Raw genomic sequence first — 140,000 nt, 5'->3', positions numbered from 1 at the left:
TACTGTGTGCAGAGCACTGTACTAAGCGCTTAGGAAGTACAAGTTGGCAACATTATAGAGATGGTCCCTACCCAACAGCGGGCTCACACTCTAGAAAGGGGAGACAGACAACAAAACAAAACATATTAACAAAATAAAATAGAGAAAATATGTACAAATAAAATTAGAGTAATAAATACGTACAAACATATATACAGGTGTGTATATATATATATATATACACACACACACACACACACACCACACATCTCCACCCATCCAGGCCAGGAAAGACCAAGACACAAACAACAAGGGGTTTATAGGGCGACTGCTGACGGAATTTCTAGACTGTGAACCTGTTAGGTAGGGACCATCTCTATATGTTGCCAACTTGTACTTCCCAAGCGCTTAGAACAGTGCTCTGCACACAGTAAGCACTCAATAACTACAATTGAATGAACAAGGATGCAGGAAAGCCTGCAGTGTCAGGGACTATCTGCTTTCTAGGGCCCCTACTGAAACTCAGGAGGCTACAACACTCTAGAGAAGAATTAGGGTAGGCACACAGACACATACACACCGACTTAGTCTTAACACTGACCTCCCTCTCCTCCAAGAGCATCCCCTTACAGCTATGGAGAGGTCCTTTCTGTGAAAGCTATAGATGTGTTAGGCATTTGTAACGCCAAGGCTGATCACTATGCTCTGCCCTCCATACTCTTGTGCTGGACCCCTCTCTACCCCTAGAGACCCCTCCCCATGTTGCCCCAGGTAGCGGACACGTATGACTGGTATGACTTCAAAAGATACCCCACAGTTCTGTATATCTTAAAGTCAGTTTCAAATACAAGGCCTGCATTTTCAGCCCTCCGGCCTCTTTGCGACTCACTCACTTCCTCAATCTGTTTCACCACAGACATCTCTCACAATGAGGACTCCTTAATTGAGTTTAAAAGGATAAAAGGAGACCACGATCTTCCCTGCCTCTTTCCTAAATAAGCACCTTCCTCCTCTCTTCCTCAGAAGCGACTGCCTGACACAGAAGAGTCCCATTGTGGGAGACTGAGGATGTACAGAGTGACTCTGGAGATGGGACAGTGAGCACCCAGAGATTAGACCCATCTATAGAATTAAGGGCCCTGGGTCTTCTCAGACCCACAGTTGATTCAAAACAGAACCAGTTCCCTGCACAGAGCCTCGGGCCCCATATCCAGAACAAGCTTCTGTGTCCACCGTGGCCTCCTCTTCCTCACTGCTCTCTCTCCCAATACAGCTAACCCTCTACACACACACGAAAAGAAATAAAAACATACCTTCCTTTTGAGGTGACAGTATAGCCAACAGCTCCATCTCAACAGCAGGTCATGTCTGATACTTGACCCGATGCTCCAAACAGCAGAGGGATAGTCCATGAGACTGGGAAATGCACTGGGCATCTGCTGTAGAGTAAGAGCTAGTCTCCCCCCTCCACCAAAAAAAAAAAAAAAAAAACACACTTTGTACATCCCACTCCAACCTATCCCTGGCCAGGTGTTGAGGCTGCAGGACTTGTGGGAAAAGAATGTAAAGTTGGAGTGGCAGGCTAATTTTTGTTTTATTTGTTATGGAAGACTGTGGCCATGTTTGATAGCACTGAAGAAATAATTTAGCACAGAGCAGTACAAGACAGTCATCGGGAAGGAAGAGAAGTGGATGTGAGTTTTGGATGTGCCAGGTGTGGGGGATCAAACTTGGAAGGAATATTTAGAAGTCAGGGGGGACAGCTGGGAACAATGAAGAGGGATGTGGAATAGGTGAGGAACACTTGGGGGCAAGGCAAATCCAGTGGCTTCACAGGCACCCTACTCTTGCATAGTAATAACACTTATTAAATGCTTCCCCCCCATCCTCCTTTCCCCCCCATCCTCCTTTTCCCCCCGATCCTCCTTTCCCACAAAACTTGTACTTCCCAAACGCTTAGTACAGTGCTCTGCACACAGTAAGCGCTCAATAAATATGATTGATTGATTCTGAAGTACAACACTCTACTTTGAGCACTGGCATTTATCGCGGTGGGCAAGGAGGGAGTAGAGAACACTGAGCATGTAAGGCAGGAGTTAAGTCTACACCAGAGAGTGAAGGCAATAACCTCGGTGTCAATGAGGGAAGGAAACCATGGTTAGTGAGCACAGGGGAGAACAAAGTTGAACACACTCTCAGCTGCTGGGAGATGATCGAGGTGGACCCAGTGCCCAGATGGTCCCCAATGGCACGCCGTGGGCACAACAGCAAGGAGTGGAGAAGATCTAATGGTGGTCCTGGGGGCTGAGAAGGAAAGGGAAACAAATGCAAACGATGCAGTTTCTCTCAGACACATTCCTCCACCACCCCCAAATCAACTGATTCTACATAAAAAATCCAACAAAACAAAACGAAAAACCCACCATAAATGACAAGGAACTCATACAGACTTCCTGGCTTCACCACTTTTGCCTTCCCCTGACACTGGATTTCCACAAACCCACACCAAGGACAGGATGGGGCGGGGAGGTGAGGAATAGGTGAGGAACATTTAGGGGCAGGGCAAGCATCATCTGCTTGGTTATTTGTAATAGTTGATTAAATACTCTCTCAGAAGACAGCCCTGTTTTCAGCATTGGCAGTTGCCTCAGTGGCAAGGAAGGAGTAGGGAGCACTGGGGATTTAAGTCTACCTCAGAGGTTAAAGGCAATAGGAACGGGCATTAATGATGCACAGGAATCATTGTTGCTGGTTGCGGGGGACAACAGAGTTGAATTCACTCACCTGTTGAGAGGCATGAAGGGTCCCAGTGCCCACATTGCACCCAGCAACGCTCCAAGGAAAAAGAGCAGGAGTGGAGAACATCTGATGGGGCTCCTGGGGCCTGAGAAGGAAAGGAGAGGAAAGGCAAACAATGCAGTTTCTCTAAAGCACACATTGCTCCACCACCCCAAATCAACTTATTCAAAACACATGAGGACAGCCACAGACACCCTGGCTATGCCACACTTCCCTCCCCCTGGATCCCCACACATCCAGGCCAGGAAAGGCCACAACACAAACAACAAGAGATTTCCAGGGCAACCGCTGACCGAACAGGGATGTGGGAAAGCCTGCAGTGCCCGGGACTTTACCCACTTTCTAGGGTCCCTACCAAGACTCAGGAGGCTACAACACTCCAGAGACAAATAGGGGTACACAGACAGACACATACATACCATTTTAGTCTTAACATGGACCTCCCTCTCCCCTAAGAACATCCCTTTACAGCTATGGAAAGGTCTTTTCTGTGAGAACTGTACAGATGTGTAAGGCATTTGCAATGCCAGAACTGCTCACTATGCTCTACCCTGCTTTTGCACTGGGCCCCTCTCTACCCCTAGAGATCTCTCCCCATGTTGTCCCAGGTATCAGACCTGTACGACTGGTTTTTCCGACTTCAAAAAATACCCCACACGTCTGTATAAAGTCAGTTTCTAGACTTTCAGTTCATACTAGAAACTGATACAATGCCTGCATTTTCAGCCCTCCTGCCTCTTTGCAAGTCATTTACTTTCTCAATCACCACACATCTCTCTCACATTGAAGACTTCTTAAGTGAGTTTAAAAGGATAAAGGAGACCATGATGTTCACTACCCCCTCTCAAAAAGCACCTTCCTCCTCTCTTCCCCAGAAGTGACTGTTGGACACAGAAGAGGCCCTTCGTGGGAGATCGAGGATGTACAGAGCGACTCTGGAGATAGGACTGTGAGCACCCAGAGATTAGACCCCATCTACAAAATTAAGGGCCCTGGGTCTTCTCAGACCCACAGTCAAATCAAACAGAACCAGTTCCCTGCACAGAGCCCCAGCCCCCATTTCCAGGAGCAGCTTCTGTGTCCACAGTGCTCTCCTCTTCTTCACTGCTCTCCCCTGCGAACCAGCTAACCCTAACCCTCTACACATACACACCAAAAAAAAAAAAAGAAAGCCAACACCTTCCCTTTGATGTAGCAGCAGAGCTCCAGGCCCCATCTCAATGGCTGGTCTGAGATTAGAACCGAAGGTCCCGACGGCCGACAGATGGTTCTCGAGGCTGGAAAACACACTGGAAATCCACTGTAGAGAGACTAGCCCCCCAAAAAATAAATTAAAAAATTCTCACTTCAGTCATGCCACCCTAACCTGTGCACTGCCAGGTGTGGAGACTGAAGAACTTCATAAAAAGAATATAGAGCTGGAGTGGTGGGTCAGTTTTTTTTTTTTTTTAGGTGGAACTGAGACATGTTTGTAAACATTGAGGAAGGAAGTAATTCAACACAAGAAATAGTAGAAGATGGTCATTGGGAAAATAAGACAAGGGGATGTGAGTGTTTAGAATGTGTGAACCAAAGAGAATCAAAGCTGATGGAATGATTTGGAAGTCGGGCAGGTAGGATGCCTCCAAAGAATGAGGGTGGATGTGGAATAGGTGAGGAACATTTAGGGGCAGGGCAAGCATCATCTGCTTGGTTATTAGTAATAGTTGTGATTAAATACTCTCTCAGAAGACAGCCCTGTTTTGAGCATTGGCTGTTGCCTCAGTGGCAAGGAAGGAGTAGGGAGCACTGGGGATTTAAGGCAGGACTTAAGTCTACCACAGAGGTTAAAGGCAGTAGGAATGGGCATTAATGATGGAGAGGAATTATTGTTGCTGTTGCAGTAGACCAAGTTGAATTCACTCACCTGTTGAGAGACTTGAAGGGTCCTGGTGCCCTCATTGCACTTAACAGCGCTCCAAGGCAAGACAGCAGGAGTGGAAAACATCTGATGGGGCTCCTGGGGGCTGAAGGAAAGGGGAAGAAAGGCAAACGATGCAATTTCTTTAAAGCACACATTCTTCCACCACCCCAAATCAACTTATTATTCAAAATACAGGAGGACAGCCACAGACACCCTGGCTTCACCACACTTCCCTCCCCCTGGATCCCCACACATCCAGGCCAGGAAAGGCCAAGACACAAACAACAAGAGATTTCCAGGGCAACTGCTGACTGAACAGGGACGGGGGAAAGCCTGCAGTGCCCGGGACTTTACCTGCTTACCTACTAAAACTCAGGAGGTTACAACACTCCAGAGACGAATAGGGGTGGGCAGACAGACACATACACACCATTTTAGTCTTAACACTGACCTCCCTCTCCCCTGAGAACATCCCTTCACAGCTATGGAAAGGTCCTTCCTGTGAGAACTTATACAGATATGTAAGGCATTTGCAATGTCAGAACTGCTCACTATGCTCTACCCTGCTGTTGCACTGGGCCCCTCTCTACCCCTAGAGATCTCTCCCCATGTTGCCCCAGGTATCGGACCTGTACGACTGGCTTTTCCGACTTCAAAAAGAAAAAATACCCCACACTTCTGTATATCGTAAAGTCAGTTTCTAGACTTTCAGTTTGTACTAGAAAAAAAATGCCTGCATTTTCAGCCCTCCTGCCTCTTTGCAACTCACTCACTTCCTCAATCTGTCTCACCACACACCTCTCTCACATTGAAGACTTCTTGAGTTTAAAAGGATAAAGGAGACCGTGGTCTTCGCTGCCCCTCTCCTCAAAAAGCAACTTCCTCCTCTCTTCCCCATAAGCGACTGTCGGACACAGAAAAGGCCCTTCCTGGGAGACCGAGAACGTACAGAGTGACTCTGGAGACAGGACTGTGAGCACCCAGAGATTAGACCCATCTATAGAATTAAGGGCCCTGGGTCTTCTCAGACCCACAGTCGAGTCAAACAGAACCAATTCCCTGCACGGAGCCCCAACCCCCATTTCCAGAAGCAGCTTCTGTGTCCACAGTGGCCTCCTCTTCCTCACTGCTCTCTCTCCCAATCCAGCTAACCCTAACCCTCTCCATTCAAACACACACATACAGGAAAAGAAAAAAAAAACCCAACACCTTCCCTTTGAGGTGACAGTACAGCCAACAGCTCCATCTCAACAGCAGGTCAAGCCTGATACTCGACCCGATGGCCCAAACGGCAGAGGGATAGTACATGAGGCTTGGAAATGCACTGAGCATCTGCTGTAGAGAAAGTAAGAGCTATTAAAAAAAATAAATAAAAAGATATATCTCACTTTGGGTATCTCAACCCAACCTATCCCGGGCCAGGTGTTGAGGCTGCAGGATTTGTGGGAAATGAATGGAAAGCTGGAGTGGCAGGCTAATTTTTGTTTTGTTTTCTTACTTAGGGAAAACTGTGGGCTTGTTTGATAGTGCTGAGGAAACAATTCAGCATAGAGAGCGGTAGAACACGGTCATCAGGAAGGGAAAATGTGGATGTGAGTTTTGGATGTGCCAGGCAAGGGGAATCAAATCTGGATGTCTGCCCGCCACTTAAAGCTCAACATGTCAAAGACTGAACTCCTTGTCTTCCCTCCCAAACCTTGTCCTCTCCCTGACTTTCCCATCTCTGTTGACGGCACTACCATCCTTCCCGTCTCACAAGCCCGCAACCTTGGTGTCATCCTCGACTCCGCTCTCTCATTCACCCCTCACATCCAAGCTGTCACCAAAACCTGCCGGTCTCAGCTCCGCACCATTGCCAAGATCCGCCCTTTCCTCTCCATCCCAACCGCTACCCTGCTCATTCAACCTCTCCTCCTATCCCGTCTGGACTACTGCACCAGCCTTCTCTCTGATCTCCCATCCTCGTGTCTCTCTCCACTTCAATCCATACTTCATGCTGCTGCCCGGATTACCTTTGTCCAGAAACGCTCTGGGCGTATTACTCCCCTCCTCAAAAATCTCCAGTGGCTACCAATCAATCTGCGCATCAGGCAGAACTCCTCACCCTGGGCTTCCAGGCTGTCCATCCATCCCCTCGCCCCCTCCTACCTCACCTCCCTTCTCTCCTTCTCCAGCCCAGCCCGCACCCTCCGCTCCTCCGCCGCTAATCTCCTCACCATACCTCGCTCTCGCCCGTCCCGCCATCGACCCCCGGCCCACGTCATCCCCCGGGCCTGGAATGCCCCCAATCCCTCTGCCCATCCGCCAAGCTAGCTCTCTTCCTCCCTTCAAGGCCCTGCTGAGAGCTCACCTCCTCCAGGAGGCCTTCCCAGACTGAGCCCCTTCCTTCCTCTCCCCCTCGTCCCCCTCTGCATCCCCCCCATCTTACCTCCTTCCCTTCCCCACAGCACCTGTATATATGTATATATGGTTGTACATATTTATTACTCTATTTATTTATTTATTTTACTTGTACATATCTATCCTATTTATTTTATTTTGTTAGTATGTTTGGTTTTGTTCTCTGTCTCCCCCTTTTAAACTGTGAGCCCACTGTTGGGTAGGGACTGTCTCTATATGTTGCCAATTTGTACTTCCCAAGTGCTTAGTAGAGTGCTCTGCACATAGTAAGCGCTCAATAAATACGATTGATGATGATGATGATCAAAGTTGGAAGGAATATTTAGAAATCACGTGGGACAACTGGGAAGAATGAGGATGGATGTGGAATAGGTGAGGAACATTTGGGGACAGGGCAAATCCAGTGGCTTCACAGGCACCCAACTCTTGTGTAGTAATAATAACATTTATTAAGTGTTTCTGAAGTACATGCAAACTGGCATTTGCTCAAATTTCGTGGGCAAAGAGGGAGTAGGGAACACTGGGGATTTAAGGCAGGAGCTAAGTCTAGAACAGGAGAAGGTAATACCCTAGGTATCAAGGAGGGAGGGAAACCATTGTTGGTGACCACAGGAGAGAATAAAGTTTAATTCATTCTCACCTGCCGGGAGATGATCGAGGTGGTCCTAGTGCCCAGATGGTTCCCAACAGCACTGTGTGTACACAAGAGCAAGGAGTGGAGAAGATCTGATGGGGCTCCTGGGGCTGAGAAGGAAAGGGAAAGAAATGCAAACCATGCAGTTTCTCTCAAAGACACATTCCTCCACCCCCAAAGCAACCGATTTTACCCCCCCCCCCCCAAAAAAAAAGCCTCCATACATGACAAGGCACCCACACAGACGGCCTGGCTTCTCCACTTTTGCCTTCCCCTGACACTGGATCTCCACAAACCTATGCCAAGGATAGCATGGACAAAAAAAAAATGACAACAGGTCTCTCTCCAGGGCAACTACTGACTGAACAGGGGTGTGTTAAGGCCTGCAATGTCCAGGATTTTATCTGCTTTCTATGCTTGCTACCAAAAAAAAAACAAACAAAAAATAAACCCTCAGGTAGAAGGCTACAATACTCCAGAGAATAATGGGGCAGGCACACACGGGCGCGCGCACACACACACACACACACACACACACACACTCTCTCTCTCTCTCTCGCCCCCCCCCCCCCCCCCCCCCCAATCTTGACACTCACCTTCCTCACCCCTGGGAGCAATCCCTTACAGATACTGAAAAGGTTCCTTCTGTGGAAGCTACATATGTGCAGGGCAGTTCCAAAGAGGATTGTTCACTATGCTCTACCCTACTCTTGCACTCAACTGCTCTCTACCCTCAGTATCAGACCTATAAGGCTGGTATTGCTGACTTAAATATACCCCACACTTCTGCATATTGGAAAGTCAGTTTCTAGTACCATGCCTGCATTTTCAGCTCTCCACCTTCTATTCAACTTACCGCATCTCATTCTCTCACTGACATCTCACATCAAAATCCCCATAATTCAGTTTCTCAGATGATCAGGTGGACCAACTTCCCTGCCTCTCTCTTCACAAAACCACCTCCACTCCCCAGAAGCGGCTGTCATACACAGAAGAGTCCCTTCGTGAGAGGCTGAGGATGTACAGAGTGACTCTGGAGACGGGACTGTGAGCACCCAGAGGTTAGACCCGTCTATAGAACTAAGGGCCCCGGGCTTCCTCAGACCCACAGTCGAGTCAAACAGAGCCAGTTCCCTGCACAGAGCCCCAGCCCCCATTTCCAAAAGCAGCTTCTGTGTCCACAGTAGCCTCCTCTTCCTCACTGCTCTCCCCCTCAAGCCAGCTGACCCTAACCCCCTCCACTCACAGACACACATACACGCACACACAAAAAAGCCAACACCTTCCCTTTGATGTACTAGCAGAGCTCACAGCTCCATCTCAATGGCTTATCTGAGATTAGACCCAAAGGTACCAACAGCCAATGACGGATGATTCTCGAGGCCAGGAAATGCACTGGACATCTGCTGTGGAGAGGCTACCAAAAAAAAAAAATTCTCACTTTGGTCATCCCACCCTAACCTGTGCACTGCCAGGTATGGAGACTGCAGAACATTAAAAGAAGAACATAAAGCTAGAGTAGTGGGTCAGTTGGTTTTTTGTTTGTTTTTTTTATTAGTGGGCATCTGCTGTAGAGACTAGCAAATATAAATATATATATATATAAATAAATACAATTTAAAAAAAGATTCTCACTTAGGTCATCCCACCCTAACCTGTGCACTACCAGGTGTGGAGACCAAAGAACTTCATAAAAAGAATATATAGCTGGAGCGGTGGCTCAGTTTGGGGTTCTTTTTGCTTAGTGGAACTGGGGCATGTCTGTTAACATTGAGGAAGGAAATAATTCAACACAGGGAATAGTAGATGGTGATTGGGAAGATAAGACAAGGGGATGTGAGTGTTTAGAATGCGTGAACTAAAGTGAATCAAAGCTGATGGAATGATTCAGAAGTCGGGCAGGTGTGATGCCTGTGAAGAATGAAGATGGATGTGCAATAGGTGAGGAAGATTTGCGGGCAGGGCTAATCCAGCGGCTTCAGGAACATCATCATCTGCTCGGTTCTTGGTAATAGTCGTTATTAAATACTCTCTCATAAGAGGGCCCTATTTTGAGAATTGGCAGCTGCCTCAGGGGCAAGGAAGGAGTAGGGAGCACTGGGGATCTAAGACATGACAAGTCTAGAACAGAGGTTAAAGGCAACGATGGAGAGGAATCATTGTTGCTGGTCACAGGTGAGTACACTTAAGTTCACTCACCTGCTGAGAGGGTTGAAGGGTCCCTAGTGCTCACACTGCACCCAACAGTGCTCCAAGGCAAGAGAGCAGGAGTGGAGAACATCTGATGGGGCTTCATGGATGGACACATGGACACATCGCCTCGCCCCCTCCTACCTCACCTCCCTTCTCTCCTTCTCCAGCCCAGCCCGCACCCTCCACTCCTCTGCTGCTAGTCTCCTCACCGTACCTCGTTCTCACCTGTCCCGCCATCGACCCCCGGCCCACGTCATCCCCCTGGCCTGGAATGCCCTCCCTCTGCCCATCCGCCAAGCTCGCTCTCTTCCTCCCTTCAAGGCCCTGCTGAGAGCTCACCTCCTCCAGGAGGCCTTCCCAGGCTGAGTCCCTTCCTTCCTCTCCCCCTCATCCCCCTCTCCATCCCCCACCACCTTACCTCCTTCCCTTCCCCACAGCACCTGTATATATGTATAGATGTTTGTACATATTTCTCTATTTATTTATTTATTTTACTTGTACATATCTATTCTATTTATTTTATTTTGTTAGTATGTTTGGTTTTGTTCTGTCTCCCCCTTTTAGATTGTGAGCCCACTGTTGGGTAGGGACTGTCTCTATATGTTGCCAATTTGGACTTCCCAAGCGCTTAGTACAGTGCTCTGCACATAGTGAGCGCTCAATAAATACGATTGATGATGATGGGGCTCCTGGGGGTTGAGAAGGAAAGGAGAGGAAAGGCAAACAATGCAGTTTCCCCTAAAGCACACATTCCTCCACCACCCCAAATCAACGTGTTGTTGAAAATACATGAGGACAGCCACAGACACCCTGGCTTCTCCACACATCCAGGCCAGGAAAGGCCAAGACACAAACAAGAGGTTTCCAGGGCCTGAACAGGGAAGCCTGCAGTGCCCAGGTCTTTCTATGGTCCCTACCAAGACTCAGGAGGCTACAACCCTCCAGAGAAGAATAGGGGTAGGCAGACAGACACATACACACCGTCTTAGTCTTAACACTGACCTCCCTCTCCCCTGAAAGCATCCCCTTACAGCTATGGCGAGGTCCTTTCTGCGAAAACTATAGATGTGGAAGGCATTTACTATGCCAGGACTGCTCACTAGGCTCTACCCTGCTCTTGCACCGGACCCCTCTCTAACCCTACAGATCCCTCCCCATGTTGTCCCAGGTATCAGACCTGTACAACTGGTATTTCTGACTTCAAAAGATACCCCACACTTCTATATATCGTAGTCAGTTTCTCATACGATGCCTGCATTTTTTGCCCTCCAGCCTCTTTGCAACTCATTCACCAGACATCTCACAATGAAGACTCCTTAATTGAGTTTAAGAGGATAAAAGGAGTCCATGATCTTCCCTGCCTCTCTCCTCAAAAAGCACCTTCCCCCTCTCTTTCTCAGAAGTGACTGCCAGACACAGAAGAGCCCCTTCATGGGAGACCGAGGATGTACGGAGTGACTCTGGAGACAGGACTGTGAGCACCCAGAGATTAGACCCATCTATAGAATTAAGGGCCCTGGGTCTTCTCAGACCCACAGTCAAGTCGAAAAACAGAACCAGTTTCCTGCACAGAGTCCCAGCCCCCATTTCCAGAAGTAGATTCTGTGTCCACAGTGGCCTCCTCTTCCTCTCTCCCCCAACTCAGCTAACCCTTAACACCCTCCATTCTCTCTCACACCACACACACACAAAAAAGCTTTCCTTGGAGTTAGCAGTACAGTCTGTGGCTCCATCTCAGTGACAGGGCAGCTCTGAAATTGAAGCCCAAGGTCCCAACGGCAGAGGGATGGTCTTCAAGGCCAGGAAGTATTGGACATCTGCTGTGGACAAGAGTCGTAGCGAATAAAAGTCTCCCTTTGATCATCACACCCAAACGTGCAGGCATTGTAGCTGCGTGACTTGTAGGAAAATGAGGCAGAACTAGGGTGAGGGACCATTTAAAAAAATAAAAATATAGTAAGAGACATCAGGGAACTGTGAGCATGTTCAAAAACATTAAGGAAGGGATTATTTCACCACAGGAGTAGTTGAAGATGATCAGAAAGGGAAGAAGAGCGAATGCTTAGGATGCATGAAGCAAGGGGAAAAACCAGAGTTAACAGATTTCAAGATCTGGCAGTTGTGATATAGGAAATAACAATGAGAAATGTTGAGTAGGTGAGGAAGATTTGGGGACTGGGCAGATCCAGTGGCTTCAGATATCACCAGAGTCTTGGTTAGTAGTAATGCCTTTTAATACTTCCCAAGTGCAGAACCCTCTACTGAAACATTGGCAGTTGCTTCAGTGACAAAGAAGGAATAGTGAAAACTATGGATGTAAGGCAGAAGTCTACAACAGAGGGAGAAGGTAATAGGTATGAGAGTCAGTGAGGGAGAGGAGCCATTGTCCCTGAGCCGGGCAGAGAGTCAAGTTGAATTCCTTCTCACCTGCTGGGAGATGATGGAGGTGGTCCTAGGGCCCAGATTCCCCCCCAGCAGCACCCTGGGGCCTGACAGCAGGAGTGAAAAAGACAGCTGATGGGGCTCCCAGTGACTGACAAGGAAAGGGGAGGAAAGGCAAACAATTCAGTTTCTTTAAAGGGAGACATTCCTCCACTCCCCCTAAATCAACCTATTGTTCAAAAAACATTAGAGAGCCCCCACAGACACCCTGACTTCTCCACTCTTCTCTCCTCAGGATCTACACAAACCCAGGCCAAAGACGACCTGGACCCAAAGGACGGGAGAGCTTCAGGACAAACGTAGACAAAACAGGGATGTGGGAAAGCCTACAATACCTGGGGCTTTAGCAGCTTTCTATGCTCCCTATTAACACTCAGGCAGGTGGCTAAAGGACCCCAGAGAAGAATGCTGTGAGGATGGACACACACACACACACACACACACACACACACACACACAACCACCCCACACAATCTTGACACCCACCTCCCACTCCCCTGGGAGCAACACTTTACAAATAGGGAAAAGTCCCATCTGTGGGAACTCCAGGTATGCAAGGCAGTTCCAACACCAGGACTGCTCATGCTACTGTCTTTCACTGGACATCTCTCTCCTCCATAAAGAGCCTTATCTTCCCTGCTTCCAATTGTCAGGGCTGTAAGGCTACTATTCCTGACTCCAAAAGATAACCCACATTTCTGTATACGGCAAATTCATTCTGTAGTACAAACGTTTGCATTTTCACCTCTCCAGCCTCAATGCACCTCACTCCCTCACCCTCGCCAGCCCACTTCCACTCAAGTCTCTATAATTCAGTTTCTCAAAAGAGAATAAAGGAGGCCAAGACCTCTCCCGCCTCTACCTTCACACAGCACCTCCCTCTTCTCCCAAAGCGACTGTCCGACACAGAAGAACCCCTTCGTGGGAGGCCGAGGATATACAGAGTGACTCTGGAAATGGGACTGGGAGCACCCAGAAATTAGACCTGTCTATAGAATCGAGGGCCCCGGGTCTCGTCAGACCCACAGTCAAATCAAACAGAACCAGTTCCCTGCACAGAGCCCCAGCCCCCAGTTCCAGAAGCTGCTTCTGTGTCCACAGTGGCCTCCTCTTGCTCACTGCTCTCTTCCCCAATTCCGCTAACCTTAGCCCCTTTCTCTCTTTCAAAGACACGCACACCAAAAAAATGCTTCCCTTAGAGGTGGCAGTACAGCTCACAACTCCATCTCACTGGTGGGGCAGGTCTGAGATTTGATCCATTGGTGCAAAATGGCAAGGGGATGGTCCTTGAGGCCAGGAAAGGCATTGGGCACCTGATGTAGACAGAGTAATAGTGAGTAAGTCTCCCCTCGGCCATCCCACCCCAACCTTCGCACTGCCAGACATGGAACATTTGGAACTTAGGCAGGTGGGACAGCTAAGAAGACTGAGGATGAAGTAGACCAAGTGAGTAAAGTTTGGGGACAGGGCAAATCCAGTGGCTTCAGGTGTCACTGGACTCTGCTAATAGAAGTCATGTTTTGCGCTGAGTAGTTCAATAAACACTATCACCTCAATTGCAAAGAGGGAGTATGGAAACCTGAGGCTACAAAGCAGGAGTTCAGTCTAGAATAGAGTCAAGACAATAGGCATGGAAGTTCATGATGGAAGAGGACCATTGTTATTGAGCAGGGGAGAGAGAAGAGTAAAGTTTCTTCTCACCTGCTATGAGAGCATTGAGATGGTCCTAGTGCCCAGAATCCCCCCACAACAGCACTCTGCAGCATGAGGACACGAGTGGAGATGATCTGATGGTGCTCCTGGGGAGCTGAAAATAGGCAAGCAATGCAGTTTTTGTACAGGAGACATTCCTGCACCACCCTCAAATCAACCCACTTTGCAAAATGCCTAAGAGGATGGCCACAGAAACTCTGGCTTCCCCACTCTTCCCTCCCTGTCACTGGATCGCCATATACACCCAGCCCAGGGAAGCTCTGGACACAAAGTCCAAGCGGTCTCCAAGGCAACTGGTGACTGAACAGGGATGTGAGAAGGCCTGAAGTAACCAGGGCTATCTGTTCTATACTCCCTACCAAAACCCAGCTAGAAAGCTAGAGAAATCCAGGGAAGAATGGATTTAGAAGCCTTAACAGTGACATCCCACTCCCCTGGGAGCAACTCCTCACAGAATATGGTTAAGTGTCTTCTGTGGGAGCTACGGATGTGCCGAGGCGGTTCCCGTGAGATGCCCGTCTGCTATGCTCTTTCACTGGACTCCTCGTTCCATCCCCCAAGCATTAGGGCTGGCATTCCTAAGACCAGATCCCCCAACCTTCTGTATAGTGCAAAGTCAGTTACTCACACAATGCCTGCATTTTCAGCTCTCCACCCTCTATGCAACTTTCACTGCACCTCATTCTCTCACCGACATCCATCTCACACCAAAGTCCCCATAATTCAGTTTCTCAGATGATCAAGTAGACCAACCTCCCTGCCTGTCTTCACAAAACCCACCTTCCTTCCCCAGAAGGGACCGTCATACACAGAGGAGTCCCTTTGTGAGAGGCCGAGGATGTACAGAGCGACTCTGGAGACGGGACTGTGAGCACCCAGAGGTTAGACCCGTCTATAGAATTAAGGGCCCTGGGTCTTCTCAGACCCACAGTCAAGTCCAATAGAACCAGTTCCCTGCACAAAGCCCCAGCCCCCATTTCCAGAAATGTCTTCTGGTGTCCACAGTGGCCTCCTCTTCCTCATCTCTCTCCCTGAACCCAACTCCCCCCACACACACACACACACCCAAACACCTTCCCTTAGAGGTAGTAGTACATCCCTAGGTGCCATCTTGCCCCCTTTTAGGCTGTGAGCCCACTGTTGGATAGGGACTGTCTCTATATGTTGCCATCTTGTACTTCAAGTGCTTAGTACAGTGCTCTGCACAAAGTAAGCGCTCAATAAATATGATTGATTGAACAGGTGTGAAATTTCACCTGATGGTCTAAACAGCAAAGAGATGGTCCTCGAGCCTGGGAAGTGTGCAACATCCGCTGTAGAGAATGTTTTTTTTTAAAAAAAAAATTCTCTTCTCCATCAACCCAGTCCCACCTTTGCACTGCCATGCTCTGAGACTGAGGAACCTCTAGGAAAACAATATAAAGCTGGGGTGGAAGTGTGGATTTATTTTATTTTTAAGATTAGGGGAACTGAGGGCACGTTTGAAAGTACTGACAAAGGAATTAATTCAACAGTGAATGGTTGAAGATGATCAGGAAGAGAGGGGAGAAGTGGATTCAAGGGTTTCCCATGGCTCCATCAATGGTAGGGCAGGTCGGAGATTTAACACGATGGTCCAAATGGCAGAGGGATGGTCCTCGAAGCTGGAAAATTCATTAGACAGCCACTTAAAAGACAGTAAGACCTAGTAAATATCTGCCTTCAATCATCCCAAGATGGCCTCTGCCAGAAATTAAGACTGTGGGACTTGTAGGAAGACACTGTAAACCTGGGGTGGAGAGCGGTTAAGATGAGGAAATTGTGGGCATGTTAGAAAGCACTGAAGAAGGTATTCATTTAGCACAGCAGAAGAGCTTGCAAATGGTCATTGGGAAGGGAGGAAGAGAGGATGTGAGTGAAGCAAGGGTAATCAAAAGCTTGAAGAGACTAATTAAAGTGTGACATAGCTGGGAACAATGAGGATCGACGTGGAATATGTGAGGAAGATTTGGGGATGGAAAAAGTCCAGTGGCTTCAGGTATCAGATTCCTGGATAGTAGTGATAGTATTTATTAAATGCTTCCCGAGTGCAAGGCACTGTACTAAGCGCTGATAGTTACCTCAGTGATGAGAAGGAAGTAAGGAAAACTGGGGATGTTAAGGCCAGAGTTAAGTCTGGAAGGCACAAAGACAGTAGGCAAGCAAGTCAAGTGAGGGAAGGGAACCACTATTGCTGAGCAAGAGAGAACAAAGTTGAACTTCTTCTCACCTGCTAGGAGATGGTCCTAGTGCCTGATTTGCCCCAGTTTCCCTCTGTGGCGTGAAAGCAGGAAGGTAGAAGATCTGTTGGTGCTCCTGGTAGGCCGAGAAGGAAATGGGAAGAAATGCAAACAATTAAGTTTCTCTGATAGACACATTCCTCCACCGCCCCAACAAAAATCAACCTATCGAAGATGCATGAGATGACACCCACGGGCACCTTGGATTCTCCACTTTTCCATCTTCCACCCCTAGGCTACTTCAGGTCTCCACACAGATAACAGTTCTCCAGGGCAACTGCCAAATAAATGGAGCTGAGGGAAAGCCTGCAATACCCAAGACCATTTCTGCTTTCTATGCTTCCTACCCCAACTCATGGAAAAGGCTATAGGGCTCCAGAGAACAATGGGGTGGACACCCATACCCCATCTTGACACTGACCCCTCACTCCCTTGTAAACAACCCCTCACAGGCATAGAAAGGTCATTTTTGTGGGCACTACAGATGCGTAAAGCAGATCCAATGAGAGAATTGTTCACTATGTTCTATCCTACTCCTGCACTGGATCCCTCTCTCCCCCAACGATTCCTCACCCCCAAGAAAGTTTCAGACCTGCAGGGCTGGTATTCTTCACTCTAAAGATACCCCACACTTCTGTATATTGGAAAAATGAATTTATATTACAAATGCCTGCATTTTCAGCTCTACAGCCAACTCGTTCACTCTACCTCGAATTAGTCTCATGACTAATAGTTCTCACTAGAGAATGAAGTGGGCAGTGACCTTCCCTGCCTCTCTTTTAAGAATATCTCCCACCTCTTTGCCCCCAGAAGCAACTGCTAGACACAGAAGAGTCCCTTCGAGGGGGATTGAGGATGTACAGAGTGACTCTGAAGACAGGACTATGGGCACCCGGAGATCAGACCCATCTATCAAATTAAGGGCTCCGGGTCTTCTCAGACCCACAGTCGAATCAAACAGAACCAGTTCCCTGCACAGAGCCCCAGTCCCCTTTTCCAGAAGCAGCTTCTATGTCTGTAGTGGCCTCCCTTGGCTCACTGTTCTGTCCCCCAACCCAGCTAATCCTAACCCCTTTCACACATACAAAAAAAGAAAATAATAATAATAAGGAGTCTCCCAAAACCTTCCCCTTGAGATAGCAATACAGCCCACAGCTCCACCTCCATGACAGGGCGGGTTAGGTCTCAAAGTTGACCTCTTAATCCAAATGGCAGACGGATGGTCCTCAAGGCCAGAAAATGTATCAGGCAACCTCTGTGGAAATAGCAATACCTAGTCAGAGTCTGCCTTTAATCATCCCCACCACTAACCTGGGCATAGTCAAGGGTTGAGGGTGCAGGACTTCTTTCCCGGTCTCACATTGGGGCGGGCAGAAGGGCAATGCCCGGTGGAAGACAGACATAAGAGAACTTCTGAAGGAAATAAAAATAATGGGTATTGGGGAAAGAGTTTAAGGCAACAAAGGGGATTGCATTGTAGTAGAAAAATGATTTTTAAGGGTTGGAAGAGAGTACAGGATCTGGATTTCAGCTAGTTGAGTAACTAGAGAAGAGGATAAGATAGAGATACACTGAGAAGGTTGGCATTGAAAGAGTAAGAGTATATAGTCTGAGTTGGAGTACAGGAGGAAGGCGGGGAAGTAGGGAGAGAGAAGGCAATCGACTGCCTTCAAGATGGCATATATTAAGCCCATTAGTGGAAACGAGCAAGTGAGGTTAGACACAGTCCCTGTCCCTCACAGAGTTCACACTTTCCATTGTTGTTTTATAGTTAAAGATCCTTGAGGACCGGAGAAGTAACTTACCCAAGGCCAATCAATCAATTGTATTTTTTGAGCACTTACTGTATGCAGAGCACTGTACTAAGTGCTTGACACAGTACACACGGGTCACACAGTACACCAGTAGTAGAGCTGAGATTAGAAGCCATATCCTTCTGAATCTCAGGCTTATCTTCTATCCCCCACACCATGTTGCTTCCTAAAGAAGAAACAGCTGGTCTCTGTACTGATATTAAAGAAAATTAGAGTTGTGGGGGAGTTGCTTATAGGAATGATCTTCAGGAGATGAGAGAGCAGAGAAATCCTTACCGTGATCAATACTGGCTGCAATAAGAGGGGGAAAAAAAAGTAAAAAACAGGAAACAAAGTGCTTAAGTTCTTCATCTGTAGGAGTTAGGTAGAAATGGGCAAGTCACCCCCAATCTCTGGGTCAGTGAGACATTTGAAAATTAATACAGAAAATCAGAATGAATCACTGTAGCCATACCGGGATAATGGAAAGAGAGGGAGCAGTTGCTCCTCAAAACCCCAACCTGGGTCAGCCCCCTCCCCACGCAACCACCCCAGCTAAAACTGTCTATACCCTATAACTCCTCCCCCTGGGCTTCCAGGCTGTCCATCCATCCCCTGGCCCCCTCCTACCTCCCCTCCCTTCTGTCCTTCTCCAGCCCAGCCCGCACCCTCCGCTCCTCTGCTGCTAATCTCCTCACTATTAGGCCTCCTTCTCACCTGTCCCGCCATCGCCCCCCGGCCCATGTCCTCCCCCTGGCCCGTAATGCCCCCAATCCCTCTGCCCATCCGCCAAGCTCGCTCCCTTCCTCCCTTCAAGGCCCTACTGAGAGCTCACCTCCTCCAGGAGGCCTTCCCAGACTGAGCCCCCTCCTTCCTCTCCCCCTCGTCCCCCTCTCCATCCCCCCCATCTAACCTCCTTCCCTTCTCCACAACACCTGTATATATGTTTGTACATATTTATTACTCTATTTTACTTGTACATATCTAGTCTATTTATTTTATGTTGTTAGTATGTTTGGTTTTGTTCTCTGTCTCCCCCTTTTAGACTGTGAGCCCACTGTTGGGTAAGGACTGTCTCTATATGTTGCCACCTTGTACTTCCCAAGCTCTTAGTACAGCAAACAGTAAGCACTCAATAAATATGATTGATCTATTCTATTTATTTAATTTTGTTAATATGTTTTGTTGCCTGTCTCCCCCTTTTAGACTGTGAGCCCACTGTCGGGTAAGGACTGTCTCTATATGTTGCCACCTTGTACTTCCCAAGCTCTTACTACAGCAAACAGTAAGCACTCAATAAATATGATTGATCTATTCTATTTATTTTATTTTGTTAATATGTTTTGTTGTCTGTCTCCCCCTTTTAGACTGTGAGCCCACTGTCGGGTAAGGACTGTCTCTGTATGTTGCCACCTTGTACCTCCCAAGCTCTTAGTACAGCAAACAGTAAGCACTCAATAAATATGATTGATCTATTCTATTAATTTTATTAATATGTTTTGTTCTCTGTCTCCCCCTTCTAGACTGTGAGCCCACTGTTGGGTAGGGATGGTCTCTATATGTTGCCAACTTGTACTTCCCAAACGCTTAATATGGTGCTCTGCACACAGTAAGCGCTCAATACAATTGATGATGATGATGTTGGGTAGGGACCGTCTCTATATGTTGCCAGCTTGTACTTCCGAAGCGCTTAGTACGGTGCTCTACACTCAGTAAGCGCTCAATAAATATAATTGATTGATTCCCTCCACCAAGGTCAACAGGACACCATCCCCCAAAGCAGTAGCCCCTACCCCTAAAAAAGGAACAGAAAGAACCCCCCAATACAACCCCCATTACCTTAGGGAGGAAAATAACTGTTTAGCAGAACCTACAGAAACAGCCCAACAAAGGAGGCTACCTCCATGGAGGCTTATATGGGTGGGGGAGCTTAATTGGGAGCAGCTGATTAAGGTGGGAAGCAAGCAGGAATTCCTCATCTCCTGGGCTGGAGCAGGAACACCTGGGCTGGGGCGGAGGTCGGCAGCCTCCAGGGAGGAAAGCGCTTGGGAAGGACAAGTTGGCAACATAGAGAGACGGTCCCTCCCCAACAGTGGGCTCACAGTCTAGAAAGTAAATAAAACTGGGATATAAACTGGTAAATAAAACTGACCTACCGCTCTGCACTCACGAAATGCTTAATCATCATCATCATCATCAATCGTATTTATTGAGCGCTTACTATGTGCAGAGCACTGGACTAAGCGCTTGGGAAGTACAAGTTGGCAACATATAGAGACAGTCCCTACCCAACAGTGGGCTCACAGGCTAAAAGGGGGAGACGGAGAACAAAGCCAAACATACTGACAAAATAAAATAAATAGAATAGATATGGACAAGTAAAATAAATAAATAAATGAATAGAGTAATAAATGTGTACAAACATATCTACATATATACAGGGGCTGTGGGGAAGGGAAGGAGGTAAAGCGGGGGGGATGGAGAGGGGGATGAGGGGGAGAGGAAGGAAGGGGCTCAGTCTGGGAAGGCCTCCCGGAGGAGGTGAGCTCTCAGCAGGGCCTTGAAGGGAGGAAGAGAGCTAATGATGATGATGATGGCATTTGTTAAGTGCTTACTATGTGCCAAGCACTATTCTAAGCACTAGGGGGGATGATACAAGGTGATCAGCTTGTCCCGCGTGGGGCTCACAGTCGTCATCCCCATTTTCCAGATGAGGTCACTGAGGCCCAGAGAAGTGAAGTGACTTGCCCAAGGTCGCACAGCAGACATGCGGCGGAGCTGGGATTCGAACCCATGAACCCAGGGAGGAAATAATAATAATAATGAGAGCATTTGTTAAGCGCTTACTATGTGCAAAGCACTGTTCTAAGCGCTGGAAGCACGGAGACCTCCATGGAGGAGGGGGGCTAGGGTGGGGGCGGGGCCCGGGAGCCTCCCCGCAAATGACCCCACTTTCTGGAAACCCGTGGTCACAGTGGACTGGCCACCCCACATTTGATCCCTTTACCAGGGGTTTGACAATGCCATTATTCCCTTTAATAATAATAATAATAATAATGTTGGTATTTGTCAAGCGCTTACTATGTGCCAAGCACTGTTCTAAGCGCCGGGGGGAACACAAGGAGATGAGGTTGTCCCATGTGGGGCTCACAGTCTTAATCCACGTTTTACAGATGAGGGAACTGAGGCCCAGAGAAGTGAGGTGACTTGCCCAAGGTCACACAGCAGACAAGTGGGGGAGGCGGAATTCGAACCCATGACCTCTGACTCCCAAGCCCGCGCTCTTTCCACTGAGCCGCGCTGCCCTCAGCATCCCTTTTCCACTGGCATTTCGGCCGGAGAGAAGCGCCGCAGAGAAGCGGCGTGGCTCAGTGGGAAGAGCCCGGGCTTTGGAATCAGAGGTCGTGGGTTCGAATCCCGGCTCCGCCACATGTCTGCTGTGTGACCTTGGGCAAGTCGCTTCACTTCTCTGAGCCTCAGTTCCCTCATCTGTAAAATGGGGATTAAAAGACTGGGAGCCCCACGTGGGACAACCTGATCACTTTGTATCCCCCCCCAGCGCTTAGAACAGTGCTCTGCACATAGTAAGTGCTTAACAAATGCTATTATTATTGTTATTATTATTATTATTATTATTATTATTCTCTGAGCCTCAGTGACCTCATCTGTAAAATGGGGATGAAGACTGGGAGCCCCACGTGGGACAACCTGATCACCTTGCATCCCCCCGGCGCTTAGAACAGTGCTTTGCACATAGTAAGCGCTCAGTAAATAGGATTGAATGAATTTGGCCCCTCCTAAGAAGCAGGGGTTGGGGCGGAGTGGGGGGGTCTCGGGGAGGAGGTGACAAAGCCCCCCCAACCCCACAGCTCGGCCCGGACGGCTGCCCCTGGAGGGGGATTATTATCAGAGAATAATGATAAGAATTGTGGCATTTGTTAAGCGCTTACTATGTGCAAAGCACTGTGCTAAGCGCTGGGGAGGTTACAAGGTGATCAGGTTGTCCCACAGGGGGCTCACGGTCTCAATCCCCATTTAACAGATGAGATCACTGAGGCCCAGAGAAGTGAAGTGACTTGTCCAGAGTCACCCAGCTGGCAGTCGGCGGAGCTGGGATTCGAACCCATGACCTCGGACTCCAAAGCCTGGGCTCTTTCTGCTGAGCCACCCTGCTTCCATGTAGATAGGTGTTAATACCAGTGTCCTCTCCCAGTAATAATGTTATAATAATAATGGCATTTATTAAGCGCTTACTATGTGCCAAGCACTGTTCTAAGCGCTGGGGAGGTTACAAGGTGATGAGGTGGTCCCACAGGGGGCTCCCGGTCTTCATCCCCATTTGACAGATGAGGGAACTGAGGCTCAGAGAAGTGAAGTGACTTGTCCAGAGTCACCCAGCTGGCAGTCGGCGGAGCTGGGATTCGAACCCATGACCTCGGACTCCAAAGCCTGGGCTCTTTCTGCTGAGCCACCCTGCATCCCTGTAGATAGGTGTTAATACCAGTGTCCTCTCCCAGTAATAATGTAATAATAATAATGGCATTTATTAAGCGCTTACTATGTGCCAAGCACTGTTCTAAGCGCTGGGGAGGTTACAAGGTGATCAGGTTGTCCCACGGGGGGCTCACGGTCTTCATCCCCATTTGACAGATGAGGGAACTGAGGCCCAGAGAAGTGAAGTGACTTGCCCAGAGTCACCCAGCTGACAGTCGGCGGAGCTGGGATTCGAACCCATGACCGCGGACTCCAAAGCCTGGGCTCTTTCTGCTGAGCCACGCTGCTTCCAAGTAGATAGGTGTTAATACCAGTGTCCTCTCCCAGTAATAATGTTATAATAATAATAATGGCACTTATTAAGCGCTTACTATGTGCAAAGCACTGTTCTAAGCGCTGGGGAGGTTACAAGGTGATCAGGTTGTCCCACGGGGGGCTCACGGTCTTCATCCCCATTTTACAGATGAGATCGCTGAGGCCCAGAGAAGTGAAGTGACTTGGCCAAAGGCACACGGCTGATAATTGGTGGAGCCGGGATTCGAATCCATGACCTCGAACTCCACAGCCCGGGCTCTTTCCGCATGAGCCACCCTGCTTCCATGTAGATAGGTGTTAATACCAGTGTCCTCTCCCAGTAATAATGTTATAATAATAATAATGGCACTTATTAAGCGCTTACTATGTGCCAAGCACTGTTCTAAGCGCTGGGGAGGTTACAAGGTGATCAGGTACTCCCACGGGGGGCTCACGGTCTCAATACCCATTTTACAGATGAGATCGCTGAGGCCCAGAGAAGTGAAGTGACTTGGCCAAAGGCACACGGCTGATAATTGGTGGAGCCGGGATTCGAATCCATGACCTCGAACTCCACAGCCCGGGCTCTTTCCGCATGAGCCACCCTGCTTCCATGTAGATAGGTGTTAATACCAGTGTCCTCTCCCAGTAATAATGTTATAATAATAATAATAATGGCATTTATTAAGCGCTTACTTTGTGCAAAGCACTGTTGTAAGCGCTGGGGAGGTTACAAGGTGATGGGGTTGTCCCACAGGAGGGCTCACAGTCTTCATCCCCGTTTTACAGATGAGGTCACTGAGGCCCAGAGAAGTGAAGTGACTTGACCCAAGTCACACAGCTGACAGTTGGCGGAGCCGGGATTCGAACCCATGACCTCGGACTCCAAAGCCCGGGCTCTTTCCGCTGTCCTCTCCCAGTAATAATGTTATAATAATAATAATAATGGCATTTATTAAGCGCTTACTATGTGCCAAGCACTGTTCTAAGCACCGGGGAGGTTACGAGGTGATGAGGTCGTCCCCCGGGGTGGGGGCTCCCGGTCTTCATCCCCATTTGACAGATGAGGGAACTGAGGCCCAGAGAAGTGAAGCGACTTGCCCAAAGTCACACAGCTGACAGTTGGCAGAGCTGGGATTCGAACCCATGACCTTGGACTCCAAAGCCCGGGCTCTTTCCGCTGAGCCACGCTGCTTCCATGTAGATAGGTGTTAATACCAGTGTCCTCTCCCAGTAATAATGTTATAATAATAATAATAATGATGGCATTTATTAAGCGCCTACTATGTGCAGAGCACTGTTCTAAGCGCTGGGGAGGTTACAAGGTGATGGGGTTGTCCCACGGGGGGCTCACGGTCTTCATCCCCATTTTACAGATGAGATCACTGAGGCCCAGAGTAGCGTGGCTCAGTGGAAAGAGCCCGGGCTTTGGAGTCAGAGGTCAAGGGTTCAAATCCCGGCTCTGCCACTTGTCAGCTGGGTGACTTTGGGCAAATCACTTAACTTCTCTGTGCCTCAGTTGCCTCATCTGTAAAATGGGGATTAAGACTGTGACCCCCCACTTGGGACAACCTGTTCACCTTGTAACCTCCCCAGCGCTTAGAACAGTGCTTGGCAAATAGTAAGCGCTTAATAAAAGCCATTTCAAAAAAAAAAAACCACAGCTGACAAGTGGTGAAACCAGGATTCGAACCCATGACCTCTGCCTCCAAAGCCCGGGCTCTTTCCACTGAGCCACGCTGCTTCTCTTACGTTGGCATTTGTGAAGTGCCTACTCTGTGCCAAGCACTGCTCCAAGCGCCGGGGGGACACAAGGCCAACAGGTTGTCCCACGTGGGGCCCACAATCCCAATCCCCACTCTACAGATGAGGCAACTGAGGCACAGAGAAGCGAGTGCGACGCATTCGAACTCGAGCTCCGTGTCTCGGTGGGTTTCATTTTCCGCGTCTCGAACCCAATGCCCACGGACAGACGCCACCCCGCTCCTTCGGGGGACGGCACCGGGTGCATTCATTCATTCCGTCGTATTTATTGAGCGCTTCCTGTGTGCAGAGCACTGGACTGAGCGCTTGGGAAGTCCAAGATGGCAACATCTAGAGACTGTCTACAAGGGGGAGACGGACGACAAAACAAAACATATTCACAAAATTAAATAAATAGAATAAATCTGTCACCCTGTCTTCTGAAGACTTGGAGCCCCCCGTGTTTTGCTGTCTGTCTCCCCGCTTCCAGACTGTGAGCCCGCTGTGGGCAGGCAGGGGCTCTCTTTGTTGCCGAATTGTCCTTCCCAAGCGCTTAGTACAGCGCTCTGCACACGGTAAGTGCTCAATAAATACGATTGAATGAATGAATGGTGCCTGTTACACGTTTTGCTGTCTGTCTCCCCCCTTGTAGACTGTGAGCCCGCCGTGGGCAGGCAGGGGCTCTCTTTGTTGCCGAATTGTCCTTCCCAAGCGCTTAGTACAGTGCTCTGCACACAGTAAGTGCTCAATAAATACAACTGAATGAATGAATGAATGAATGTCCCCCCCTTCTGGACTGTGAGCCCGCTGTGGGCAGGGACCGTCTCTCTTTGTTGCCAAATTGTCCTTCCCACGCGCTTAGTACAGTGCTCTGCACACATAAGCGCTCAATAAATACGACTGAATGAATGAACGTCTCCCCCCTTCTCGACTGTGAGCCCGCTGTGGGCAGGGAGGGGCTCTCTTTGTTGCCGAATTGTCCTTCCCAAGCGCTTAGTACAGTGCTCTGCACACAGTTAGCGCTCAATAAATACAACTGAATGAATGAATGAATGTCCCCCCCTTGTAGACTGTGAGCCCGCTGTGGGCAGGGAGGGGCTCTCTTTGTTGCCGAATTGTCCTTCCCAAGCGCTTAGTACAGTGCTCTGCACACAGTAAGCGCTCAATAAATACGATTGAATGAATGAACGTCCCCCCCCCCCCTTGTAGACTATGAGCCCGCTGTGGGCAGGGAGGGGCTCTCTTTGTTGATGAATTGTCCTTCCCAAGCGCTTAGTACAGTGCTCTGCACACAGTAAGCGCTCAATAAATACAACTGATTGAATGAATGAATGAATGAATGTCCCCCCCTTCTAGACTGTGAGCCCACTGTGGGCAGGGAGGGGCTCTCTTTGTTGCCAACTTGTCCTTCCCAAGCGCTTAGTACAGTGCTCTGCACACGGTAAGCGCTCAATAAATACAATTGAATGAATGAATGGTGCCTGTTACACGTTTTGCTGTCTGTCTCCCCCCTTGTAGACTGTGAGCCCGCCGTGGGCAGGCAGGGGCTCTCTTTGTTGCCGAATTGTCCTTCCCAACCGCTTAGTACAGTGCTCTGCACACAGTAAGCGCTCAATAAATACAACTGAATGAATGAATGAATGAATGTCCCCCCCTTCTGGACTGTGAGCCCGCTGTGGGCAGGGACCGTCTCTCTTTGTTGCCGAATTGTCCTTCCCACGCGCTTAGTACAGTGCTCTGCACACGTAAGCGCTCAATAAATACGATTGAATGAATGAACGTCTCCCCCCTTGTAGACTGTGAGCCTGCTGTGGGCAGGCAGGGGCTCTCTTTGCTGCCGAATTGTCCTTCCCAAGCGCTTAGTACAGTGCTCTGCACACAGTAAGCGCTCAATAAATACAACTGAATGAATGAATGAATGTCCCCCCCTTCTAGACTGTGAGCCCGCTGTGGGCAGGGACCGTCTCTCTTTGTTGCCGAATTGTCCTTCCCACGCGCTTAGTACAGTGCTCTGCACACATAAGCGCTCAATAAATACGACTGAATGAATGAACGTCTCCCCCCTTCTCGACTGTGAGCCCGCTGTGGGCAGGGAGGGGCTCTCTTTGTTGCTGAATTGTTCTTCCCAAGCGCTTAGTACAGTGCTCTGCACAAAGGAAGCGCTCAATAAATACGATTGAATGAATGAATGGTGCCTGTTACACGTTTTGCTGTCTGTCTCCCCCCTTCTCGACTGTGAGCCCGCTGTGGGCAGGCAGGGGCTCTCTTTGTTACTGAATTGTCCTTCCCAAGCGCTTAGTACAGTGCTCTGCACAAAGGAAGCGCTCAATAAATACGATTGAATGAATGAATGGTGCCTGTTACACGTTTTGCTGTCTGTCTCCCCCCTTCTCGACTGTGAGCCCGCTGTGGGCAGGCAGGGGCTCTCTTTGTTACTGAATTGTCCTTCCCAAGCGCTTAGTACAGTGCTCTGCACACAGGAAGCGCTCAATAAATACGAATGAATGAATGAATGGTGCCTGTTACACGTTTTGCTGTCTGTCTCCCCCCTTCTCGACTGTGAGCCCGCTGTGGGCAGGCAGGGGCTCTCTTTATTACTGAATTGTCCTTCCCAAGCGCTTAGTACAGTGCTCTGCACACAGGAAGCGCTCAATAAATACGAATGAATGAATGAATGGTGCCTGTTACACCTTTTGCTGTCTGTCTCCCCCCTTCTCGACTGTGAGCCCGCTGTGGGCAGGGAGGGGCTCTCTTTGTTGCCGAATTGTCCTTCCCAAGCGCTTAGTACAGCGCTCTGCACACAGGAAGCGCTCAATAAATACGAATGAATGAATGAATGGTGCCTGTTACACGTTTTGCTGTCTGTCTCCCCCTTTCTAGACTGTGAGCCCGCTGTGGGCAGGCAGGGGCTCTCTTTGTTGCCGAATTGTTCTTCCCAAGCGCTTAGTACAGTGCTCTGCACACGGTAAGCGCTCAATAAATACGATTGAATGAATGAATGGTGCCTGTTACACGTTTTGCTGTCTGTCTCCCCCCTTCTCGACTGTGAGCCCGCTGTGGGCAGGCAGGGGCTCTCTTTGTTGCCGAATTGTTCTTCCCAAGCGCTTAGTACAGTGCTCTGCACACAGGAAGCGCTCAATAAATACAACTGAATGAATGAATGAACGTCCCCCCCCTTCTAGACTGTGAGCCCACTGTGGGCAGGGAGGGGCTCTCTTTGTTGCCGAATTGTCCTTCCCAAGCGCTTAGTACAGCGCTCTGCACACAGGAAGCGCTCAATAAATACGATTGAATGAATGAATGGTGCCTGTTACACGTTTTGCTGTCTGTCTCCCCCCTTCTCGACTGTGAGCCCGCTGTGGGCAGGGAGGGGCTCTCTTTGTTGCCAAATTGTCCTTCCCAAGCGCTTAGTACAGTGCTCTGCACACAGGAAGCGCTCAATAAATACGAATGAATGAATGAATGGTGCCTGTTACACGTTTTGCTGTCTGTCTCCCCCCTTCTCGACTGTGAGCCCGCTGTGGGCAGGCAGGGGCTCTCTTTGTTGCCAAATTGTCCTTCCCAAGCGCTTAGTACGGTGCTCTGCACACGGTAAGCGCTCAATAAATACAATTGAATGAATGAATGGTGCCTGTTACACGTTTTGCTGTCTGTCTCCCCCCTTGTAGACTGTGAGCCCGCCGTGGGCAGGCAGGGGCTCTCTTTGTTGCCGAATTGTCCTTCCCAAGCGCTTAGTACAGCGCTCTGCACACGGTAAGCGCTCAATAAATACGATTGAAAGAATGAATGAGTGAATGAATGAGGGAGCGGCGGCCCAGAGGAGTGATTTGCCCAAAGTCACACGGTGGACAAGCGAAGCAGCGTGGCTCAGTGGAAAGAGCCCGGGCTTTGGAGTCCGAGGTCCTGGGTTCGAATCCCGGCTCCGCCACTTATCAGCTGGGTGACTTTGGGCGAGTCACTTCACTTCTCTGGGCCTCAGTTCCCTCATCTGTAAAATGGGGATGAAGACGGTGAGCCCCCCCCGTGGGACAACACGATCACCTTGTAACCTCCCCGGCGCTTAGAACAGTGCTTGGCACATAGTAAGCGCTTAATAAATGCCATTACAGAATAAATAAAAAGTGGCGGAGGCGGGATTAGAACCCAGGACCTCCGGACTCCCAGCCAGCGTGCTCTACCCACTAGGCCGCTCGGCTGCTATTCTTTTCACTCCCACGACCAGAGTCCCTAGGAATGAAGGGACACTGAGGGTTATTATTATTGATCGATCAATCAATCAATCAATCAATCAATCGTATTTATTGAGCGCTTACTGTGTGCAGAGCACTGTACTAAGCGCTTGGGAAGTACAAGTCGGCGACACTTAGAGACAGTCCCTACCCAACAGCAGGCTCACAGTCTAGAAGATAATAATAATAATAATGATATTATAATGATAATGATATTATCATATAAATATTAATAATAATGACATTAATGATAATAATTAAATAATAACGGCCTAGTGGCAGTATTTGCTGAGCGCTTACTCTGCAAATAAGAAATAATAATAATTGCGGCATCTGTTAAGCGCTCACTCTGAGCACTGGGGTGGACGTGCCCGGGGTCGCACATGAATTCACTCATTCAATCGTATTTATTGAGCGCTTACTGCGTGCAGAGCACTGTACTAAGCGCTTGGGAAGTACAAGTCGGTGACACATAGAGACGGTCCCTACCCGACGGCGGGCTCACAGTCTAGAAGATAATAATAATAATGATATTATAATGATAATGATATTATCATATTAATATTAATAAGAGTTATATTAATAATGATATTATCATATTAATATTAATGATAGTGATATTGATGATAATAATGATATTGTCCTATTAATATTTATGGTAGTGATATTAATGATAATAATGATAATTAAACAATAATGGCCTAGTGGCAGTACTTGCTGAGCGCTTACTCTGCAAATAAGAAATAATAATAATTGCGGCATCTGTTAAGCGCTCACTCTGAGCACTGGGGTGGACGTGCCCGGGGTCGCACATGAATTCATTCATTCAATCGTATTTATTGAGCGCTTACTGTGTGCAGAGCACTGTACTAAGCGCTGGGGAAGTCCAAGTCGGCGACACATAGAGACAGTCCCTACCCAACAGCGGGCTCACAGTCTAGAAGATAATAATAATAATGATCTTATAATGATAATGATATTATCACATTAATAGTAATAATAGTGATACTAATGATAATAATGATAATATCACACTAATATTAATAATAGTGATATTAATGATAATAGTGATAATTAAATAATAATGGCCTAGTGGCAGTATTTGCTGAGCGCTTACTCTGCAAAAAACAAATAATAGTAATTGCGGCATCTGTTAAGCGCTCACTCTGAGCACTGGGGTGGACGTGCCCGGGGTCGCACATGAATTCATTCATTCAATCGTATTTATTGAGCGCTTCCTGTGTGCAGAGCACTGTACTAAGCGCTTGGGAAGTACAAGTCGGTGACACATAGAGACGGTCCCTACCCGACGGCGGGCTCACAGTCTAGAAGATGATAATGATAATAATGATGATATTATAATGACAATGATGTTATCATATTAATATTAATAATAGTGATATTAATGATAAGAATGATATTATCCTATTAATATTAATAATAGTGATATTAATGATAAAATTGATATTGTCGTATTAATACTAATAGTGATATTGATGATAATAATGATATTATCCTATTAATATTAATAATAGTTATATTAATGATAAAAATGATAATTAAATAATAATGGCCTAGTGGCAGTATTTGCTGAGCGCTTACTCTGCAAAAAACAAATAATAGTAATTGCGGCATCTGTTAAGCGCTCACTCTGAGCCCTGGGATGGACGTGCCCGGGGTCGCACATGAATTCATTCATTCAATCGTATTTATTGAGCGCTTACTGTGTGCAGAGCACTGTACTAAGCGCTGGGGAAGTCCAAGTCGGCGACACATAGAGACAGTCCCTACCCAACAGCGGGCTCACAGTCTAGAAGATAATAATAATAATGATCTTATAATGATAATGATATTATCACATTAATAGTAATAATAGTGATACTAATGATAATAATGATAATATCACACTAATATTAATAATAGTGATATTAATGATAATAGTGATAATTAAATAATAATGGCCTAGTGGCAGTATTTGCTGAGCGCTTACTCTGCAAAAAACAAATAATAGTAATTGCGGCATCTGTTAAGCGCTCACTCTGAGCACTGGGGTGGACGTGCCCGGGGTCGCACATGAATTCATTCATTCAATCGTATTTATTGAGCGCTTACTGTGTGCAGAACACTGTACTAAGCGCTTGGGAAGTCCAAGTTGGCGACACATAGAGACAGTCCCTACCCAACAGCAGGCTCACAGTCTAGAAGATAATAATAATAATAATGATATTATAATGATAATGATATTATCATATAAATATTAATAATAATGACATTAATGATAATAATTAAATAATAACGGCCTAGTGGCAGTATTTGCTGAGCGCTTACTCTGCAAATAAGAAATAATAATAATTGCGGCATCTGTTAAGCGCTCACTCTGAGCACTGGGGTGGACGTGCCCGGGGTCGCACATGAATTCACTCATTCAATCGTATTTATTGAGCGCTTACTGCGTGCAGAGCACTGTACTAAGCGCTTGGGAAGTACAAGTCGGTGACACATAGAGACGGTCCCTACCCGACGGCGGGCTCACAGTCTAGAAGATAATAATGATGATAATGATGATATTATAATGACAATGATGTTATCATATTAATATTAATAATAGTGATATTAATGATAATAATGATATTATCCTATTAATATTAATAATAGTGATATTAATGATAAAATTGATATTGTCGTATTAATACTAATAGTGATATTGATGATAATAATGATATTATCCTATTAATATTAATAATAGTTATATTAATGATAAAAATGATAATTAAATAATAATGGCCTAGTGGCAGTATTTGCTGAGCGCTTACTCTGCAAATAAGAAATAATAATAATTGCGGCATCTGTTAAGCGCTCACTCTGAGCACTGGGGTGGACGTGCCTGGGGTCGCACATGAATTCATTCATTCAATCAGTATTTATTGAGCGCTTACTGCAGACAGAGCACTGTACTAAGCGCTTGGGAAGTACAAGTTGGTGACACATAGAGACAGTCCCTACCCAACAGCGGGCTCACAGTCTAGAAGATAATAATAATAATAATAATGATATTATAATGATAATGATATTATCACATTAATATTAATGATAATGATACTAATGATACTAATGATAATATCACATTAATATTAATAATAGTGATGTTAATGATAATAATGATAATTAAATAATAATGGCCTAGTGGCAGTATTTGCTGAGCGCTTACTCTGCAAAAAACAAATAATAGTAATTGCGGCATCTGTTAAGCGCTCACTCTGAGCACTGGGATGGACGTGCCCGGGGTCGCACATGAATTCATTCATTCAATCGTATTTATTGAGCGCTTACTGTGTGCAGAGCACTGTACTAAGCGCTTGGGAAGTCCAAGTTGGCAACACATAGAGACAGTCCCTACCCAACAGCAGGCTCACAGTCTAGAAGATAATAATAATAATAATGATATTATAATGATAATGATATTATCATATAAATATTAATAATAATGACATTAATGATAATAATTAAATAATAACGGCCTAGTGGCAGTATTTGCTGAGCGCTTACTCTGCAAATAAGAAATAATAATAATTGCGGCATCTGTTAAGCGCTCACTCTGAGCACTGGGGTGGACGTGCCCGGGGTCGCACATGAATTCATTCATTCAATCGTATTTATTGAGCGCTTACTGTGTGCAGAGCACTGTACTAAGCGCTGGGGAAGTCCAAGTCGGCGACATATAGAGACAGTCCCTACCCAACAGCGGGCTCACAGTCTAGAAGATAACAATAATAGTGATGATCTTATAATGATAATATTATCATATTAATATTAATAATGATTATATTCATGATTAATAATGATAATTAAACAATAATGGCCTAGTGGCAGTATTTGCTGAGCGCTTACTCTGCAAATAAGAAATAATAATAATTGCGGCATCTGTTAAGCGCTCACTCTGAGCACTGGGGTGGACGTGCCCGGGGTCGCACATGAATTCATTCATTCAATCAGTATTTATTGAGCGCTTACTGCGTGCAGAGCACTGTACTAAGCGCTTGGGAAGTACAAGTTGGTGACACATAGAGACGGTCCCTACCCGACGGCGGGCTCGCAGCGGACGAGGGGCAGAGCCGGGATACGGATGAACGCAGGCCCGAAGGAATGAATCGAAACAGGCCGGGGGAATTGAACGACGTAAGAAAAAAACGATTTATTAAATTTTTCTGATTTACATACGGTGATTACAAAGGCAAAATATATTATCTTGCGGGGGGGACGAGGTGCCCCGAATCCCGGCCGCCTGCGATTGGCCGAAAGCCGGCCCGGAAGCGGGGGGGGGGGGGGGGAGGGCCGGGGGTCCCTGGGGGCGTCCAGCACAGAGGCCTCGGGCCGTAGGGGCCGGCCACGGTCCCGGGGTGGGCTGACCGAGGTCCCGGGGCGCGGGGTCAAAGGTCAGGGGTCACGGCGCTGGGCAGCCAGGGGCGTCCTGCGGTCGCAGCCGGCCAGGGCACCGCTGACCTTCATGAATGGCTGTCGCCCGGGGGGGCAGAGGTCAGGGGTCAAGGGTCAGGGGTCGCCGGGGTGGGTGGACGGAGGTCCAGGGGGGTCCCCCTAAGGGGTCCTCGGCGGGGGCGTCCGGTTGTAGTAGCCGGCCAGCGCGCCGGTGACCTTCGTGACCAGATGTCGGCCGGGGGTCAGGGGTCAAGGGTCAGTGGGTGGGAGTGTCCGGTTGTAGTAGCTGGCCAGCGCACCGGTGATCTTCATGACCACATGTCATCTGGGGGTCAGGGGTCAGGGGTCAAGGGTCAGTGAGTGGGGGGTTCCCTTGAGGGTCCTCAGCGGGGGCATCCAGTTGTAGTAGCTGGCCAGCGCAACGGTGACCTTCATGACCAGATGGCCGGGGGTCAGGGGTCAAGGGTCAGTGGGTGGGGGGCGTCCCCTACAGGGTACTCGGTGGGGGCGTCCGGTTGTAGTAGCCGGCCGGGGCGCCGGTGACCTTCATGACTGGATGTCAGCCGGGGGTCAAGGGTCAGGGGTCAAGGGTCAGTGGGGGGTGTCCCCTAGAGGGTCCTCGGCGGAGGCGTCCGGTTGTAGTAGCCGGCCAGGGCACCAGTGACCTTCATGACCAGATGTCGGCCGGGGGTCAGGGGTCAAGGGTCAGTGGGTGGGGGGGCGTCCCGTAGAGGGTCCTTGGCGGGGGCGTCCGGTTGTAGTAGCCAGCCAGCGCACTGCTGACCTTCATGACCAGATGTTGGCCGGGGGTCAGGGGTCAAGGGTCAGTGAGGGGGTCCCCTTGAGAGTCCTCGGCGGGGGCGTCAGGTTGTAGTAGCCGGCCGGGGCGCCGGTGACCTTCGTGACCAGATGTCGGCTGGGGGCCAGGGGTCAAGGGTCGGGGGGGTGGGGGCGTCCCCTACAGGGTCCTCGGCGGGGGCGTCCTGTTGTAGTAGCTGGACAGCGCGCCGGTGACCTTCATGACTAGGTGTCGGCCGGGGGCCAGGGGTCAGGGGTCAAGGGTCAGTTGGGGGGGTCCCCTTGAGAGTCCTCGGTGGGGGCGACTGGTTGTAGTAGCCGGCCGGGGTGTGGGTGGCCTTTAGGACCATCCGTTGGCCGGGGGTCAGGGGTCCGCAGGTCAAGGGTCAGTGGGTGGGGGGGGTCCCCTAGAGGGTCCTCGGTGGGGGCGTCCAGTAATAGTGGCCGGAAAGCGCACCGGTGACCTTCATGACCAGTTTTGGCCGGGGGCCAGGGGTCAAGGGTCAATGGGTGGGGGCGTCCCCTACAGGGTCCTCGGCGGGGGCGTCTGGTTGTAGTAGCCGGCTGGGGCGCCGGTGACCTTCATGACCAGATGTCGGCTGGAGGCCAGGGGTCAGGGGTCAAGTGGAGGGGTCCACTAGAGGGTCCTCGGCGGGGGCGTCCGGTAGTAGTAGCCGGCCAGCGCACTGCTGACCTTCATGACCAGATATCGGCCGGGGGCCAGGGGTCAGAGGTCAAGGGTCAGCGGGTGGGGGCGGCCCCTAGGGGGTCCTCGGCGGGGGGACCGGAGCGAGGGGTCAAGGGTCAGGGGTCAGAGGAGGGCGGACGGGGGGGGCGCCCCGCAGCAGAAGCCGGCCGGGCCGCGGGGCCCACCGAGGTGAGGGGTCGAGGGTCAGAGGTCACGGGGGGCAAGCCGGGGGGTCCCCGGGGGGCGGGGCGGGGGCCGCGGACAGCAGCCGGGAATAGGCTCCGGCCAAGGCCTGGGCGGCCTGGAACAGCAGCTGGTGGCGGGAGACCCCCGTGAGAGCCTGGCGCCAGTCCCGCTGCCCGGCGGAGGCGGCGGAGGCCGCGGGGGCCGAGGGGTCCGGCCCGGGCTCCAGGACGCGCGACACGGGCACCCGCAGCCCTGACCAGCGCAGCCCGTAGTCCGGCGGGGTCAGACTCTCCGCCTGCGGAACGGGGGGAGAGCGCTCGCTATAGGCTCCGACGCCATAATAATAATAATAATAATAATAATAATAATAATAATAATAATGATAATGATAATGATAACGATGGCATCTCTTAAGCGCTTACTACGTGCCAAGCACCGTTCTAAGCGCCGGGGAGGTTACGAGGTGATGGGGTTGTCCCACGGGGGGCTCACGGTCTTCACCCCCATCTTAATAATACTAATGACGGCATTTATTAAGCGCTTACTATGTGCCAAGCACTGTTCTAAGTGCCAGGGAGGTTACGAGGCGATCGGGTTGTTCCAAGGGGGGCTCACAGTCTTCATCCCCATTTTAATAATAATAACAATGATGGCATTTATTAAGCGCTTACTACGTGCCAAGCACTGTTCTAAGCACCGGGGAGGTTACAAGGTGATCGCGTTGTCCCACGGGGGGCTCACGGTCTTCACCCCCATCTTAATAATACTAATGACGGCATTTATTAAGCGCTTACTATGTGCCAAGCACTGTTCTAAGTGCCAGGGAGGTTACGAGGCGATCGGGTTGTTCCAAGGGGGGCTCACAGTCTTCATCCCCATTTTAATAATAATAACAATGATGGCATTTATTAAGCGCTTACTACGTGCCAAGCACTGTTCTAAGCACCGGGGAGGTTACAAGGTGATCGCGTTGTCCCACGGGGGGCTCACGGTCTTCATCCCCATTTTAATAACAATAACAATACTGGCATTTATTAAGCGCTTACTAGGTGCCAAGCACCGTTCTAAGCACTGGGGTGGTTACGATGTGATGGGGTTGTCCCACGGGGGGCTCACAGTCTTCATCCCCATTTTAATAATAATAATGACGGCATTTATTAAGCGCTTACTACGTGCCAAGCACCGTTCTAAGCGCCGGGGAGGTTACGAGGTGATGGGGTTGTCCCACGGGGGGCTCACGGTCTTCACCCCCATTTTAATAATAATAATAATAATGACGGCATTTATTAAGCGCTTACTATGTGCCAAGCACTGTTCTAAGCGCTGGGGAGGTTACAAGGCGATCATGCTGTCCCACGGGGGGCTCACGGTCTTCATCCCCATCTTAATAGTAACAATAATGAGGGCATTTATTAAGCGCTTACTACGCGCCAAGCACTGTTCTAAGCACCGGGGAGGTTACAAGGCGATCGGGTTGTCCCACGGGGGGCTCACGGTCTTCATCCCCATCTTAATAATAACAATAATGATGGCATTTATTAAGCGCTTACTACGTGCCAAGCACCGTTCTAAGCGCCGGGGAGGTTACAAGGTGATGGGGTTGTCCCCCGGGGGGCTCACGGTCTTCATCCCCATTTTAATAATAATAGTAATGACGGCATTTATTAAAGCGCTTACTACGTGCCAAGCACTGTTCTAAGCGCCGGGGAGGTTACGAGGCGATCAAGCTGTCCCCCGGGGGGCTCACGGTCTTCATCCCCATCTTAATAATAATAATGAAGGCATTTATTAAGCACTTACTACATGCCAAGCACTGTTCTAAGCGCTGGGGAGGTTACAAGGCGATCAAGCTGTGCCCCGGGGGGCTCACGGTCTTCATCCCCATCTTAATAATACTAATGATGGCATTTATTAAGCGCTTACTACGTGCCCAGCACCGTTCTAAGCGCCGGGGAGGTTACGAGGTGATGGGGTGGTCCCACAGGGGGCTCACGGTCTTCACCCCCATTTTAATAATAATAATAATAATAATAATGATGTCATTTATTAAGCGCTTACTACATGCCAAGCGTGGCTCAGTGGAAAGAGTCCAGGCTTGGGAGTCTAAGGTCATGGGTTCGAATCCCAATGCCGCCACTCGTCAGCTGGGTGACCTTGGGGGAGTCGCTTCCCTTCTCCGGGCCTCAGTTCCCTCATCTGTCAAATGGGGGTGAAGACCGGGAGCCCCCCGGGGGACAACCCCATCGCCTTGTACCCCCCGGCGCTTAGAACATCGCCGGGCACATAGTAAGCGCTTAACAAATACCATCATCATCATCATCGTTAGTATTCTCCCATCTGGAGAAGCAGCGTGGCTCGCTGGAAAGAGCCCGGGCTCGGGAGTCCGAGGTCGTGGGTTCGAATCCCGACTCCGCCACTCGTCAGCTGGGTGACCCTGGGCGAGTCACTTCACTTCTCTGGGCCTCAGTTCCCTCATCTGGAAAATGGGGATGAAGACTGGGAGACCCCCCGGGGGGCAACCCCATCACCTTGTTTCCCCCCCAGCGCTTACAACAGTGCTGGGCACATAGTAAGCGCTTAACAAATACCATCATTATTATCTTCTAGGCTGTCGGGTAGGGACCGTCTCTATCTGTTGCCAACTTGTACTTCCCAAGCGCTTAGTACAGTGCTCTGCACACAGCAAGCGCTCAATAAGTACAATTGAATGAATGAATGAATGAACAAATAATATCATTAGTATTCTCCCATCTGGAGAAGCAGTGTGGCTCAGTGGAAAGAGTCCAGGCTTGGGAGTCTAAGGTCATGGGTTCGAATCCCAATGCCGCCACTCGTCAGCTGGGTGACCTTGGGCGAGTCGCTTCCCTTCTCTGGGCCTCAGTTCCCTCATCTGTCAAATGGGGATGAAGACCGTGAGCCCCCCCGGGGGACAACCCCATCACCTTGTACCCCCCGGCGCTTAGAACAGCGCCGGGCACATAGTAAGCGCTTAACAAATACCATCATCATCATCATCGTTAGTATTCTCCCATCTGGAGAAGCAGCGTGGCTCGCTGGAAAGAGCCCGGGCTCGGGAGTCCGAGGTCGTGGGTTCGAATCCCGACTCCGCCACTCGTCAGCTGGGTGACCCTGGGCGAGTCACTTCGCTTCCCTGGGCCTCAGTTCCCTCATCTGTCAAATGGGGATGAAGACTGTGAGCCCCATGTGGGACAACCCCATCACCTTGTAACCTCTCCAGCACTTACAACAGTGCTGGGCACATAGTAAGCGCTTAACAAATACCATCATTATTATCTTCTAGGCTGTTGGGTAGGGACCGTCTCTATCTGTTGCCAACTTGTACTTCCCAAGCGCTTAGTACAGTGCTCTGCACACAGCAAGCGCTCAATAAATACAATTGAATGAATGAATGAATGAACAAATAATATCATTAGTATTCTCCCATCTGGAGAAGCAGTGTGGCTCAGTGGAAAGAGCCCGAGCTTGGGAGTCTCAGGTCATGGGTTCGAATCCCAACGCCGCCACTCGTCAGCTGGGTGACCTTGGGCGAGTCACTTCCCTTCTCTGGGCCTCAGTTCCCTCATCTGTCAAATGGGGATGAAGACCGTGAGCCCCCCGGGGGACAACCCCATCGCCTTGTAACCTCTCCGGCGCTTACAACAGTGCTGGGCACATACTGAGCGCTTAACAAATACCGTCATTACCATCGTTACTCTTCTCCCATCTGGAGAAGCAGCGTGGCTCAGTGGGAAGAGCCCGGGCTTGGGAGTCCGAGGTCGTGGGTTCGAATCCCGACTCCGCCACTCGTCAGCTGGGTGACCCTGGGCGAGTCGCTTCCCTTCTCTGGGCCTCAGTTCCCTCATCCGGAAAATGGGGGTGAAGACCCCCGGGGGACAACCCGATTACTCTGCATCAAAGGTCAAGGGTCAGACGGGCGCCCCGCTGCCCCCTGAGGGGTGGGGTCAGAGGTCAGGGGTCAGGGGGAGGTCGAGGGTCGGACGGGCCCAACGCCGCCGCCGCCGCCGCCCCCCGAGGCCCGGGGGGACGGGAGGTCGGGGGCCGGGGGTGGCCCCGGGGGGCCGGGGGGGCCCCGGGGGGCCGGGACCCACCTTCCGCACGGCGGCCAGAGGCAGGGGAGTGGCTTGGGTGAAGGTCTCCAGGCGCAGGCCGCGGGCCGGGTCGTCCAGGATCAGGCAGCCCAGGTCGAACCACCTGCGGGGGCCGGGGGCCGGGGGCCGGGGGCCGGGTGGGGGTCACCGGAGCCCAGGGGACCGACCGGGCCCGGCCTCACCCCCGGGCCCGCCCCCTGACCCACCCACCTGCCCCCTGGGCCCGTCCCCTGCCCCCTGGACCCACCTACCTGCCCCTTGGGCCCGCCCCCTGCCCCTTGGGCCCACCCTCCTGCCCCCTGGGCCCACCCCCTGCCCCTTGGGCCCACCTTCCAGCCCCTTGGGCCCATCCCCTGACCCCCAAGGCCACCCCTCCTGCCCCTTGGGCCCACCCCCTGGCCCCCGGACCCTTACACCTGCCCCTTGGGCCCGTCCCCTGACCCCCAGGGCCACCCCTCCTGCCCCTCGGGCCCACCCTCTGCCCCCTGGACCAACCCACCTGCCCCTTGGGCCCGTCCCCTGACCCCTAACCCTAACCCCTCCTGGCCCTTGGGCCCACCCCCTGACCCCTGGGCCCACCCCTCCTGCCCCTTGGGCCCAACCCCTGCCCCCTGGGCCCACCCCTCCTGCCCCCTGGGCCCACCCCGTGCCCCCTGGGCCCTCCCCCTGCCCCCTGGGCCAGCCCTCCTGCCCCTTGGGCCCACCCCCTGACCCCTAGGACCCACCCACTTGTCCCTTGGGCCCGTCCCCTGACCCCCAGGCCCACCCCTCCTGCCCCTTGAGCCCGCCCCCTGCCCCCTGGGCCCACCCTCCTGTCCCTTGGGCCCTCCTCCTGCCCCCTAGACCCACCCACCTGCCCCTTGGGCCCATCCCCTGCCCCTTGGGCCCGTCCCCTGCCCCTTGGGCCCACCCCTCCTGCCCCTTGAGCCCGCCCCCTGACCCCTGGACCCATCCCCTGCCCCCGGGCCCACCCCTCCTGCCCCCGGGCCCACCCCTCCTGCCCCTTGGGCCCACCCCCTAACCCCTGGACCCATCCACCTGCCCCTTGGGCCCACCCCCTGCCCCCTGTACCCACCCACCTGTCCCTTGGGCCCATCCCCTGATCCCCAGGGCCACCCCTCCTGCCCCTCGGGCCCACCCCCTGCCCCCCGGACCCACCCCTCCTGCCCTTTGGGCCCACCCTCCTGCCCCCTTGGGCCCACCCCCTGCCCCCTGGGCCCACCCTCCTGCCCCCTTGGGCCCACCCCCTGCCCCCTGGGCCCACCCTCCTGCCCCCTTGGGCCCGCCCCCTGCCCCCTGGGCCCACCCTCCTGCCCCTTGGGCCCACCCCCTGCCCAATGGGCCCACCCTCCTGCCCCCCGGACCCACCCCTCCTGCCCCTTGGGCCCGTTCCCTGACCCCCAGGCCCACCCCTCCTGCCCCTTGGACCCGCCTCCTGCCCCCTGGACCCACCCACCTGCCCCCTGGACCCACCCACCTGCCCCTTGGGCCCATCCCCTGACCCCCAGACCCACCCCTCCTGCCCCTTGGGCCCTCCCCCTGACCCCTGGACCCTTCCACCTGCCCCTTGGGCCCGTCCCCTGACCCCCAGGCCCACCCCTCCTGCCCCTTGGACCCGCCTCCTGCCCCCTGGACCCACCCACCTGCCCCCTGGACCCACCCACCTGCCCCTTGGGCCCATCCCCTGACCCCCAGACCCACCCCTCCTGCCCCTTGGGCCCACCCCCTGACCCCTGGACCCTTACACCTGCCCCTTGGGCCCGTCCCCTGACCCCCAGGCCCACCCCTCCTGCCCCTTGGGCCCAGCCCCTGACCCCCGGACCCACCCACATGCCCCTTGGGCCCACCCACCTGTCCCTTGGGCCCACCCCCTGACCCCCGGGCCCACCCACCTGCCCCTTGGGCCCACCCCCTGACCCCCGGACCCACCCTCCTGCCCCTTGGGCCCACCCCCGGCCCCCTGGACCCACCCCACCTGCCCCTTGGGCCCGTCCCCAGCCACTCACTTATCGGGCAGCAGCTCGGCGACGAAGTGCTGGACGCCCACGGCCGCCTGCTTCTCGTGGATGCGCCCGGCCCGGCGCAGGCCGGACACGCGCTCCTGGGCCCCCTGTCGCGTGCGGGACAAGGCGGGGTGAGGTGAGGACCCCCGTCCAGCCCCCGGGACGCCCACCCTGCCCACCAACATCATCAATAGGTTGGGTTTTGTGGTCCGTCTCCCCGGCCTAGGCCGCGAGCCCGCCGTCGGGGCGGGCCCGGCTCTGGGCGTCGCCGACTTGGACTTCCCGAGCGCTCAGTACAGCGCTCGGCACGCGGGAAGCGCTCGATACGATCATCATCATCATCATCAATCGTATTTATTGAGCGCTTACTATGTGCAGAGCGCTGGACTAAGCGCTTGGGAAGTACAAATCGGCAACATCTAGAGACGGTCCCTACCCAACAGCGGGCTCACAGTCTAAAAGGGGGAGGCGGAGGACAAAACCAAACATACTAACAAAATAAAATAAATAGGATAGATAGGTACAAGTAAAATAAATAGAGTAATAAATATGTATATACATATATACAGGTGCTGTGGGGAAGGGAAGGAGGGAAGATGGGGGGGATGGAGAGGGGGACGAGGGGGAGAGGAAAGAAGGGGCTCAGTCTGGGAAGGCCTCCCGGAGGAGGTGAGCTCTCAGCAGGGCCTTGAAGGGAGGAAGAGAGCCAGCTTGGCGGATGGGCAGAATCAAACATACTAACAAAATAAAATAAATAGAATGGATATGTACAAGTAAAATAAATAAATAAATAAATAGAGTAATAAATATGTACAAACATATATCCATCTATACAGGTGCTGTGGGGAAGGGAAGGAGGTAAGATGGGGGGGATGGAGAGGGGGAAGAGGGGGAGAGGAAGGAAGGGGCTCAGTCTGGGAAGGCCTCCCGGAGGAGGTGAGCTCTCAGCAGGGCCTTGAAGGGAGGAAGAGAGCCAGCTTGGCGGGTGGGCAGAATCAAACATACTAACAAAATAAAATAAATAGAATAGATATGTACAAGTAAAATAAATAAATAAATAAATAAATAAATAAATAAATAAATAAATAAATAATAAATAGAGTAATAAATATGTACAAGCATATATCCATCTATACAGGTGCTGTGGGGAAGGGAAGGAGGTAAGATGGGGGGGGATGGAGAGGGGGACGAGGGGGAGAGGAAGGAAGGGGCTCAGTCTGGGAAGGCCTCCTGGAGGAGGGGAGCTCTCAGCAGGGCCTTGAAGGGAGGAAGAGAGCTGGCTTGGCGGATGGGCAGAGGGATTGGGGGCATTCCAGGCCCGGGGGAGGACCTGGGCCGGGGGTCGATGGCGGGACGGGCGAGAACGAGGTACAGGGAGGAGATGAGCGGCGGAGGAGCGGAGGGTGCAGGCTGCGATGGACAAGGACAGAAGGGAGGGGAGGTAGGAGGGGGCGAGGGGATGGATCTTACCATCTTACCTCCTTCCCTTCCCCACAACACCCGTATATATGTATATATGTTTGTACATGTTTTTTACTCTATTTATTTATTTATTTTATTTGTCCCTATCTATTCTATTTATTTTATTTTGTCAGTGCGTTTGGTTCTGTTCTCCGTCTCCCCCTTTTAGACCGTGAGCCCGCTGTTGGGTAGGGACCGTCTCTAGACGTCGCCGATTTGTACTTTCCAAGCGCTCAGTCCAGTGCTCTGCACACAGTAAGCGCTCAATAAATATGATTGATGATGATGATGATGATGGAATAGTAAGCGCTCAATAAATACGATTGATGATGATGATGATGGATGGACAGCCTTGAAGCCGAGGGTGAGGAGTCTCCGCCTGATGCGCAGATTGATCGGTAGCCGCCGGAGATTTTCGAGGGGGGGAGTGACAGGCCCAGAGCGTTTCTGGACAAAGATAATCCGGAAAGTGGCGTGAAAAATGGATCGAAGTGGGGAGAGACACGAGGACGGGAGATCGGAGAGGAGGCCGGTGCAGTGGTCCAAGGGGGATAGGAGGAGAGGCTGAACGAGCAGGATGGATGGAGAGGAAAGGGCGCAGATATCAATCAATCAATCAATCAATCGTATTTATTGAGCACTTACTATGTGCAGAGCACTGCACTAAGCGCTTGGGAAGTCCAAGTTGGCAACACATGAAGACAGTCCCTACCCAACAGTGGGCTCACAGTCTAAAAGGGGGAGACAGAGAACAGAACCAAACATACCAACAAAATAAAATAAGTAGGATAGAAATGTACAAGTAAAATAAATAAATAGAGTAATAAATATGTACAACCATATATACATCTATACAGGTGCTGTGGGGAAGGGAAGGAGGTAAGGCGGGGGGATGGAGAGAAAGGAAGGGGCTCAGTGTGGGAAGGCCTCCCGGAGGAGGTGAGCTCTCAGCAGGGCCTTGAAGGGAGGAAGAGAGCCAGCTTGGCGGATGGGCAGAATCAAACATACTAACAAAATAAAATAAATAGAATAGATATGTACAAGTAAAATAAATAAATAAATAAATAAATAAATAAATAGAGTAATAAATCTGTACAAACATATATCCATCTATACAGGTGCTGTGGGGAAGGGAAGGAGGTAAGATGGGGGGGATGGAGAGGGGGACGAGGGGGAGAGGAAGGAAGGGGCTCAGTCTGGGAAGGCCTCCTGGAGGAGGTGAGCTCTCAGCAGGGCCTTGAAGGGAGGAAGAGAGCCAGCTTGGCGGATGGGCAGAATCAAACATACTAACAAAATAAAATAAATAGAATAGATATGTACAAGTAAAATAAATAAATAAATAAATAGAGTAATAAATCTGTACAAACATATATCCATCTATACAGGTGCTGTGGGGAAGGGAAGGAGGGAAGATGGGGGGGATGGAGAGGGGGACGAGGGGGAGAGGAAGGAAGGGGCTCAGTCTGGGAAGGCCTCCCGGAGGAGGTGAGCTCTCAGCAGGGCCTTGAAGGGAGGAAGAGAGCTAGCTTGGCGGATGGGCAGAATCAAACATACTAACAAAATAAAATAAATAGAATAGATATGTACAAGTAAAATAAATAAATAAATAAATTGAGTGATAAATATGTACAAACATATATCCATCTATACAGGTGCTGTGGGGAAGGGAAGGAGGGAAGATGGGGGGGATGGAGAGGGGGACGAGGGGGAGAGGAAGGAAGGGGCTCAGTCTGGGAAGGCCTCCCGGAGGAGGTGAGCTCTCAGCAGGGCCTTGAAGGGAGGAAGAGAGCCAGCTTGGCGGATGGGCAGAATCAAACATACTAACAAAATAAAATAAATAGAATAGATATGTACAAGTAAAATAAATAAATAAATAAATTGAGTAATAAATATGTACAAACATATATCCATCTATACAGGTGCTGTGGGGAAGGGAAGGAGGGAAGATGGGGGGGGATGGAGAGGGGGACGAGGGGGAGAGGAAGGAAGGGGCTCAGTCTGGGAAGGCCTCCCGGAGGAGGTGAGCTCTCAGCAGGGCCTTGAAGGGAGGAAGAGAGCGAGCTTGGCGGATGGGCAGAATCAAACATACTAAGAAAATAAAATAAATAGAATAGATATGTACAAGTAAAATAAATAAATAAATAAATTGAGTAATAAATATGTACAAACATATATCCATCTATACAGGTGCTGTGGGGAAGGGAAGGAGGTAAGATGGGGGGGATGGAGCGGGGGATGAGGGGGAGAGGAAAGAAGGGGCTCAGTCTGGGAAGGCCTCCTGGAGGAGGTGAGCTCTCAGCAGGGCCTTGAAGGGAGGAAGAGAGCCAGCTGGGCGGATGGGAAGAGGGATTGGGGGCATTCCGGGCCCGGGGGAGGACGTGGGCTGGGGGTCGATGGCGGGACAGGCGAGAACGAGGTACGGTGAGGAGATCAGCGGTGGAGGAGCGGAGGGTGCGGGCTGGGCTGGAGAAGGAGAGAAGGGAGGTGAGGTAGGAGGGGGCGAGGTGATGGACAGCCTTGAAGCCCAGGGTGAGGAGTTTCTGCCTGATGCGCAGATTGATCGGTAGCCATTGGAGGTTTTTGAGGAGGGGAGTGATATGCCCAGAGCGTTTCTGGACAAAGATAATCCGGGCAGCAGCATGAAGTATGGATTGAAGTGGAGAGAGACACGAGGATGGGAGATCGGAGAGAAGGCTGGTGCAGTAGTCCAGACGGGATAGGAGGAGAGCTTGAACGAGCAGGGGAGCGGTTGGGATGGAGAGGAAAGGGCGGATCTTGGCAATGTTGCGGAGCTGAGACCGGCAGGTTTTGGTGACGGCTTGGATGTGAGGGGTGAACGAGAGAGTGAAGTCGAGGATGACACCGAGGTTGCGGGCTTGTGAGACGGGAAGGATGGTAGTGCCGTCAACAGAGATGGGAAAGTCAGGGAGAGGACAAGGTTGGGGAGGGAAGACAAGGAGCAAGGACAAGGAGATATCTTGGCGATGGAAGAGCGACGACGGGCCGAAGGGAGGAATCCCCGGACCTTGTGGGCGGCGGCGTAGCCCACGGGCTGCGGGGCCAGTCCGGAGGGGCCGCGGAGGCCGCTGACCAGGGCGCGGCCGAAGACGCGGCGGAAGGCGGCCCCCACCGCCCGCACCGTCGCCTCCTCGTCCTCCGCCGTCGCCGCCGTCGCCTCCTCGTCCTCCTCGTCGCACGACACCACCAGCTCCAGCGAGCCCTCGGACCCTGCTCGGGGACGATACACCCCCCGCGCCCCCGTCACACACACCCCATCCATCGATCGATCGTATTTACCAATAATAATCAATCGATCAATCAACAATAGAAGCATCAACAGACACATTCCCTGCCCACAACGAGGTATAGGACCTGGGTACTAATCAATCAATCAGTCAATCGATCAATCATCAACAATAAAACCATCAACAGACACATTCCCTGCCCACAACGAGGTGAGAGTCTATAGGACCTGGGAACTAATCAATCAATCAATCATCAATCAATCAATCAACAATAAAACCATCAACAGGCACATTCCCTGCCCACAACGAGGTGAGAGTCTATAGGACTTGGGTACCGATCAATCAATCAATCAATCAATCAACAATAAAACCATCAACAGACACATTCCCTGCCCACAATGAGATGAGAGTCTATAGGACCTGGGTACTGATCAATCAATCAATCAACAATAAAACCATCAACAGACACATTCCCTGCCCACAACGAGGTGAGAGTCTATAGGACCTGGTTACTAATTGATCAATCAATCAATCAATCAACAATAAAACCATCAGCAGACGCATTCCCAGCCCACAACGAGGTATAGGACCTGGGTACTAATCAATCAATCAATCAATCAACAATAAAACCATCAACAGACACATTCCCTTCCCACCCCGAGGTGAGAGCCTATAGGACCTGGGTGCTAATCAATCAATCAACCAATCATCAATAAAACCATCAAAAGACACATTCCCTGCCCACAACGAGACACATTCCCTGCCCACCACGAGGTGAGAGTCTATAGGACCTGGGTACTAATCAATCAATCAACCAATCATCAATAAAACCATCAACAGACACATTCCCTGCCCACAACGAGACACATTCCCTGCCCACCACGAGGTGAGAGTCTATAGGACCTGGGTACTAATCAATCAATCAATCAACAATAAAACCATCAACAGACACATTCCCTGCCCACAACGAGGTGACAGTCTATAGGATCTGGGTACTAATCAATCAATCAATCAATATCAATCAACAATAAAACCATCAACAGACACATTCCCGGCCCACAACGAGGTGAGAGTCTATAGGACCTGGGTACTGATCAATCAACCAATCAATCAACAATAAAAGCATCAACAGACACATTCCCTGCCCACAATGAGGTGAGACTCTATAGGACCAGGGTACTGATATCAATCAATCAATCAATCAATCAATCAGTCAATCAATCAACAATGAAACCATCAAAAGACACATTCCCTGCCCACAACGAGACACATTTCCTGCCCACAACGAGGTGAGAGTCTACAGGACCTGGGTACTGATCAATCAATCAATCAATCAACAATCAAACCATCAACAGACACATTCCCTGCCCACAACAAGGTGAGAGCCTATAGGACCTGGGTACTAATCAATCAATCAATCAATCAGTCAATCAATCAACAATAAAACCATCAACAGACACAGTCCCTGCCCACAACGAGACACATTCCCTTCCCACAACAAGGTGAGAGTCTATAGGACTTGGGCACTGATCAATCAATCAATCAATCAATCAATCAACAATAAAACCATCAACAGACACATTCCCTGCCCACAACGAGGTGAGAGCCTATAGGACCTGGTTACTAATCAATCAATCAATCAATCAAACAGCCAACCAATCAACAATAAAACCATCAACAGACACATTCCCTGCCCACAACGAGGTGAGAGTCTATAGGACCTGGGTACTGGTCAATCAATCAATCAATCAATCAATCAATCAACAATAAAACCATCAACAGACACATTCCCTGCCCACCACGAGGTGAGAGTCTATAGGACCTGGGTACTAATCAATCAATCAATCAATCAATCAATCAACAATAAAACCATCAACAGACACATTCCCTGACCACAACGAGATGAGAGCCTATAGGACCTGGTTACTAATTAATCAATCAATCAATCAATCAACAATAAAACCATCAACAGACACATTCCCTGCCCACAACGAGACACATTCCCTGCCCACAACGAGGTGAGACTCTATAGGACCTGGGTACTAATCAATCAATCAATCAATCAATCAACAATAAAACCATCAACAGACACATTCCCTGCCCACAACGAGGTGAGACTCTATAGGACCTGGGTACTAATCAATCAATCAATCAATCAATCAACAATAAAACCATCAACAGACACATTCCCTGCCCCCAACGAGGTGAGAGTCTATAGGACTTGGGTACTAATCAATCAATCAATCAATCAATCAATCAACAATAAAACCATCAACAGACACAGTCCCTGCCCAAAATGAGACACATTCCCTGCCCACAACAAGGTGAGACTCTATAGGACTTGGGCACTGATCAATCAATCAATCAATCAATCAACAATAAAACCATCAACACACACATTCCCTGCCCACAACGAGGTGAGAGCCTATAGGACCTGGGTACTAATCAATCAATCAATCAATCAATAATCAAACCATCAACAGACACATTCCCTGCCCACAACGAGGTGAGAGCCTATAGGACCTGGGTACTAATTAATCAATCAATCAATCGATCAATCAACAATAAAACCATCAACAGACACATTCCCTGCCCACAACGAGACACATTCCCTGCCCACAACGAGGTGAGACTCTATAGGACCTGGGTACTAATCAATCAATCAATCAATCAATCAATCAACAATAAAACCATCAACAGACACATTCCCTGCCCACAACGAGGTGAGAGTCTATAGGGTCTGGGTACTGATCAATCAATCAATATCTATCAATCAATCAGTCAACAATAAAACCATCAACAGACACATTCCCCGCCCACAACGAGGTGAGAGTCTAGAGGACTGGGGTACTGATCAATCAATCAATCAATCAATCAATATCAATCAATCATATTTATTGAGCGCTTACTGTGTGCAGAGCACTGTACTAAGCGCTTGGGAAGGACAAGTTGGCAACACATGGAGATGGTCCCTACCCAACGGCGGGCTCACAGTCTAGAAGGGGGAGACGGACGACAAAACAAAACATATTAACAAAATAAAATCAATCAATCAATCAATCGTATTTATTGAGCGCTTCCTGTGTGCGGAGCACTGTACTAAGTGCTTGGGAAGTACATGTTGGCGACATAGAGAGACGGTCCCTACCCGACAGCGGGCTCACAGTCTAGAAGGGGGAGACGGACAACAAAACCGAACATATTCACAAAATAAAATCAATCAATCAATCCATCGTATTTATTGAGCGCTTCCTGTGTGCCGAGCACTGTACTAAGCGCTCGGGAAGTCCAAGTCGGCAACATCGAGAGACGGTCCCTACCCGACAGCGGGCTCACAGGCTAGAAGGGGGAGACAGACATTCATTCATTCATTCTTTCCATCGTATCATTCATTCATTCATTCACTCATTCCATCGTATTTATTGAGCGCTTCCGGTGTGCAGAGCACTGGACTAAGCGCTCGGGAAGTCCAAGTCGGCGACATATAGAGACGGTCCCTACCCGACAGCGGGCTCACAGTCTAGAAGGGGGAGACGGACAACAAAACCGAACATATTAACAAAATAAAATCAATCAATCAATCAATCGTATTTATTGAGCGCTTCCTGTGTGCCGAGCACTGTACTAAGCGCTCGGGAAGTCCAAGTCGGCAACATCGAGAGACGGTCCCTACCCGACAGCGGGCTCACAGGCTAGAAGGGGGAGACAGACAACAAAACAAAACACATAAACCAAATAAAATAAATAGAATAAATATGTACAAGTAAAATAAATCAATAAATAGAGTAATAAATATGGACAAACATATATACAGGTGTTGTGGGGAAACGCACAAACACACAAACACACACCACCTCCACCGACCCGCCAAAACCCGCAGTTTCTAGCCCGTGAGCCCGCCGTCGGGTAGGGACCGTCTCTCGATGTCGCCGACTTGGACTTCCCGAGCGCTCAGTACAGTGCTCTGCACGCAGGGAGCGCTCAATAAATACTATGGAATGAATGAATGAATGGATATAGAGTCTAGACTCTCTATATCTTCTAGACTGTAAGCCCACCGTTGGGTAGGGACCGTCTCTCGATGTTGCCGACTTGGACTTCCCGAGCGCTTAGTACAGCGCTCTGCACACAGGAAGCGCTCAATAAATACGATGGAATGAGTGAATGAATGAATGAATGAATGAATGAATGTCTCCCCCCTTCTAGACCGTGAGCCCGCTGTCGGGTAGGGACAACTTGGGCTTCTCGAGCGCTTAGCACAGCGCTCTGCACGCAGGAAGCGCTCAATAAATATGATGATTGAATGAATGAATGGATATAGAGTCTCTACTCTATACATCTTCTAGCCTGTGAACCCGCTGTCGGGTAGGGACCGTCTCGAGATGTTGCCGACTTGGACTTCCCGAGCGCTCAGTACAGTGCTCTGCGCGCAGGAAGCGCTCAATAAGTACGATGGAATGAATGAATGAATGAATGAATGAATGGATATAGAGTCTAGACTCTATACATCTTCTAGACCGTGAGCCCGCTGTCGGGTAGGGACCGTCTCGAGATGTTGCCGACTTGGACTTCCCAAGCGCTTAGTACAGCGCTCTGCACACAGGAAGCGCTCAATAAATACGATTGAATGAATGAATAAATGAATGAATGGATATAGAGTCTAGACTCTATATATCTTCTAGCCTGTGAGCCCGCCGTCGGGTAGGGACCGTCTCTAGATGTTGCCGACTTGGACTTCCCGAGCGCTTAGTACAGTGCTCTGCACACAGGAAGCGCTCAATAAATACCATTGAATGAATGAAGAAGACGGTGAGCCCGCCGTCAGGTAGGGACCGTCTCTAGATGTTGCCAACTTGGACTTCCCAAGCGCTCAGTACAGCGCTCTGCACACTGGAAGCGCTCAATAAATGAATGAATGAATGAATGAACGAATGAATGAATGAATGTCTCCCTCTTCTAGCCTGTGAGCCCGCTGTCGGGTAGGGACCGTCTCTAGATGTTGCCAACTTGGACTTCCCAAGCGCTTAGTACAGTGCTCTGCACACAGGAAGTGCTCAATAAATACAATTGAATGAATGAATGAATGAATGAATGGCTATAGAGTCCAGACTCTATATATCTTCTAGCCCGTGAGCCCGTTGTCGGGTAGGGACCGTCTCGAGATGTTGCCGACTTGGACTTCCCAAGCGCTTAGTACAGTGCTCTGCACACAGGAAGTGCTCAATAAATACAATTAAATGAATGAATGAATGAATAAGGCCATAAGCCCACTGTCGGATAGGGACCGTCTCTAGATGTTGCCGACTTGGACTTCCCAAGCGCTCAGTACAGTGCTCTGCACACAGGAAGCGCTCAATAAATACAACTGAATGAATGAATGAATGAATGAATGAATGAATGAATGAAAAGACTGTGAGCCCACCGTTGGGTAGGGACCGGCTCTAGATGTTGCCGACTTGGACTTCCCGAGCGCTTAGTACAGTGCTCTGCACACAGGAAGCGCTCAATAAATACGAGTGAATGAATGAATGAATGAAGAAGACGGTGAGCCCGCCGTCAGGTAGGGACCGTCTCTCGATGTTGCCGACTTGGACTTCCCGAGCGCTTAGTACAGCGCTCTGCACGCAGGAAGCGCTCAATAAATACAATTGAATGAATGAATGAATAAGACTGTGAGCCCGCCGTTGGGTAGGGACCGTCTCTCGATGTTGCCGACTTGGACTTCCCGAGCGCTTAGTACAGTGCTCTGCACACAGGAAGCGCTCAATAAATACGATGGAATGAATGAATGAATAAAGCCGTGAGCCCGTTGTCGGGCAGGAACCGTCTCTAGATGTTGCCGACTTGGACTTCCCAAGCGCTCAGTACAGTGCTCTGCACACAGGAAGCGCTCAATAAATATGAATGAATGAATGAATAAGACGGTGAGCCCACCGTCGGGTAGGGACCGGCTTTAGATGTTGCCAACTTGGACTTCCCGAGCGCTTACTACAGTGCTCTGTACACAGGAAGCGCTCAATAAATACGATTGAGTGAGTGAATGAATGAATGAATAAGGCTGTGAGCCCGCCCTCGGATAGGGACCGTCTCTAGATGTTGCCAACTTGGACTTCCCAAGCGCTTAGTACAGTGCTCTGCACACAGGGAGCGCTCAATAAATACGATTGAATGAATAAATGAATGAATGGCTATAGAGTCCAGACCCTATATATCTTCTAGACCGTGAGCCCGCCGTCGGGTAGGGACCGTCTCTCGATGTTGCCGACTTGGACTTCCCAAGCGCTTAGTACAGCGCTCTGCACACAGGAAGCGCTCAATAAATACGATTGAATGAATAAATGAATGAATGGCTATAGAGTCCAGACCCTATATATCTTCTAGACCGTGAGCCCGCCGTCGGGTAGGGACCGTCTCTCGATGTTGCCGACTTGGACTTCCCGAGCGCTTAGTACAGCGCTCTGCACACAGGAAGCGCTCAATAAATACGATTGAATGAATGAATAAATGAATGAATGGATATAGAGTCCAGACCCTATATATCTTCTAGACCGTGAGCCCGCCGTCGGGTAGGGACCGTCTCGAGATGTTGCCGACTTGGACTTCCCGAGCGCTTAGTACAGTGCTCTGCACGCAGGAAGCGCTCAATAAATACCATTGAATGAATGAAGAAGACGGTGAGCCCGCCGTCAGGTAGGGACCGTCTCTAGATGTTGCCAACTTGGACTTCCCAAGCGCTCAGTACAGCGCTCTGCACACTGGAAGCGCTCAATAAATGAATGAATGAATGAATGAACGAATGAATGAATGAATGTCTCCCTCTTCTAGCCTGTGAGCCCGCTGTCGGGTAGGGACCGTCTCTAGATGTTGCCAACTTGGACTTCCCAAGCGCTTAGTACAGTGCTCTGCACACAGGAAGTGCTCAATAAATACAATTGAATGAATGAATGAATGAATGAATGGCTATAGAGTCCAGACTCTATATATCTTCTAGCCCGTGAGCCCGTTGTCGGGTAGGGACCGTCTCGAGATGTTGCCGACTTGGACTTCCCAAGCGCTTAGTACAGTGCTCTGCACACAGGAAGTGCTCAATAAATACAATTAAATGAATGAATGAATGAATAAGGCCATAAGCCCACTGTCGGATAGGGACCGTCTCTAGATGTTGCCGACTTGGACTTCCCAAGCGCTCAGTACAGTGCTCTGCACACAGGAAGCGCTCAATAAATACAACTGAATGAATGAATGAATGAATGAATGAATGAATGAATGAAAAGACTGTGAGCCCACCGTTGGGTAGGGACCGGCTCTAGATGTTGCCGACTTGGACTTCCCGAGCGCTTAGTACAGTGCTCTGCACACAGGAAGCGCTCAATAAATACGAGTGAATGAATGAATGAATGAAGAAGACGGTGAGCCCGCCGTCGGGTAGGGACCGTCTCTCGATGTTGCCGACTTGGACTTCCCGAGCGCTTAGTACAGCGCTCTGCACGCAGGAAGCGCTCAATAAATACAATTGAATGAATGAATGAATAAGACTGTGAGCCCGCCGTCGGGTAGGGACCATCTCTAGATGTCGCTGACTTGTCCTTCCCAAGCGCTTAGTACAGTGCTCTGCACACAGGAAGCGCTCAATAAATACAACTGAATGAATGAATGAATGAATGAATGAATGAAAAGACTGTGAGCCCACCGTTGGGTAGGGACCGGCTCTCGATGTTGCCGACTTGGACTTCCCGAGCGCTTAGTACAGTGCTCTGCACACAGGAAGCGCTCAATAAATACGAGTGAATGAATGAATGAATGAAGAAGACGGTGAGCCCGCCGTCAGGTAGGGACCGTCTCTCGATGTTGCCGACTTGGACTTCCCGAGCGCTTAGTACAGCGCTCTGCACGCAGGAAGCGCTCAATAAATACAATTGAATGAATGAATGAATAAGACTGTGAGCCCGCCGTTGGGTAGGGACCGTCTCTCGATGTTGCCGACTTGGACTTCCCGAGCGCTTAGTACAGCGCTCTGCACACAGGGAGCGCTCAATAAATATGAATGAATGAATGAATGAATGAATAAGACTGTGAGCCCGCCGTTGGGCAGGGACCGTCTCTAGATGTCGTCAACTTGGACTTCCCAAGCGCTTAGTACAGTGCTCTGCACACAGGAAGCGCTCAATAAATACAATTGAATGAATGAATAAATGAATGAATGGATATAGAGTCCAGACCCTATATATCTTCTAGACCGTGAGCCCGCTGTCGGGTAGGGACCGTCTTGAGATGTTGCCGACTTGGACTCCCCGAGCGCTTAGTACAGTGCTCTGCACGCAGGAAGCGCTCAATAAATACAATTGAATGAATGAATAAATGAATGAATGGATATAGAGTCCAGACCCTATATATCTTCTAGACCGTGAGCCCGCTGTCGGGTAGGGACCGTCTTGAGATGTTGCCGACTTGGACTCCCCGAGCGCTTAGTACAGTGCTCTGCACGCAGGAAGCGCTCAATAAATACAATTGAATGAATGAATAAATGAATGAATGGATATAGAGTCCAGACCCTATATATCTTCTAGACCGTGAGCCCGCTGTCGGGTAGGGACCGTCTCGAGATGTTGCCGACTTGGACTTCCCGAGCGCTTAGTACAGTGCTCTGCACGCAGGAAGCGCTCAATAAATACGATTGAATGAATGAATAAATGAATGAATGGCTATAGAGTCCAGACCCTATATATCTTCTAGACCGTGAGCCCGCCGTCGGGTAGGGACCGTCTCGAGATGTTGCCGACTTGGGCTTCCCGAGCGCTTAGTACAGTGCTCTGCACGCCGGAAGCGCTCAATAAATACGATTGAAGGAATGAATGAATGAATGAATGGATGAATGAATGTCTCCCTGATTGACTGATTGATTTCCACCGAGCCCCGCTGCCTCTCTGTACGACGGCACGAACGGACGGAGGCATGTGCGAGTAACACGCGTGTCGGGGCGGGAAGCGCTCAATAAATGTGATTAATTGACTGATTGATTGATTGATTGATTTCCACCGAGCCCCGCTGCCTCTCTGTACAACGGCACGAATGGAGGAATGTGCACGTAACACGCGTGTCAGGGCGGGAAGAGTTCAATAAATGTGATTGATTGATTGATTGATTGACTGATTGATTTCCACCGAGCCACGCTGCCTCTACACGTGTCAGGGTGGGAAGCGCTCAATAAATGTGATTGATTGATTGATTGATTGATATTGATTGATTTCCACTGAGCCACGCTGCCTCTCTGTACGACGGCACGAATGAACGGAGGCATGTGCGTGTAACACGCATGTCGGGGCGGGAAGCGCTCAATAAATGTGATTAACTGATTGATTGATTGATTGATTGACTAATTTCCACCGAGCCGTGCTGCCTCTCCGCATGACGGCACGAATGGAGGCATGTGTGTGTAACACGCGTCTCGGGGCAGGAAGCGCTCAATAAATGCGATTAATTGATTGATTGATTTCCACCGAGCCATGCGTGTAACACACGTGTCGGGGCGGGAAGCACTCAATAAATGTGACAAATTGATTGATTGGTTGATTGATTGATTTCCACCGAGCCACGCTGCCTCTCCGTGCGATGGCACGAACGAACGGAGGCATGTGCGTGTAACACGCGTGTTGGGGCGGGAAGCGCTCAATAAATGTGATTAATTGATTGGTTGATCGATTGATTTCCACCGAGCCACGCTGTCTCCCTGTACGACGGCACAAACGAACGGAGGCATGTGCGTGTAACACGCGTGTCGGAGCGGGAAGCGCTCAATAAATGTGATTAATTGATTGATTGGTTGATTGCTTGATTTCCACCGAGCCCCGCTGCCTCTCTGTACGACGGCACGAACGGACGGAGGCATGTGCGTGTAACACGCGTGTCGGGGCGGGAAGCGCTCAATAAATGCGATTAACTGATTGATTGATTGATTGATTGATATTGATTGATTTCCACCGAGCCACGCTGCCTCTCTGTACGACGGCACGAACAAAGGGAGGCATGTGCGTGTAACACGCGTGTCAGGGCAGGAAGCGCTCAATAAATGTGATTAATCGATTGATTGGTTGATTGCTTGATTTCCACTGAGCCATGCTGCCTCTCTGTATGATGGCAGGAATGGAGGCATGTGCGTGTAACACGTGTGTCAGGGCGGGAAGCGCTCAATAAATGTGATTAACTGATTGATTGATTGATTGATTGATTTCCGAGCCACGCTGCCTCTCTGTACGACGTGCATGTGCATGTAACACACGTGTCACGGTGGGAAGCGCTTAATAAATGTGATTAATCGATTGATTGATTGATTGATTGATTGATTTCCACCCAGCCGCGCATGTAACACGCGTGTCGGGGCGGGAAGCGCTCAATAAATGTGATTAATTGATTGATTGGTTGATCGATTGATTTCCACCGAGCCACGCTGCCTCTCTGTACGACGGCACGAACGGACGGAGGCATGTGCGTGTAACACGCGTGTCAGGGCAGGAAACGCTCAATAAATGCGATTAATTGATTGATTGATTGATTGATTTTCACCGAGCCACGCTGCCTCTACACGTGTCAGGGCGGGAAGCGCTCAATAAATGTGATTAATTGGTTGATTGATGGATTGATTGATTTCCACCGAGCCACGCTGCCTCTCCGTGCGATGGCACGAACGAACGGAGGCATGTGCGTGTAACACGCGTGTCGGGGCGGGTAGCGCTCAATAAATGTGATTAATCGATTGATTGATTGATTGATTTCCACCGAGCCACACTGCCTCTCCGTGCGACGGCACGGACGGACGGAGGCATGTGCGTGTAACACGCATGGCAGGGTGGGTAGCGCTCAATACATGTGATTAATTGATGGATTGATTGATTTCCACCGAGCCGCGCTGCCTCTCCGTACGACGGCACGGACGGACGGAGGCATGTGCGTGTAACACGCGTGTCAGGGCGGGAAGCGCTCAATAATTTGATTGATTTCCACCGAGCCACGCTGCCTCTCTGTACGACGGCACAAACGAACGGAGGAATGTATGTGTAACATGCGTGTCGGGGCGGGAAGCGCTCAATAAATGTGATTAATTGATTGATTGATTGATTGATTGATTGATTGATTGATTTCCACGGAGCCACACTGCCTCTCTGTACGACGGCACGAACAGACGGAGGCATGTGCGTGTCACACGCGTGTCAGGGCGGGAAGTGCTCAATAAATGCGATTGATTGATTGATTGATTGATTGATTTCCACCGAGCCCCGCTGCCTCTCTGTACGACGGCACGAACGGACGGAGGCATGTGCGTGTAACACGCGTGTCAGGGTGGGAAGCGCTCAATAAATGTGATTAATTGATTGATTGGTTGATCGATTGATTTCCACCGAGCCACGCTGCCTCTCTGTACGACGGCACGAACGGAGGCATGTGCATGTAACACGCATGTCGGGGCGGGAAGCGCTCCATAAATATGATTGATTGATTGATTGACTGATTGATTTCCACTGAGCCCCGCTGCCTCTCTGTATGATGTCACAGACGAACGGAGGCATGTGCATGTAACACGCGTGTCGGGGCGGGAAGCGCTCAATAAATGTGATTAATCGACTGATTGATTGATTGATTTCCACCGAGCCACGCTGCCTCTCCGTACGACGGCACGGACGGACGGAGGCATGTGCGTGTAACACGCGTGTCAGGGCGGGAAGCGCTCAATAAATATGATTAATTGATTGATTGATTGATTGATTGATTTCCACCGAGCCACACTGCCTCTCTGTACGATGGCACGAACGGACGGAGGCATGTGCGTGTAACACGCGTGTCGGGGCGGGAAGCGCTCAATAAATATGATTGATTGATTGATTGATTTCCACCGAGCCACGCTGCCTCTCCGTACGACGGCACGAACGGACGGAGGCATGTGCGTGTAACACGCGTGTCGGGGCGGGAAGCGCTCAATAAATGTGATTAATCGATTGATTGATGGATTGATTTCCACCGAGCCACGCTGCCTCTCCGTGCGATGGCACGACCGAACGGAGGCATGTGCGTGTAACACGCGTGTCAGGGCGGGAAGCGCTCAATAAATGCGATTAATTGATTGATTGATTGATTGATTGTTTTCCACCGAGCCCCGCTGCCTCTCCGTACGACGGCACGACCGAACGGAGGCATGTGCGTGTAACACGCGTGTCGGGGCGGGAAGCGCTCAATAAATGTGATTAACTGATTGATTGATTGATTGATTGACAACAAGCCACACTGCCTCTCTGTACGACGTGCATGTAACGCACGTGTCAGGGTGGGAAGCGCTCAATAAATGTGATTAATCGATTGATTGATTTCCACCGAGCCACGCGTGTAACACGTGTGTTGGGGCAGGAAGCGCTCAATAAACGTGATTAATTGATTGACTGGTTGATTGATTGATGATTGAATGATTGATTTCCACCGAGCCACGCTGCCTCTCTGTACGACGGCACGAACGGACGGAGGAATGTGCGTGTAACACGCATGTCGGGGCGGGAAGCGCTCCATGAATATGATTGATTGATTGATTGACTGATTGATTTCCACTGAGCCCCGCTGCCTCTCTGTATGATGTCACAGACGAACGGAGGCATGTGCATGTAACACGCGTGTCGGGGCGGGAAGCGCTCAATAAATGCGATTAATCGATTGATTGATTGATTGATTTCCACCGAGCCCCGCTGCCTCTCTGTACGACGGCACGAACGGACGGAGGCATGTGCGTGTAACACGCGTGTCAGGGCGGGAAGCGCTCAATAAATATGATTAATTGATTGATTGATTGATTGATTGATTTCCACCGAGCCACACTGCCTCTCTGTACGATGGCACGAACGGACGGAGGCATGTGCGTGTAACACGCATGGCAGGGCGGGTAGCGCTCAATACATGTGATTAATTGATGGATTGATTGATTTCCACCGAGCCACGCTGCCTCTCCGTACGACGGCACGGACGGACGGAGGCATGTGCGTGTAACACGCGTATCGGGGCGGGAAGCGCTCAATAAATATGATTGATTGATGGATTGATTTCCTCCGAGCCACGCTGCCTCTCCGTGCGATGGCATGACCGAACGGAGGCATGTGCGTGTAACACGCGTGTCAGGGCGGAAAGCGCTCAATAAATGCGATTAATTGATTGATTGATTGATTGATTTCCTCCGAGCCACGCTGCCTCTCCGTACGATGGCACGACCGAACGGAGGCATGTGCGTGTAACACGCGTGTCAGGGCGGGAAGCGCTCAATAAATATGATTGATTGATTGATTGATTTCCTCCGAGCCACGCTGCCTCTCCGTACGACGGCACGGACGGACGGAGGCATGTGTGTGTAACACGCGTGTCGGGGCGGGAAGCGCTCAATAAATATGATTGATTGATTGATTGATTTCCTCCGAGCCACGCTGCCTCTCCGTACGACGGCACGGACGGACGGAGGCATGTGCGTGTAACACGCGTGTCGGGGCGGGAAGCGCTCAATAAATATGATTGATTGATTGATTGATTTCCTCCGAGCCCCGCTGCCTCTCTGTACGACGGCACGAACGGACGGAGGCATGTGCGTGTCACACGCGTGTCGGGGCGGGAAGCGCTCAATAAATGCGATTGATTGATTGACTGATTGATTGATTTCCACCGAGCCCCGCTGCCTCTCCGTACGACGGCACGAACGGACGGAGGCATGTGCGTGTAACACGCGTGTCCGGGCGGGAAGCGCTCAATAAATGCGATTAATTGATTGATTGATTGATTGATTTTCACTGAGCCACGCTGCCTCTACACGTGTCAGGGCGGGAAGCGCTCAATAAAAGTGATTAATCGATCGATTGATTGATTGATTGATGTCCACCGAGGCACGTTGCCTCTCCGTGCGACGGCACGAACGAATGGAGGCATGTGCGTGTAACACGCGTGTCAAGGCGGGAAGCGCGATTAATCGATTGATTGATTGATTTCCACCCAGCCGCGCGTGTAACACACGTGTCCAGGTGGGAGGCGCTCAATAAACGGGATTAATTGATTGATTGGATGATTGATTGATTGATTGATTTCCACCGAGCCACGCTGCCTCTCCGTGCGATGGCACGACTGAACGGAGGCATGTGCGTGTAACACGCGTGTCAGGGCGGGAAGCGCTCAATAAATATGATTGATTGATTGATTTCCTCCGAGCCACGCTGCCTCTCCGTACGACGGCACGGACGGACGGAGGCATGTGCGTGTAACACGTGTGTCAGGGCGGGAAGCGCTCAATAAATATGATTGATTGATGGATTGATTTCCTCCGAGCCACGCTGCCTCTCCGTGCGATGGCACGACTGAACGGAGGCATGTGCGTGTAACACGCGTGTCAGGGCGGGAAGCGCTCAATAAATGCGATTAATTGATTGATTGATTGATTGATTGATTTCCACCGAGCCACGCTGCCTCTCCGTACGACGGCACGGACGGACGGAGGCATGTGCGTGTAACACGCGTGTCAGGGCGGGAAGCGCTCAATAAATGCGATTAATTGATTGATTGATTGATTGATTGTTTTCCACCGAGCCCCGCTGCCTCTCCGTACGACGGCACGACCGAACGGAGGCATGTGCGTGTAACACGCGTGTCAGGGCGGGAAGCGCTCAATAAATGCGATTAACTGATTGATTGATTGATTGATTGACAACGAGCCACACTGCCTCTCTGTACGACGTGCATGTAACGCACGTGTCAGGGTGGGAAGCGCTCAATAAATGTGATTAATCGATTGATTGATTTCCACCGAGCCACGCGTGTAACACGTGTGTTGGGGCAGGAAGCGCTCAATAAACATGATTAATTGATTGACTGGTTGATTGATTGATGATTGAATGATTGATTTCCACCGAGCCCCGCTGCCTCTCTGTACGACGGCACGAACGGACGGAGGAATGTGCGTGTAACACGCATGTCGGGGCGGGAAGCGCTCCATAAATATGATTGATTGATTGATTGACTGATTGATTTCCACTGAGCCCCGCTGCCTCTCTGTATGATGTCACAGACGAACGGAGGCATGTGCATGTAACACGCGTGTCGGGGCGGGAAGCGCTCAATAAATGCGATTAATCGATTGATTGATTGATTGATTTCCACCGAGCCCCGCTGCCTCTCCGTACGACGGCACGAACGGACGGAGGCATGTGCGTGTAACACGCGTGTCAGGGCGGGAAGCGCTCAATAAATATGATTAATTGATTGATTGATTGATTGATTGATTTCCACCGAGCCACACTGCCTCTCTGTACGATGGCACGAACGGACGGAGGCATGTGCGTGTAACACGCGTGTCGGGGCGGGAAGCGCTCAATAAATATGATTGATTGATTGATTGATTTCCACCGAGCCACGCTGCCTCTCCGTACGACGGCACGACCGAACGGAGGCATGTGCGTGTAACACGCGTGTCAGGGCGGGAAGCGCTCAATAAATGCGATTAATTGATTGATTGATTGATTGATTGATTTCCACCGAGCCACGCTGCCTCTCCGTACGACGGCACGGACGGACGGAGGCATGTGCGTGTAACACGCGTGTCAGGGCGGGAAGCGCTCAATAAATATGATTGATTGATGGATTGATTTCCTCCGAGCCACGCTGCCTCTCCGTGCGATGGCACGACTGAACGGAGGCATGTGCGTGTAACACGCGTGTCAGGGCGGGAAGCGCTCAATAAATATGATTGATTGATTGATTTCCTCCGAGCCACGCTGCCTCTCCGTACGACGGCACGGACGGACGGAGGCATGTGCGTGTAACACGCGTGTCGGGGCGGGAAGCGCTCAATAAATATGATTGATTGATGGATTGATTTCCTCCGAGCCCCGCTGCCTCTCCGTACGACGGCACGACCGAACGGAGGCATGTGCGTGTAACACGCGTGTCAGGGCGGGAAGCGCTCAATAAATGCGATTAATCGATTGATTGATTGATTGATTTCCGAGCCCCGCTGCCTCTCCGTACGACGGCACGGACGGACGGACGGAGGCACGCGCGCGTCCCACGCGTGTGCGTGTCGGGGCGGGACTCACGTATGTAGGGCTCCATGCCGGGGTCCAGGGTGGTGATGACGCTCTCCACCGAGCGCTTGGTGCGGTCCAGGGCCGAGCGCACCGCCGGGCTGCCCGCCACTCCCTGGCGCACGCGTGTGGGAGCGTGTCAGGCGACACGCCAGCGGCGGGGGGGCCGGTGACTGGGGGAGACGCCCCGCCACCCCCCCCCCGCCCCCGCCGCGGGCACACGGGTCCCCCCCCGCCCTCCCCTTCGCCGCCCACGGGCCCCCCGGGCACCTTGATGAACTCCCAAATGCCGCCGCCGCCGCCGCCGCCTCCTCCGTGTGGTCCTCCGGGCTGCCCGGGGTCGCGGTCGTCGGGGAAGGTGATGCCCGCGGGGCCGGGGGCCGGGGCGCCGCCGCCGCCGCCCCCCCGCCGGGAGCCCTGTCCGGGCCGGGGGAGCCGTCTGAGCGCCCACTACACTCCCCTCGCACGCGGGGGGTGCTCAATAAATCCCGCGGATGGGCAATGGATGGAGAAGAACAATAATCAACAACAACGGAAGCAGCGCGGCTCAGTGGAAAGAGCTAAGCGCTCAGTACAGTGCTCTGCACACGGTAAGCGCTCAATAAATACCATTGAAAGAAAAAACTGATGGGAGTGCTCAATAAATCCCGCGGAGGTAAGAACAATAATCAACAACAACGGAAGCGGCGCGGCTCAGTGGGAAGAGCTAGGCGCTCAGTACAGTGCTCTGCACCCGGTAAGCGCTCAATAAATACGATTGAAAAAAAAATTGATGGATAAGAGCAATCATTAACGACAACGGATGGAAAGAGCCCGGGTTTTGGACGCGGGGGGTGCTCAATAAATCCCGCGGATTCATTCATTCATTCATTCATTCATTCAATCGTATTTATTGAGCGCTTACTAATAACAATAATCAACAAGAAGAAGATACAACAACAGACGCGGCGCGGCTCAATGGAAAGAGCTAAGCGCTCAGTACAGTGCTCTCCACACGGTAAGCGCTCAATAAATACGATTGAAATAAAAAATTGATGGATAATAACAATAATTAACAACAACGGATGGAAAGGGCCCGGGCTTTGGACGCGGGGAGTGCTCAATAAATCCCACAGATTCATTCATTCATTCATTCATTCATTCATTCAATCGTATTTATTGAGCGCTTACTAATAACAATAATCACCAACAACAAGATAGAACAACAGAAGCGGCGCGGCTCAGTGGAAAGAGCTAAGCGCTCAGTACAGTGCTCTGCACACGGTAAGCGCTCAATAAATACGATTGAAAAAGAAAATTGATGGATAATAAAAATAATTAACAACAATGGATGGAAAGAGCCCGGGCTTTGGACGTGGGGGGTGCTCAGTAAATCCCACAGATTCATTCATTCATTCATTCAATCGTATTTATTGAGCGCTTACTAATAACAATAATCACCAACAACAAGATAGAACAACAGAAGCGGCGCGGCTCAGTGGAAAGAGCTAAGCGCTCAGTACAGTGCTCTGCACACAGTAAGCGCTCCATAAATACGATTGAAAGAAAAAACTGATGGGAGTGCTCAATAAATCCCGCGGAGGGCTCAATCGGGCAATTGATGGATAAGGACAATAATCAACAACAACGGAAGCGGCGCGGCTCAGTGGGAAGAGCTAGGCGCTCAGTACAGTGCTCTGCACACGGTAAGCGCTCAATAAATACGATTGAAAAAGAAAATTGATGGATCAGAACAATCATTAACACCAACGGATGGAAAGGGCCTGGGCTTTGGACGTGGGGGGTGCTCAATAAATCCCACAGATTCATTCATTCATTCATTCATTCATTCAATCGTATTTATTGAGCGCTTACTAGTAACAATAATCAACAATAACAAGATAGAACAACAGAAGCGGCGTGGGTCAGTTGAAAGAGCTAAGCGCTCAGTACAGTGCTCTGCACACGGTAAGCGCTCAATAAATACGATTGAAATAAAAAATTGATGGATAATAACAATAATAATCAACAACAGATGGAAAGAGCCCGGGTTTTGGACGCGGGGAGTGCTCAATAAATCCCACAGATTCATTCATTCATTCATTCATTCATTCAATCGTATTTATTGAGCGCTTACTAATAACAATAATCAACAACAACAAGATAGAACAACGGAAGCGGCGCGGCTCAGTGGAAAGAGCTAGGCGCTCAGTACAGTGCTCTGCACACGGTTAGCGCTCAATAAATACCATTGAAAGAAAAAACTGATGGGAGTGCTCAATAAATCCCGCGGAGGTAAGAACAATAATCAACAACAACGGAAGCGGCGCGGCTCAGTGGGAAGAGCTAGGCGCTCAGTACAGTGCTCTGCACACGGTAAGCGCTCAATAAATACGATTGAAAAAGAAAATTGATGGAGAAGAACAATCATTAACACCGACGGATGGAAAGAGCCCGGGCTTTGGACGCGGGGAGTGCTCAATAAATCCCGCGGATTCATTCATTCATTCATTCATTCAATCGTATTTATTGAGCGCTTACTAATAACAATAATCAACAAGAAGAAGATACAACAACAGAAGCGGCGCGGCTCAATGGAAAGAGCTAAGCGCTCAGTACAGTGCTCTGCACCCGGTAAGCGCTCAATAAATACGATTGAAATAAAAAATTGATGGATAAGAACAATCATTAACAACAACGGCAGCAGCGCGGCTCAGTGGAAAGAGCTAAGCGCTCAGTACAGTCCTCTGCACACGGTAAGTGCTCAATAAATACGATTGAAATAAAAAATTGATGGATAATAACAATAATTAACACCAACGGATGGAAAGAGCCCGGGTTTTGGACGCGGGGGGGTGCTCAATAAATCCCACAGATTCATTCATTCATTCATTCATTCAATCGTATTTATTGAGCGCTTACTAATAACAATAATCAACAACAACAAGATAGAACAACGGAAGCGGCGCGGCTCAGTGGAAAGAGCTAAGCGCTCAGTACAGTGCTCTGCACACGGTAAGCGCTCAATAAATACGATTGAAATAAAAAATTGATGGATAAGAACAATCATTAACACCAACGGATGGAAAGAGCCCGGGTTTTGGACGTGGGGGGTGCTCAGTAAATCCCACAGATTCATTCATTCATTCATTCATTCATTCATTCACTCGTATTTATTGAGCGCTTACTAATAACAATAATCACCAACAACAAGATAGAACAACGGAAGCGGCGCGGCTCAGTGGATAGAGCTAAGCGCTCAGTACAGTGCTCTGCACACGGTAAGCGCTCAATAAATACCATTGAAAGAAAAAACTGATGGGAGTGCTCAATAAATCCCGCGGAGGGCTCAATCGGGCAATTGATGGATAATGACAATAATCAACAACAACGGAAGCGGCGCGGCTCAGTGGAAAGAGCTAAGCGCTCAGTACAGTGCTCTGCACCCGGTAAGCGCTCAATAAATACGATTGAAAAAGAAAATTGATGGATAAGAGCAATCATTAACGACAACGGATGGAAAGAGGCCGGGCTTTGGACGCGGGGAGTGCTCAATAAATCCCGCGGATTCATTCATTCATTCATTCATTCAATCGTATTTATTGAGCGCTTACTAGTAACAATAATCAACAACAACAAGACAGAACAACAGAAGCGGCGCGGCTCAGTGGAAAGAGCTAAGCGCTCAGTACAGTGCTCTGCACACGGTAAGCGCTCAATAAATACGATTGAAATAAAAAATTGATGGATAAGAACAATCATTAACAACAACGGATGGAAAGGGCCTGGGCTTTGGACGCGGGGAGTGCTCAATAAATCCCACAGATCCATTCATTCATTCATTCATTCATTCAATCGTATTTATTGAGCGCTTACTAATAACAATAATCAACAACAACAAGACAGAACAACAGAAGCGGCGCGGCTCAGTGGAAAGAGCTAAGCGCTCAGTACAGTGCTCTGCACACGGTAAGCGCTCAACAAATACGATTGAAAAAAAAATTGATGGATAAGAGCAATCATTAACGACAACGGATGGAAAGAGGCCGGGCTTTGGACGTGGGGGGTGCTCAATAAATCCCACAGATTCATTCATTCATTCATTCATTCATTCATTCAATCGTATTTATTGAGCGCTTACTAGTAACATAATCAACAATAACAAGATAGAACAACAGAAGCGGCGTGGGTCAGTGGAAAGAGCTAAGCGCTCAGTACAGTGCTCTGCACACGGTAAGCGCTCAATAAATACGATTGAAATAAAAAATTGATGGATAATAACAATAATAATCAACAACAGATGGAAAGAGCCCGGGTTTTGGACGCGGGGAGTGCTCAATAAATCCCACAGATTCATTCATTCATTCATTCATTCATTCATTCAATCGTATTTATTGAGCGCTTACTAATAACAATAATCAACAACAACAAGATAGAACAACAGAAGCGGCGCGGCTCAGTGGAAAGAGCTAAGCGCTCAGTACAGTGCTCTGCACACGGTAAGCGCTCAATAAATAAGACTAAAAAAGAAAATTGATAGATAATAACAATAATTAATGACAATGGAAGCAGCGCAGCTCAATGGAAAGAGCTAAGCGCTTAGTACAGTGCTCTGCACCCAGTAAGCGCTCAATAAATACGATTGAAATAAAAAATTGATGGATAAGAACAATAATTAACACCGACGGATGGAAAGAGCCCGGGTTTTGGACGCAGGGGGTGCTCAATAAATCCCGCGGATGGGCAATGGATGGACAAGAACAATGATCAACAACAACAGGATGCAACAACGGAAGCGGCGCGGCTCAATGGAAAGAGCTAAGCGCTCAGTACAGTGCTCTGCACCCGGTAAGTGCTCAATAAATACCATTGAAAGAAAAAACTGATGGGAGTGCTCAATAAATCCCGCGGAGGTAAGAACAATAATTAACAACAACGGAAGCGGCGCGGCTCAGTGGGAAGAGCTAGGCGCTCAGTACAGTGCTCTGCACACGGTAAGCGCTCAATAAATACGATTGAAAAAGAAAATTGATGGATAAGAGCAATAACTAGCAACAACGGATGGAAAGAGCCCGGGCTTTGGACGCGGGGGGTGCTCAATAAATCCCGCGGATGGGCAGCGGATGGACAAGAACAATGATCAACAACAACAGGATGCAACAACGGAAGCGGCGCAGCTCAATGGAAAGAGCTAAGCGCTTAGTACAGTGCTCTGCACATAGGAAGTGTTCAATAAATACCACTAATCAATCAATTGATGGATGGATGGATGGATGGATGGATGGATGTCGCTCTCTCTAAACTGTGAGCTGCCTGTGGGCAGGGAACGTGTCCGTTTAGTGGCGGATCGCACTCTCCCCGGCGCTTAGTACAGCGCTCAGTACATAGGAAGTGTTCAATAAATACCACTAATCAATTAATTGATGGATGGATGGATGGATGGATGGATGGATGGACGGATGTCGCTCTCTCTAAACTGTGAGCCGGCTGTGGGCAGGGAACGTGTCCGTTTAGTGGCGGATCGGACTCTCCTTGGCGCTCAGCACAGCGCTCAGTACATAGGAAGTGTTCAATAAATACCACTAATCAATCAACTGATGGATGGATGGATGATGGATGGATGGATGGATGGATGGAGGGATGGATGGACGGATGTCGCTCTCTCTAAACTGTGAGCTGGCTGTGGGCAGGGAACGTGTCCGTTTAGTGGCGGATCGGACTCTCCCTGGCGCTCAGCACAGCGCTCAGTACATAGGAAGTGTTCAATAAATACCACTAATCAATCAATTGATGGATGGATGGATGGATGGATGTCTCCCCCTCTAAACTGCGAGCTGGCTGTGGGCAGGGAACGGGTCCGTTTAGTGGCGGATCGGACTCTCCCTGGCGCTCAGCACAGCGCTCAGTACATAGGAAGTGCTCAATAAATACCACTAATCAATCAATTGATGGGTGGATGGATGGATGGATGGATGGATGGATGGACGGATGGACGGATGTCACTCTCTCTAAACTGTGAGCTGGCTGTGGGCAGGGAACGTATCCGTTTAGTGGTGGATCGGACTCTCCCCGGCGCTTAGTACAGTGCTCAGTACATAGGAAGTGTTCAATAAATACCACTAATCAATCAACTGATGGATGGATGGATGGATGGATGGACGGATGGATGGATGTTGCTCTCTCTAAACTGTGAGCTCACTGTGGGCAGGGAACGTATCCGTTTAGTGGTGGATCGGACTCTCCCCGGCGCTCAGCACAGCGCTCTGCACATAGGAAGTGTTCAATAAATACCACTAATCAATCAATTGATGGATGGATGGATGGATGGATGTCGCTCTCTCTAAACTGTGAGCTGCCCGTGGGCAGGGAACGTATCTGTTTAGTGGCGGATCGGACTCTCCCCGGTGCTTAGTACAGTGCTCTGAACATAGGAATCGTTCAATAAATACCACTAATCGATCAATTGATGGATGGATGGATGGATGGACGGATGTCGCTCTCTCTAAACTGTGAGCCGGCTGTGGGCAGGGAACGTGTCCGTTTAGTGGCGGATCGGACTCTCCCCGGCGCTCAGCACAGCGCTCAGTACATAGGAAGTGTTCAATAAATACCACTAATCAATCAACTGAGGGATGGGAAGGATGGATGGACGGATGGATGGATGTCGCTCTCTCTAAACTGTGAGCCGGCTGTGGGCAGGGAACGTGTCCGTTTAGTGGGGGATCGGACTCTCCCTGGTGCTCAGCACAGTGTTCAGTACATAGGAAGTGTTCAATAAATACCACTAATCAATCAATTGATGGATGGATGGATGGATGGATGGATGGATGGATGGATGGACGGATGTCGCTCTCTCTAAACTGTGAGCAGGCTGTGGGCAGGGAACGTGTCCGTTTAGTGGTGGATCGGACTCTCCCCGGCGCTCAGCACAGCGCTCAGTACATAGGAAGTGTTCAATAAATACCACTAATCAATCAATTGATGGATGGATGGATGGAGGGATGGATGGATGTCGCCCTCTCTAAACTGTGAGCTGCCTGTGGGCAGGGAACGTGTCCGTTTAGTGGTGGATCGGACTCTCCCCGGCGCTCAGCACAGCGCTCAGTACATAGGAAGTGTTCAATAAATACCACTAATCAATTAATTGATGGATGGATGGATGGATGGATGGATGGATGGATGGATGGATGGACGGATGGACGGATGTCACTCTCTCTAAACTGTGAGCTGCCTGTGGGCAGGGAACGTATCCGTTTAGTGGTGGATGGGACTCTCCCCGGTGCTCAGCACAGCGTTCAGTACATAGGAAGTGCTCAATAAATACCACTAATCAATCAATTGATGGATGGATGGATGGATGGATGGGTGGATGGATGGATGGACGGATGGATGGATGTTGCTCTCTCTAAACTGTGAGCCGGCTGTGGGCAGGGAACGTGTCCATTTAGTGGCTCAGTACATAGGAAGCGCTCAATAAATACCACCGCCGGATGGCAGGATGGATAATAACGATGATGAGGGCATGTATTAAGCGCTTACTATGTGCCAAGCACTGCTCTAAGCGCTCCGCGGGCGGGCGCGCGCGCGCAGGGAAGACTCACCGGCGGCGGGCGGGGCGGCGAAGGAGGGCATGAGCGGGCTCTGGGGGGCGCGGCCCGCGTGGCCCCGGGTGATGTCGTAGACGCCCGCCGTGAACCCCCACGTCGGGGGGCCCCCGGGCCGCGGGGCCGGGGGCGGGAGGCCCGGGGCTCCTGGGGGCGGGAAAGACCCAATCGTCACCGAAGGGCCACTGCTCTAATAATAATAATAATAATAGTAATAATAATAGCAACGATGATGATGATGATGACGATGATGATGGTATTTATTAAGCGCTTGCTATGTGCCGCGCACTGCTCTAAGCGCCGGAGGGGAGCGGGCTGTCCCCCGGGGGGCTCACGGTCCTCATCCCCATTTGACAGATTAAGAATGATAATAGCGATTATGATCGATCAATCAATCGATCGCATTTATTGAGCGCTTCCTGTGTGCAGAGCGCTGGGCTAAGCGCTTGGGAAGGACAAGTGGGCGACACAGAGGGTGATGGTACCTACCCGACAGTGGGGGGGGGGGGGGGGGAAGGGGAGGAGGAGGAGGAGGAGAAGAAGAAGAAGAAGAAGAAGAAGAAGAAGAAGGAGGAGGAGGAAGAAGAAGAAGAAGAAGAAGAAGAAGGAAGAAGGAAGAAGAAGAAGGAGGAAGGAGGAAGAAGGAGGAAGAAAGAAGAAGGAAGAAGAAAAAAAGAAAGAAGAAGAAAGAAGGAAGAAGAAGAAGAAGAAGAAGAAAGAAGAAGAGGAAGAAGAAGAAGAAGAAGAAGAAGAAGGAAGAAGGAAACAGAAGAAGGAAGAAGAAGAAGAAAGAAGAAGGAAGAAGAAGAAGGAAGAAGGAAGAAGAAGAAAAGAAAGAAGAAGAAGAAGGAAGAAGAAGAAGGAAGAAGGGAAAAGAAAGAAGAAAGAAGAAGAAGGAAGAAGGAAGAAGAAGAAGGAGGAAAATGAAGGAGAAGAAGAAGAAGAAGGAAGAAGGAAGAAGAAGAAAGAGGAAGAAGAAGGAGAAGGAGAAGAAGAAGAAGGAGAAGGAGAAGAAGAAGGAGAAGAAGAAAATGAAGAAGAAGAAGGAAGAAGAAGGACGAAGGAGGAAGGAGGAAGAAGGAAGAGGAAGAAGGAGGAGGAAGAAGGAAGAAGAGGAAGAAGAAGGAGAAGAAGAGGAAGAAGAAGGAGAAGGAGAAGAAGGAGAAGAAAATGAAGAAGAAGAAGGAAGAAGAAGGAAGAAGGAGGAAGGAGGAAGAATGAGGAAGAAGAAGGAGGGGGAAGAAGAAGGAGGGGGAAGAAGAAGGAGGAGGAGGAAGAAGGAGAAGAGGAAGAGGAGGAAGAGGAAGAGGAGGAGGAGGAGGAGGAGAAGGAGGAGGAGAAGGAGAAGGAGGAGGAGAAGGAGGAGGAGAGGGAGAAGGAGAGGAAGAAGAAGAAGAGGGAGAAGAAGAAGAAGACGGAAGAAGAAGGAAGAAGGAGGAGGAAAAAGAAGGAGAAGAAGAAGAAGGAGAAGAAGGAGGAGGAAGAAGGAAGAAGAAGGAAGAAGAAGAAAGAGGAAGAAGAAGGAGAAGGAGAAGAAGAAGAGGAAGAAGGAGGAGAAGGAGAAGAAGAAGGAGAAGAAAATGAAGAAGAAGAAGGAAGAAGGAAGAAGGAGGAAGAAGAAGGAGGGGGAAGAAGAAGGAGGAGGAAGAAGAAGGAGAAGAAGGAGAAGAGGAAGAGGAGGAGGAAGAAGAAGGAGGGGGAAGAAGAAGGAGGAGGAAGAAGAAGGAGGAGGAAGAAGAAGGAGAAGAAGGAGAAGAGGAGGAGGAGGAGGAGGAGGAGGAGAAGGAGAAAGAGGAGGAGAAGGAGAAGGAGAAGGAGAGGGAGAAGGAGAGGGAGAAGGAGAGGAAGAAGAAGAGGAAGAAGAAGAGGAAGAAGAAGAAGAAGAAGAAGAAGAGGAAGAAGAAGAGGAAGATGAACAAGAAGAAGAAGAAGAAGAAGAAGAGGAGGAAGAGGAAGAGGAAGAAGAAGAAGAGGAAGAGGAAGAAGAAGAAGAGGAAGAGGAAGAAGAGGAATAATAATGGCATTTGTTAAGCACTGACTATGTGCCAAGCACTGTTGTAAGCGCCGGGGAGGTTACAAGGTGATGGGGTTGCCCCCCGGGGGGGCTCACGGTCTTCATCCCCATTTCACAGATCAATAATAATAATAACAATAATGATAATGACATTTGTTAAGCGCTTACTATGTGCCAAGCACTGTTCTAAGCGCCGGGGAGGTTACAAGGTGATGGGGTTGTACCCCGGGGGGCTCCCGGTCTTCATCCCCATTTGACAGATTAATAATAATAATAATAATAACTATTATTATTATTATAAGCAATCAATCGTATTTATTGAGCGCTTCCTGTGTGCAGAGCACTGTACTAAGCGCTTGGGAAGGACAAGTTGGCAACATCTAGAGACGGTCCCTACCCGACAGCGGGCTCACAGGCTAGAAGACTGTGAGCATTAACAAATGATGGCATTTGTTAAGCGCTTACTATGTGCCCAGCACTGTTCTAAGCGCCGGGGAGGTTACAAGGCGATGGGGTGGTCCCACAGGGGGCTCACGGTCTTCATTCCCATTTGACAGATTAATAATAATAATAATAATAATAATAATAATAATAATAATGGTGGCATTTATTAAGCGCTTACTATGTGCCAAGCGCTGTTCTAAGCGCTCGGGGGGGAGACAGAATAATCAGGTTTTGTTTTGTTTTGTCGCCCGTCTCCCCCTTCTAGCCTGTGAGCCCGCTGTCGGGTAGGGACCGTCTCTGTATGTCGCCGACTTGGACTTCCCGAGCGCTTAGTACAGCGCTCTGCACGCGGTAAGCGCTCAATAAATACGATTGAATGAATGAATGAATGAATGAATGAATATAGAGTCTAGACTCTATATATCTTCTAGACCGTGAGCCCACTGTCGGGTAGGGACCGGCTCGAGATGTTGCCGACTTGGACTTCCCAAGCGCTTAGTACAGTGCTCTGCACACAAGAAGCGCTCAATAAATATGATTGAATGAATGAATGAATGAATGAATGAATGAAAGAATGAATGGCTATAGAGTCCAGACTCTATATATCTTCTAGACTGTGAGCCCGCCGTCGGGTAGGGACCGTCTCGAGATGTTGCCGACTTGGACTTCCCAAGCGCTTAGTACAGTGCTCTGCACACAGGAAGCGCTCAATAAATACGATGGAATGAATGAATGAATATAGAGTCCAGACTCTATATATCTTCTAGCCTGTGAGCCCACTGTCGGGTAGGGACCGGCTCGAGATGTTGCCAACTTGTACTTCCCAAGCGCTTAGTACAGTGCTCTGCACGCAGTAAGTGCTCAATAGATACGATTGAATGAATGAATAAATGAATGAATGAATGAATATAGAGTCTAGACTCTACATATCTTCTAGACCGTGAGCCCGCTGTCGGGTAGGGACCGTCTCTAAATGTTGCCGATTTGGACTTCCCAAGCGCTTAGTACAGTGCTCTGCACACAGGAAGCGCTCAATAAATACAATTGAATGAATGAATGAATGAATGAATATAGAGTCTAGACTCTATATACATTCTAGACCGTGAGCCCACTGTCGGGTAGGGACCGTCTGGAGATGTTGCCGACTTGGACTTCCCAAGCGCTTAGTACAGTGCTCTGCACACAGTAAGCGCTCAATAAATACGATTGAATGAGTGAATGGTGCCTGTTACATGTTTTGCTGTCTGTCTCCCCGCTTCTAGACTGTGAGCCCGCTGTGGGCAGGGAGGGGCTCTCTTTGTTGCCGAATTGCCCTTCCCAAGCGCTTAATACAGTGCTCTGCGCACAGTAAGCGCTCAATAAATACGAATGAATGAATGAATGTCTCCCCCCTTCTAGACCGTGAGCCCGCTGTGGGCAGGGAGGGGCTCTCTTTGCTGCCAAATTGTCCTTCCCAAGCGCTTAGTACAGTGCTCCGCGCACAGGAAGCACTCAATAAATACGACTGAATGAATGAATGAATGAATAAATATGAATGAATGAATGAATGAATGAATGAATGAATGAATGAATATAGAGTCCAGGCTCTATATATCTTCTAGATTGGGAGCCCGCTGTCGCCAACTTGGACTTCCCAAGCGCTTAGTACAGTGCTCTGCGCACAGGAAGCGCTCAATAAATACGACTGAGTGAGTGAATGAATGAATGAATATAGAGTCCAGGCTCTGTATATCTTCTAGATTGGGAGCCCGCTGTCGCCAACTTGGACTTCCCAAGCGCTTAGTACAGTGCTCTGCGCACAGGAGGCGCTCAATAAATACGACTGAATGAATGAATGAATAAATATGAACGAATGAATGAATGAATGAATGAATATAGAGTCCAGGCTCTATATATCTTCTAGATTGGGAGCCCGCTGTCGCCAACTTGGACTTCCCAAGCGCTTAGTACAGTGCTCTGCACACAGGAGGTGCTCAATAAATACGACTGAATGAATGAATAAATATGAACGAATGAATGAATGAATGAATGAATATAGAGTCCAGGCTCTATATATCTTCTAGATTGGGAGCCCGCTGTCGCCAACTTGGACTTCCCAAGCGCTTAGTACAGTGCTCTGCACACAGGAAGCGCTCAATAAATGACTGAATGAATGAATGAATCAATGAATCAATGAATGAATGAATGAATGAATATAGAGTCCAGGCTCTATATATCTTCTAGATTGGGAGCCCGCTGTCGCCAACTTGGACTTCCCAAGCGCTTAGTACAGTGCTCTGCGCACGGTAAGCGCTCAATAAATATGACTGACTGACTGAATGAATGAATGAATCAATGAATGAATGAATGAATATAGAGTCCAGGCTCTATATATCTTCTAGATTGGGAGCCCGCTGTCGCCAACTTGGACTTCCCAAGCGCTTAGTACAGTGCTCTGCGCACGGTAAGCGCTCAATAAATACCACTGAATGAATGAATGTCTCCCCCCTTGTAGACTGTGAGCCCGCTGTGGGCAGGGAGGGGCTCTCTTTGTTGCCGAATTGTCCTTCCCAAGCGCTTAGTACACTGCTCTGCGCACAGGAAGCGCTCAATAAATACGACTGAATGAATGAATAAATATAAATGAACGAATGAATGAATGAATATAGAGTCCAGGCTCTATATATCTTCTAGATTGGGAGCCCGCTGTCGCCAACTTGGACTTCCCAAGCGCTTAGTACAGTGCTCTGCGCACAGGAAGCGCTCAATAAATACGACTGAATGAATGAATAAATATAAATGAACGAATGAATGAATGAATATAGAGTCCAGGCTCTATATATCTTCTAGACTGGGAGCCCGCTGTCGCCAACTTGGACTTCCCAAGCGCTTAGTACAGTGCTCCGCGCACGGTAAGCGCTCAATAAATGCGACTGAATGAATGAATACGAATGAATGAATGAATGAATATAGAGTCCAGGCTCTATATATCTTCTAGATTGGGAGCCCGCTGTCGCCAACTTGGACTTCCCAAGCGCTTAGTACAGGGCTCTGCGCACGGTAAGCGCTCAATAAATACGACTGAATGAATGAATGAATGAATGAATGAATGAATGAGTGAATATAGAGTCCGGCTCTATATATCTTCTAGATTGGGAGCCCGCTGTCGCCAACTTGGACTTCCCAAGCGCTTAGTACAGTGCTCTGCACACAGGAAGCGCTCAATAAATACGACTGAATGAATGAATGTCTCCCCCCTTCTAGACTGTGAGCCCGCTGTGGGCAGGGAGGGGCTCTCTTTGTTGCCGAATTGTCCTTCCCAAGCGCTTAGTACAGTGCTCCGCGCACAGGAAGCGCTCAATAAATACGACTGAGTGAATGAATGTCTCCCCCCTTGTAGACTGTGACCCCGCTGTGGGCAGGGAGTGGCTCTCTTTGTTGCCGAATTGCCCTTCCCAAGCGCTTAGTACAGTGCTCTGCGCACAGTAAGCGCTCAATAAATACGACTGAATGAATGAATGAATAAATATGAATGAATGAATGAATGAATGAATGAATGAATATAGAGTCCAGGCTCTATATATCTTCTAGATTGGGAGCCCGCTGTCGCCAACTTGGACTTCCCAAGCGCTTAGTACAGTGCTCTGCACACAGGAAGCGCTCAATAAATACGACTGAGTGAGTGAATGAATGAATGAATATAGAGTCCAGGCTCTGTATATCTTCTAGATTGGGAGCCCGCTGTCGCCAACTTGGACTTCCCAAGCGCTTAGTACAGTGCTCTGCGCACAGGAGGCGCTCAATAAATACGACTGAATGAATGAATGAATAAATATGAACGAATGAATGAATGAATGAATGAATATAGAGTCCAGGCTCTATATATCTTCTAGATTGGGAGCCCGCTGTCGCCAACTTGGACTTCCCAAGCGCTTAGTACAGTGCTCTGCGCACAGGAAGCGCTCAATAAATACGACTGAATGAATGAATGAATAAATGTGAACGAATGAATGAATGAATGAATGAATATAGAGTCCAGGCTCTATATATCTTCTAGATTGGGAGCCCGCTGTCGCCAACTTGGACTTCCCAAGCGCTTAGTACAGTGCTCTGCACACAGGAAGCGCTCAATAAATATGACTGAATGAATGAATGAATGAATGAATCAATGAATGAATGAATGAATATAGAGTCCAGGCTCTATATATCTTCTAGATTGGGAGCCCGCTGTCGCCAACTTGGACTTCCCAAGCGCTTAGTACAGTGCTCTGCGCACGGTAAGCGCTCAATAAATATGACTGAATGAATGAATGAATGGATGAATCAATGAATGAATGAATGAATATAGAGTCCAGGCTCTATATATCTTCTAGATTGGGAGCCCGCTGTCGCCAACTTGGACTTCCCAAGCGCTTAGTACAGTGCTCTGCGCACGGTAAGCGCTCAATAAATACCACTGAATGAATGAATGTCTCCCCCCTTGTAGACTGTGAGCCCGCTGTGGGCAGAGAGGGGCTCTCTTTGTTGCCGAATTGTCCTTCCCAAGCGCTTAGTACAGTGCTCTGTGCACAGGAAGCGCTCAATAAATACGACTGAATGAATGAATAAATATAAATGAACGAATGAATGAATGAATATAGAGTCCAGGCTCTATATATCTTCTAGATTGGGAGCCCGCTGTCGCCAACTTGGACTTCCCAAGCGCTTAGTACAGTGCTCTGCGCACAGGAAGCGCTCAATAAATACGACTGAATGAATGAATAAATATAAATGAACGAATGAATGAATGAATATAGAGTCCAGGCTCTATATATCTTCTAGACTGGGAGCCCGCTGTCGCCAACTTGGACTTCCCAAGCGCTTAGTACAGTGCTCCGCGCACGGTAAGCGCTCAATAAATGCGACTGAATGAATGAATACGAATGAATGAATGAATGAATGAATGAATATAGAGTCCAGGCTCTATATATCTTCTAGATTGGGAGCCCGCTGTCGCCAACTTGGACTTCCCAAGCGCTTAGTACAGTGCTCTGCGCACAGGAAGCGCTCAATAAATACGACTGAATGAATGAATAAATATAAATGAACGAATGAATGAATGAATATAGAGTCCAGGCTCTACATATCTTCTAGACTGGGAGCCCGCTGTCGCCAACTTGGACTTCCCAAGCGCTTAGTACAGTGCTCCGCGCACGGTAAGCGCTCAATAAATGCGACTGAATGAATGAATACGAATGAATGAATGAATGAATGAATGAATATAGAGTCCAGGCTCTATATATCTTCTAGATTGGGAGCCCGCTGTCGCCAACTTGGACTTCCCAAGCGCTTAGTACAGCGCTCTGCACACAGGAAGCGCTCAATAAATATGACTGAATGACTGACTGACTGACTGAATGAATGAATGAATGAATATAGAGTCCAGGCTCTATATATCTTCTAGATTGGGAGCCCGCTGTCGCCAACTTGGACTTCCCAAGCGCTTAGTACAGTGCTCTGCGCACGGTAAGCGCTCAATAAATACGACTGAATGAATGAATGAATGAATGAATGAATATAGAGTCCGGCTCTATATATCTTCTAGATTGGGAGCCCGCTGTCGCCAACTTGGACTTCCCAAGCGCTTAGTACAGTGCTCTGCACACAGGAAGCGCTCAATAAATACGACTGAATGAAATACGACTGAATGAATGAGGTTGTCCCACGTGGGGCTCACAGTCTCAATCCGTGGCTCAGGGGAAAGAGCCCGGGCTTTGGAGTCCGAGGTCCTGGGTTCAAATCCCGGCTCCACCACTTGTCAGCTGTGTGACTTTGGGCAAGTCACCTCTCTTCTCTGGGCCTCAGTTCCCTCATCTGGAAAATGGGGATGAAGACCGGGAGCCCCGCGGGGGACAACCTGATCACCTTGTAACCTCCCGGGTGCTTAGAACAGTTCTTGGTACATAGTAAGCGCTTAATAAATGCCCTCATTATTATTATTATTATTATTATTCTCTGGGCCTCAGTTCCCTCATCTGTCAAATGGGGATGAAGACCGGGAGCCCCCCGGGGGACAACCCCGTCGCCCTGTAACCTCCCCGGCGCTTAGCACAGTGCTTGGCACATAGTAAGTGCTTAATAAATACCGTCATTATTATTATTATTATTATTCTCTGGGCCTCAGTTCCCTCATCTGTCAAATGGGGATGAAGACCGTGAGCCCCCCAGGGGACAACCTCATCACCTTGTAACCTCCCCGGCGCTTAGAACAGTGCTTGGCACAGAGTAAGCGCTTAATAAATGCCGTCATTATTATTACTATTATTCTCTGGGCCTCAGTTTCCTCATCTGTCAAATGGGGATGAAGACCGGGAGCCCCCCGGGGGACAGCCCCATCACCTTGTAACCTCCCCGGCGCTTAGAACAGTGCTTGGCACATAGTAAGCGCTTAATAAATGCCGTCATTATTATTATTATTATTATTATTAATCTCTGGGCCTCAGTTCCCTCATCTGTCAAATGGGGATGAAGACCGGGAGCCCCCCGGGGGACAAACTCATCACCTTATAACCTCCCCGGCGCTTAGAACAGTGCTTGGCACATAGTAAGCGCTTAATAAATGCCATCATCATTATTAGTAGCAGTACTTGTCCTTCCCAAGTGCTTAGTACAGTGCTCTGCACACAGTAAGCGCCCAATAAATACGAGTGATTGATCGATTAATAAACGCTATTATTATAGAGAGGCAGCGTGGCTCAGTGGAAAGAGCCCGGGCTTGGGAGTCCGAGGTCGTGGGTTCGAATCCCAACTCTGCCACATGCCTGCTGTGTGACCTTGGGCGAGTCACTTCCCTTCTCTGGGCCTCAGTTCCCTCATCTGGAAAATGGGGATGAAGACCGGGAGCCCCGCGGGGGACAACCTCATCACCTTGTAACCTCCCCGGCGCTTAGAACAGTGCTTGGCACATAGTAAGCGCTTAATCAATGCCGTCATTATTATTACTATTATTCTCTGTGCCTCAGTTTCCTCATCTGTCAAATGGGGATGAAGACCGTGAGCCCCCCGGGCGACCACCCCATCACCTCGTAACCTCCCGGGTGCTTAGAACAGCGCTTGGTACATAGTAAGCGCTTAATAAATACCATCATTATTATTATTATTATTATTATTCTCCGGGCCTCAGTTTCCTCATCTGTCAAATGGGGATGAAGACCGTGAGCCCCCCGGGTGACAACCCCATCACCGTGTAACCTCCCCGGCGCTTAGAACAGTGCTTGGCACATAGTAAGCGCTTAATCAATGCCGTCATTATTATTACTATTCTTCTCTGGGCCTCAGTTTCCTCATCTGTCAAATGGGGATGAAGACTGTGAGCCCCCTGGGGGACAACCTCATCACCTCGTAACCTCCCTGGCGCTTAGAACAGTGCTTGGCACATAGTAAGCGCTTAATAAATACCGTCATTATTATTATCATTATTATCATTATTATTATTATTATTATTATTCTCTGGGCCTCAGTTTCCTCATCTGTCAAATGGGGATGAAGACCATGAGCCCCCCGGGGGACAACCCCATCACCTTGTAACCTCCCCGGCGCTTACGACAGTGCTCGGCACGTAGTAAGCGCTTAATAAAAGCCGTTATTATTATTATCGTTATTATTACTTATTCCAGCGCTCAGTACGGTGCTCCGCACACAGTAAGCGCTCAATAGGTACGACTGATGATGACGATTTACTGAGCGCCCGTAAATCCGTCAGATCCTCCTATTTACTGAGCGTCTTCGGCAGTTTGAATGAATGAATGAATGAATATTAACCCCCACTTAGTACAGTTAAACGCCTACTAGGCGCTGAGCACTGTCGTAAGCGCCGAGAAATCGCCGTGACCGAACTCCTTAAACTCGGCCTATTTCCTGAGCGCTTTCGGAAAACCTGTAAAGTCGGCTATTTACTGAGCGCGCCTAAACCCCTAAGATCCTCCCGCTTTCGGGAATCGGTCAAATCGTCCTATGTACTGAGCGCTTGCACATCCCCAAAACCGGAATGACCGAGCGCTTTCATAACTTTTTAAAATCAGTCCACTTACTGAGCGGCCTCGCGAATCCCTAAAGTCGGACTATTTACTGAACGCCTTCATAAATCCGTCCAATCGTCCTATTTACTGAGCGCTCCCGTAAATGTTTGCCACTCGGTACAGTGCTCTGCACGCAGTGAGCGCTCAATAAGTACGACTGAATGAATGAATATTAATCCCCACTCAGTCCAGTGCTCTGCATGCAGTAAGCGCTCAATAAGAACGGCTGAATGAATGAATATTAATCCCCACTCAGCCAAGTAAGCGCTCAATAAGTACGACTGAATGAATGAATATTAATCCCCACTCAGTACAGTGCTCTGCACGCAGTAAGCGCTCAATAAGTACGACTGAATGAATGAATATTAATCCCCACTCAGCACAGTGCTCTGCACGCAGTAAGCGCTCAATAAGTACGGCTGAATGAATGAATATTAATCCCCACTCAGTCCAGTGCTCTGCACGCAGTAGGCGCTCAATAAGTACGACTGAATGAATGAATATTAATCCCCACTTAGCACAGTGCTCTGCACGCAGTAAGCGCTCAATAAGCACGACTGAATGAATGAATGAATATTAATCCCCACTCAGCACAGTGCTCTGCACGCAGTAAGCGCTCAATAAGTACGACTGAATGAATGAATATTAATCCCCACTCAGCACAGTGCTCTGCACGCAGTAAGCGCTCAATAAGTACGACTGAATGAATGAATATTAATCCCCACTTAGCACAGTGCTCTGCACGCAGGAAGCGCTCAATAAGTACGACTGAATGAATGAATATTAATCCCCACTTAGCCAAGTAAGCGCTCAATAAGTACGACTGAATGAATGAATATTAATCCCCACTCAGCACAGTGCTCTGCACGCAGGAAGCGCTCAATAAGTACGACTGAATGAATGAATGAATATTAATCCCCACTCAGCCCAGGGCTCTGCACGCGGTAAGCGCTCAATAAGTACGGCTGAATGAATGAATATTAATCCCCACTCAGTCCAGTGCTCTGCACGCAGTAAGCGCTCAATAAGTACGACTGAATGAATGAATATTAATCCCCACTTAGCACAGTGCTCTGCACGCAGTAAGCGCTCAATAAGTACGACTGAATGAATGAATATTAATCCCCACTCAGTCCAGTGCTCTGCACGCAGTAAGCGCTCAATAAGTACGACTGAATGAATGAATATTAATCCCCACTCAGTCCAGTGCCCTGCACGCAGTAAGCGCTCAATAAGTACGACTGAATGAATGAATATTAACCCGCACTCAGCCCAGTGCTCTGCACGCAGTAAGCGCTCAATAAGTACGACTGAATGAATGAATATTAATCCCCACTCAGTCCAGTGCTCTGCACGCAGTAAGCGCTCAATAAGTACGACTGAATGAATGAATATTAATCCCCACTCAGCACAGTGCTCTGCACGCAGTAAGCGCTCAATAAGTACGACTGAATGAATGAATATTAATCCCCACTCAGCACAGTGCTCTGCACGCAATAAGCGCTCAATAAGTATGACTGAATGAATGAATACTAATCCCCACTTAGTCTAGTGCTCTGCACGCAGCAAGCGCTCAATAAGTATGACTGAATGAATGAATATTAATCCCCACTCAGTCCAGTGCTCTGCACGCAGTAAGCGCTCAATAAGTACGACTGAATGAATGAATATTAATCCCCACTCAGTCCAGTGCTCTGCACGCAGTAAGCGCTCAATAAGTACGACTGAATGAATGAATATTAATCCCCACTTAGCCAAGTAAGCGCTCAATAAGTACGACTGAATGAATGAATATTAATCCCCACTCAGTCCAGTGCTCTGCACGCAGTAAGCGCTCAATAAGTGCGACTGAATGAATGAATATTAATCCCCACTCAGTCCAGTGCTCTGCACGCAGTAAGCGCTCAATAAATACAACTGAATGAATGAATATTAATCCCCACTTAGCACAGTGCTCTGCACGCAGTAAGCGCTCAATAAGTACGACTGAATGAATGAATATTAATCCCCACTCAGCACAGTGCTCTGCACGCATTAAGCGCTCAATAAGTACGACTGTATGAATGAATATTAATCCCCACTCAGTCCAGTGCTCTGCACGCAGTAAGCGCTCAATAAGTGCGACTGAATGAATGAATATTAATCCCCACTTAGCACAGTGCTCTGCACGCAGTAAGCGCTCAATAAGTATGGCTGAATGAATGAATATTAATCCGCACTCAGTCCAGTGTTCTGCACGCAGTAAGCGCTCAATAAATACGACTGAATGAATGAATATTAATCCCCACATAGTCCAGTGCTCTGCACGCAGTAAGCGCTCAATAAGTACGACTGAATGAATGAATATTAATCCCCACTCAGCCCAGTGCTCTTCACGCAGTAAGCGCTCAATAAGTACGACTGAATGAATGAATATTAATCCCCACTTAGTCCAGTGCTCTGCACGCAGCAAGCGCTCAATAAGTACGACTGAATGAATGAATATTAATCCCCACTCAGCCCAGTGCTCTGCACACAGTAAGCGCTCAATAAGTACGACTGAATGAATGAATATTAATCCCCACTCAGTCCAGTGCTCTGCACGCAGGAAGCGCTCAATAAGTACAGCTGAATGAATGAATATTAATCCCCACTTAGCCAAGTAAGCGCTCAATAAGTACAACTGAATGAATGAATATTAATCCCCGCTTAGCACAGTGCTCTGCACGCAGTAAGCGCTCAATAAGTACGACTGAATGAATGAATATTAATCCCCACTCAGCACAGTGCTCTGCACGCAGTAAGCGCTCAATAAATACGACTGAATGAATGAATATTAATCCCCACTCAGTCCAGTGCTCTGCAGGCAGTAAGCGCTCAATAAGTACGACTGAATGAATGAATATTAATCCCCACTTAGCCAAGTAAGCGCTCAATAAGTACGGCTGAATGAATGAATATTAATCCCCACTCAGCCCAGTGCTCTGCACGCAGTAAGCGCTCAATAAGTACGACTGAGTGAATGAATATTAATCCCCACTCAGTCCAGTGCTCTGCACGCAGTAAGCGCTCAATAAGTATGGCTGAATGAATGAATATTAATCCCCACTCAGCACAGTGCTCTGCACACAGTAAGCGCTCAATAAGTACGACTGAATGAATGAATATTAATCCCCACTCAGTCCAGTGCTCCGCACGCAGTAAGCGCTCAATAAATACGACTGAATGAATGAATATTAATCCCCTAAGCGCTCAATAAATACGACTGAATGAATGAATATTAATCCCCACTCAGCCCAGTGCTCTGCACGCAGTAAGCGCTCAATAAATACGACTGAATGAATGAGTATTAATCCCCATTTTGCAGATGAGGTAACCGAGGCCCGGAGAAGGGAAGTGACTTGCCCCGAGTCACACAGCAGACGCGTGGCAGCGTCGGGATTAGAACCCAGAACCCCCTGGCCCCCAAGCCCAGGCTCTTTCCACCGAGCCGCTGCTCTAGGCGCTCAGTACAGCGCTCCGCCCCCGGCAAGCGCTCCGTACCCTCATTCATTCATTCAGTCAGTCGTATTTATTGAGCGCTTTCTGTGTGCAGGGAAGCAGCGTGGCTCAGTGGAAAGAGCCCGGGCTTTGGAGTCCGAGGTCCTGGGTTCAAATCCCGCCTCCGCCAACTGTCAGCTGGGTGACTCTGGGCGAGTCGCTTCACTTCTCTGGGCCTCAGTTCCCTCATCTGTCAAATGGGGATGAAGACCGGGAGCCCCCCGTGGGATGAACTGATCACCTTGTAACCTCCCCGGCGCTTAGAACAGTGCTTGGCACGTAGTAAGCGCTTAATAAATGCCATCATCATCATCATCATCATCATCATCATCAGAGCGCTGTATGAATTCCCGGGGCGGCCTCCGCCGAACGTCCAGTACAGCGCTCGGCGGGAAATACGATCGGACGGAGGCGCCGGGCGCTGTACTGAACGCCCCCCGCGAGCCCATCCCCCCCACCCCGGCCTGGTACCGCTCAGGGGAGGAAGAGGAGGAGGAAGAGGAGGAGGAGGAGGAGGAGGGGGCGTCCCGGGGGGCGTCTCCACACTGCTTTCTTCCATCATATCGCCCGCAGACCTGGGGGAAGACAAGACGTTCATTCATTCAACCGGATTTATTGAGCGCCTCCCGGGTGCCGAGCGCCGGACTGAGCGCTCGGAAAGGACGATTCGGCAACGGATACTCATTCATTCATTCATTTAACCGTATTTATTGAGCGCTTCCTGGGTGCTGGACTGAGCGCTCGGAAAAGACGATTCGGCGACGGATACTCATTCATTCATTCCATCGTATTGATTGAGCACTTCCTGGGTGCCGAGCGCTGGACTAAGCGCTCCGAAAGGACGATTCGGCAACGGATACTCATTCATTCATTCAACCGTATTTATTGAGCGCTTCCTGGGTGCCGAGCGCTGGACTAAGCGCTCGGAAAGGACGATTCGGCAATGGATAGTCATTCATTCATTCATTCAACCGTATTTATTGAGCACTTCCTGGGTGCCGAGCACTGGACTGAGCGCTCGGAAAGGACGATTCGGCAACGGATACTCATTCATTCATTCAACCGTATTTATTGAGCGCTTCCTGGGTGCCGAGGGCTGGACTAAGTGCTCAGAAAGGATGATTTGGCAATGGATATTCATTCATTCATTCATTCAATCATATTTATTGAACGCTTCCTGGGTGCCGAGAGCTGGACTAAGTGCTCAGAAAGGATGATTTGGCAATGGATACTCATTCATTCATTCATTCAATCTTATTTATTGAACGCTTCCTGGGTGCCGAGCGCTGGACTAAGCACTCAGAAAGGACGATTCGGCAACAGATAGTCATTCATTCATTCCATTGTATTTACTGAGCACTTCCTGGGTGCCGAGCACTGGACTAAGCGCTCGGAATGGACAATTCGGCAACAAATATTCATTCATTCATTCATTCAACCGTCTTTATTGAGCGCTGCCTCGGTGCGGAGCGCCAGACTAATCATTCGGAAAGGACTATTCGGCAATGGACATTCATTCATTCATTCAACCGTATTTATTGAGCACTTCCTGGGTGCCGAGCACTGGACTAAGCGCTCGGAAAGGACGATTCAGTAAGATATTCATTCATTCATTCCATCGTATTTATTGAGCGCTTCCTGGGTGCCGAGTGCTGGACTAAGCACTCGGAAAGGACTATTCGGCAACGGATACTCATTCATTCATTCAACCATATTTATTGAGCGCATCCTGGGTGCGGAGCGCTGGACTGAGCGCTCGGAAAGGACGATTCGGCAACGGATACTCATTCATTCATTCAACCGTATTTACTGAGCGCTTCCTGGGTGCCGAGCGCTGGACTAAGCGCTCGAAAAGGACTATTCGGCAACGGATAATCATTCATTCATTCAACCGTATGTATTGAGCGCTTCCTGGGCGCCGAGCGCTGGACTAAGCGCTTGGAAAGGACGATTCAGTAACAGATATTCATTCATTCATTCAATCGTCTTTATTGAGCGCTTCCTGGGCGCCGAGCGCTGGACTAAGCGCTTGGAAAGGACGATTCAGAAACAGATATTCACTCATTCATTCCATCGCATTTATTGAGCGCTTCCTGGGTGCCGAGTGCTGGACTAAGCGCTCGGAAAGGACGATTTGGCAACAGATACTCATTCATTCATTCCATCATATTTATTGAGCGCTTCCAGGGTGCCGAGCGCTGGACTAAGTGCTCGGAAAGTACGATTCGGCAACGGATATTCATTCATTCATTCCATCGTATGTACTGAGCGCTTCCTGGGTGCCGAGCGCTGGACTGAGCGCTCGGAAAGGACGATTGGGCAACGGATATTCATTCATTCATTCATTCATTCCATCGTATGTACTGAGCGCTTCCTGGGTGCCAAGCGCTGGGCTAAGCACTCGGAAAGGATGATTCAGTAACAGATATTCATTCATTCATTCCATCGTACTTATTGAGCGCTTCCTGGATACCGAGCGCTGGACTAAGCGCTCGAAAAGGACTATTCGGCAACGGACGCTCATTCATTCATTCAACCGTATTTATTGAGCGCTTCCTGGGTGCCGAGTGCTGGACTAAGCGCTCGGAAAGGACGATTCGGCAACGGATATTCATTCATTCATTCAACCGTATTTATTGAGCGCTTCCTGGGTGCCGAGCGCTGGACTGAGCGCTCGGAAAGGACGATTCAGCAACGGATGTTCATTCATTCATTCATTCCATCGTATTTATTGAGCACTTCCTGGGTGCCGAGCACTGGACTAAGCGCTCGGAAAGGACGATTCGGCAACGGATACTCATTCATTCATTCCATCGTATGTATTGAGCGCTTCCTGGGTGCCGAACGCTGGACTAAGCGCTCAGAAAGGACGATTCGGCAACGGATACTCATTCATTCATTCAACCGTATTTATTGAGCGCCTCCCGGGTGCCGAGCGCCGGACTGAGCGCTCGGAAAGGACGATTCGGCGACGGATACTCATTCATTCATTCCATCGTATTGATTGAGCGCTTCCTGGGTGTGGAGCGCTGGACTAAGCGCTTGGAAAGGACGATTCGGCAACAGATACTCATTCATTCATTCAATCGTATTTATTGAGCGCTTCCTGGGTGCGGAGCACTGGACTAAGCACTCGGAAAGGACGATTTAGTAACAGATACTCATTCATTCATTCACTCATTCAATCGTATTTATTGAGCCCTTCCTGGGTGCCGAGCGCTGGACTAAGCGCTTGGAAAGCACGATTCGGCAATGGCTATTCACTCATTCATTCCATCGCATTTATTGAGCGCTTCCTGGGTGCTGAGCGCTGGACTAAGCGCTCGGAAACGACAATTAGGCAATAGATATTCATTCATTCAACCGCATTTATTGAGCGCTTCCTGGGTGCTGAGCACTGGACTAAGCGCTCAGAAAGGATAATTCGGCAACGGATATTCATTCATTCATTCCATCGTATTTATTGAGCGCTTCCTGAGTGCTGAGCGCTGGACTAAGCGCTCGAAAAGGACTATTCGGCAACGGATACTCATTCATTCATTCAACCGTATTTATTGAGCGCTTCCTGGGTGCCGAGCACTGGACTAAGCGCTCAGAAAGGACGATTCAGTAACAGATATTCATTCATTCATTCAATCGTCTTTATTGAGCACTTCCTGGGCGCCGAGTGCTGGACTAAGCACTCGGAAAGGACAATTCAGCAATAGATATTCATTCATTCATTCCATCGTATCTATTGAGCGCTTCCTGGGCGCTGAGCGCTGGACTGAGCGCTCGGAAAGGACGATTCGGCAACGGATACTCATTCATTCATTCAACCGTATTTACTGAGCGCTTCCTGGGTGCCGAGCGCTGGACTAAGCGCTCGAAAAGGACTATTCGGCAACGGATACTCATTCATTCATTCAACCGTATGTATTGAGCGCTTCCTGGGTGCCGAGCACTGGACTAAGCGCTTGGAAAGGACGATTCAGAAACAGATATTCACTCATTCATTCCATCGCATTTATTGAGCGCTTCCTGGGTGCCGAGTGCTGGACTAAGCACTCGGAAAGGACGATTTGGCAACAGATACTCATTCATTCATTCCATCATATTTATTGAGCGCTTCCAGGGTGCCGAGCGCTGGACTAAGTGCTCGGAAAGTACGATTCGGCAACGGATATTCATTCATTCATTCAATCGTATTTATTGAGCACTTCCTGGGTGCCGAGCGCTGGACTAAGCGCTCGAAAAGGACTATTCGGCAACGGACGCTCATTCATTCATTCAACCGTATTTATTGAGCGCTTCCTGGGCGCCGAGTGCTGGACTAAGCACTCGGAAAGGACGATTCAGTAACAGATATTCATTCATTCATTCAATCGTATTTATTGAGCACTTCCTGGGCGCCGAGTGCTGGACTAAGCACTCGGAAAGGACAATTCAGCAATAGATATTCATTCATTCATTCCATCGTATCTATTGAGTGCTTCCTGGGCGCTGAGCGCTGGACTGAGCGCTCGGAAAGGACGATTCGGCAACGGATACTCATTCATTCATTCAACCGTATTTACTGAGCGCTTCCTGGGTGCCGAGCGCTGGACTAAGCGCTCGAAAAGGACTATTCGGCAACGGATACTCATTCATTCATTCAACCGTATGTATTGAGCGCTTCCTGGGTGCCGAGCACTGGACTAAGCGCTCGGAAAGGACGATTCAGTAACAGATATTCATTCATTCATTCAATCGTCTTTATTGAGCGCTTCCTGGGCGCCGAGCGCTGGACTGAGCGCTCGGAAAGGACGATTCAGCAACGGATACTCATTCATTCATTCAACAGTATTAATTGAGCGCTTCCTGAGTGCCGAGCGCTGGACTAAGCGCTCGGAAAGGACGATTCAGCAACGGCTAGTCATTCATTCATTCAACCGTATTTATTGAGCGCTCGGAAAGGGCAATTAGGCAATAGATATTCATTCATTCAATCGAATGTACTGAGCGCTTCCTGGATGCCGAGAGCTGGACTAAGCGCTCGGAAAGGATGATTCGGCAATGGATACTCATTCATTCATTCATTCCATCATATTTATTGAGCGCTTCCTGGGTGCCGAGCGCCGGACTAAGCGCTCGGAAAGGACGATTCGGCAATGGATATTCATTCATTCATTCCATCGTATTTATTGAGCGCTTCCTGGGTGCCGAGCACTGAACTAAGCGCTCGGAAAGGACGATTCGGCAACGGCTAGTCATTCATTCACTCATTCAACCGTATTTATTGAGCGCTTCCTGGGCGCCGAGCGCCGGACTAAGCGCTCGGAAAGGACGATTCGGCAACGGACGCTCATTCATTCATTCCACCGTATTTATTGAGCGCTTCCTGGGTGCCGAGCACTGAACTAAGCGCTCGGAAAGGACGATTTGGCAACGGCTAGTCATTCATTCATTCATTCAACCGTATTTATTGAGCGCTTCCTGGGTGCCGAGCACTGGACTAAGCGCTCAGAAAGGATAATTCGGCAACGGATATTCATTCATTCATTCCATCGTATTTATTGAGCGCTTCCTGAGTGCTGAGCGCTGGACTAAGCGCTCGAAAAGGACTATTCGGCAACGGACGCTCATTCATTCATTCAACCGTATGTATTGAGCGCTTCCTGGGTGCCGAGCACTGGACTAAGCGCTCGGAAAGGACGATTCAGTAACAGATATTCATTCATTCATTCAATCGTATTTATTGAGCACTTCCTGGGCGCCGAGTGCTGGACTAAGCACTCGGAAAGGACAATTCAGCAATAGATATTCATTCATTCATTCCATCGTATCTATTGAGTGCTTCCTGGGCGCTGAGCGCTGGACTGAGCGCTCGGAAAGGACGATTCGGCAACGGATACTCATTCATTCATTCAACCGTATTTACTGAGCGCTTCCTGGGTGCCGAGCGCTGGACTAAGCGCTCGAAAAGGACTATTCGGCAACGGATACTCATTCATTCATTCAACCGTATGTATTGAGCGCTTCCTGGGTGCCGAGCACTGGACTAAGCGCTCGGAAAGGACGATTCAGTAACAGATATTCATTCATTCATTCAATCGTCTTTATTGAGCGCTTCCTGGGCGCCGAGCGCTGGACTGAGCGCTCGGAAAGGACGATTCAGCAACGGATACTCATTCATTCATTCAACAGTATTAATTGAGCGCTTCCTGAGTGCCGAGCGCTGGACTAAGCGCTCGGAAAGGACGATTCAGCAACGGCTAGTCATTCATTCATTCAACCGTATTTATTGAGCGCTCGGAAAGGGCAATTAGGCAATAGATATTCATTCATTCAATCGAATGTACTGAGCGCTTCCTGGATGCCGAGAGCTGGACTAAGCGCTCGGAAAGGATGATTCGGCAATGGATACTCATTCATTCATTCATTCCATCATATTTATTGAGCGCTTCCTGGGTGCCGAGCGCCGGACTAAGCGCTCGGAAAGGACGATTCGGCAACGGATATTCATTCATTCATTCCATCGTATTTATTGAGCGCTTCCTGGGTGCCGAGCACTGAACTAAGCGCTCGGAAAGGACGATTCGGCAACGGCTAGTCATTCATTCACTCATTCAACCGTATTTATTGAGCGCTTCCTGGGCGCCGAGCGCCGGACTAAGCGCTCGGAAAGGACGATTCGGCAACGGACGCTCATTCATTCATTCCACCGTATTTATTGAGCGCTTCCTGGGTGCCGAGCACTGAACTAAGCGCTCGGAAAGGACGATTTGGCAACGGCTAGTCATTCATTCATTCATTCAACCGTATTTATTGAGCGCTTCCTGGGTGCCGAGCACTGGACTAAGCGCTCAGAAAGGATAATTCGGCAACGGATATTCATTCATTCATTCCATCGTATTTATTGAGCGCTTCCTGAGTGCTGAGCGCTGGACTAAGCGCTCGAAAAGGACGATTCGGCAACGGACGCTCATTCATTCATTCAACCGTATTTATTGAGCGCTTCCTGGGCGCGAAGAACTGGACTAATCGTTCTAAGCGCTGGGGTGGATACAAGAGAAGCGGCGTGGCTCAATGGGTAGAGCCCGGCCCTGGGAGTCAGAGGTCGTGAGTTCTAATTCTGCTCCCGCCCCTTGTCAGCTGGGTGCCTTTGGGCAAGTCGCTTCCCTTCTCTGGGCCTCAGTTCCCTCATCTGTCAAATGGGGATGAAGACCGGGAGCCCCCACCCCGGGGGACAACCCCATCACCGTGTAACCTCCCCGGCGCTTAGAACAGTGCTTTGCACATAGTAAGCGCTTAATAAATGCCTTCATTATTATTATTATTATTATTATTATTCTCTGGGCCTCAGTTCCCTCATCTGTCAAATGGGGATGAAGACCGGGAGCCCCCCGGGGAACAACCCCATCCCCTTGTAACCTCCCCGGCGCTTAGAACAGTGCCTGGCACATAGTAAGCGCTTAATAAATAACATCATTATTATTATCATTATTGTTATTAGAACAGCGCTTGGCACATAGTAAGCGCTTAATAAATGCCGTCATTATTATTATTATTATTCTCTGGGCCTCAGTTCCCTCATCCGTAAAATGGGGATGAAGACCGGGAGCCCCCCGGGGGACAACCCCATCACCTTGCAACCTCCCCGGCGCTTAGAACAGTGCTTGGCACATAGTAAGCACTTAATGAATGCCATCATCATTATTATTATTATTATTCTCTGAGCCTCAGTTCCCTCATCTGTCAAATGGGGATGAAGACCGGGAGCCCCCCGGGGGACAACCCCATCACCTTGTAACCTCCCCGGCGCTTAGAACAGTGCTTGGCACATAGTAAGTGCCTAATAAATGCCGTCTTTATTATTATTATTATTCTCTGGGCCTCAGTTCCCTCATCTGTCAAATGGGGATGAAGGCCGTGAGCCCCCCAGGGGACAACCTCATCACCCTGAAACCTCCCCGGCGCTTAGAACAGTGCTTGGCACGTAGTAAGCGCCTCATAAATACCATTATTATTAGTAGTATTATTCTCTGGACCTCAGTTTCCTCATCTGTCAAATGGGGATGAAGACCGTGAGCCCCCGGGGGACAACCCCATCACCTTGTAACCTCCCTAGCGCTTAGCACAGTGCTTTGCACATAGTAAGCGCTTAATAAATGCCATCATTAGTATTATCGTTAAGGAAAAAAGGGGGGGGGGAGAAAGAGAGAGAACTGCATTTCCCAGAATCCTCCGGGACCGGAGAGCGCAGAACTACATTTCCCAGAATCCTCCGGGGGCGGAGAGGAGGAGAACCGCATTTCCCAGGATCCTCCGGGGCCGGAGGGGGGGAGAACTACGTCTCCCAGAATCCTCCGGGGCCAGAGAGGGGGAGAACTGCATTTCCCAGAATCCTCCGGGGGCGGAGGGAGAACTACACCTCCCAGAATCCTCCGGGGCCAGAGAAGGGCGAGAGCTACATTTCCCAGGATCCTCCGGGGCCGGATGGGGGGAGAACTACATCTCCCAGAATCCTCCGGGGCCAGAGAGGGGGAGAACTGCATTTTCCAGAATCCTCCGGGGGCTGGAGAGGGGGGAGAACTACATTTCCCAGAATCCTCCGGGGCCGGAGGGGGGAGGACTACATCTCCCAGAATCCTCCGGGGCCGGAGATGGAGGAGAGCTACATTTCCCAGAATCCTCCGGGGCCGGAGAGGGGGAGGACTACATTTCCCAGAGCCCTCCGGGGCCGGGTGGGTCGCGCCTGCGCAGAGAGGCGCGGGGCAGCCCCCGCCACGTGTCCCGCGGCGGGGCCGCCCCCGCCCCTCGGGGGATGCGGGGAGGGGCGGGAGGAGCGTCCCCGGAAGTGGGGGAGGGGGCGCCCGCGGAGGCTGCTCTCACCTGGGTCCGCAACAGCGGCGGGGGGCGCGGGCGCCGACGGGAACCGGCCCGAACCGCTGGCGCTAGAGGGAGGAGCTGCGCCTTCCGCGCATGCGCCAACCGACGCGGGACACGCCCCTCCCCGGGTCTCCCGGACGCGCGCATGCGCCGGGACTGTCTGACACGTCACCGCCCCCCAAGCCACGCCCACCCGAGGGGATCCCGGGCTTCCCGGCAGCGCGCATGCGCCACGCGTCCCGCCTCCCGTAAACGTCACTGCCCCCCCGGGACTTCAGGGATGCGCGCATGCGCCGGTCCTAGCCATACGTCACCGCTTCCAAGCCACGCCCCCCCGGGGGCTCCAGGCTGTGCGCATGCGCCACGCGTCCCGCCTCCCGCAAACGTCACTGCCCCCAGGGACTTCAGGGTTGCGCGCATGCGCTGGCCCTAGCCATACGTCACCGCTACCAAGCCACGCCCCCCTGCGGGCCTCCAGTCCGTGCGCATGCGCCACGCGTCCCGCCTCCCGTATACGTCACTGCTCCCCCCCCCCCCGGACTTCAGGGCCGCGCGCATGCGCCGGTCCTAGTTATTTATCAATCAATCAATCAATCAATCAATCAATCAATCGTATTTATTGAGCGCTTACTGTGTGCAGAGCACTGTACTAAGCGCTTGGGAAGTACAAGTTGGCAACATTTAGAGACGGTCTCTACCCAGCAGTGGGCTCACAGTCTAAAAATAATTAATTATTAATAATAATAATAATAATAACGGCATTTGTTAAGCGCTTACTACGTGCAAAGCACCGTTCTAAGCGCCGAGGGGGGGATACAAGGTGATCAGTTTGTCCCACGTGGGGCTCACAGTCTTAATCCCCATTTTACAGATGAGGGAACTGAGGCCCAGAGAAGCGAAGTGACTTACCCAAGGTCACACAGCAGACACGTGGTGGAGGCAGGATTCGAACCCATGACCTCTGACTCCAGAGCCCGGGCCCTTTCCGCTGAGCCACGCTGCTTCAATTCATTCAACCGTATCTTTTGAGCGCTCACCGTGTGCCCAGCACTGTACTAAGCGCTTGGGAAGGACAAGCGGTAAATGGGGGCCATTTCGCGTGTCAGGCGCGAAATCAATCAATATGATCGATTGATTGATCGATTTCGCGTGTCAGGCGAACGTGATAATCAATCCATCGTATTGATTGAGCGCTTCCTGTGTGCAGAGCACTGTACTAGGCGCTTGGGAAGTCCAAGTTGGCAACATAGACAGGCCCTACCCCACAGTGGGCTCACACTCTACTGCGCTCTGCGCACAGTGAGCGCCCAATAAGTACGATTGATTGATTGATAAAAGATTGATTTTGATTGATAAAGATAGATTGATAGATGGATTGATTGATAAAGATTGATAAAAGATACACACGCTTCCCTTTCGTTCTCCGTCTCCCCCTTCTCGACTGGGAGCCCACTGTGGGGTAGGGACCGTCTCTATATGTTGCCAATTTGGACTTCCCGAGCGCTTAGTACAGTGCTCTGCACACAGGAAGCGCTCAATAAATACGATTGATTGATTGATTGGCTCAATAAATACGATTGATTGATTGATTGATTGATTGATGTCTGTTGTGTGACCTTGGAAGTCACTTCACTTCTCTGGGCCTCAGTTCCCTCATCTGTAAAATGGGGGTGAAGACTGTGAGCCCCCCTGTGGGACAACCTGATCACCTTGTATCCTCCCCAGCGCTTAGAACAGTGCTTTGCACATAGTAAGCGCTTCACAAAGGCCATCATTTATTTTATTTTTCTCTTGTGCCTCAGTTCCCTCATCTGTGAAATGGGGGTGAAGACTGTGAGCCCCCCGTGGGACAACCTGATCACCTTGTATCCCCCCCAGCGCTTAGAACAGTGCTTGGCACGTAGTAAGCGCTTAGCAAAGGCCATCATTTATTCTATTTTTCTCTTGTGCCTCAGTTACCTCATCTGTAAAATGGGGGTGAAGACTGTGAGCCCCCCGTGGGACAACCTGATCACCTTGTATCCCCCCCAGCGCTTAGAACAGTGCTTGGCACGTAGTAAGCGCTTAGCAAAGGCCATCATTTATTCTATTTTTCTCTTGTGCCTCAGTTACCTCATCTGTAAAATGGGGGTGAAGACTGTGAGCCCCCCTGTGGGACAACCTGATCACCTTGTATCCCCCCCAGCGCTTAGAACAGTGCTTTGCACATAGTAAGCGCTTCACAAAGGCCATCATTTATTTTATTTTTCTCTTGTGCCTCAGTTACCTCATCTGTAAAATGGGGGTGAAGACCGTGAGCCCCCCCGTGGGACAACCTGATCACCTTGTATCCTCCCCGGCGCTTAGAACAGTGCTTGGCACATAGTAAGCGCTTAATAAAATGCCATTATTATTATTATTATTATAGACAAGCAGCGTGGCTCAGTGGAAAGAGCACCGGTTTTGGAGTCAGAGGTCATGGGTTCGAATCCCGACTCCACCACATGTCTGGAATCTTGTACTTGTACTTCCCAAGCGCTTAGTACAGTGCCCTGCACACAGTAAGCGCTCAATAAATACGATTGATTGATTGATTGATTGATTGATGTCTGTTGTGTGACCTTGGAAGTCACTTTTAACTTCTCTGAGCCTCAGTTACCTCATCTGTAAAATGGGGATGAAGACTGTGAGCCCCACGTGGGACAACCTGATCACTTTGTATCCCCCCCAGCGCTTAGAACAGTGCTTGGCACATAGTAAGCGCTTAACAAAGGCCATCATTTATTCTATTTTTCTCTTGTGCCTCAGTTACCTCATCTGTAAAATGGGAGTGAAGACTGTGAGCCCCCCCGTGGGACAACCTGATCACCTTGTATCCCCCCCAGCGCTTAGAACAGTGCTTTGCACATAGTAAGCGCTTAACAAAGGCCATCATTGATTTTATTCTATTTTTCTCTTGTGCCTCAGTTACCTCATCTGTAAAATGGGGGTGAAGACTGCGAGCCCCCCCGTGGGACAACCTGATCACCTTGTATCCTCCCCGGCGCTTAGAACAGTGCTTGGCACGTAGTAAGCGCTTAATAAAATGCCATTATTATTATTATAGAGAAGCCGTGTGGCTCAGTGGAAAGAGCACCGGTTTTGGAGTCAGAGGTCATGGGTTCGAATCCCGACTCCACCACATGTCTGGAATCTTGTACTTGTACTTCCCAAGCGCTTAGTACAGTGCTCTGCACACAGTAAGCGCTCAGTAAATACGATTGATTGATTGATTGATTGATTGATGTCTGTTGTGTGACCTTGGAAGTCACTTAACTTCTCTGAGCCTCAGTCACCTCATCTGTAAAATGGGGATTAAGACTGTGAGCCCCACGTGAGACAACTTAATCACCTTGTATCCCCCCCAGCGCTTAGAACAGTGCTTTGCACATAGTAAGCGCTTCACAAAGGCCATCATTTATTTTATTTTTCTCTTGTGCCTCAGTTACCTCATCTGTAAAATGGGGATTAAGACTGTGAGCCCCACGTGGGACAACTTAATCACCTTGTATCCCCCCCAGCGCTTAGAACAGTGCTTTGCACATAGTAAGCGCTTAGCAAAGGCCATCATTTATTTTATTTTTCTCTTGTGCCTCAGTTACCTCATCTGTAAAATGGGGGTGAAGACTGTGAGCCCCCCCGTGGGACAACCTGATCACCTTGTAACCTCCCCAGCACTTAGAACAGTGCTTGGCACATAGTAAGCGCTTAATAAAATGCCATCATTATTATTATTATTATTATTATTATAGAGAAGCAGCGTGGCTCAGTGGAAAGAGCACCGGTTTTGGAGTCAGAGGTCATGGGTTCGAATCCGGCTCCACCACAGGTCTGGAATCTTGTACTTGTACTTCCCAAGCGCTTAGTACAGTGCTCTGCACACAGTAAGCGCTCAATAAATACGATTGATTGATTGATGTCTGTTGTGTGACCTTGGAAGTCACTTCACTTCTCTGAGCCTCAGTTACCTCATCTGTAAAATGGGGATTAAGACTGTGAGCCCCACGTGGGACAACTTAATCACCTTGTATCCCCCCCAGCGCTTAGAACAGTGCTTTGCACATAGTAAGCGCTTAGCAAAGGCCATCATTTATTTTATATTTCTCTTGTGCCTCAGTTACCTCATCTGTAAAATGGGGGTGAAGACTGTGAGCCCCCCGTGGGACAACCTGATCACCTTGTATCCTCCCCGGCGCTTAGAACAGTGCTTGGCACGTAGTAAGTGCTTAATAAAATGCCATCATTATCATTATTATTATTATAGAGAAGCAGCGTGGCTCAGTGGAAAGAGCACCGGTTTTGGAGTCAGAGGTCATGGGTTCGAATCCGGCTCCACCACAGGTCTGGAATCTTGTACTTGTACTTCCCAAGCGCTTAGTACAGTGCCCTGCACACAGTAAGCGCTCAATAAATACGATTGATTGATTGATTGATTGATTGATGTCTGTTGTGTGACCTTGGAAGTCACTTTTAACTTCTCTGAGCCTCAGTTACCTCATCTGTAAAATGGGGATTAAGACTGTGAGCCCCACGTGAGACAACTTAATCACCTTGTATCCTCCCCAGCGCTTAGAACAGCGCTTTGCACATAGTAAGCGCTTAACAAAGGCCATCATTTATTTTATTATTTTTCTCTTGTGCCTCAGTTACCTCATCTGTAAAATGGGGATGAAGACTGCGAGCCCCCCCGTGGGACAACCTGATCACCTTGTATCCCCCCCGGCGCTTAGAACAGTGCTTTGCACATAGTAAGCGCTTAGCAAAGGCCATCATTTATTCTATTTTTCTCTTGTGCCTCAGTTACCTCATCTGTAAAATGGGGGTGAAGACCGTGAGCCCCCCCCGTGGGACAACCTGATCACCCTGTATCCCCCCCGGCGCTTAGAACAGTGCTTTGCACATAGTAAGCGCTTAGCAAAGGCCATCATTTATTTTATTTTTCTCTTGTGCCTCAGTTACCTCATCTGTAAAATGGGGGTGAAGACTGTGAGCCCCCCGTGGGACAACCTGATCACCTTGTATCCCCCCCGGCGCTTAGAACAGTGCTTGGCACATAGTAAGCGCTTAATAAAATGCCATCATTATTATTATTATTATTATAGAGAAGCAGCGTGGCTCAGTGGAAAGAGCACTGGTTTTGGAGTCAGAGGTCATGGGTTCGAATCCCGACTCCACCACATGTCTGGAATCTTGTACTTGTACTTCCCAAGCGCTTAGTACAGTGCTCTGCACACAGTAAGCGCTCAGTAAATACGATTGATTGATTGATCGATTGATTGATGTCTGTTGTGTGACCTTGGAAGTCACTTAACTTCTCTGGGCCTCAGTTACCTCATCTGTAAAATGGGGATGAAGACTGTGAGCCCCACGTGGGACAACCTGATCACCTTGTATCCCCACCAGCGCTTAGAACAGTGCTTTGCACATAGTAAGCGCTTAACAAAGGCCATCATTGATTTTATTCTATTTTTCTCTTGTGCCTCAGTTACCTCATCTGTAAAATGGGGGTGAAGACTGCGAGCCCCCCCGTGGGACAACCTGATCACCTTGTATCCTCCCCAGCGCTTAGAACAGTGCTTTGCACATAGTAAGCGCTTAACAAAGGCCATCATTGATTTTATTCTATTTTTCTCTTGTGCCTCAGTTACCTCATCTGTAAAATGGGGGTGAAGACTGCGAGCCCCCCCGTGGGACAACCTGATCACCTTGTATCCTCCCCAGCGCTTAGAACAGTGCTTTGCACATAGTAAGCGCTTAACAAAGGCCATCATTTATTTTATTTTTCTCTTGTGCCTCAGTTACCTCATCTGTAAAATGGGGGTGAAGACTGTGACCCCCCCGTGGGACAACCTGATCACCTTGTATCCTCCCCGGCGCTTAGAACAGTGCTTGGCACATAGTAAGCGCTTAATAAAATGCCATTATTATTATTATTATAGAGAAGCCGTGTGGCTCAGTGGAAAGAGCACCGGTTTTGGAGTCAGAGGTCATGGGTTCGAATCCCGGCTCCACCACAGGTCTGGAATCTTGTACTTGTACTTCCCAAGCGCTTAGTACAGTGCCCTGCACACAGTAAGCGCTCAATAAATACGATTGATTGATTGATTGATTGATTGATGTCTGTTGTGTGACCTTGGAAGTCACTTAACTTCTCTGAGCCTCAGTTACCTCATCTGTAAAATGGGGGTGAAGACTGTGAGCCCCCCCGGGGGACAACCTGATCACCTTGTACCCTCCCCAGCGCTTAGAACAGCGCTTTGCACATAGTAAGCGCTTAGCAAAGGCCATCATTTATTTTATTTTTCTCTTGTGCCTCAGTTACCTCATCTGTAAAATGGGGGTGAAGACTGCGAGCCCCCCCGTGGGACAACCTGATCACCTTGTATCCTCCCCGGCGCTTAGAACAGTGCTTGGCACGTAGTAAGCGCTTAATAAAATGCCATTATTATTATTATAGAGAAGCCGTGTGGCTCAGTGGAAAGAGCACTGGTTTTGGAGTCAGAGGTCATGGGTTCGAATCCCGGCTCCACCACAGGTCTGGAATCTTGTACTTGTACTTCCCAAGCGCTTAGTACAGTGCCCTGCACACAGTAAGCGCTCAATAAATACGATTGATTGATTGATTGATTGATTGATGTCTGTTGTGTGACCTTGGAAGTCACTTCACTTCTCTGAGCCTCAGTCACCTCATCTGTAAAATGGGGGTGAAGACTGCGAGCCCCCCCGTGGGACAACCTGATCACCTTGTATCCCCCCCAGCGCTTAGAACAGTGCTTTGCACATAGTAAACGCTTAATAAATGCTATCATTATTATTATTATTATAAATGCTCTCATTATTGTCCTTATTATCTCCCAGGCGCTTAGAACAGTGCTTTGCACATAGTAAGCGCTTAATAAATGTTATCATTATGATTATTATTATAATAAATGCTCTCATTATTATCCTTATTACCTCCCCGGCGCCTAGAACAGTGCTTTGCACATAGTAAGCGCTTAATAAATGCTCTCATTATTATCTCCCAGGCGCTTAGAACAGTGCTTTGCACGTAGTAAGCGCTTAATAAATGCTCTCATTATTATTATTATAATAAATGCTATCATTATTATCGTTATTACCTCCCCGGCGCCTAGAACAGCGCTTTGCACATAGTAAGCGCCTAATAAATGCTCTCATTATTAGTATTATAATAAATGCTATCATTATTATCGTTATTACCTCCCAGGCGCTTAGAACAGCGCTTTGCACATAGTAAGAGCTCAATTAATGCTCTCATTATTAGTATTATAATAAATGCTCTCATTATTATCGTTATTACCACCCAGGCGCTTAGAACAGCTCTTTGCACGTAGTAAGCGCTTAATAAATGCTCTCATTATTATCATTATCACCTCCCCGGCGCTTAGAACAGCGCTTTGCACATAGTAAGCGCTTAATAAAGGCTCTCATTATTATTATTATAATAAATGCTCTCATTATTATCGTTATTACCTCCCCGGGGCCTAGAACAGCGCTTTGCACATAGTAAGCACTTAATAAATGCTATCATTATTATTTTTATAATAAATGCCCTCATTATTATCCTTATTACCTCCCAGGCGCCTAGAACAGTGCTTTGCACATAGTAAGCGCTTAATAAATGCTCTCATTATTATCTCCCAGGCGCTTAGAACAGTGCTTTGCACGTAGTAAGCGCTTAATAAATGCTCTCATTATTATTATTATTATAATAAATGCTCTCATTATTATCCTTATTACCTCCCCAGCGCTTAGAACAGTGCTTTGCACATAGTAAGCGCTTAATAAAATGCTCTCATTATTATCTTTATTACCGCCCAGGCGCTTAGAGCAGCGCTTTGCACATAGTAAGCGCTTAATAAAATGCTCTCATTATTAGTATTATAATAAATGCTCTCATTATTATCCTTATTACCTCCCAGGCGCTTAGAACAGCGCTTTGCACATAGTAAGCGCTTAATAAATGCTCTCATTATTAGTATTATAACAAATGCTCTCATTATTATCCTTATTACCTCCCAGGCGCTTAGAACAGTGCCTTGCACATAGTAAGCGCTTAATAAATGCTCTCATTATTAGTATTATAACAAATGCTCTCATTATTATCCTTATTACCTCCCAGGCGCTTAGAACAGTGCCTTGCACATAGTAAGCGCTTAATAAATGCTCTCATTATTAGTATTATAATAAATGCTCTCATTATTATCCTTATTACCTCCCAGGCGCTTAGAACAGTGCCTTGCACATAGTAAGCGCTTAATAAATGCTCTCATTATTATTATTATAATAAATGCTCTCATTATTATCCTTATTACCTCACCAGCGCTTACAGCAGTGCTTTGCACATAGTAAGCGCTTAATAAATGCTCTCATTATTATTATTATTATTATTATCATAAATGCTCTCATTATTATCCTTATTACCTCCCCGGCGCCTAGAACAGCGCTTTGCACATAGTGAGCGCTTAATAAATGCTCTCATTATTATCTCCCCGGCGCTTAGAACAGTGCTTTGCACGTAGTAAGCGCTTAATAAATGCTCTCATTATTATTATTATAATAAATGCTCTCATTATTATCCTTATTACCTCCCCGGCGCCTAGAACAGTGCTTTGCACATAGTAAGCGCTTAATAAAGGCTCTCATTATTATTATTATAATAAATGCTCTCATTATTATCGTTATTACCTCCCCGGCGCTCAGAACAGTGCTTTGCACATAGTAAGCGCTTAATAAATGCTCTCATTATTATTATTATAATAAATGCTCTCATTATTATCGTTATTACCTCCCCGGCGCCTAGAACAGTGCTTTGCACATAGTAAGCGGTTAATAAATGCTCTCATTATTATTATTATAATAAATGCTCTCATTATTATCCCTATTACCTCCCAGGCGCTTAGAACAGTGCTTTGCACATAGTAAGCGCTTTTAATAAATGCTCTCATTATTATTATTATTATTATAAATGCTCTCATTATTATCCTTATTACCTCCCCGGAGCTTAGAACAGTGCTTTGCACATAGTAAGCGCTTAATAAATGCTCTCATTATTATCATTATTACCTCCCAGGCGCTTAGAGCAGTGCTTTGCACATAGTAAGCGCTTAATAAATGCTATCATTATTACCTCCCCGGCGCTTAGAACAGTGCTTTGCACATAGTAAGCGCTTAATAAATGCTCTCATTATTATTATTATAATAAATGCTCTCATTATTATCGTTATTACCTCCCCGGCGCCTAGAACAGCGCTTTGCATATAGTTAGCGCTTAATAAATGCTCTCATTATTATCTCCCAGGTGCTTAGAACAGTGCTTTGCACACAGTAAGCGCTTAATAAATGCTCTCATTATTAGTATTATAACAAATGCTCTCATTATTATCCTTATTACCTCCCAGGCGCCTAGAACAGTGCTTTGCACATAGTAAGCGCTTAATAAATGCTCTCATTATTATCATTATTACCTCCCCGGCGCCTAGAACAGCGCTTTGCACATAGTAAGCGCTTAATAAATGCTCTCATTATTAGTATTATAATAAATGCTATCATTATTATCATTATTACCTCCCAGGCGCTTAGAGCAGTGCTTTGCACGTAGTAAGCGCTTAATAAATGCTCTCAATATTATTATTCTAATAAATGCTCTCATTATTATCCTTATTACCTCCCCGGGGCCTAGAACAGCGCTTTGCACATAGTAAGCGCTTAATAAATGCTCTCATTATTATCTCCCAGGCGCTTAGAACAGTGCTTTGCACATAGTAAGCGCTTAATAAATGCTCTCATTATTATTATAATAAATGCTCTCATTATTACCATTATTACCTCCCCAGCGCTTAGAACAGCGCTTTGCACATAGTAAGCGCTTAAAAAATGCTCTCATTATGAGTATTATAATAAATGCTATCATTATTATCGTTATTACCTCCCCGGCGCTTAGAACAGTGCTTTGCACGTAGTAAGCGCTTAATAAATGCCATTATTATTATTGTTATTACCTCCCCAGCGCTTAGAACAGTGCTTGGCACGTAGTAAGCGCTTAATAAATGCCATTATTATTATTATTGTTATTATTATTATTATTATTACTCTCCCAAGCGCTTAGACCAGTACTTTCACACGGCTAGTGCTCACATACTATTGATTGGTTTCTAATAATAATAATAATGATAATAATAATGATGGCATTTATTAAGCGCTTACTTCGTGCCAAGCACTGTTCTAAGCGCTGGGGAGGTGACAAGGTGATGGGGTTGTCCCCCGGGGGGGGCTCACGGTCTTCATCCCCATTTTCCAGAGGAGGAAACTGAGGCCCAGAGAAATTAAGTGTCGGCTGGGTGACTTTGGGCGAGTCACTTCCCTTCTCTGGGCCTCAGTTCCCTCATCTGGAAAATGGGGATGAAGACTGGGAGCCCCCCGGGGGACCACCCCATCACCTTGTAACCTCCCCGGCGCTTAGAACAGTGCTTGGCACATAGTAAGCGCTTAATAAATGCCATCATCATCATCATCATCATCATCATCATCATCATCATTATTATTATTATTATTATTATTATTATTATTTTATTATTATTATTATTATTAGAGAAGCAGCGTGGCTCAGCGGAAAGAGCCCGGGTTTGGGAGTCCGAGGTCCTGGGTTCGAATCCCAGCTCTGCCGATTATCAGCTGGGTGACTTTGGGCGAGTCTCACTTCTGTGGGCCTCAGTTCCCTCATCTGGAAAATGGGGATGAAGATTGTGAGCCCCCATAGTAAGCGCTTAACAAATACCATTATTATTATTATTATTATTATTATTATTATTATTTATTATTATTATTACTAGAGAAGCAGCGTGGCCCAGCGGAAAGAGCCCGGGCTTGGGAGTCCGAGGTCCTGGGTTCGAATCCCGGCTCTGCCGATTATCAGCTGGGTGACCTTGGGCGAGTCGCTTCCCTTCTCTGGGCCTCAGTTCCCTCATCTGGAAAATGGGGATGAAGACCGGGAGCCCCCCGGGGGACAACCCCATCACCTTGTAACCTCCCCGGCACTTAGGACAGCGCTTGGCACATAGTAAGCGCTTAACAAATACCATCATTATTATTATTATTATTATTAATTATTATTATTATTATTATTAGAGAAGCAGCGTGGCTCAGCGGAAAGAGCCCGGGCTTGGGAGTCCGAGGTCCTGGGTTCGAATCCCGACTCCGCCGATCGTCAGCTGGGTGACCTTGGGCGAGTCGCTTCACTTCTCTGGGCCTCAGTTCCCTCATCTGGAAAATGGGGATGAAGACTGGGAGCCCCCCGGGGGACAACCTCATCACTTTGTATCCCCCCGCCAGCGCTTAGAACAGTGCTGGGCACATAGTAAGCGCTTAACAAATGCCATCATTATTATTATTATTATTATTATTATTTATTATTATTACTAGAGAAGCAGCGCGGCTCAGCGGAAAGAGCCCGGGCTTGGGAGTCCGAGGTCCTGGGTTCGAATCCCGCCTCTGCCGATTGTCAGCTGGGTGACCTTGGGCGAGTCGCTTCCCTTCTCTGGGCCTCAGTTCCCTCATCTGGAAAATGGGGATGAAGACCGGGAGCCCCCCGGGGGACCACCTCATCACCTTGTAACCTCCCCGGCGCTTAGCACAGTGCTTGGCACATAGTAAGCGCTTAACAAATACCATCATTATTATTATTATTATTATTATTATTATTATTATTATTATTATTAGAGAAGCAGCGTGGCTCAGCGGAAAGAGCCCGGGCTTGGGAGCCCGAGGTCCTGGGTTCGAATCCCGGCTCTGCCGATTACCGGCTGGGTGACATTGGGCGAGTCGCTTCTCTGGGCCTCAGTTCCCTCATCTGGAAAATGGGGATGAAGACCGTGAGCCCCCCGGGGGACAACCCCATCACCTTGTAACCTCCCCAGCGCTTAGGACAGTGCTTGGCACATAGTAAGCGCTTAGCAAATACTATTATTATTATTCGCTTAACAAATACCATTATTATTATTATTATTATTATTATTTTTGTGATTATTATTATTACTCTGTGCCAAGCACTGTTCTAAGCGCTGGTGGGGGGGGGGGGGGGGGATACGAGGTGATGAGGTTGTCATCATCAATCGTATTTATTGAGCGCTTCCAGTGTGCAGAGCACCGTACTAAGCGCTTGGGAAGTTCAAGTTGGCAGCGTACAGAGACGGGAAGGGCGGCGACTCGCCCCAAGTCGCCCGGCGGACAATCGGCGGGGCCGGGATTCGAACCCGGGACCCGGGACCCCCCCAAGCCCGGATTCTACCCACCGAGCCGCGCCGGTGTCAGGGGTTCAAATCCCGGCTCCGCCGGTCGTCGGCTGTGCGGCTCTGGGCGGGTCGCTTCCCTTCTCTGGGCCTCAGTTTCCTCATCTGGAAAATGGGGATTGAAAACCGTGGGACGACCCGATCGCCTTGCAACCTCCCCAGCGCTTAGCACAGCGCTTGGCACGTAGTAAGCGCTTAATAAACGCCATTATCATTATTATTATTATTATTGTCGCCCCGACGACCCCCCCCAACCCTCTCCGGTCCCCCTCCCGCCCCCCGAGAAGAGACCGGACGGGACCCAGGGCCATTCTGCCTTTATTCCATCTTTTCCCGGCGCGGACGGACGTGGGGACACCGGGATTGGGAAGGCCGCTCTCCCGCCCGGTTGGGTCGGCAGTCGGGGGGCGGGGGCCGGGCCGGACCCCGGGATTTCCCGTCCGGCTCGGGTGGCGACGGGATGCGGCGTCCGGGATCCCGGGTTCTCCATCCCGCCCCGAGAAACGGGAAGACTGAGGGACCCGGGGCCCTCCCGGGCTCGGACCGCCGTCGAGGATGCGGGTCTCCTGAGTCCTCCCCGGATCCCGGTCTTCCATCCGGTTCGGACCGCGGTCCTCCCGGGCTCTGCGTTTTCCATCGGAAAACTCCATCCGTGTTTCCCATCCGTGACCCTCGGTCGAGGGTCCCGGGATCATCCCGGGCTCCGGGTTCTCCATCCCGTTCGGACCGCGGTCGAGGCCGAGGGTCCCGGGGCCCTCCCGGTGTCCGGATTTGCCCTCCGGCTCGGACCGCCGTCGAGGATGCGGGTCTCCCGGGTCCTCCCCGGATCCCGGTTTTCCATCCGGTCGAGGGCACCGGGGTCCTCCCGGGCTCTGAGTTTTCCATCCTGCTGGGTGGAAAACTCCATCCGTGTTTTCCCTCCTTGACCCTCGGTCGAGGCCGAGGGTCCCGGGATCACCCCGGGCTCCGGGTTCTCCATCCCGTTCGGACCGCGGTCGAGGCCGAGGGTCCCGGGATCACCCCGGGCTCCGGGTTCTCCATCCCGTCCGGACCGCGGTCGAGGCCGAGGGCGCCGGGATCATCCCGGGCTCCGGGTTCTCCATCCCGTCCGGACCGCGGTCGAGGCCGAGGGCGCCGGGATCATCACGGGCTCCGTGTTCTCCATCCCGTCCGGACCGCGGTCGAGGCCGAGGGCGCCGGGATCATCACGGGCTCCGGGTTCTCCATCCCCTTCGGACCACGGTCGAGGCCGAGGGTCCCGGGATTCTCCCGGTATCCGGATTTTCCCTCCAACTCAGGCCACGGTCAAGGCCACGGGTCCCGGGGCCCTCAAGGGCCCCGGATTGTCCACGGAGCTCGGGTCACAGTGAAGGCCGAGGGTCCCGGGGTCCTCCCGGGATCCGGGATTTCCCTCCGGATCGGACTCTGGTCAAGGCCGGGGGTCCCGGGTGGTCGAGGATTCCGGTTTTTCCATCCCGCTCGCACCACGGTCAAGGCCGAGGGTCCCGGGGTCCTCCCGGGCTCCCGATTTTTCCATCCAGCTGGGACCGCCGTCGAGGCCGAGGGTCCCGGGGTCCTCCCCGGATCCCGGTTTTCCATCCGGCTGGGACCTCCGTCAAGGCCGAGGGTACCGGCTGGTGGAGGATTCCGGTCCCGGGTGGTCGAAGACTCCGGTTTCTCCATCCCGCTCGGACCACGGTCAAGGCTGAGGGTCCCTGGGTCCTCCCGGGATCTGGGTTTTCCATCCAGCTCGGATCACGGTCAAGGCCGAGGGTCCCGGCGTCCTCCCGGGATGTGGGTTTTCCATCCGGCTCGGATCACGGTCAAGGCCCAGGGTCCCGGGGTCCTCCCGGGATGTGGGTTTTCCATCCGGCTCGGATCACGGTCAAGGCCCAGGGTCCCGGGGTCCTCCCGGGATGTGGGTTTTCCTTCCATCTCGGATCACGATCAAGGCCGAGGGTCCCGGGGTCCTCCCGGGCTCCGGATTTTCCATCCATCTTGGATCACGGTCAGGTCCGAGGGTCCGAGGACCATCCCGGGATCCGGATTTTCCATCCCGTTTGGACCGCCGTCGAGGCCGAAGGCCCCGGGGTCCTCCCGGGCTCTGGGTTTTCCGAACACGATCAAGGCTGCGCATCCCGGCGTCCATCCGGGATCTGGGTTTTCCATCCGGTTCGGACCACGGTCAAGGCCCAGGGGTCCTCCCGGGATCTGGGCTATCCATCCAGCTGGGATCACGATCCAGGCCGAGCATCCCGGCGTCCATCCGGGATCTGGGTTTTCCATCCGGCTCGGACCACGCTCGAGGCCCAGGGGTCCTCCCGGGATCTGGGCTATCCATCCAGCTGGGATCACGATCCAGGCCGAGCATCCCGGCGTCCGTCCGGGATCTGGGTTTTCCGTCCGGCTCGGACCACGCTGGAGGCCCAGGGGTCCTCCCGGGATGCGGGTTTTCCACCCCTCTCAGCTCCCGATCCAGGCCGAGCATCCCGGCGTCCACCCGGCATCTGGGTTTTCCATCCGGCTCGGACCACGCTCGAGGCCCAGGGGTCCTCCCGGGATCTGGGCTATCCATCCAGCTGGGATCACGATCCAGGCAGAGCATCCCGGCGCCTACCCGGGATCTGGGTTTTCCATCCGGCTCGGACCACGCTGGAGGCCCAGGGGTCCTCCCGGGATCTGGATTTTCCACCCTTCTTGGATCACGATCCAGGCCGAGCATCCCAGCGTCCATCCGGGATCTGGGTTTTCCGTCCGGCTCGGACCACGCTCGAGGCCCAGGGGTCCTCCCGGGATCTGGGCTATCCATCCAGCTGGGATCACGATCCAGGCCGAGCATCCCGGCGTCCGTCCGGGATCTGGGTTTTCCGTCCGGCTCGGACCACGCTGGAGGCCCAGGGGTCCTCCCGGGATGCGGGTTTTCCACCCCTCTCAGCTCCCGATCCAGGCCGAGCATCCCGGCGTCCACCCGGCATCTGGGTTTTCCATCCGGCTCGGACCACGCTCGAGGCCCAGGGGTCCTCCCGGGATCTGGGCTATCCATCCAGCTGGGATCACGATCCAGGCAGAGCATCCCGGCGCCTACCCGGGATCTGGGTTTTCCATCCGGCTCGGACCACGCTGGAGGCCCAGGGGTCCTCCCGGGATCTGGATTTTCCACCCTTCTTGGATCACGATCCAGGCCGAGCATCCCAGCGTCCATCCGGGATCTGGGTTTTCCGTCCGGCTCGGACCACGCTGGAGGCCCGGGGTCCTCCCGGGATGCGGGTTTTCCATCCATCTCGGATCACAATCCAGGCCGAGCATCCCGGCGTCCATCCGGCATCTGGGTTTTCCATCCGGCTCGGACCACGCTCGAGGCCCAGGGGTCCTCCCGGGATGCGGGTTTTCCACCCCTCTCGGCTCCCGATCCAGGCCGAGCATCCCGGCGTCCATCCGGGATCTGGGTTTTCCATCCGGCTCGGACCACGCTGGAGGCCCAGGGGTCCTCCCGGGATCTGGATTTTCCACCCATCCCGGATCACGATCCAGGCCGAGCATCCCGGCGTCCGCCCGGGATCCGGGTTCTCCGTCCGGCTCGGACCACGCTGGAGGCCCAGGGGTCCTCCCGGGATGCGGGATTTCCACCCATCCGGGATCACGATCCGGGCCGGGGGTCCTCCCGGGCCTCCGGCTTTCCCGTCCGCCTCGGACGGCGGCGGTCGGGTCCTCCCGGGATCGGGATCGCCCATCCCGTCGGGACCGCCGTCGAGGCCGGGGGTCCCCGAGGGGGGATCCGGGACCCCCCCCCCCCCCCCCCCGCCGCCGTGTTTCCCCGACCCGCCGCCCGTCAGGGGAGGGTGCCCCGGATCCGGGACCGCCCCCAGCCCCGGGGGGGGGCCTGGAAACCGCCCCTTCCCGGCCCGTGGGGGTCTCCAGGCCCCCCCGGACCCCCGGCGGCTAGACTTTGGAGAGGAGGCCGGACTCCGGGGCCCCGGCCTTGATGAGGGCCTGGACGTCCTTGAACTTGGGGTGCTCCTTGTCCCCGACCAGCTGCAGCAGGACGGCCTCGCTCGTCGTCACCACCGCCCCGGCCCGGGCCAGGCGCTGCCAGGGACAAGGGGGGGGAAGAGAAACCGTCAACGACCCCCCGAAACCGCTCCGCGCCCACCTCCGTGTTGCCGGCTCGGACCTCCCGAGCGCTCAGCGCAGCGCTCTGCACACGGGAAGCGCTCAATAAACACGATTGATTGATTGATCGATTGATTGCGCCCCCTCAGGCTGCCCCGCTGAGGCCCGGTGGGTGCCATATGTGGGGTGGCGTCCATCACAACCGGTCGGAACCGGTCAGCGCCCCCTCATGCCGCCCCACTGAGGCCCGGCGGGCGTCACATGTGGGGTGGCGTCCATCACAACCGGTCGGAACCGGTCTGCACCCCCTCACGCCACCCCACTGAGGCCCGGCGGGCGTCGCACGCGGGGTGGCGTCCATCACAACCGGTCGGAACCGGTCTGCGCCCCCTCACGCCGCCCCACTGAGGCCCGGCGGGCATCGCACATGGGGTGGCGTCCATCACAACCGGTCAGAACCGGTCAGCGCCCCCTCAAACCGCCCCACTGAGGCCCGGTGGGTGCCACACATGGGGTGGCGTCCATCACAACCGGTCAGAACCGGTCAGCGCCCCCTCACACTGCCCCACTGAGGCACGGCGGGTGTCACATGCGGGTGGCGTCCATCACAACCGGTCAGCGCCCCCTCACACTGCCCCACTAAGGCCCAGTGGGTGCCCCACATGGGGTGGCGTCCATCACAACCAGTCAGCACCCCCTCACACTGCCCCATTGAGGCCCGGCGGGCATCACATGCAGGGTGGTGTCCATCACAACTGGCCGGAACCGGTCTGCGCCCCCTCACGCCGCCCCACTGAGGCCTAGTGGGTGCCACACGTGGGGTGGCGTCCATCACAACCGGTCAGAACCGGTCACCGCCCCCTCACACCGCCCCACTGAGGCCCGGCGGGTGCCGCACGTGGGGTGGCGTCCATCACAACCGGCCGGAACCGGTCTGCGCCCCCTCACACCGCCCTACTGAGGCCCGGCGGGTGCCCCACATGGGGTGGCGTCCATCACAACCAGTCAGCACCCCCTCACACTGCCCCATTGAGGCCCGGCGGGCATCACATGCGGGGTGGTGTCCATCACAACCGGCCGGAACCGGTCTGCGCCCCCTCACGCCGCCCCGCTGAGGCCCGGCGGGCGTCGCACGCGGGGTGGCGTCCATCACAACCGGTCAGAACCGGTCACCACCCCCTCACACCTCACACTGGTGAGTGCCACACGCAGGGTGGCGTCCATCACAACCAGTCAGAACCAGTCAGCGCCCCCTCACACCACCCCGCTGAGGCCCGGCGGGCGTCACACGCGGGGTGGCGTCCATCACAACCGGTCAGAACCAGTCACCACCCCCTCACACCTCACACTGGTGAGTGCCACACGCAGGGTGGCGTCCATCACAGCCAGTCAGAACCGGTCAGTGCCCCCTCACACTGCCCCACTGAGGCCCGGTGGGCATCACACGCGGGGTGGCATCCATCACAACCGGTCAGAATCGGTCACCGCCCCCTCACACCGCCCCACTGAGGCCCGGCGGGTGCCCTACGCGGGGTGGCGTCCATCACAACCGGTCAGAACCGGTCAGCGCCCCCTCACACCGCCCCACTGAGGCCCAGCGGGCGTCACACGCGGGGTGGCGTCCATCACAACCGGCCGGAACCGGTCAGCGCCCCCTCACGCCGCCCCACTGAGGCATGGCGGGCGTCACACACGGGGTGGCGTCCATCACAACTGGTCGGAACCGGTCTGCGCCCCCTCACACTGCCCCAGCGAGGCCCGGCGGGTGTCGCACGCAGGGTGGTGTCCATCACAACCGGTCAGAACCGGTCAGCGCCCCCTCACGCCGCCCCACTGAGGCCCGGCGGGTGCCATACGTGGGGTGGCGTCCATCACAACTGGGCAGAACCGGTCTGCGCCCCCTCACACCGCCTCACTGAGGCCCGGCGGGTGCCCCACGTGGGGTGGCGTCCATCACAACCAGTCGGATCCGGCCGGAACCGGTCAGCACCCCCTCACGCCGCCCCACTGAGGCCCGGCGGGTGCCACATGTGGGGTGGCGTCCATCACAACCGGTCGGAACCGGCCGGAACCTGTCAGCGCCCCCTCACACCGCCCCACTGAGGCCCGGCGGGTGCCCCACATGCGGGGTGGCGTCCATCACAACCGGTCAGAATTGGTCAAGCCCCCTCACACCGCCCCACTGTGGCCCGGCGGGTGCCCCACATGGGGTGGCGTCCATCACAACCGGTCGGAACTGGCTGGAACCAGTCAGCGCCGCCTCACACCGCCCCACTGAGGCCCGGCGGGTGTCACACGCTGGGTGGCATCCATCACAGCCGGTCAGAACCGGTCATCACCCCCTCATACTGGTGGGTGCCACACGTGGGGTGGCGTCCATCACAACCGGTCGGAACTGGTCAGCGCCCCCTCACGCCGCCCCACTGAGGCACGGTGGGTGTCACACGCGGGGTGGCGTCCATCACAACCGGTCAGAACCAGTCAGCGCCCCCTCAAACTGCCCCACTGAGGCCCGGCGGGTGCCACGCGTGGGGTGGCGTCCATCACAACCAGTCAGCGCCCCCTCACACCGCCCCACTGAGGCCCGGCGGGTGCCCCACACGCGGGGTGGCGTCCATCACAACCGGTCGGAACCGGTCTGCGCCCCCTCACACCGCCCCACTGAGGCCCGGCAGGCGTCGCACGCGGGGTGGCGTCTATCACAACCAGTCAGAACCGGTCACCAATCCCTCACATCTCACACCGGTGGGTGCCACAGGCGGGGTGGTGTCCATCACAACTGGTCAGATCCGGCCGGGACCAGTCAGCACCCCCTCACGCCGCCCCACTGAGGCCCGGCGGGCATCACACGCGGGGTGGCGTCCATCACAACTGGTCGGAACCGGTCTCTTTCCCCTCACGTCGCCCCACTGAGGCCCGGCGGGTGCCCCACGTGTGGTGGCGTCCATCACAACCAGTCAGAACCGGTCTGCGCCCCCTCACGCCGCCCCACTGAGGCCCGGCGGGTGCCACGTGTGGGGTGGCGTCCATCACAACTGGTCAGAACCAGTCGCCGCCCCCTCACACCGGTGGGTGCCACACGCGGGGTGGTGTCCATCACAACTAGTCAGAACCGGTCAGCGCCCCCTCACACTGCCCCACTGAGGCCCGGTGGGCATCGCACGTGGGGTGGCGTCCATCACAACCGGCCGGAACCAGTCAGCGCCCCCTCACGCCACCCCACTGAGGCACGGTGGGTGCCATATGTGGGGTGGCGTCCATCACAACCGGTCGGAACCGTCTGCGCCCCCTCACGCCGCCCCACTGAGGCCCGGCGGGTGTCGCACGCGGGGTGGCGTCCATCACAACCGGTCAGAACCAGTCAGCGCCCCCTCACACCGCCCCACTGAGGCCCGGCGGGTGCCACATGCTGGGTGGCGTCCATCACAACCGGTTGGAACCAGCCAGAACCGGTCACCGCTGCCTCACACTGCCCCACTGAGGCCCGGCGGCGCCATACGTGGGGTGGCGTCCATCACAACCGGTTGGAACCGGCCGGAACCGGTCAGTGCCCCCTCACGCCGCCCCACTGAGGCCCGGTGGGCGTCACACGTGGGGTGGCGTCCATCACAACCGGTCGGAACCGGTCAGCGCCCCCTCACGCTGCCCCACTGAGGCCCGGTGGGCGTCACACGTGGGGTGGCGTCCATCACAACCGGTCAGATCTGGCCGGAACCGGTCAGCGCCCCCTCACGCTGCCACACTGAGGCCTGGCGGGCGTCACACGCGGGGTGGCGTCCATCACAACCGGTCAGAACAGGTCTGCGCCCCTCACACCGCCCCACTGAGGCCTGGCGGGCGTCACACGCGGGGTGGCGTCCATCACAACCGGTCAGAACCCGTCAGCGCCCCCTCACGCTGCCCCACTGAGGCCTAGCGGGCGTCACACGCGGGGTGGCGTCCATCACAACCGGCCGGAACCAGTCAGCGCCCCCTCACGCCACCCCACTGAGGCCCGGTGGGTGCCACACGTCGGGTGGCGTCCATCACAACCGGTCGGAACCGGTCTGCGCCCCCTCACGCCGCCCCACTGAGGCCCGGCGGGTGCCACACGTGAGGTGGCGTCCATCACAACCGGTTGGAACCGGCCGGAACCGGTCAGCGCCCCCTCACACCGCCCCACTGAGGCCCGGCGGGTGCCACACGCGGGGTGGCGTCCATCACAACAGGTCAGAACCGGTCATCACCCCCTCACACCTCACACCGGTGGGTGCCACACGCTGGGTGGCGTCCATCACAACCGGTCAGAACCGGTCACCACCCCCTCACACCTCACACTGGTGGGTGCCACACGTTGGGTGGCGTCCATCACAACCGGTCGGAACCGGTCTGCGCCCCCTCACGCTGCCCCACTGAGGCCCGGCGGGTGCCCCACGTGGGGTGGCGTCCATCACAACCGGTCAGAACCGGTCAGCGCCCCCTCACACCTCGCACCAGTGGGTGCCACACACGGGGTGGCGTCCATCACAACCGGTCAGAACCGGCTGGAACCAGTCAGCGCCCCCTCACACCGCCCCACTGAGGCCCGGTGGGTGCCACATGCGGGGTGGCGCCCATCACAACCGGTCAGAACCGGTCAGCGCCCCCTCACAGCTCACACCGGTGGGTGCCACACGCGGGGTGGCGTCCATCACAACCAGTCAGAACCGGTCTGCACCGCCTCACGCCGCCCCGCTGAGGCCCGGCGGGCGTCGCACGCGGGGTGGCGTCCATCACAACCGGTCGGAACCGGTCAGCGCCCCCTCACACCGCCCCGCTGAGGCCCGGCGGGTGCCCCACGTGGGGTGGCGTCCATCACAACCGGTCAGAACCGGTCTGCGCCCCCTCATGTTGCCCCACGGAGGCCCGGCAGGTGCCACACGTGGGGTGGCGTCCATCACAACCGGTCAGCGCCCCCTCACACTGCCCCACTGAGGCCCGGCGGGTGCCACATGTGGGGTGGCGTCCATCACAACTGGTCAGATCCGGCCGGAACCGGTCAGCGCCCCCTCACGCCGCCCCACTGAGGCATGGCAGGCGTCACATGTTGGGTGGCGTCCATCACAACCGGTTAGAACCGGTCAGCACCCCCTCACACCGCCTTACTGAGGCCCGGCGGGTGCCCCACTTGGGGTGGTGTCCATCACAACCGGTCAGATCCGGCCGGAACCGGTCAGCGCCCCCTCACGCTGCCACACTGAGGCCCGGCGGGCGTCACACATGGGGTGGCGTCCATCACAACCGGTCAGAACCGGTCAGCGCCCCTTCACACCTCACACCGGTGGGTGCCACACGCGGGGTGGCATCCATCACAACCGGTCGGAACCGGTCAGTGCCCCGTCACACCGCCCCACTGAGGCCCAGCGGGTGCCCCACACGCGGGGTGGCGTCCATCACAACCGGTCAGAACCGGTCTGCGCCCCCTCACGCCGCCCCACTGAGGCCCGGCGGGTGCCACACGTGGGGTGGCGTCCATCACAACCGGTCGGAACCGGCCGGAACCAGTCAGCGCCTCATTGGTTCCGTCGCGCTCTCCCCAGCGCTCAGCACAGCGCTCTGCACCCAGCAGGCCGGCAGCTCCCCCATTCATTCATTCATTCATTCATTCATTCATTCATTCAATCGTATTTATTGAGCGCCTACTGTGTGCATGGCGCTGTACTAAGCGCTCGGCAAGTACAAGTTGGAATTGTGTGACCGATTCACTCGTCCCAGCGCTCAGCACAGCGCTCTGCACCCAGCAGGCCGGCAGCTCCCCCATTCATTCATTCATTCATTCAATCGTATTTATTGAGTGCCTACTGTGTGCACGGCACTGTACTAAGCGCTCGGTAAATACAAGTTGGGATTGTGTGACCGATTCATTCGTTCCGTCGCGCTCTCCCCAGCGCTCAGCACAGCGCTCTGCGCCCAGCAGCTCCCCCATTCATTCATTCATTCATTCATTCATTCAATCGTATTTATTGAGTGCCTACTGTGTGCATGGCACTGTACTAAGCGCTCGGTAAATACAAGTTGGGATTGTGTGACCGATTCATTCGTTCCGTCGCGCTCTCCCCAGCGCTCAGCACAGCGCTCTGCGCCCAGCAGGCCGGCAGCTCCCCCTTTCATTCATTCATTCATTCATTCATTCAATTGTACTTATTGAGTGCCTACTGTGTGCACAGCACTGTACTAAGCGCTCGGTAAATACAAGATGGGATTGTGTGACCGATTCATTCGTTCCGTCGCGCTCTTCCCGGCGCTCAGCACAGCGCTCTGCACCCAGCAGGCCGGCAGCTCCCCCATTCATTCATTCATTCATTCATTTCATTCATTCACTCATTCATTCATTCAATCGTATTTATTGAGTGCCTACTGTGTGCACGGCACTGTACTAAGCGCTCGGTAAATACAAGTTGGGATTGTGTGACCGATTCATTGGTTCCGTTGCGCTCTCCCCAGCGCTCAGCACAGCGCTCTGCACCCAGCAGGCCGGCAGCTCCCCCATTCATTCATTCATTCATTCATTCATTCAATCGTATTTATTGAGTGCCTACTGTGTGCATGGCACTGTACTAAGCGCTCGGTAAATACAAGTTGGGATTGTGTGACCGATTCATTCGTTCCGTCACGCTCTCCCGAGCGCTCAGCACAGCGCTCTGCACCCAGCAGGCCGGCAGCTCCCCCATTCATTCATTCATTCATTCATTCATTCGATCGTATTTATTGAGTGCCTACTGTGTGCACGGCACTGTACTAAGCGCTCGGCAAGTACAAGTTGGAATTGTGTTACCGATTCACTCGTTCCAGCGCTCAGCACAGCGCTCTGCACCCAGCAGGCCGGCAGCTCCCCCATTCATTCATTCATTCATTCATTCATTCATTCATTCATTCAATCGTATTTATTGAGTGCCTACTGTGTGCACGGCACTGTACTAAGCGCTCGGTAAATACAAGATGGAATCGTGTTACCGATTCACTCGTTCCAGCGCTCAGCACAGCGCTCTGCACCCAGCAGGCCGGCAGCTCCCCCATTCATTCATTCATTCATTCATTCATTCAATCGTATTTATTGAGTGCCTACTGTGTGCACGGCACTGTACTAAGCGCTCGGCGAGTACAAGTTGGAATTGTGTTACCAATTCACTCGTTCCAGCGCTCAGCACAGCGCTCTGCACCCAGCAGGCCGGCAGCTCCCTCATTCATTCATTCATTCATTCATCCATTCAATCGTATTTATTGAGTGCCTACTGTGTGCACGGCTCTGTACTAAGCGCTCAGTAAGTACAAGTTGGGATTGTGTGACCAATTCATTTGTTCCAGCGCTCAGCACAGCGCTCTGCACCCAGCAGGCCGGCAGCTCCCCCATTCATTCATTCATTCATTCATTCATTCATTCATTCAATCGTATTTATTGAGTGCCTACTAAGTGCACGGCACTGTACTAAGCGCTCGGCGAGTACAAGTTGGAATTGTGTGACCGATTCATTCGTTCCGTTGCGCTCTCCCCAGCGCTCAGCACAGTGCTCTGCACCCATCAGCTCCCTCATTCATTCATTCATTCATTCATCCATTCAATCGTATTTATTGAGTGCCTACTGTGTGCACGGCTCTGTACTAAGCGCTCGGCAAGTACAAGTTGGAATTGTGTGACCGATTCACTCGTCCCAGCGCTCAGCACAGTGCTCTGCACCCAGGAGGCCGGCAGCTCCCCCATTCATTCATTCATTTATTCAATCGTATTTATTGAGTGCCTACTGTGTGCACGGCACTGTACTAAGCGCTCGGTAAATACAAGATGGGATTGTGTGACCGATTCATTCGTTCCGTCGCGCTCTCCCCAGCGCTCAGCACAGCGCTCTGCACCCAGCAGGCCGGCAGCTCCCCCATTCATCCATTCATTCATTCATTCAATCGTATTTATTGAGCTCCTACTGTGTGCACGGCACTGTACTAAGCGCTCGGTAAATACAAGTTGGGATTGTGTGACCGATTCATTCGTTCCGTCGCGCTCTCCTCAGCGCTCAGCACAGCGCTCTGCACCCAGCAGGCCGGCAGCTCCCCCATTCATTCATTCATTCATTCATTTCATTCATTCACTCATTCATTCATTCATTCAATCGTATTTATTGAGTGCCTACTGTGTGCACGGCACTGTACTAAGCGCTCGGTAAATACAAGTTGGGATTGTGTGACCGATTCATTCGTTCCGTCGCGCTCTCCTCAGCGCTCAGCACAGCGCTCTGCACCCAGCAGGCCGGCAGCTCCCTCATTCATTCATTCATTTATTTATTCATTCATTCATTCATTCATCCATTCAATCGTATTTATTGAGTGCCTACTTCCTGCACGGCACTGTACTAAGCGTTCGGTAAATACAAGTGGGAATTGAGTCAGAGGTCGCAGGTTCGAATCCCGGCCCCGCCACCTGCCTGCTGGGTGACCTTGGGCAAGTCACTTCACTTCTCTGGGCCTCAGTTCCCTCATCTGGAAAATGGGGGTGAAGACCGGGAGCCCCCCGGGGGACAACCCCATCACCTTGCAACCACCCTGGCGCTTAGAACAGTGCTTGGCACATAGTAAGCGCTTAATAAATGCCATCATTATTATTATTATTATTATTAGAACAGTGCTTGGCACATAGTAAGCGCTTAATAAATGCCAATATTATCCTTATTATTGTTATTAAAATGGGGATGAAGACCCGTGAGCCCCCCGTGGGACAACCCCATCACCTTGTAACCTCCCCGGCGCTCAGAACAGTGCTGGGCACATAGTAAGCGCTTAATAAACGCCACCATTATTATTATTATTATAATTAGGACAGTGCTTGGCACATAGTAAGCGCTTAATAAATGCCAATATTATCCTTATTATTGTTATTAAAACGGGGGTGAAGACCGTGAGCCCCCCCGGGGGACAACCCCATCACCTTGTAACCTCCCCGGCGCTTAGAACAGTGCTGGGCACATAGTAAGCGCTTAATAAATGCCATCATTAGTATTACTATTATTATTAAAACAGTGCTTGGCACATAGTAAGCGCTTAATAAATGCCAATATTATCCTTATTATTGTTATTAAAATGGGGATGAAGACTGCGAGCCCCCCGTGGGACCACCCCATCACCTTGTAACCTCCCCGGCGCTTAGAACGGTGCTTGGCACGTAGTAAGTGCTTAATAAATGCCATCATTAGTATTATTATTATTATTATTAGGACAGTGCTTGGCATATAGTAAGCGCTTAATAAATGCCAATATTATTACTATTATTGTTATTAAAATGGGGATGAAGACCGGGAGCCCTCTGGGGGACAACCCCATCACCCTGTAGCCTCCCCGGCGCTTAGAACAGTGCGTGGCACATAGTAAGCGCTTAATAAATGCCATCATTAGTGTTACTATTATTATTAAAACAGTTCTTGGCACATAGTAAGCGCTTAATAAACGCCAATATTATCATTATTATTGTTATTGAAATGGGGATGAAGACCGGGAGCCCCCCGTGGGACAACGTGATCACCTTGTAACCTCCCCGGCGCTTAGAACAGTGTTTGGCACATAGTAAGCGCTTAATAAATGCTATTATTATTATTATTATTATTACTATTATTATTATTATTATTAAAACAGTGCTTGGCACATAGTAAGCGCTTAATAAATGCCATCATTATTATTATTACTATTATTATTAAAACGGGGATGAAGACCGGGAGCCCCGCGTGGGACAACCCCATCACCTTGTAACCTCCCCGGCGCTCAGAACAGTGTGTGGCACATAGTAAGCGCTTAATAAATGCCATCATTATTACTATTATTATAATTAGGACAGTGCTTGGCACATAGTAAGCGCTTAATAAATGCCAATATTATCATTATTATTGTGATTAAAACGGGGATGAAGACCGTGAGCCCCCCGGGGGACAACGCGATCCCCTTGTAACCTCCCCGGCGCTCAGAACAGTGTGTGGCACACAGTAAGCGCTTAATAAATGCCATCATTATTACTATTATTATAATTAGGACAGTGCTTGGCACATAGTAAGCGCTTAATAAATGCCAATATTATCATTATTATAGTTATTAAATCGGGGGTGAAGACCGTGAGCCCTCCCGTGGGACAACCCCATCACCTTGTAACCTCCCCGGCGCTTAGAAAGTGCTTGGCACATAGTAAGCACTTAATAAATGCCATCATTATTATTATTATTGTAATTAGGACAGTGCTTGGCACATAGTAAGCGCTTAATAAATGCCAATATTATCATTATTATTGTTATTAAAACGGGGATGAAGACCGTGAGCCCCCCGTGGGACAACCCCATCACCTTGCAACCTCCCCAGTGCTTAGAACAGTGTGTGGCACATAGTAAGCGCTTAATAAATGCCATCATTATTACTATTATTATAATTAGGACAGTGCTTGGCACATAGTAAGCGCTTAATAAATGCCAATATTACCATTATTATTGTTATTAAAACGGGGATGAAGACCGTGAGCCCCCCGGGGGACAATGCGATCCCCTTGCAACCTCCCCGGCGCTCAGAACAGTGCTTGGCACGTAGTAAGCGCTTAATAAACGCCATCATTATTATTATTATTGTAATTAGGACAGTGCTTGGCACATAGTAAGCGCTTAATAAATGCCAATATTATCATTATTACTGTTATTAAAATGGGGATGAAGACCGTGAGCCCCCCCGTGGCACAACCCCATCACCTTATAACCTCCCCGGCGCTTACAACAGTGCTGGGCACATAGTAAGTGCTTAATAAATGCCATCATTATTATTATTATTATTATTATTATTATTAGAACAGTGCTTGGCACATAGTAAGCGCTTAATAAATGCCAATATTATCATTATTATTGTTACTAGAATGGGGATGAAGACTGTGAGCCCCCCTGTGGGACCACGTGATCACCTTGTATCCCCCCCAGTGCTTAGAACAGTGCTTGGCACATAGTAAGCGCTTAATAAATGCCATTATTATTATTATTATTATTAGAACAGTGCTTGGCACATAGTAAGCGCTTAATAAATGCCAATATTATCATTATTATTGTTATTAAAACGGGGGTGAAGACCGTGAGCCCCCCGTGGGACAATGCAATCACCTTGTAACCTCCCCGGCGCTCAGAACAGTGCTGGGCACATAGTAAGCGCTTAATAAACGCCACCATTATTATTATTATTATAATTAGGACAGTGCTTGGCACATACTAAGCGCTTAATAAATGCCAATATTATCATTATTATTGTTATTAAAACGGGGATGAAGACCGTGAGCCCCCCGTGGCACAACCCCATCACCTTATAACCTCCCTGGCGCTCAGAACGTGCTTGGCATGTAGTAAGCGCTTAATAAATGCCATCATTATTATTATTATTGTAATTAGGACAGTGCTCGGCACATAGTAAGCGCTTAATAAATGCCAATATTATCATTATTATTGTTATTAAAACGGGGATGAACACCGGGAGCCCCCCGTGGCACAACCCCATCACCTTGTAACCTCCCCGGCGCTCAGAACAGTGCGTGGCACATAGTAAGCGCTTAATAAATGCCATTATTATTATTATTATTATTATTAAAACAGTGCTTGGCACATAGTAAGCGCTTAATAAACGCCATCATCATTATTATTATTCTAATTAGGACAGTGCTCGGCACATAGTAAGCGCTTAATAAACGCCAATATTATCATTATTATTGTTATTAAAACGGGGATGAAGACCGTGAGCCCCCCGGGGGACAACCCCATCACCGTGCAACCTCCCTGGCGCTCAGAACAGTGCTCGGCCCGTAGTGAGCGCTCAATAAATAGCACCATCATTATTATTATTATGATTACGATTACTCTACCTCGAGGGCGAACATGCGGTCCATCATGCTCCGGGAGGACGTGGCGTCGGCTACTACGTGGACCTCCAGCCCGCGGGCCACCAGCTCCAGCGCCGTCTGCTGCACGCACACGTGGGTCTGGGGGAGGCCAAAAGTGGGTCTGAGAGCTGGGGGAGACGCCCCCTGACTCGGTTTCCCCTTCTAGCGCCCCCTGCTGCCCAAAAATGGGTCTGGGGGCTGGGGGAGACCCCCCCTGACTCGGTTTCCCCCACTTCTAGCGCCCCCTCCTGGCCGCGCATGGGTCTGGGGGCTGGGGGAGACCCCCCCCCGACTCAGTGTCCCCCACTTCTAGTGCCCCCCGCTGCCCAAAAATAGGTCTGGGGGAGATGCCACCTGACTCAGTTTCCCCCCACTTCTAGCGCCCCTTGCTGCCCAAAAATGGGTCTGGGGGCTGGGGGAGACGCCCCCCGACTCAGTGTCCCCCACTTCTTGCACCCCCTGCTGCCCAAAAATAGGTCCGGGGGCTGGGGGAGACGCCCCCTGACTCAGTTTCCCCTTCTAGCGCCCCCTGCTGCCCAAAAATGGGGTTGGGGGCTGGGGGAGATGCCCCCTGACTCGGTTTCCCCCACTTCTAGCGCCCCCTGCTGGCCGCACATGGGTCTGGGGCTGGGGGAGACCCCCTTGACTCAGTTTCCCCCACTTCTAGCGCCCCCTCCTGGCCGCACATGGGTCTGGGGGCTGGGGGAGATCCCCCCGGACTCAGTGTCCCCCACTTCTAGCGCCCCCTGCTGGCCGCACATGGGTCTGGGGGAGACCCCCCCGACTCAGTTTCCCCACTTCCAGCGCCCCCTGCTGCCCAAAAGTGGATCTGGGGGCTGGGGGAGATGCCCCCCGACTCAGTTTCCCCCACTTCTAGCGCCCCCTGCTGGCCGCACATGGGTCTGGGGCTGGGGGAGACCCCCGCCCAGACTCAGTGTCCCCCACTTCTAGCGCCCCCTGCTGGCCGCACATGGGTCTGGGGCTGGGGGAGACCCCCTTGACTCAGTTTCCCCCACTTCTAGCGCCCCCTCCTGGCCGCACATGGGTCTGGGGGCTGGGGGAGATCCCCCCGGACTCAGTGTCCCCCACTTCTAGCGCCCCCTGCTGCTCAAAGATGGGTCTGGGGGCTGGGGGAGACGCCCCCTGACTCAGTATCCCCCCACTTCTAGCGCCCCCTGCTGGCCGCACATGGATCTGGGGGCTGGAGGGGACCCCCCCTAGACTCAGTATCCCCCACTTCGAGCACCCCCCAACTGCCCAAACATGGGACTGGGGGCTGGGGGAGACCCCCCTGACTCAGTTTCCCCCACTTCTAGCGCCCCCTCCTGGCTGCACATGGGTCTGGGGTCTGGGGAGACCCCCCCGACTCAGTGTCCCCCACTTCTAGCGCCCCCTGCTGCCCAAAAATGGGTCTGGAGGCTGGGGGAGACCCCGCAGACTCAGTTTCCCCCACTTCTAGCGCCTCCTCCTGGCCGCACATGGGTCTGGGGGCTGGGGGAGACGCCCCCTGACTCAGTTTCTCCCACTTCTAGAGACCCCTGCTGACCGCACACGGGCCTGGGGGCTGGGGGAGACCCCCCCCAGACTCAGTGTCCCCCACTTCTAGCGCCCCCTGCTGCCCAAACATGTTTGTACATATTTATTACTCTATTTATTTTATTTGTACTGAACGTATTACTCTATTTATTTAACTCGTACGTATTTATTCTATTTACTTATTCTATTTACTCTATTTTGTTTTGTTAATATAAACAATAAATTAAACACATATTTAATGTTTATATATCTTATATATTATATTTACATACTATACATATTATAAATATATTATATTTATATATTATATTTATGTATTCCATATTATATTTATATATATTAATAAATATAAATTTTGTTTTGTCGCCTGTCTCCCCCCTCTCGACCGTGAGCCCGCCGCCGGGTTGTGACCGTCTCTATCTGTTGCCAACTTGTCCTTCCAAGTGCTTAGCACGGTGCTCTGCACACAGTAAGCGCTCAATAAATATGATTAAATGAGTGAATGAATAGTTATTTATTTTATTTGTACATATTTATTCTATTTATTTTGTTTTGTTGTCCGTCTCCCCCTTCTAGACGGTGAGCCCGCTGTCGGGTAGGGACCGTCTCTAGATTTTGCCAACTTGTACTTCCCAAGCGCTTAGTACAGTGCTCTGCACGCAGTAAGCGCTCAATAAATACGATTAAATGAATGAATGGTTATTTATTTTATTTGTACCTATTTATTCCATTTATTTTGTTTCGTTTTGTCGTCCATCTCCCCCTTCTAGACCGTGAGCCCGCCGTCGGGTAGGGACCGTCTCTATCTGTTGCCAACTTGTCCTTCCAAGCGCTTAGTCCAGTGCTCTGCACGCAGTAAACGCTCAATAAATACGATTAAATGAATGAATGAATAGTTATTTATTTTATTTGTACCTATTTATTCTATTTATTTTGTTTCGTTTTGTCGTCCTTCTCCCCCTTCTAGACCGTGAGCCCGCCGTCGGGTAGGGACCGTCTCTATCTGTTGCCAACTTGTCCTTCCAAGCGCTTAGTCCAGTGCTCTGCACGCAGTAAATGCTCAATAAATACGATTAAATGAATGAATGAATAGTTATTTATTTTATTTGTACCTATTTATTCTATTTATTTTGTTTCGTTTTGTCGTCCGTCTCCCTCTTCTAGACCGTGAGCCCGCCGTCGGGTAGGGACCGTCTCTAGATGTTGCCGACTTGTCCTTCCAAGCGCTTAGTCCAGTGCTCTGCACACAGTAAGCGCTCAATAAATATGATTAAATGAGTGAATGAATAGTTATTTATTTTATTTGTACATATTTATTCTATTTATTTCGTTTTGTCGTCCGTCTCCCTCTTCTAGACCGTGAGCCCGCCGTCGGGTAGGGACCGTCTCTAGATGTTGCCGACTTGTCCTTCCCGAGCGCTTAGTACAGTGCTCTGCACGCAGTAAGCGCTCAATAAATACGATTAAATGAATGAATGAATAGTTATTTATTTTATTTATATATATTTATTCTATTTATTTTGTTTTGTTTTGTTCTCCGTCTCCCCCTTCTAGTGAGCCCACTGTCGGGTAGGGACCGTCTCTAGATGTTGCCAACTTGGACTTCCCAAGCGCTTAGTACAGTGCTCTGCACACAGGGAAGCGCTCAATAAATACAATTGAATGACAATGAATGACAGCAGGTTCACAGGATGGAATCCTTATCATTATTATTATTAGGCCTTCCCCCCTTTCATTCATTCATTCATTCATTCAATCGTATTTATTGGGCGCTTCAGGTGTGCAGAGCACTGTACTAAGCGCTCGGGAAGTCCAAGTCGGTAACATCGAGAGACGGTCCCTACCCGACAGCGGGCTCACGGGCTAGAAGGGGGGAGACATTCATTCATTCATTCTTTCCATCATATCATTCATTCACTCATTCCATCATATTTATTGAGCGCTTCCTGTGTGCAGAGCACTGTACTAAGCGCTTGGGAAGGACAAGTTGGCAACATCTAGAGACGGTCCCTATCCGACAGTGGGCTCACAGTCTAGAAGGGGAAGACATTCATTCATTCATTCATTCATTCATTCCATCGCATTTATTGAGTGCTTCCTGTGTGCAAAGCACTGTACTAAGCGCTCGGGAAGTCCAAGTCGGCAACATGGAGAGATAGTCTCTACCCGACAGCGGGCTCACAGGCTAGAAGGGGGGAGACATTCATTCATTCATTCTTTCCACCGTATCATTCATTCATTCATTCATTCACTCATTCCATCGTATTTATTGAGCGCTTCCTGGGTGCAGAGCACTGTACTAAGCGCTCGGGAAGGACAAGTCGGCAAGATCGAGAGACGGTCCCTAGAAGGAGGAAGACATTCATTCATTCATTCCATCGTATTTATTGAGGCAGTCTAGAAGGGGGGAAACATTCATTCATTCATTCATTCCATCGTATGTACTGAGCGCTTCCTGCGTGCAGAGCACTGTACTAAGCGCTCGGGAAGTCCAAGTCGGCAACATATAGAGAGACGGTCCCTACCCGACAACGGGCTCACAGTCTAGAAGGGGGGAGACATTCATTCATTCATTCTTTCCATCGTATCATTCATTCATTCACTCATTCCATCGTATTTATTGAGCGCTTCCTGCGTGCAGAGCACTGTACTAAGCGCTCCGGAAGTCCAAGTCGGCGACATCGAGAGACGGTCCCCACCCGACAGCGGGCTCACAGTCTAGAAGGGGGAAGACATTCATTCATTCATTTATTCATTCATTCATTCACTCATTCCATTGTATTTATTGAGCACTTCCTGTGTGCAGAGCACTGTACTAAGCGCTCGGGAAGTCCAAGTCGGCAACATATAGAGAGATGGTCCCTACCCGACAGCGGGCTCACAGTCTAGAAGGGGGGAGACATTCATTCATTCATTCTTTCCATCGTATCATTCATTCATTCATTCATTCACTCATTCCATCGTATTTATTGAGCGCTTCCTGCGTGCAGAGCACTGTACTAAGCGCTCGGGAAGTCCACGTCGGCAACATCGAGAGTCGGTCCCTACCCAACAGCGGGCTCACGGTCTAGAAGGGGGGAGACATTCATTCATTCATTCTTTCAATCGTATCATTCATTCATTCATTCACTCATTCCATCGAATGTACTGAGCGCTTCCTGTGTGCAGAGCACTGTACTAAGCGCTCGGGAAGTCCACGTCGGCAACATCGAGAGACGGTCCCTACCCGACAGCGGGCTCACGGTCTAGAAGGGGGAAGACATTCATTCATTCATTCCATCGTATCATTCATTCATTCATTCACTCATTCCACCATATTTATTGAGCGCTTCCTGCGTGCAGAGCACTGTACTAAGCGCTCGGGAAGTCCAAGTCGGCAACATACAGAGACGGTCCCTACCCGACAGCGGGCTCACAGTCTAGAAGGGGGAAGACATTCATTCATTCATTTATTCATTTATTCATTCATTCACTCATTCCATTGTATTTATTGAGCACTTCCTGTGTGCAGAGCACTGTACTAAGCGCTCGGGAAGTCCAAGTCGGCAACATATAGAGAGATGGTCCCTACCCGACAGCGGGCTCACAGTCTAGAAGGGGGGAGACATTCATTCATTCATTCTTTCCATCGTATCATTCATTCATTCATTCACTCATTCCATCGTATTTATTGAGCGCCTCCTGCGTGCAGAGCACTGTACTAAGCGCTCGGGAAGTCCAAGTCGGCGACATCGAGAGACGGTCCCTACCCGACAGCGGGCTCACGGTCTAGAAGGGGGGGAGACATTCATTCATTCATTCTTTCCATCGTATCATTCATCCATTCATTCACTCATTCCATCGTATTTATTGAGCGCTTCCTGGGTGCAGAGCACTGTACTAAGCGCTCGGGAAGGACAAGTCGGCAAGATCGAGAGACGGTCCCTAGAAGGAGGAAGACATTCATTCATTCATTCCATCGTATTTATTGAGCCAGTCTAGAAGGGGGGAGACATACATTCATTCATTCATTCCATCGTATGTACTGAGCGCTTCCTGCGTGCAGAGCACTGTACTAAGCGCTTGGGAAGGACAAGTCGGCAACATCGAGAGACGGCCCCTACCCGACAGCCGGCTCACAGTCTAGAAGGGGGGAGACAGACATTCATTCATTCCTTCCTTCCATCCTATTTATTGAGCGCTTTCATTCATTCAATTGTATTTATTGAGCGCTTCCATTCATTTAATTGTATTTATTGAGCGCTTCCTGTGTGCACAGCACTGTACTAAGCGCTCGGGAAGTCCACGTCAGCAACATCGAGAGACGGTCCCTACCCGACAGCGGGCTCACGGTCTAGAAGGGCGGAGACATTCATTCATTCATTCACTCAATCCATCGTCTTTATTGAGCGCCTCCTGCGTGCAGAGCACTGTACTAAGCGCTCGGGAAGTCCAAGTCGGCAACATCGAGAGACGGTCCCTACCCGACAGCGGGCTCACAGTCTAGAAGGGGGGAGACATTCATTCATTCATTCATTCATTCACTCATTCCATCCTATTTATTGAGCGCTTCCTGTGTGCACAGCACTATACTAAGCGCTCCGGAAAGACAAGTTGGCAACATAGAGAGACGGCCCCTACCTGACAGTAGGCTCACGGTCTAGAAGGGTGGAGACATTCATTCATTCCTTCCTTCCATCCTATTTATTGAGCGCTTTCATTCATTCCATCGCATTTATTGAGCGCTTCCTGCGTGCAGAGCACTGTACTAAGCGCTCGGGAAGTCCAAGTTGGCAACATGTAGAGACAGTCCCTACCCGACAGCGGGCTCACAGTCTAGAAGGGCGGAGACATTCATTCATTCATTCAATCAATCCATCGTATTTATTGAGCGCTTCCTGCGTGCAGAGCACTGTACTAAGCGCTCAGGAAGTCCAAGTCGGCGACATCGAGAGACGGTCCCTACCCGACAGCGGGCTCACGGTCTAGAAGGGCGGAGACATTCATTCATTCATTCATTCATCCCATCGTATTTATTGAGCGCCTCCCGCGTGCAGAGCACTGTACTAAGCGCTCGGGAAGGCCAAGTCGGCAACTTATAGAGACGGTCCCCATTCGACGGCGGGCCCGCGGCCGCCCGGGAGGCCCCCGCCCCCGCCCCGGGACCCACCTCGACGCCGAAGAGCACGGCGCTGCGCAGGCCGGGCAGGTCGTCCAGCACAGCCTCCACGGCGGGCACCAGCATGGAGAAGCGCGTCTTGGGGACGACGGCGCGGACCCCGGCGGTGGCGGCGGCGGCCCCGCTCAGGTCCAGCTCCTCCACCGTGGCCCCCAGGCCCTTGGGGTACTGCTCCGTCACCACCACCGGCAGGCCCAGCAGGCGGGCGCCCTGCAACTGACAATCAATCGATCGATCAATCAATCGCATTTATTGAGCGCTTCAGGTGTGCAGAGCACTGTACTGAGCGCTTGGGAAGTCCAAGTCGGCGACGTCGAGAGACGGTCCCTAACAGACGGCGGGCTCACGGTCTAGAAGGGGGAGACATTCGTTCGTTCATTCATTCATTCATTCAATCGTATTTATTGAGCGCTTCCGGTGTGCATTCATTCATTCATTCAATCGTATTTATCGAGCGCTTCCGGCGTGCAGAGCGCTGGACTAAGCGCTTGGGAAGTCCAAGTTGGCGACGTCGAGAGACGGTCCCGACCCGACGGCGGGCTCACGGTCTAGAAGGGGGAGACATTCGTTCATTCATTCATTCATTCATTCAATCGCATTTATTGAGCGCTTCCGGTGTGCATTCATTCATTCATTCAATCGTATTTATTGAGCGCTTCAGGTGTGCAGAGCGCTGTACTAAGCGCTTGGGAAGTCCAAGTTGGTGACGTCGAGAGCCGGTCCCTACCCGACAGCGGGCTCACGGTCTAGAAGGGGGAGACATTCGTTCATTCATTCATTCATTCATTCAATCGTATTTATTGAGCGCTTCCTGTGTGCACCCAACGGCAGGCTCACAGTCTAGAAGATAGATAGAGTCTAGACTCTGTATTCATTCATTCATTCAATCGTATTTATTGAGCGCTTCCGGTGTGCAGAGCACTGTACTAAGCGCTTGGGATGTCCAAGCTGGTGACGTCGAGAGACGGTCCCGACCCGACGGCGGGCTCACGGTCTAGAAGGGGGAGACATTCATTCATTCATTCATTCATTCAATCGTATTTATTGAGCGCTTCCTGTGTGCCCCCAACGGCAGGCTCACAGTCTAGAAGATAGATAGAGTCTAAACTCTGTATTCATTCATTCATTTATTCATTCATTCATTCAGTCGTATTTATTGAGCACTTCCGGCGTGCAGAGCGCTGGACTAAGCGCTTGGGAAGTCCAAGTTGGCGACGTCGAGAGACGGTCCCGACCCGACGGCGGGCTCACGGTCTAGAAGGGGGAGACATTCGTTCATTCATTCATTCATTCATTCAATCGCATTTATTGAGCGCTTCCGGTGTGCATTCATTCATTCATTCAATCGTATTTATTGAGCGCTTCAGGTGTGCAGAGCGCTGTACTAAGCGCTTGGGAAGTCCAAGTTGGCGACGTCGAGAGCCGGTCCCTACCCGACAGCGGGCTCACGGTCTAGAAGGGGGAGACATTCGTTCATTCATTCATTCATTCATTCAATCGTATTTATTGAGCGCTTCCTGTGTGCACCCAACGGCAGGCTCACAGTCTAGAAGATAGATAGAGTCTAGACTCTGTATTCATTCATTCATTCAATCGTATTTATTGAGCGCTTCCGGTGTGCAGAGCACTGTACTAAGCGCTTGGGATGTCCAAGCTGGTGACGTCGAGAGACGGTCCCGACCCGACGGCGGGCTCACGGTCTAGAAGGGGGAGACATTCATTCATTCATTCATTCATTCAATCGTATTTATTGAGCGCTTCCTGTGTGCCCCCAACGGCAGGCTCACAGTCTAGAAGATAGATAGAGTCTAAACTCTGTATTCATTCATTCATTTATTCATTCATTCATTCAGTCGTATTTATTGAGCACTTCCGGCGTGCAGAGCGCTGGACTAAGCGCTTGGGAAGTCCAAGTTGGCGACGTCGAGAGACGGTCCCGACCCGACGGCGGGCTCACGGTCTAGAAGGGGGAGACATTCATTCATTCATTCATTCAATCGTATTTATTGAGCGCTTCCTGTGTGCCCCCAACGGCAGGCTCACAGTCTAGAAGATAGATAGAGTCTAGACTCTGTATTCATTCATTCATTTATTCATTCATTCATTCAATCGTATTTATTGAGCACTTCCGGCGTGCAGAGCGCTGGACTAAGCGCTTGGGATGTCCAAGCTGGCGACGTCGAGAGACGGTCCCGACCCGACGGCGGGCTCACGGTCTAGAAGGGGGAGACATTCATTCATTCATTCATTCATTCAATCGTATTTATTGAGCGCTTCCTGTGTGCCCCCAACGGCAGGCTCACAGTCTAGAAGATAGATAGAGTCTACACTCTGTATTCATTCATTCATTCATTCATTCAGTAGTATTTATTGGGTGCTTCAGGTATGCAGAGCACTGTACTAAGCGCTTGGGAAGCCCAAGCTGGCGACGTCGAGAGACGGTCCCTACCCGACAGCGGGCTCACGGTCTAGAAGGGGGAGACATTCATTCATTCATTCATTCAATCGTATTTATTGAGCGCTTCCTGTGTGCCCCCAACGGCAGGCTCACAGTCTAGAAGATAGATAGAGTCTACACTCTGTATTCATTCATTCATTCATTCATTCAGTAGTATTTATTGGGTGCTTCAGGTATGCAGAGCACTGTACTAAGCGCTTGGGAAGCCCAAGCTGGCGACGTCGAGAGACGGTCCCTACCCGACAGCGGGCTCACGGTCTAGAAGGGGGAGACATTCATTCATTCATTCATTCAATCGTATTTATTGAGCGCTTCCTGTGTGCCCCCAACGGCAGGCTCACAGTCTAGAAGATAGATAGAGTCTAGACTCTGTATTCATTCATTCATTCATTCGCATTTATTGAGCGCTTCCGGTGTGCAGAGCGCTGGACTAAGCGCTTGGGAAGTACAAGCTGGCAAAATCAATCAATCAATCGTATTTATTGGGCGCTTCCGGTGTGCAGAGCTCTGTACTAAGCGCTTGGGAAGTCCAAGCTGGCGACGTCGAGAGCCGGTCCCTACCCGACAGCGGGCTCACAGGCTAGAAGGGGGAGACATTCATTCATTCATTCATTCCATCGTATTTATTGAGCGCTTCCTGTGTGCACCCAACGGCAGGCTCACAGTCTAGAAGATAGATAGAGTCTAAACTCTGTATTCATTCATTCATTTATTCATTCATTCATTCAATCGTATTTATTGAGCACTTCCGGCGTGCAGAGCGCTGGACTAAGCGCTTGGGAAGTCCAAGCTGGCGACGTCGAGAGACGTCCCTACCCGACAGCGGGCTCACGGTCTAGAAGGGGGAGACATTCATTCATTCATTCATTCATTCATTCATTCAATCGTATTTATTGAGCGCTTCCTGTGTGCACCCAAGGGCAGGCTCACAGTCTAGAAGATAGATAGAGTCTACACTCTGTATTCATTCATTCACTCATTCATTCATTCAATCAATCATATTTATTGGGTGCTTCAGGTGTGCAGAGCACTGTACTAAACGCTTGGGAAGTCCAAGCTGGCAACATCAATCAATCAATCATATTTATTGAGAGCTTCCTGTGTGCAGAGCACTGTACTAAGCGCTTGGGAAGCCCAAGTTGGCGACGTCGAGAGACGGTCCCTACCCGACAGCAGGCTCACAGTCTAGAAGGGGGAGACATTCGTTCATCCATTCATTCATTCATTCGTTCAATCGTATTTATTGAGCGCTTCCGGTGTGCAGAGCGCTGTACTAAGCGCTTGGGATGTCCAAGCTGGCGACGTCGCGAGACGGTCCCTACCCGATAGTGGGCTCACGGTCTAGAAGGGGGAGACATTCATTCATTCATTCATGCATTCATTCATTCAATCGTATTTATTGAGCGCTTCCGGTGTGCAGAGCACTGTACTAAGCGCTTGGGAAGCCCGAGCTGGCGACGTCGAGAGATGGTCCCTACCCGACAGCGGGCTCACCGCCTTATTCATTCATTCATTCATTCATTCATTCATTCAATCGTATTTATTGAGCGCTTCCTGTGTGCACCCAACGGCAGGCTCACAGTCTAGAAGATAGATAGAGTCTACACTCTGTAGTCATTCATTCATTCATTCATTCATTCATTCAATCGTATTTATTGAGCGCTTCCGGTGTGCAGAGCACTGTACTAAGCGCTTGGGATGTCCAAGCTGGCGACGTCGAGAGACGGTCCCGACCCGACGGCGGGCTCACGGTCTAGAAGGGGGAGACATTCATTCATTCATTCATTCAATCGTATTTATTGGGCGCTTCCGGTGTGCAGAGCGCTGTACTAAGCGCTTGGGAAGTCCAAGTCGGCAACATCGAGAGACGGTCCCTACCCAACAGCAGGTTCACAGGCTAGAAGGGGGAGACATTCATTCATTCATTCACTCATTCATTCATTCATTCAGTCATACTTACTGAGCGCTTCCGGACTGTGAGCCCACTGTTGGGCAGGGGCTGTCTCTATATGTTGCCAATTTGTACTTCCCAAGCGCTTAGTACAGTGCTCTGCACATAGTAAGCGCTCAATAAATACGATTGATTAGAAGGGGGAGACATTCATTCATTCATTCATTCATTCAATCGGATTTATTGAGTTTTATTGACTCCGAAGCCCGGGCTCTTTCCACTGGGCCGCACTGTACAGTAAAGCACTCAATAAATACGACCGAATGAGAGGGTTCGGAGTCGGAGGTCGTGGGTTCGAATCCCGGCCCCGCCGCCGCTCGGCTGGGTGACTTGGGGCCGGTCGCTTCCCTTCTCTGGGCCTCAGTTCCCTCGTCTGGAAAATGGGGATGAAGGCTGGGAGCCCCCCGAGGGACAACCTCATTACCTTGTCACCTCCCCGGCGCTCAGAACAGTGCTTGGCACGTAGTAAGCGCTTAATAAATGCCAATATTATTATTATTATTGTTATTAAAATGGGGATGAAGACCGTGAGCCCCCCGTTGGACAACCTCATCACCTTGTAACCTCCCCGGCGCTTAGAACAGTGCTTGGCACATAGTAAGTGCTTAATAAATGCCATCATTAGTATTATTATTCAAATGGGGATGAAGACCATGAGCCCCCCGTGGGACAACCTCATCACCTTGTAACCTCCCCGGCGCTTAGAACAGTGTTTGTCACATAGTAAGCGCTTAATAAATGCCAATATTATCATTATTATTGTTATTAAAATGGGGGTGAAGACCGTGAGCCCCCACGTGGGACAACCCGATTCCCTTGTAACCTCCCCGATGCTTAGAACAGTGCTTGGCACGTAGTAAGCGCATAATAAATGCCATCATTATCATTATTATTGTTATTAAAATGGGGATGAAGACCGTGAGCCCCACGTGGGACAATCCGATCGCCTTGTAACCTCCCCGGCGCTTAGAACAGCACTTGGCACGTAGTAAGCGCTTAATAAATGCCATCATTATTATTATCATTATTGTTATTAGAACAGTGCTTGGCACATAGTAAGTGCTTAATAAATGCCAGCATCATTATTATTATTATTCTCTGGGCCTCAGTTCCCTCATCTGGAAAATGGGGATGAAGACCGGGAGCCCCCCGGGGGACCACCCCATCACCTTGTAACCTCCCCGGCGCTTAGAGCAGTGCTTGGCACATAGCAAGCACTTAACAAATGCCATTATCATTATTATTCTTATTATTATTATTATCAATAATCTGTCAAATGGGGATGAAGCCCGTGAGCCCCCCGGGGGACAACCTGATCACCTCGTAACCTCCCCAGCGCTTACAACGGTGCTTGGCACATAGTAAGCGCTTAATAAATGCCAATATTGTTATTATTATTGTTATTAAAATGGGGATGAAGACCGTGAGCCCCCCGTGGGACAACCCCATCACCTTGTAACCTCCCCGGCGCTTAGAACAGTGCTTGGCACATAGTAAGTGCTTAATAAATACCATTACTATCATTATTATTATTATTGTTAATAATAATAATAATCTGTCAAATGGGGATGAAGACCATGAGCCCCCCGTGGGACAACGCGATCACCTTGCAACCTCCTCGGTGCTTAGAACAGCGCTTGGCACATAGTAAGCGCTTAACAAATGCCAATGTTATTATTATTATTATTAATCTGTCAAATGGGGATGAAGACCGTGAGCCCCCCGTGGGACAACCCCATCACCTTGTAACCTCCCCGGCGCTTAGAACAGTGCTTGGCACATAGTAAGCACTTAATAAATGCCATCATTATTATTATTATTATTGTTATTAAAATGGGGATGAAGACCGTGAGCCCCCCAGGGGACCATCCGATTGCCTTGTAACCTCCCCTGCGTTTAGAACAGTGCTGGGCACATAGTAAGCGCTTAATAAATGCCCATATTATTATTATTATTGTTACTAAAATGGGGATGAAGACCGTGAGCCCCCCGTGGGACAACACAATCACCTTGTAACGTCCCCAGCGCTTAGAACAGTGTTGGGCACATAGTAAGCGCTTAATAAATGCCAATATCATTATTATTATTGTTATTAAAATGGGGATGAAGACCGTGAGCCCCCAGTGGGACCACCCAATCACCTTGTAACCTCCCCAGCGCTTAGAACAGTGCTGGGCACATAGTAAGCGCTTAATAAATGCCATCATTAGCATTATTATTGTTATTAAAATGGGGATGAATACCATACAGTGCTTGCCACATAGTAGGCACTTAATAAATGCCATCATCATTATTATTATTGTTATTAAAACAGGGATGAATACTGTTAGCTCCCCCGTGGGACCACCTGATTACCTTGTAACCTCCCCGGCGCTTAGAACAGTGCTTGGCACATAGTAAGCGCTTAATAAATGCCATCATTAGTATTATTATTGTTATTAAAATGGGGATGAATACCACACAGTGCTTGCCACATAGTAGGCACTTAATAAATGCCATCATCATTATTATTATTGTTATTAAAATGGGGATGAAGATCGTTGGCTCCCCTGTGGGACCACCCGATTACTTTGTAACCTCCCCAGCGTTTAGAACAGTGCTTGGCACATAGTAAGTGCTTAATAAATGCCAATATTATCATTATTATTGTTACTAGAATGGGGATGAAGACTGTGAGCCCCCCTGTGGGACCACGTGATCACCTTGTATCCCCCCCAGCGCTTAGAGCAGTGCTTGGCACATAGTAAGCGCTTAATAAATGCCATCATTAGCATTATTATTGTTATTAAAATGGGGATGAAGACCATACAGTGCTCGCCACATAGTAGGCCCTTAATAAATGCCATCATTAGTATTATTATTGCTATTAAAATGGGGATGAATACCATACAGTGCTCGCCACATAGTAGGCCCTTAATAAATGCCATCATCATTATTATTATTGTTATTAAAACGGGGATGAATACCGTGGGCACATAGTAAGCGCTTAATAAATGCCAATATTGTTATTATTATGGTTATTAAAATGGGGGTGAAGACCGGGAGCCCCCCGGGGGACCACCCGGTCGCCTGGTAACCTCCCCGGCGCTTAGAACCGTGCTGGGCACGTAGTAAGCGCTTAATAAATGCCATCATCATTATCATTATTGTTATTAAAACGGGGATGAATACCGTGGGCACATAGTAAGCGCTTAATAAATGCCAATATTGTTATTATTATGGTTATTAAAATGGGGGTGAAGACATCATTATTATTATTATTGTTATTAAAACGGGGATGAATACTGTGGGCACGTAGTAAGCGCTTAATAAATGCCATTATCATCATCATTATTGTTATTAAAACGGGGATGAATACCGTGGGCACGTAGTAAGCGCTTAATAAATGCCAATATTGTTATTATTATTGTTATTAAAATGGGGGTGAAGACCGTGAGCCCCCCCGGGGGGACAACCCGGTTGCCTGGTAACCTCCCCGGCGCTTAGAACGGTGCTGGGCACGTAGTAAGCGCTTAATAAATGCCATCATTATTATTATTATTATAATTAGGACAGTGCTTGGCACATAGTAAGCGCTTAATAAATGCCATCATTAGTATTATTATTGTTATTAAAATGGGGATGAAGACCATACAGTGCTTGCCACATAGTAGGCACTTAATAAATGCCATCATCATTATTATTATTGTTATTAAAATGGGGATGAATACCATGGGCACGTAGAAAGCGCTTAATAAATGCCAATATTGTTATTATTATTGTTATTAAAATGGGGGTGAAGGCCGGGAGCCCCCCCCGGGGGGACCACCCGGTTGCCTGGTAACCTCCCCGGCGCTTAGAACGGTGCTGGGCACGTAGTAAGCGCTTAATAAATGCCATCATCATTATCATTATTGTTATTAAAACGGGGATGAATACCGTGGGCACATAGTAAGCGCTTAATAAATGCCAATATTGTTATTATTATTGTTATTAAAATGGGGGTGAAGACATCATTATTATTATTATTGTTATTAAAACGGGGATGAATACTGTGGGCACGTAGTAAGCGCTTAATAAATGCCATTATCATCATCATTATTGTTATTAAAACGGGGATGAATACCGTGGGCACGTAGTAAGCGCTTAATAAATGTCAATATTGTTATTATTATGGTTATTAAAATGGGGGTGAAGACCGGGAGCCCCCTGGGGGGACAACCCGGTTGCCTGGTAACCTCCCCGGCACTTAGAACGGTGCTGGGCACGTAGTAAGCGCTTAATAAATGCCATCATTATTATTATTATTATAATTAGGACAGTGCTTGGCACATAGTAAGCGCTTAATAAATGCCATCATTAGTATTATTATTGTTGTTAAAATGGGAAGGAATACCATACAGTGCTTGCCACACAGTAGGCACTTAATAAATGCCATCATCATCATCATTATTGTTATTAAAACGGGGATGAATACCGTGGGCACGTAGTAAGCGCTTAATAAATGCCAATATGGTTATTTTTATTGTTATTAAAATGGGGGTGAAGACTGTGAGCCCCCCGGGGGACCACCCGGTTGCCTGGTAACCTCCCTGGTGCTTAGAACAGTGCTTGGCATGTAGTAAGCGCTTAATAAATGCCATCATTAGTATTATTACTGTTATTAAAACGGGGATGAATACCGTGGGCACGTAGTAAGCGCTTAATAAATGCCAATATTGTTATTATTATTGTTATTAAAATGGGGGTGAAGACCGGGAGCCCCCCGGGGGGACAACCCCATCACCCTGTAACCTCCCCGGCGCTTAGAACCGTGCTGGGCACGTAGTAAGCGCTTAATAAATGCCATCATCATTATCATTATTGTTATTAAAACGGGGATGAATACCGTGGGCACATAGTAAGCGCTTAATAAATGCCAATATTGTTATTATTATTGTTATTAAAATGGGGGTGAAGGCCGGGAGCCCCCCCCGGGGGGACAACCCGGTTGCCTGGTAACCTCCCCGGCGCTTAGAACGGTGCTGGGCACGTAGTAAGCGCTTAATAAATGCCATCATTAGTATTATTATTGTTATTAAAACGGGGATGAATACCGTGGGCACATAGTAAGCGCTTAATAAATGCCAATATTGTTATTATTATTGCTATTAAAATGGGGATGAAGACCGTGAGCCCCCCCCGGGGGACCACCCGGTTGCCTGGTAACCTCCCCGGCGCTTAGAACGGTGCCCGGGCACGTAGTAAGCGCTTAATAAATGCCATCATTATTATTATTATTATAATTAGGACAGTGCTTGGCACATAGTAAGCGCTTAATAAATGCCATCATTAGTATTATTATTGTTATTAAAATGGGAAGGAATACCATACAGTGCTTGCCACACAGTAGGCACTTAATAAATGCCATCATCATCATCATTATTGTTATTAAAACGGGGATGAATACCGTGGGCACGTAGTAAGCGCTTAACAAATGCCAATATTGTTATTATTATGGTTATTAAAACGGGGGTGAAGGCCGTGAGCCCCCCGGGGGGGACAACCCGGTCGCCTGGTAACCTCCCCGGCGCTTAGAACGGTGCTTGGCACGTAGTAAGCGCTTAATAAATGCCATCATCATTATTATTACTGTTATTAAAACGGGGATGAATACCGTGGGCACGTAGTAAGCGCTTAATAAATGCCAATATTGTTATTATTATTGTTATTAAAATGGGGGTGAAGACCGTGAGCCCCCCCGGGGGGACAACCCGGTCACCTGGCAACCTCCCCGGCGCTTAGAACAGTGCTTGGCACGTAGTAAGTGCTTAATAAATGCCATCATTATTATTATTACTGTTATTAAAACGGGGATGAATACCGTGGGCAAGTAGTAAGCGCTTAATAAATGTCAATATTGTTATTATTATTGTTACTAAAATGGGGGTGAAGACCGGGAGCCCCCCGGGGGACAACCCCATCACCCTGTAACCTCCCCGGTGCTTAGAACGGTGCCCGGGCGTGTAGTAAGCGCTTAATAAATGCCATCATTAGTATTATTACTGTTATTAAAACGGGGATGAATACCGTGGGCATGTAGTAAGCGCTTAATAAATGCCAATATTGTTATTATTATTGTTATTAAAATGGGGGTGAAGACTGGGAGCCCCCCGGGGGGACAACCCCATCACCCTGTAACCTCCACGGTGCTTAGAACGGTGCCTGGGCACGTAGTAAGCGCTTAATAAATGCCATCATTAGTATTATTACTGTTATTAAAACGGGGATGAATACTGTGGGCACGTAGTAAGCGCTTAATAAATGCCAATATTGTTATTATTATTGTTATTAAAATGGGGGTGAAGACCGTGAGCCCCCCGTGGGACAACCCCATCACCCTGTAACCTCCCCGGTGCTTAGAACGGTGCCCGGGCACGTAGTAAGCTCTTAATAAATGCCATCATTAGTATTATTACTGTTATTAAAACGGGGATGAATACCGTGGGCACATAGTAAGCGCTTAATAAATGTCAGTATTGTTATTATTATGGTTATTAAAATGGGGGTGAAGACATCGTTATTATTATTATTGTTATTAAAACAGGGATGAATACTGTGGGCACGTAGTAAGCGCTTAATAAATGCCATCCTCATTATCATTATTGTTATTAAAACGGGGATGAATACCGTGGGCACGTAGTAAGCGCTTAATAAATGCCAATATTGTTATTATTATTGTTATTAAAATGGGGATGAAGACTGTGAGCCCCCCGGGGGGGACAACCCCATCACCCTGTAACCTCCCCGCGCTTAGAACGGTGCTGGGCACGTAGTAAGCGCTTAATAAATGCCATCCTCATTATCATTATTGTTATTAAAACGGGGATGAATACCGTGGGCACGTAGTAAGCGCTTAATAAATGTCAATATTGTTATTATTATGATTATTAAAATGGGGGTGAAGACCGGGAGCCCCCCGGGGGACAACCCCATTACCCTGTAACCTCCCCGGCGCTTAGAACGGTGCTGGGCACGTAGTAAGCGCTTAATAAATGCCATCATTAGTATTATTACTGTTATTAAAACGGGGATGAATACCGTGGGCACGTAGTAAGCGCTTAACAAATGCCAATATTGTTATTATTATGGTTATTAAAATGGGGGTGAAGGCCGTGAGCCCCCCGGGGGGACAACCCCATCACCCTGTAACCTCCCCGGCGCTTAGAACGGTGCTGGGCACGTAGTAAGCGCTTAATAAATGCCATCATTAGTATTATTACTGTTATTAAAACGGGGATGAATACCGTGGGCACGTAGTAAGCGCTTAATAAATGTCAATATTGTTATTATTATGGTTATTAAAATGGGGGTGAAGACATCGTTATTATTATTATTGTTATTAAAACGGGGATGAATACTGTGGGCACGTAGTAAGCGCTTAATAAATGCCATCATCATTATCATTATTGTTATTAAAACGGGGATGAATACCATGGGCACGTAGTAAGCGCTTAATAAATGTCAATATTGTTATTATTATTGTTATTAAAATGGGGGTGAAGACCGTGAGCCCCCCGGGGGACAACCCCATCACCCTGTAACCTCCCCGGTGCTTAGAACGGTGCCCGGGCACGTAGTAAGCTCTTAATAAATGCCATCATTAGTATTATTACTGTTATTAAAACGGGGATGAATACCGTGGGCACGTAGTAAGCGCTTAATAAATGTCAATATTGTTATTATTATGGTTATTAAAATGGGGGTGAAGACATCGTTATTATTATTATTGTTATTAAAACGGGGATGAATACTGTGGGCACGTAGTAAGCGCTTAATAAATGCCATCATCATTATCATTATTGTTATTAAAACGGGGATGAATACCGTGGGCACGTAGTAAGCGCTTAATAAATGCCAATATTGTTATTATTATTGTTATTAAAATGGGGGTGAAGACCGGGAGCCCCCCGGGGGGACAACCCCATCACCCTGTAACCTCCCCGGCGCTTAGAACCGTGCTGGGCACGTAGTAAGCGCTTAATAAATGCCATCATCATTATCATTATTGTTATTAAAACGGGGATGAATACCGTGGGCACATAGTAAGCGCTTAATAAATGCCAATATTGTTATTATTATTGTTATTAAAATGGGGGTGAAGGCCGGGAGCCCCCCCCGGGGGGACAACCCGGTTGCCTGGTAACCTCCCCGGCGCTTAGAACGGTGCTGGGCACGTAGTAAGCTCTTAATAAATGCCATCATTAGTATTATTACTGTTATTAAAACG

General features: G+C 50.2%; 3 protein-coding genes across 3 annotated transcripts in view; all 3 read right to left on the bottom strand.

The window, feature by feature from the left end:
* Positions 1–34,889: 34,889 nt before the first annotated feature.
* On the bottom strand, positions 34,890–92,385 carry PRRC1 (proline rich coiled-coil 1). Its single transcript, XM_038742561.1, has 9 exons — positions 92,333–92,385; positions 83,951–84,054; positions 69,460–69,613; positions 62,154–62,322; positions 61,896–61,998; positions 45,579–45,781; positions 41,096–41,199; positions 39,090–39,192; positions 34,890–35,275 (listed from the first exon to the last, which is right to left on the bottom strand). The coding sequence occupies exons 2-9, from the start codon at positions 84,039–84,041 to the stop codon at positions 35,006–35,008; spliced, it is 1,197 nt and encodes a 398-aa protein (XP_038598489.1). The 5' UTR covers positions 84,042–84,054; positions 92,333–92,385; the 3' UTR covers positions 34,890–35,005.
* Positions 92,386–104,878: 12,493 nt separating this feature from the next.
* LOC119922941 (collagen alpha-1(I) chain-like) lies at positions 104,879–107,937 on the bottom strand. The gene is made up of 3 exons (XM_038742560.1): positions 105,614–107,937; positions 104,949–105,555; positions 104,879–104,908 (listed from the first exon to the last, which is right to left on the bottom strand). The coding sequence occupies exons 1-3, from the start codon at positions 105,691–105,693 to the stop codon at positions 104,879–104,881; spliced, it is 717 nt and encodes a 238-aa protein (XP_038598488.1). The 5' UTR covers positions 105,694–107,937.
* Positions 107,938–108,457: 520 nt separating this feature from the next.
* ISOC1 (isochorismatase domain containing 1) overlaps positions 108,458–140,000 on the bottom strand; it is a 40,300-nt gene continuing 8,757 nt past the window's right edge. Inside the window, exons 3-5 of the mRNA XM_038742567.1 lie at positions 127,335–127,559; positions 120,632–120,748; positions 108,458–108,738 (exon numbers count right to left, since the gene is read on the bottom strand). Coding sequence (XP_038598495.1) covers positions 108,592–108,738; positions 120,632–120,748; positions 127,335–127,559 — 489 coding nt within the window. The 3' untranslated portion in view covers positions 108,458–108,591. The remainder of the gene's footprint in view (positions 108,739–120,631; positions 120,749–127,334; positions 127,560–140,000) is intronic.

Source organism: Tachyglossus aculeatus, unplaced genomic scaffold (genome assembly GCF_015852505.1).
Source record: "Tachyglossus aculeatus isolate mTacAcu1 unplaced genomic scaffold, mTacAcu1.pri scaffold_131_arrow_ctg1, whole genome shotgun sequence".
Taxonomy (NCBI): domain Eukaryota; kingdom Metazoa; phylum Chordata; class Mammalia; order Monotremata; family Tachyglossidae; genus Tachyglossus; species Tachyglossus aculeatus.
Note: the sequence above shows the minus strand (reverse complement) of the source record. Positions and strands in the feature narration are given on the sequence as shown.

What these genes read in the sequence shown, in the direction of transcription:
- PRRC1 (XM_038742561.1), bottom strand. Translation starts at nt 84,041, where the DNA reads ATGATGGAAGAAAGCAGTGTGGAGACGCCCCCCGGGACGCCCCCTCCT. An exon ending in GCATTTGGGAGTTCATCAAG is followed by an intron (nt 61,999 to 62,153) that starts GTGCCCGGGGGG and finishes CGCGTGCGCCAG; the next exon opens with GGAGTGGCGGGCAGCCCGGC. An exon ending in GCCGAGCTGCTGCCCGATAA is followed by an intron (nt 39,193 to 41,095) that starts GTGAGTGGCTGG and finishes CGGCCCCCGCAG; the next exon opens with GTGGTTCGACCTGGGCTGCC.
- LOC119922941 (XM_038742560.1), bottom strand. Translation starts at nt 105,693, where the DNA reads ATGGAGAACCCGGAGCCCGGGGTGATCCCGGGACCCTCGGCCTCGACC. An exon ending in GGATGGAGAACCCGGAGCCC is followed by an intron (nt 105,556 to 105,613) that starts GGGGTGATCCCG and finishes AAACACGGATGG; the next exon opens with AGTTTTCCACCCAGCAGGAT. An exon ending in GCAGAATGGCCCTGGGTCCC is followed by an intron (nt 104,909 to 104,948) that starts GTCCGGTCTCTT and finishes GGGACCGGAGAG; the next exon opens with GGTTGGGGGGGGTCGTCGGG.